Source organism: Plectropomus leopardus, chromosome 2 (genome assembly GCF_026936395.1).
Source record: "Plectropomus leopardus strain MGB_pleo_1.0 chromosome 2, ASM2693639v1, whole genome shotgun sequence".
NCBI classification, from domain to species: domain Eukaryota; kingdom Metazoa; phylum Chordata; class Actinopteri; order Perciformes; family Serranidae; genus Plectropomus; species Plectropomus leopardus.
In genome coordinates this window covers 8,869,869-8,992,948 of record NC_142177.1, presented here as the reverse complement: position 1 = coordinate 8,992,948, position 123,080 = coordinate 8,869,869, and the positions used below count along the sequence as shown (strand labels likewise).

Below are 123,080 nucleotides of genomic sequence, written 5' to 3'. Positions count from 1 at the left end.
TGCTGATAGCCTTAGGAGGAGAGAAGCAGGGGAGTAAATGTCTTTCATTTTGGCTCATATTGCACATTTGCGGACTTGGTGTGCAAAGCACAGTAACTATGGGCACTGCCGTACTGGTAAAATTTAATGAGAGCTGTAGTACAGATCACGCTAATAGCCTTGCTGTTTGGATGGCAATGGCGCTCTGTCGATCCAACGCTTTGGTCCAGATTAAAATATCTTGAAAACTCTTAGATGGATTGCCATGAAATTTAAAACAGATATTTGAGGTTCCTATAAACATTCTAACTTTGGCGATCTGACTTTTCCTCTGGCGCCACCAGTACGTCACAGTTTTTAGTTATGCCTCAATATATTTGAACATCTACTTGATGGATTGGCACTAACTTAGGTAGCGATATCCATAGTGCCCAGGCCATCGTGACAGTTTAAATCTTTATTGAAATATGTCAACTTTTATTGGATGGATTTCAGTCAAAACAACCCCAAGAACACCACTTTTTCAGAAAGACAAATTGAAGAAACTCTCAATGAGAGATTGTATTGTGTTAGAAATTCTAGTGGACCGTAGAACTGCAGGAATTAATCAATTAGTTGTCAGCTAATAAATTAATCACAAACAAATTTGAAGATTACTATTTTGAGAAATAAATTCAAAATTCTTTGATTCCAGCTTCTTAAATGTGAATATTTTCCGGTTCCTTTACTCCTATGACACTAAACTGAATATCCCAGGGTTTGAGGAAACCTTAATCTTGAACTATAGGAAACACTAATTGACATTTTCGGATGTTTTATACTGAACAACTCACTGATTAATTGAGAAAATAACTGCCAATGGAAGCAATCGTTACTGCCGTAGTTGGACAGTGGATAGATAGTGGCGTTACAGCTTTGGCTCTCGACAAAGTTCCACTGTTACATAACTCATACGTAAATTACAGTAATCTATTATTAAAATAAATATAGTCATCAGTGCAGCTATAAGAAGAGCTATTCTCCACACAGAAAGTATTCTTTAGGAGCCAAATTTAAACTCAAGCTATACTGAGATATGGGTATAGCTGTTACACATAGAGAGGATTTTTTGTAGGACTGCGGTACAGTGTTAATTCCCAGATGGGTGATGCGTATGACTCACCTTCAAAAACTGGATCTCAGTTGTAATCAGCTGTCAAGTCAAAACATTTCAGGACGTTGTTTTTTATATTTTTCATGCCTCAGCAAGACAAATACCTTCACAATGAGTAATCTGTCAGTGTGTCTGTCTGAGATCAGTATGACTACAGATTTTTTCTAAATACACAGTATGAGTTTATATCTAATGTAACTGTTATTGTGGTCTTTCTGTTTGGTCAATCAATGGACTAGTGCTGGGAAGGTCTGGTGGGCCCCAGACCAAGTGTTTTGCTAGGATTATTTTCCTAGTGGATCTATGTAGAAAGGGGGCTCTAATGGCAGGCCATGAATGAATGTTTGTCAGGGTAACCTGTGAAAGACATTCCTTTATCACCCAGCCAGCCTGCACTCCAGACATAATTACACTCGTGTGTTTTCTGTCCAAACACCACCAGGCTCCAGGGTAGGACCAAAGCTGACAGAAAATAAATGCAATTGAAGATAAGATCCAGAAATCCTCCATTAGTGAAAATGCAGCTCTTAAATGATGGTGAACTGTGGAACTACAAGATGTTGGGATGAGGTATAAACCCAGCATTTCTTGAGCCACTTTTATTCAAGGACATTTACCAGCTGGCCACAAGCTGAAAGCTTACGTTGACATTCAAGCTCCAAGTCCGAAATTTAAAACAGTTATAAGTTGATGTCATCCATACAAAGAGGGTGGTTCTGACCACTTCCTTTTACTGTTAGAAAACATAGAAAAAAACTAGAAAAAACTGCCAACAAAATGGAACAAAAATTCACACAAATTACAGTCTTCATCCCATGCTTGGAACATTCAGAAGTTTTCCCTCAGTGATCTCAGGCTAAAAAAAACAAACAAACAAACACTGTTCTGGCTTTTTTTGTTGCTGCAACTGATGCTGACATCATTCCCAAAATTGGATTGACTGTAATGTTAGAAATGGGTTTTGCCGAGCATGACAGAAACACATGAAGCAGTGCTGGGGTTAAAGATGTAAAAATGTGGGAATGAATCGTCACTCAACCAGAACAACAAAGTAGACTAATGGGATAATAAGTGATGCTGATGATGACGCTCAAAGTATTTGAGCACCATCCAAGGCAAGCTTAGTTCATCTTGAATATACTTCACAGAAATTGTAATTCTGTCACTTGAAAGGAAATTATGTGTTTTTTCCACCTGTCCTTCATCAGCTCCATGTTTTCTGTACTATACCTCTGCAATCTGTGGCCTCATTAGACGTCCAGTGAGGACTGACATATGGTAAGATTCTTAGGGAAAAAATAACAAAGGATGAGCTTGATTCAGTGTTGGACATATGGAACATATTGTTTGGATTCTGAGACACTGTCGTGTGTGTCTGAAGTGTGTGTAAAAGTACACGATGTACAGTATGTAGGAACACCCAGCTGTGTGCAAGTGTGTTTTCCTCAGGCTGGTTTGATTTCTGTACTTTGGTTGGTCTATAAATGAATCTTTGTCTGTTTTTTGTCTCTTTGTTCTTATTTAAGCAGGCTGGTCAGGTAACAGTATCATTTACAGGGCTTCCTCTTGGCCTTGTGCCCCGTACGAAATGTACCATGTAACATTAACCGCAGTGCTTCTCCTACAATCGTACAGGTTTGGCAGGCTGCCAGGCCAAGGGAAACTCCTGCCAGGCTAAAAAAACATTTTTAAAATAACGCCAAATGTGTATTCCAGAGTTTTCCTAATGGAGTGTTTCTGTTCCCTGCTAGAATGTTTGTTAATGCAGTAGCTGACAAGGAAACTACAACAGAGGGAAGGGTGATTACATCAGTGGCAATTTCCCTGTCATGAGAATGGATATGGTCTGCAGGAACACACTGCTGTGAGTCCATGAGCAAGGATAGTGTCTGTGGTCAGTTCTAACACGTTCTCATCCCAACTTGTCACAAGCTGAACCTTTGTCATTTGACTTTGTGGTCTACATTTTATGACATCCTTCTGTGTCTGCTCTGCACATGCTTATGTTTAGGCAACAGCAACACATGGCAACACACACCGGAATGTCAACAAACGCACATGCTGGCACAGATGGTTAGGACTAGGGGAAGGAAGCACATGGCAAGTTGTAGAAACCCCCCCAAAAACATTCAGACAGAAAGCAAACACTGGACTCTAGCATGGAAGTCCAGGGTTCGTTGAACCCATCCACCACCCCTCCTGCCTGCCCTATAGGTGCCCTCGTGCTCCTAATATTACGCCATTACTTGCAGCATTTTAACCTTACGCCATCCTGCCGTGTTTCATGCACGTGAGTGTCCAGTCACATTCTCAAGTGACGCCACCCATGTGCGTATCGGGTAGACATGGCAAGTGCTGTCTGGCTATTGGCCGGCTTATGCTAACACCATGACTGGTTCTGTTTGGCTGTGTTCTCAGCTGATGCCATCCAGCATCACTCCATGCACATGCAAAAGGTGCCTTTTGGATTTGAGCACATACGCCAAAAGCACTGACAGAGCGGCGTTATTTTCAAAATGAGAACAGGCTGTCAATTCACTTCTGTTATAAAAGCAGACGAGGTTGATCCCAGATATTGGGATATTTGTGTATTCGTTAATTGGATAGGTACTCCGTTTTCTTTTTAGACATTCAAATATATATATATATAATTAATTAGGATATAATAATTTCCTCTTATTGTATTCTTGACAAGAATGAAAGTAGCATTTTTCCTGAAATGCTGAACTGGATTGTGAACAGAGTTGGACAATTTTAGATTTTTTTGTGATGTTGAAAAACATTCAATGCAGTGGTTCTTCACGGGCAAGCAGCATATGGGTGTGTCTTAGTCCAAAGACACACGGCTGCATTGACCCACATCAAAAACCATCTGTGAGGCTTTAATTACTCCCCATTCTCTTGGTGCAATTTAATGTTGCCTTCAAGTATTCATCAACCACAGAGCACACAGCAGACACACAACACTCACACATTATTTTATTTTTAACACAAAATCGTCTGGGAATATTAACCATGTAAGTGTGGTAGGGTGGCGGGGATTACCTTTGTATGAAACCCTGATGACATCGCTAATGTGTAGCGAGTTGCTCAGTTTTATTTTATATTAAAAAGTATTGTCAACAATGCCACCCAGGAGAATGTCAACCATGGGAAATTATTGGGAAACTCTTTAGCTTCTTTTAGATGCTACAAAGTCACATTGTCACACTTCACAATTTATAAGAGGACTCAATGCAATGCACCAGGCAGGCAGATTTGGAACAAAAAAAAGGCTTAAATTATCTAAAGTGGATTCCAAAAGACAAAAAAAAAACATGAGGGAGCAGGCCAAAGTCAAACAAAGTACAAGTGGAACTGGGAATAAACTGGGAAGCAAGAAAGAGAGAGGAAATTCCAGCAAGGAGCATGAAGACAAACGCAGACCAACTGAGAAAAGGTAAGAGGAGCACAAAGACTAAACAGAAAGGGGCGGGGTGAGGGGACAACAAGGGACAGGTGAAACAAATCAGGACAGGGCAGACAATCACTCAGGAGGGAAAACACAAAAGCAGGAAGTAAAACAGACATGGCAAATGAGGCGTGAACCTCCAAAATAAAACAGGAAACTGACTAAATATGAATAAAGAAAATAAAACACGGAAAAAGCACAACAAATAGAAAACCCATGAAACAAAATCCTCAAGATAACTTGTGGTCCTCAACCAAGTGGCAAACACTGGGGCTGATAACTGAAGAAAATCTGCAAGTGCCAGAAACTGCAATTCTTCACTTGAGGCTGACTCCAAAACAAGGTCAATCCCCATAGACCACCATGTTAAAATGCCCAACCGCACAGCAGAAATAAACAGTCTGGTATATACAGTCTGGTACAAAAAGATGGTTTTGGTCTGGCTACAGTTTATAGAGTGCCCCAGAGATGACAGTCTTCTGTAAGCCCAGAAGCAACCCCATGGGAAACAGGCCAGAAAATTTGTGGCCTCTTCTGGATCGTTAAGAGGAGTGAGGAGCCAGCACTCACTGACAGTATAAAACGGTCAGTTAAACAATTATGAGTCACACCAACCTCAAGAGGTCCTTGCAGCATCCTAGCATAGAGTCATAAATGTGCGTACAAAACATGAGGCTGATTGGTCCAGTAGTTTGTAAGACCAGCTGCAGATAGACAAGTAAACACACACACACACACACACACACACACACACACACACACATTAACAGATGACCAAATGCATGATACCCTCATGGTGGAGATAAAAAGTGAACTAACAATCTCAAAATAAACTCAATATCATCACATAAACCAACTTCAGCAATAAAGAAGAAACACATTGAGTGTAGGCTTTTATCTGGGGGAAATTGGTAATATTTCTAACAGTGCATGCCCACTATACGTGAACAATTAGTTTCAATTCCTGCCTGTAATGCCCCACTTGTCGCTTGTATCTATCCACAATCCCCCACCCCCTTCTCCACCAGATAAAGTCTCACTTTAGTATTCCCTGGATTTATACAGAGCTGTTCAGAAAGTCACTGGAGCTGCAGCTTGAGTGGCTGTGGTGATGTGAGCTATGTTTGAAATGGTCACGCTCCCCTCACGCCACCAGCTTGGTCCGCATTGCAAATATCCCATCATACTTTGTACAAGGAATCAATTGCTTCCAATATGAAATGCATGGAAGCAGGTTTCTGGTCACATTTAGTGGGCATGCATCTCAATGGACAGCTTAACTATTCTAACTATAACTATAAGCTGTGGAGCTGTAAGGAAGGAATGCTGTGTAGGAAGCTGTGAACTCCTCCAAACCAAATGCAGGAAAAGCTCCACACGCCACATTTTTGTTAAAATGTTCACAGTTGTACAACATATGCTGTTTTCTACATACTCTCTTGTTCTTCTCATCTTTAAAAGTACATGATGCTGGCCTGTTTTTCATCTGGCTGTGGAATCCCTGCAATGTCCACAATGCGCCCCCTGCTCGTCCCTGAACCACTGCTTTGGAAACCATTTAGACAGCATCCCAGAGATTGACCATAGCCCTCTGGCATTAATAAACTCTGCATCCAGCAGATGGCGCTATGCAGACCATCTACATATAACCAGAGTCATCATAGAAGCACAGATTGCGCTTTCAAAATAAAAGCACAAAAGAAATGCAATGTTAATGTTATGTTGATAATGTTCATTAATGCCCATACACTTAAAAATTGCTCCTTTGGTGTCTGTTCAGTGTTGCAAGGACCTGGTCATCAGAGTAATGGCAGCTGTTTTTTTATTTTTTATTTTTGAAATATTGCCACTAGAAGAAAGAAGATTTAATCACCCTTGCAAAGGGTGGAGGGTTACATTTAAGATTGAGTCTGGAACTGGAAGTGTCCGGGAAAGCTGTGACTTACCAGTGAATGGCCATGAGCCCACTGTACCATTTAGTAATTTGACACAGGAAGTTTCTGAGTAAAATTCTTCAAGTTGCACAGCCTACAATTAATCAGTTTCATTAGGCTGGAACAACTCTTTCTTCACAAATTGCTTTGACTCTCCGGTGGTCAAAAAACGGAGCAGGTCCTCCCAGGTGTCTCTAACATGCAATAGGCGATTCATTGAGAAGCTTTTATTTTGAAAGGTCCAGCAGGAAGCTTGTGTAACACTGCAGGTGATTGTCGCTGAGCTGTCAGTTCATAATAAAGCTGAGTGTGGCTGAGAGAGGCGCGTGCAGAGCAGAGGACTTGGCCACGAGACGACATGATGTTTTAACGTCACAGAGACAAACACCGGAGACGTTTTGGACTTTGGGAGCTTTAAGTCACCCCCCTTTTTTGTTTTTGAATTTCATTTTTCGCCTTTTTATTTCCTTTCTTTTATTATTATATACATATATATTTTTTACACATTTTATTTTAATTTTGAATGTTCTTTGTGTGATGGCTAATGTGTCATCGGCTGATGTGGGAGTTTTGTTTCTCATCGTGGTGACAGCATCTTTGACAAACGGTGAGTAGCGGTGTTCAAGTGCTGGTCTTTTTTTTTTTTTTTTTTTTTTTTGCGGGGCCTCAATATCTATCCTAAATAATGTTCACATAGACATAGAAGCCACCAGCGTTGTGAAGGCTGTTTTTGAAATGTAATAGTTTGCTTACGGTCAATAATTATCCTTTTTAATGTCATAAATAATGTAGGCGAACTACTTCAATTAGTAATTTCATCAAGGTAATGCAATTTACCACATTTGATTACTTCTTGATTACTACCTTACAAAGGTCTTAAACTGCAAAATGAAGCTGAAAATTCCCATTAATAGGCTATGCAGAAAAAAATACTGCACTGCAAAAAGATGCAAAAAAGAAAAAAAAGTTGTGTAGTTTACTTTTTACTGAAAATAATATATTAGGTTGTAACACCTTTGTAGTCACCTTTGTAGTCACTAGCTGTTTGATTAGTGTAATTTAATTACATTTTTTCAGTAACTATAACTTAATTACCACACTTACATTTATTTTGTAATTTAATTACCCAATATGTAGTAACTGGAAACCACTGTAAGATAGATGTGGGGGAAAGAAATCGATACAGCGCTGTATTGTAATATTTTGCTTTAAAATATCATGTCTTTACATGGACGCCATGTTATCTATGTTTGTATTATATAAATTATTGATATAATTATAGCAAATACAAATTAAACTTTTGGTAGCCTACTGGACTAACGATGTCAAATGCTTTTGCTGAAAAAAAAAAGATTGAAGTGAGATAAACAAACTGAAAACTTTATCTCATTAAATAAAACACATGTTGACAAAGTTTTCTTTTGGGGATATAATTTTCTGTTGAAAAGGGCGTTACAATGCAATATATCATTATATTGTATTAATATTATATTATTATATTAATATTGTATTGTGACTTATGTATAATGTAAATATAGTATCGTGGGGCCGCTGATGATTCCTACCCCCACTAAAAATTCCGAATTTACATCTGCATATTACAGAAACACAAAAGCAACATGAGGGTAAAATTGTGAAGGTCCATTAGGAGTTATTGCAACTTTCAAATAACTGTTTCAAACAATGTAAAGATAATGACAAATACCCATCCCAAATACAGTAAAATGAGGCCAAATCAAAGATCCACAAAAAGCTCATTTATAATGATGTGTAACACAGAATATAAGAAAATCACCATGGCGACCTGTTTGGAATCTTTACTGGTTAATTTACTGAAATAAATTCATAGTTAAAACTGTCATCAGATCATTTATGTTAGTTGACTGGTCAACCCGTCAAATAAATTCCTGCTTGCCTCAGCCAGGATTGATATTACAGTCATATTGCCTGGATTTACACAAATAATCTTAATTTATACAAAAAAATTCAAATTTGGTCATAACCTATGCTTCTATATGCAAACACCCTAACACATGTTACTGTGAACCCAGTGACTCCACAGACACCATATGTGCCCTGAGGGTGTAGTGAAATGCTGTACCAAGCCAAAGATAAGAAAAGACATTCTGTAACACTTCTCAAATTGCTGTGATCCTGCAGGTTCCTCATCTAGCAAAGATGTGAGCCAGAGGAAAGAGGTGGAAGCAGTTAAGATGAATGGGCTCCTGCCGGGCGATGTGGACAACCTCATCGGTGTCGCCTCTCATGGTGAAGCGACGCCCTGCTCTGCCTGTAACCCACAGGGAGCCAGGAGGCGTTCAAAGAGATGCACGTGTTACACTTACAAAGACAAGGAGTGTGTGTATTACTGCCACCTGGACATCATCTGGATCAACACACCAGAGTAAGATCCTCACCCTTCAGTTATGTTCAATATAGCTTTTACATAACTGTCATACTTTTTTTGACATCAAAATCGGGATTTACAGTGCGTCGGTGCTGGTTATCGATGTAATATATGACTCATGTATGTCAGTGCAGCTCATGTTGTGTCATGCCATGATCCCTCCATTGTTCACTGCAGTCATAACTCAAATTCATAGTCTGCAAGTTACAGTTGAGATCTTAAGCTTCAGCTCTTATTATTTGAACATTGCATGTGCTAGATGTGCACATACAGGTATACTGTCTGAGGCACAACAAGTGGCTTATAGAGAAAAGAAGCCCTAAACTTTGTGTTAGAGGAATGCTTTTCATATTTAATAAATGAAAGGATCTGGAGGGAAAATCCAGCTTTTTTCCTCATGTATTAGAATTTATTTATAAAGATTCAGAGTAATCCAAAGCAGTCTAGACTCTGAGCTGTCAGGTATTTTAATTCCACTATGGATTTCTGACAGTGGCCAGCACAGTGGGGGGTCTGCCTTTGAGCATCTGAGATGTTTTTAAAATTTACTGTGTGGTAGGAAAGGGGGAAAATATCGATACAGCATGTTATTGTGATATTTTTGCGTATATCACCCCAGCATCGATTTTTGTCATTACTTGAGTTATTAATATTACAAATATAAGTTAAACTTTTGGTTGCTTTTTTCATTCCACTAGACACACATAGATGAATAGAGACTGAAAACTTCTTTATCTTATTAGATAAAACAAATGATGATGTTTTTCTTTGGAGACATAATTTGCAGTTGAAAAAAATATAAATAAATCACAATATGTTATTGCAGTACTCAACATATCACAATACATTTAAAATCGCAATAATATTGAATCAGGACTTATGTATCATGACAATATAATACCACAGGGCCTCTGTTAATTTCCACCCCTACTATGTAACCTTCAAAATGTAGATTTAAAATGTTTTAGACAATTAACATCTTCTCCTGGGTTGAAGTAGCTAAGCATAGATGTTGTTTATGGGGGCATGCAGGGGACATGCCCGCCTCAGTATTTAGAACAAGAGCATTTGTCTTCCACAACAAAAACATTAAAAAATAGCAGAAAGAAGACTTTGGATTTTGACAAAAGGAATAATGATGACCAGGAATAAAAAGACATTTGCAATATAATTTGATGCAGAAAAGGCACAAATTGGTGCATAAAAATACACAAGAATTCAAGAAAATTAAGTGTTTGATGCTCGAGTTTTTTCAGCAGAAGATCCCTTGCAATTTCATATGTGTTCCCCCAAACACTGAAACGAAACCTGCACCTTTGTAGCCAAGCTCACAATTTTTATTAAATATTGTTCCTGTAACAGTTTATATGTCAGATCATCTTCCCAATCTGCAAATATAAAACCTCAAAATCTTACACGCAGTTTACCACAGGTTGGAAACTTAAACCCTTCTGAACTTCCTTTTGATTCTTGGCATGAAAACCACAACAACATCAAATGCTCACCTGCACTAGAAGACGCCAACTGGTGGGGTGGAGTGGGGGTATCGCGTCATTTATCTCATATCAGTTCCATAATTACAAAGCTTTTGACTGAGGTGTGGCAAGTTGCCAGCCTGCAGAGAACACTGCAGCAACTGTTTTCTGTTACTACAAGCACATGCAAAACTTAACTGGAAATACCTTGAAATTAGGTGCAGGAGTAGGTGCACTCACTGATTTAAGCCATTTACATGTGTTGGTGCATGAAGCATGCTTTAGTACTGATTCACTCCTTAAAGTATGTTATATCATTTGACCAATGGCAAACATACCTCAAAGAGATCAAAAACGTTGTGTCCACTTAGTAACACATTGCAGGTGAAGTTTTAAATTAGCGTATCAAAACCCTGTGCATATGTTTTCCTTTGGTACCCAGGGGTTAAACCATGTGGAGTGAATTAAGGCAGATGGTCTGTCCTCTGCTGTGCACATTGAGAGACCTTTAACAGTAGGGTGCAACTTTTACATTCACTGCGTCTGGTCCTATTCATCTGTTGAACTGTCTGACTTCCCAGCTTCCCTCTGAACTATATTAAAATTCTCCAGTTCCTAACATGTTTTTACATATTTGCTTGAAATGAACGCTTTCCAATAAACATATGGCCTAAACAGTCATCCTTTGGCATTAGGATTAGGGCTATATATATTCAAATATTTCTTTGACAATTGTCTGCAACCAATATTTTAAAGTTCACCCTGGATCTATAGGAACAGCTGCATCAAGTGATTGGTGGCTCACGTGGGAGCCTTTGTGTGAAAAGGTGAAAATATTTGGTAAGACTTAAATGAATTATATGAGATTTTATGCATCCGAGGGGACAGCCTCTGAAGTACCTTCAGCTGTTGACTTTACTCTGACTTTTGAAGTTTTCATGGAAAAAGAAAACGTGTCTTGATTCACTCGATACTTGAGCAAAATGTTTCAGTTTGCAGTGACAGATGAAAAAGATTAAAAGTAAACTAACTAATGCTGCTTGCATCTATTTTCAACACTGCTAGAGGAAAAACTGTGAAATGACAAATTGTAAAAACTATGCAAGCTCTCAAAAGGTAGTTTCATTATTTTCACATTTGTTTATAGGCCAGTGGGTATGGGCTTCTAGTGTTGATCTCAAGTCGAAAGGCAAAGCTTAATCATTTGTATGTATGATGATTTTTGGCCCATCCATCACAGAAGACTTGCAGCTTTTTGTGCCATTTTGTGAGTTATGCACAAATTACTGGTTTATGATTATGTGGGATAGATACAAATTTGGTTGCATTACTTTTTATACAAACAGTGCATGAGAACAGCCTGTGTTACTTGAAGATGGGTTGACAAAGGTTCAGATTTACTGCGCTCAAGACTCTTGGTGCAGGTTCCCTAAGTAAACCACAGTAAGGTTGTTTCAGGTTTACATTTCAGACTTATGGGTTGACAGGAAATACCTGTCCATGCTTCATCTTCTCATTTACAGCAATAAATTAATTAAAATAAAACTTTGGCATGGATAGTTGTCTTTTAAAAAGTGAACCTGAAACCCTTTAGTGTTTGCTGGAGGTTGAATGATGGCTTGGCATTGTGTCTTGTACTGTCAGATAAGTGGTTTTTGGAGATATATGAGTGTCTAACACTTTGATGACTTCATAAAGCTCCCTCAGAGCCCCAGGCTCAATAGTGCTGACTGCAATAGGAGAACTGACTGTATTGTGTAAAATCCCCGGAGTGCCCCTGTAAGTTACAATATAGGTTATAATATATGATGTGTTTATGCCAAGTGTAAGGTCAGAGATCTCTGTATAACTGTGAAAAATGTTGTTATCCAACCGGAGTTCGGCAGTATCAACTGTCATACTGGCTAAACAGACCCAGAGCCTTTCTGAACCTACCTCAAAATCCTCTCAATCTCCAACAAAAGAGAGCACAAGAGCACATTGCATTCTTTTGCTGAATTAATTTTGGTCTCCAGGGACACATGGCAAGATAATCCCATCCATCCATCATTCAGAGTTACAGGTGAAGGTAACCCCAACGTACAGTGGGAAATATCTTTATTTAGATATAATATCTTCATTTAGAGAAATAGTAAAAATAACATTACACTTGTCAAGAGTTAGTCACTATAAGGGATGAATGTCATAAAGAAAATCATTAAAAACTAACTGTGAGCTAAATATATTAACTTTTTTAAATAAATATAATTTCATAGATGAAATAAAATGCTGTTACTCATCAGTTAAATGTATTTGATTTTAAAATTAAAAACAACAACAGTGCTGACAGAGCTAAGTGTGGGAACCAGAGGGTAGGCGTTTCGCCACATGGCTGAGGATGTTAAAGGTTAAAGAGGGCTGATAAATTTCTGTTACATTGCTACTTTTTTCTTTATGATGTCTGAAATTGGTGTCTTTCTTACTTGTGAGTTAGGGTTAGTGTTAGTCATGCTGCCACTGATGTGGTGACCACTTTGGATTGACCTCAATCAATTAATCAGCCAGCCAACCAACCAACCAACCGGCCGACTTACCAATTGAATGGCCAACTGACCAGCCAGCCAACCAATCAAAAGACCAACCTGTTAATCAACTAATCAATTAATCAATCAATCAATCAATCAATCAATCAACTGACTAACCGTTATAATATAACATACAGTTTCAGTGACATTTTGTCCTGTTCCATCGATTCGTGCATTAAAAAAGGAGTGTACAGTAATAGGACAGTAATAGTGAATATAAGGTTAAAAGATTGGGTAGTCTTAGGCATTTAAGATATTTGGACATTGTTTGCGCTGGGAAGCCATTATCATATTTGTGCAGGTTTACTGTACAAAGCACATATATGTGAATTCTGGAGAACAGAAAGCCCTAAACTTTCGTTTTTAAGCCATGAAACGATTTAGGGGAATCCCGGCTTCTTATTGTACAGTATATTAGTATTAATTTAAAAGATTTGATGCAATCCAAAGCAGTCTAGACCCTGAGCTTAAAACCCACAGAGGATTTCTTGCGGCCAACAGGCTACTGGGGGGGTCCACCTTTTAGCTCCAGGGATGCTTTCAGTGATACTGAGTTGCCTTTAAAATTTAGTTAGAGGAAACCCTTTGAAAATATGCATAATTTTTCATAATTTCATAATTATTTTTTTTCTGATGCCAGTTTTACATTTAAACAACAAGTCTGATAACAGCAGCAGTTCTTAATTCTGTTGTACCTTTATTTACACCGTCAGGTGGGTTTGCGAGCCAAGTCTTCTAGTGTTTCTTCATCCCTCATTCAGCATTTTCCAGTAAACGCTTTTATTTCAGATCATCTTCACAATCTGCAAACATAAAACGTCAAAATTTGCCACAGGTTGGAAACTAAAGCCCCTTTGAACTTCATTTTGATTTTTGGCATGAGAACGACAACAACATCAAATGCTCACCTGTACTGGAAGATGCCAACTAGTGCTTCTCTGCAGCATCAAGCAGATTAGTAAACAGTTTTAATGCCTGAGAGTTGGATTGGTAAGTAAGAATGAGAGAAGGTTAGGGTGGGGATGATATTAAGTCATCAATCTTCTATCAGTTCTTTAATTACAGAGCTTTTGACTGAAGTGTGGCAGCCTGCAGAGAGCATCGCTGCAAGTATTGTCTGCTCCTACAAGCATGTGCAGAACTTTGTAAGAAAGACATTGAAATTGAGGATGATATTAAGTCTTCCATCTTATATCACCCATCATTCATCTTCTATCAGTTCTTTAATTACAAAGCTTTTGAGCTTCTGAGGTGTGGCAAGTTGTCAGCCTGCAGAGAACACCGCTGCAACTATTTTCTGATCCTACAAGCATGTGCAGAACTTCATCGGAAAGACATTGAAGTTTACTGCAGGGTTAACAGCACTCACTAATTTAAGCCATTAAAACATGTTTATGATGTATAAAGCATGCTTTATTACTGATTCACTCTTTAAAACCTGTACCGTTATACCATCAGACCAACAGCAAACATACCTCAAAGAGATAAAAGATGTTGTGTCCAATTAGTAACACAATGCAGATGCAGCTGAAAATTGGCCTGTCACAGCCTTCTGCATTTCTCTTCCATGCTGTAGGCAGAAAGTTTGTCCTCTGCCATCACTTGGTATCCAAATCTATTGCAGATATTGATCCCTAATGTCTTAAAGAAGGTTCACTTTTTGAAAAAGTTGAAAAGGTATTGCATGGTACTCCATTTCTGTTCACCATCAACCTGTTTGGTTCTCAGCTTTTCTCTGAGCTATAATTATATATATTTATATGAATTGTACAGTTTGTATTTTTAAATATATGGCTTCAATAGTCATCCTTTGGCTTTAGGATTAGGGCTATAGTTTCACATATATAACATTGATAGTTTTCTGCAACCAATATTTGAAAGTTCACCCTGGATCTTCAGGAACAGCTGCAGCTATTGATTGGTGGCTTACGTGGGAGTGTTTGTGTGAAAAGGTGAAAATATTTTCTGAGGCTAAACTGAATTACCAGAGGTTTACTGGATCTTTGGGGACAGCTTTTCAAGTACCTGCAGCTGTTGTAGGAAGTTCACTGTACTCTGACTTTTGAAGTTTTCATGGTTCCTAATGTTGATATCATTCTAACTTGGGGGTGGTCATACTGCAATCGATGTGAAAACCACTTGGGATTATCTCGACCTTGAGAAGAGTAATAGGTAGGGCATTTGAGGTACAAAGTGTTGGGTGTAGCACACCATTTTTCGGGAGCAGACTAACTTTTCCACAGGTAGTCTGAAAGAAATAAGGGTTAGTACTCTGTTGAGTTTGTTTACCATATTAAAAGGAGGCAAGGTTGATGTTGCGTTGAGGGTCAGCCTAAATATCCTCCAACACCATCAACAGTTATGTGCTCACGTTGTCCAAGAGAGCCAATGTTGTTGTTGTCTCCAAAGGCAACAGGTGGTGCTAAATGGTTTTTAGTTCACAGTCAAGTTTAGTCTTTTTTTCCATTTTGACTATCTTGTTGCAGTTTATGGCCATGTGAAGAGAAGATAGTATGTCTGGATGACAGGATCTCACCACATGCATACTGTGAGAACAATGATGCTCACAAGTTGTATGTCTAAAATTAAAGAAAAGCTCTGGATTTTACGACTTGTGGTTTAACTGTCATTCTTTCTAGTCATAATAGCACTGTGCTAACAAAGCTACCTGCTGAGATCTGGGAACACGGTAGCATTGCTACAACACAGTCCAAAGAGGTAAACATAGCTAGCCATATTGGTTGTTAACAAATTCCTGAAGTTTCCATTATTTGAAAAAGGATCTTATTGAATGTTAACACTTTAACCCAGATCGTCCACTGTAAACATTAATTACAGTTTGCAGATGACCTACAGGTTTACCTTTGTGCTAAAGGATAGGTAAGGTAAGGTAAGGTAAGGTAAGGTAAGGTAAAGTAATATATAGACAGTAATCATAGCTATAGCAGAACAGACAGTACAAATTTACAGCACACAGTACTCAGTATCCACCACTGTCAGGTGTAAATCATTGACATTAAGGGTCTACGCTTGTTAAGATAAGCAGTAGCAGATGGAACAATGGACGATCTAGAACTTGCCATACTTGTGAGCGTTCGGTGCAGTCAGGAATTATTACCAACATTTCGGGTGTACTAGTGTCGAGTTTCACCTCTAAGGAAAGGGGTTTAGATCATATGGGTGAACTGTTGGCTTGTTTCTGACTTCTTGTGTGATATGGCTACATTCCCAGATGGTGTGTTAGCACAGATAGTGTTATCATAGCAGATAAAAATGATTGCCAAAATATGCAAATAAGACCCAAGTTGTAATCAACTGGAACTGTCCTCTGACCTGGTTTGTTAAATATCATAACAGCAAGTCATCACTTTGTTTCCAGTGGCATTTTAGCCACCAAACATTGGTGCTTTTTACTGACCATCATTTTTATGCCTCCATGCACACAATAGCCATGGCCAGAGGCATTGGCGCAAAATTTCACATAGATGTGTAATAGGATAAAATGATGACATCTTATACCCAAAAGACCAAAGGTCAGTTTCACTGTGACATCATAATGTTCTGCTAAAACACTTTTAGCTATTACTGATATTTACTAATAGGGTTTGTAATGAATCACACCATTGCAAAGCTGATGCTAAACTGTTATAACCACTATTTTTAGAGTGGTTAAATAAGGTCATTTGGAGGTCTAATTCTATGTTGTTGTTGTTGTTGTTGTACTGGACTGTATTATTCTGAAAGGTGTTTTGGATATTCTGTCCCCATCTTGTATCCAAATGTGCAGGACAAAATATTAGAAACACCTCTCAATGGAATCCAGTACAACACTGCCAGCGACAACTGCATCTAAAATCAATACAGAGCTCAATCTATTCTCTCTCTGACACATCACGTGATGTGCAAAGGGCATCAAGTGCAGGAGGGGGCACCAAATCAGCTAATGATCATGATTTTAATGGTAATGATGAAGTATTTCAGTTTAAAAAGAAGCACAACTACAATAGGCACCATTAGACATTTATAGGCAATATGATGTACTTGCTCAAAATGAGTCATCAGTGTTAATAAGTTAAAAAAAAAGATAATTTCATTTTGTCTTTCTCTATGCTCATGCAGCTTTCTCTCTCTAGCTCGTTGACCAAAACTTCACTTTCCTGTTTTTATTCTGTGAATTACAACAATTAAAAAAAAGACCGCAAAGCAGTCATGCTTCGTGCACCCAATTAGCCGACAGCAGTGTGAAACAGGAACATTGCAAGCCTTATAAAACAGTACCTTTGCCTTAGGCAGGGTCTGGGCACTAAATGAGCTGTTAATGTGTGTGTCTTTCTTTAGGCACACTGTACCATATGGTATGTCCAGTTACCAGGGTGCCCTGCGTGCGAGGCGCTCCGCTGGGACCGAACAGGGGACAAGGAGGGCGTTGGGCCAGCGCTGTGTCTGTACACAAGAGGCTGACTCCGACTGCAGCAGCTTCTGCATGGACAGGTAATTGTACCACAAGGGGAAAAATGCAATGTTTAGTGTACATTTCCATAAGTATTTGTCATAAATAATACAAGAATATTCTCTATAAGGAGGTACCAACAGTAAATATGTCCTCATCCCACATTTAATACCATAGCCTCTGAAAACACATGTATTGAATTGGCCTGCTGGTGTTCATCAAAATAAAACTAAACATTTAAATTGCTGCTCTAAATTTAGTATTTGCATCTGCAACAATGCTTATCCTTGATTGCCTTGATTTTTTTCACAAGTGAGCCTAAAATCTTGTGTGAACCACATGATAACTTGTTACCACATGATAACAACTTGTGCGCACAAGTTAGCCCAATTATTTTGTGGAAAAAATAGGATAATAGGATGATAATTTGTTCCTGCATGGTAACAGCTTGTTCCAACAAAATAACTAACTTGTTCCCACAAAATAATAGTTTCATTCCACAAGATAATCAATGCAACTTGATTACCCTTGTGGAAAAAGATTACAAGATAGTATTTTTTCTAAAAAGATAACAATTTTTTTATTTCAGATTTTTTGGGGAGCTTTTTGCCTTAAAGATAACACAGCTGATAACAGACAGGAAAGGTGGGAGGGAGAGGGAGGATGACATGCAGCAAACGTGCTGCAGGTTGGAATCGAAACCGCTGCAAAAGCCTATACATGGGTTGTACTCAGCAAGTGGTCTCCTTACAAGTTAATGATCTTGTGGAAAAACATAACAAGTTAAATTGTTTCCACAAGATAATATTTTGTCTCCACAAGTAGCTGACTTGTGTGCACAATATAAAAAATATCACCTGTTGGGACTTTAGGGGCTCTGGACAGTACTGATGGTTACTTGCCACTGTAATAATTTCTCCTGTCCATACTGACTGTAAAGTGTTTCTGGCCTAGGCTAACTCCAAGAGAGAGAGACAATCTTTAGTCAGTGACTCTTTCAGTGTATAATGTTCATGAGAGTAATGTAAAAGCACAGGGTTAGTTTAATACAAGAAAGTTAAAGGATAGCTTCAGATTTTTATAAGTGCAAGTATTAATTAAACTAAATATTAACACTTTGAATACTGGATAAAGATTTCAACAAAGCTGAAGTAGCTGACTATAAATGCATAAATACATGCATTTTTAAGTTGTTTCACTTTAGGAAATGATGAAAAAGTATCAGAGGAAAAGCATTTGGTTCATGGCAGTGTTTTAGTGTTTCTGTGTATTTTTTTTCCCAGCAGGCAAAGGAGGCCACCCAAAGCAGCGCCTAACATAGACCAGAGGACAGCGTCTCTGCGCAGTGGGACTGTTTTAAAATGAACATAAGAGTGGCTTACAACCTGAAAGTTGGACATACGTTGTCTTTACATGAGGCATCCCCTTGTATGGTGCCTTACCTTCAGACTGCTGGATGAAAAACCGCAAAGCTGCCTGTACAAATATTAAAGACAGCGAAATGAAAGCGAGGGGTACCAGCAGGAATGCTGATGGAGAGCCAGTTTTCAGCACTCTCTGCCTGTCTATGTCTGTGCGGCAGATGGATAAGACGGAGAATGTTGTTCATTATCTTGTCACAACTAAGGATGGTTTACATGGCTAACTCATGTTGACCATGGAAGACTTTGGTAGAGCTCACACATGGCCAGGCTGCGTGATGTGAAGGCCACTTCAAGAGCTGCTGCCATTTCACTCCACCACCTCCGTGTTAAATATAACGCGAAACTGTTGTGTTTCCTCAACGAGGACATCATTTGACCACAGCCAGTAACTCATTTTTTTTTTTTTTTTGAAAAAAAAATCACTATTTGTCACAGCCACTGAAGTGCCCATATATATATACTTTATAATAACCATCATTAATAAATTGGAAATTGATAACTGTGAGGCTGGTTGGATGTACTGCCAAATTCAGGGAAATGTCATTGAAGACGTTTTATGGAGATGAACTCAACATGTAATTATACTTTCCATTCACTTCCTATATGTACCATAAAGGTATATACAATTATATATGTGAATATATCAACAAATCATTTATCATTAACACAAGTATATAAAATGTTATGTGTTCAACAAGTGTTAAATAAGAAAAACTGTAGCATTGCTAATAATTAGTTAACATTATTAATTATCATCTTTAATTGTTTGTAAGCAGTGAAACAACTATGAACTACAGTTTTAATTATCTGAATTTGCCATTTCTTAATGATGGTTATAAAGTGCTACCTACTCTTTTATGAGTTGTGAGTGAGTTAGTTTCAGCAGTGATTGCTGAAAGCATGCAGATATCAACAATTCAGTGAATTACTAAACTTTTCTGTGGTTTTTTTTTTTAAGGTAAAGGAACTGGAAACAAAACAAGAAAAACTCATTTTACAGTACTTCTTTTACAAAAGTGTATCCACGTTTTGTGTGTATCAAATGTGTGTCAGTATATTAAGGCTATAAATTATATTTTCGTACACTACCTATATGTACAATAGAAGTGTATAATAAGATGTTGTATATAGAATTATATATGAATTTATCATCTGTGCTGAAGAACTCAGTCGAGTTACAAAACTACAATGTACCATATAGCAAATTTATTGTACACATTATTTATAGTCTTTTTGTTCCTGTACTGATTGAACCTCCAACTAATTCCCCAATCAACCTACAGGAAAGATGTAAACAATGACCACTCTTGGCTGATTAAAGATCTCCCCAGGAAAGTGCCACACATTATTCAGTTTTCAGTCAGACAAAAGGACATTGATTCCTTGCTTGATATTTGGATTATTCTGAAACACATCTGGTTTTATTTAAGCATTTTTAAAATGAAATGACTATATATTTAATGTGCTTAGAAAAATGGTGAAGAATTTCAGTCCAATGTCTATTTAGTTGTGTTAACTTTGATCAGTGGCTCATTTTACATCCACAGTGAGTTCATATCAGGAGACACTGAATTAGACTGCAGCCTGAACAGCATGCCATGCTTATAGCATTGCATATTGCTGTTGAGCACACTTTACCGTACTATATCGTTATCCTGCATGTCAGTAATTCCAACATTCAGGTGTGCAGGATAACACTCATGTACCATATGGCAAATTGATCTATAGTTCATATTTTGTATCTGCTTATGGACTTCTGTCTCTATGCTAAACATGGTGCAAGGTATTAAAACAATTGAAAACGACACTATGTATGCGTTGTATATGTCAATGCCTTCCTGCCAAGTTAACATAACTACAGTATTATATGCAGTGGTGGATAAAGTAAAGTAAATGTACAAGTACTCTTACAATATACAATTAGACACAAGTAGAACTGCAAATACTCATAAAAATAAGCACCTGAGTAAAAAGTATATAGAGAGGCAACATATACAAAGAACTTGAAATCATCAACATGCTGTTTATTATAGTTTCTAGCATTAGCTCAAGCTCAGTGTTGTTTTTGTGTAACCAGCTTGGTAGTATCTCCAAAGATTTCCCTGTTTTAACAAAATTTATGTGTACGTACTGGGGGGATTCTGCAGCACGTGATTTCTGTTTATGACATGGTTCAGTGCCAGTTTTTTACTGCAATCACAATATTTCCTTACCTAAGCCACCTACCTCACCTGGCTCTCTTTTTCACAATTCAATCGCAAAAAAAACAACAAACAAACCCTTTGGTTTTTAAGCATACCCACAGTCTTTCTCAAACCTTAAAGCGACAGTTCACCCCAGAATCAAAAATATATATCGAAGTAGTGTTATTAATCAATCTAGATTGTTTCAGTGTGAGTTGCCGAATATTGGAGAAATCTGATACAGAGATGTCTGTCTTTTCTTAAATATAATGGAACTAGATGGCAGTTCCTGGTACTCAAAGTGTGAAACAAAAACAAAAACATTTTAAAAACTTCACAGCAATGTTTCTCTCTAGAAATCAGGACTCACTCAAGATATTCCACAGACCTTGTTGTGAGCAGTTTCATGAAGGAACTATTTTCTTTCTACTAAACTGCACCTTCTAACTGTATTACTGCACACAACACTGCCAGCTCACTTCGAACCAACATTACAGCTCAGCCGAGGAGGATGCCATCAATTTTTACATCTCACGCTGTCATAAGTATGAGCCTCACATCTGTGGGTTTGTCCCAATATCCCCTCTCAACTCCTCTATCCTCCATCACTTGACCCGAAAATCGATCAAGACTGAAGAACTGAAGGACTGAAGGACTGAGGGACTGAAGGACGTTCCAATTGCTTAAATGCACTTGGAGGAGTGAAGGAGAGAGGAGGCTCTCAGAGGAGAGGGAAGCAGGGATACACGAGTAGCCTTCAAAGAGGTCTGTCACCAACCGACACACCCCTTTGATTTTTTTACTTGAGGGAAGACAGATCAGAGATTAAACTCAGCTGAATCCCTCTCAAGTTTCTACATTATTGTTTTCTGATTCATCATCTGGTTGAAAATCTGATCAACAGAAGACGGAAAAACAATGTTCTTCATTTATTCAAAAGATTTTTCTTTTCTTCTCTATTATTTCCCCCATTAACTTTAATTATGGATGCAGTTAAAGTCCGGTAGAGCCTGTCTGTCAGCAAGGAACACTGATTACAACACTGATCATCATTTTCATTCGGTCACACGTGAGGCTGATTATGCCTGAATTTTTGCCCTGAAACATTTACCCTAACAAATAAACAAACAACAAGGCCTGTGGGTTATCTTGAGTGAGCGATTATGAGGGACATTGCTGCTGTGTTTTTCCAAATGTATTTTTTGGCGCTTTGAGCACCACAAGCTGAGTGCTGTCTCATTCCATTATATTGGAGAGAAGGCAGACATCTCTATGGCTGATATCTCCAACACTCTGCAACTCACACCAAAACAAGGACTAATAAATAGCACTACAGATAAAAAGAAAAGGTATTTTTATATTGGGGTGAACTGTCCCTTTGATTAAAAGGTTTGGTCAAATAACCATATTCATAATGATTGTTGATTATAAAAAAGGAGGTAAAGACACACACCCCTGTCTACATCAGGAACAGCTATAGGTTCCTTGTAATTACCATCACTGAGAACCTAACTTGGTCATCACACATCACCACCCAGGTTAAAAAAAGCACAGAAACATGTTTCCTACTTTGTGGAAACATCACAAACTGGCATGGTTTGTGTTCGGCCCAGGACAGGAAGGCTCTGCAGCGGGTGATTAATACTGCCCAGAACATCACTGGTTCTCATACAGAGCATCAGTGACCTCGGTGAAGTGAGGTGTCTGCACAGAGCCAAGAGGATGCTAAAAGACAGCAGCCACAGTCTGTTCACCCTGCTGCCATCTGGAAAAAGATACAGAAATATCTGCTGCCGAACCAACAGACTACAGAGCAGTTTCTTTCCCCAGGCTGTGAGACTCCTCAACTCCTCCTTCGACAGCAAAGAGATTGAGCAGGATTTAGGGTCAAATTGTTTTAAAAAAAGACAAATAAATTGACCTTGCACTTGTATAATCACAAGCCATACTGTGGTTGCCATATGCAGATGTTGAAGAATTGAGTTGTTTTACATATTTTTGCAATGATATTTTAAAATGCCACATTTAACATAATTTATTACAAATTGTTCAATATCAGTGTTGTATCTGGTGAGGAGTTTGCTGTTGTGTTCAGCATAGCAGAGGCACTTCAAACTCATTTACTGTTAATTATCACCCTCGGACTGTTGCCAGCAAAACCCATTCAAGAACGCTTCACATAAATTCTGTAGCAAAGTGCCCACTTTGCTAGAAGTAGTTGCAAAGACGCAGCAGAAATGTTTGAGTAATGATGATAAAATCATTATGTGAACAATAAAAAAAAATCATTACTCTTTGTGGTTGTTCCTCCCCGTGGACACTGAAGACCATCTTAAACCAAACAAAATGTGAAGACACCGGGGAAAATGCTTGAGTCAGTCCTGGATCAAATTTAATTTGTTGAGCATTGAGCTTTTTCATTATATTTTTAAATTCTAATAAGAGTTGGTATGAATGTTTGCCTTTGAAGGTCTAATGAAACTGGGTTTGTTTGTCGCTATGGTATAAAACACAGATGCAGTGCTCTTTGGGAAGACTGTACCCGGAAATAAATCTCTATTATTTTTCAGTACAGACTGAATTGCGTTTCCAATTATTGCCATATTAAAAACTATAAAGTGCTGAAAGCTAATACTTCATGCTCTGACTGATTCCTAGATATGTTATTTATTATTTGATAAGATTTGTTGAACTTTTATCATTGTTTAGTTAATCTTACAGTACATACACAAAACTGTTTTATGGCTATTCTGATAAAGACAGCCCTTGAGCATTGGAGAAGTTTTGCTTAGTCCACAAAGTTTTTGGAGAAAAGAGTTCATGCATTGGATAATATCTTATTGTTGGCACTAGTATAAAAAAACCTTGGAACCACACTAAGCTCTACCTATTTCTGCACCAATATTTGTTTGCAGATGCATAAGGTATACAGTACAGGAAGCCTCTTTCATTATCTGTCAGTGCTGTTTCTTTTGGCTGGACAAACATTTTCCATCAAAGCAATGTGTGGTGACTTGAAGCAGCTGTGATTTAAATTACTGTATGTTCTTCAACATAAATGAAGCTTAAAAGGCTTCGAAACACATATTTTATAAGTGACATGTTGGTGATGTTAGGCACACCAGGGAATGAAAGCCATTATTTTTGTTGGACTGTAGATTTTTTAACCAGACCTCCTTTAGGAAATGAGCTGCATGTGAACTGATCAACACAAAATGTTACATCTGGATTGTCTTTCATGGTGGACATGAAAGTCTATGTTCTAATCCTGTCTTATCTTCGACTCTGTTTGGCCTTTTCCTCTGCTACCGCTGAGAGCACATTCAATGTCTGCTGCTGTGCCAACATTGTGGCATCTATTAAAAGTAGATAAAGGGCAGATTTGGGTTGTGGATGGGTAACAAAAAACAAAAAACCTTTGCAAATTAAATATCACTTCCAACATGTGCCTTGACAAAATTTAAATTTGGGGGACATAAAAAACATGTCTGATTTAGATATCACATCCATGGTAGATTTTTTTAGACATATTTCTGGAGTCGAATTAGAAGAATAAAATGTTCCTTTTTATATTTTCGATTCATGTACAGAGACTAGTCAGCCATTTATAATCATGCTTGGTAAAGGTTTTTAATTAAAGTCACTGCCTTTAAGATTTAATACATTTCTGGGGAAAAGAGGAAGGTAATATTTATTGACATGGCGCAACAGATTGTTTCCTTGTCTACAGGTGCCTATATAATTTTTATGGCATTCAGTCATATCCACTATGTGATGCCTTTGTGTGCCAAAAGCTCTGGCTGCACATGTCTCAGACCAATTTTATTCTCCTTTGTTACATAGACCTTAACTTCAGTTGCCATATGACCGCAGTCTGAACCGTCTGTTCTATGATGTATAAATGAGCAGGTGAGTGGGATATAGTCTGTGATGGCTGCAGGGAAAGAGCAACTCTGGGAATCTAGCCGTAAATGTGACGATATACATCAGAAAAGCAGTATTTCATCCAAAAGAAGGAACACCAAAGTGCAATCTGAAGGTTAAGAGGAGTGTTCGGACTCGCTGTGGGAATTTTACTTTAAGAACAAATGAAAAATCAATCAGACTGAAGCTTCTCCCACAACCTTCACTTTCATTTTTGGCACTGGATTTTGTCAGTTCTTAATATTTCAAAAATAATTTGCTGTCACAGTTGGTTGTAAATGATCCTACTTTCAGAGATTCTCCAAAATACGATTGTTTGTTGTCTTTGTGAGACTTCAATGGGATATTCACATACTGGTATATTGGTTTTATTCCCCTGAATGATGCAGGAAGAATGGCTTCAGGATGTGCCTAAAGCTTCTAGCATAAAGACAGGAAGCTGCAGACCCTAGGCTCCACCATAGGAGGGAAAGTACACCTTTCAGCAGCTCCAAAATGGTCTTGATAATGCTTTGTATTTTATTAGCTAGCAAGCTTGTCATTTGTTTATCTCAGGTTTACCTATTCTATGCATACTTTTGACAAATTTCAATCAGGTTTTGTGCATGTCATTCCACTGATTCTGCTAATTGTAAGGTTCTGACCTTTACTTACAGCTAATGCTGGTGATTGTTCCATTTTATTTCTTTTAAATTTGAGGTATATTTTTGACGCCATTGATCACTTGAGCCCTTTGGATTGCCTTGAAAAGCCTTTTTCAGTCACCATAGATAATAGCTCCCTCTCAGTCGGCCCCTCAGACTTGTGGTGTTCCCAAGGCTCCATCCTTGGCCCTTTGTTGTTCTGTATATACATTCTCGCACTTGGTCATATCATAAGCAAGCACAAAATCAAGTATGACTGCTATGCAGATGACACACCAATATACTGTATGTTCCATTTGAAACTGGTGAAGAAAATAGATAGAAAAACACCAGGATTTTGTATTTTATTGAGTTACTTAAAAAAGCCACTGCAGCGGGAGATCAGGAATTCTTAGATGCTGCTTGCTATTTCATAGATTTATTTATTTTGTAATAGTTGAGCTATTTTACATAGACTTTATTTTCCACAGCAGTTTAAAGACAACAGTTGGGCAGTGAGCCAGAACCTTGACATTGCTTTTCCCTTGTCTGTGATGAATAGTTGCTCTTTACTGGCTGCATGTGGATGTCACAGTAGATATCTTCTCATAGAGCTAAAAGGACACAGGGAATTACCAGAGTTTGTAATAATCCCTTTACCATCTCCACTAGTGTCAGACTGCTGAAGGTGAATAGTGAAAAATGAACATCCCTGAATTACATCTAAACTGGTGAAGCCAAGTTTGGGATTAAAGGGCTCTCTGTGTGTTATGTATTTCACCTAAGAAAGCCAAAGAAAGCAGAAAGGAAAACTGCTGAGTGAGTATTGCTCAGGATACACAGGTTTGCTGTGAAAGGGTTGTTGAAAAAGCCATTAGCATTAGCTCACATTGGTCAAATAGGGGCACTCATGCTATTGTGCAACCCATGAGCAGCATAAATTGAATTGAATTGAACTGAACATTTAAACTTGGGAAACAAGAAGTATTTAACTGTTGGAAGGATGCTCTTTTCACAAAACAAGGCTGTTTATGCAGTAGAAAGACACAAATACCTTTAAATTTGGTGCTTTATGACCAGTGAAAAAAGAACAAACAGCTGTAGCATCTGCATTTGCTCAAGATACAGAAAACCTACAACTACCAGAGTGCAGTGCGGTGTAACAGACCACTGGTGGGTGATGTAATGCAAGCTTAGCCAATTTTTCACAGGAAACAATATGATGGTAACAAATTATGTGGAATTACATTTAAAATAGTGCACTAAAATATATTTCTGAAAACATTTTCCTGACTAGGTGACACGATAACAGAATCATTGTTCACATTTTGATACTCACTGCTTATGTCAATATTTTCATCTGCCTCCAGTTTTACAATGCAGGAAACAATATGGTGCCCACATCTTGTTTACAAATTCTCACATTACAGCCAAACAGTGCACTAAAATTTGTTTCTGATGACATTTTAGGTGAGAAACAGATAATGCAGTAACAGAGTCCTGGTTAAGATTAGATCAGCCAAGTTTTAAAGTGTGGTCTGAGTTTGAGAGAGAGAAAGGGGCAGGTCTCTCTCTTGATCTGCTTCAATAATCCAGAGAGCAAGTAAAAAACGGCCGGGTGACGTGACAAATTTTTGCTGAGACAAGCAGGGAGGTCTGGGCACTCCCTGCTCATCATTTGCACACTGCCCACATTGTTATGATACAAAACTGGTTGAAAACCATCAAAGAATCCCTTTAAATATCATAGCCGGTATTTGTTTATTTTAGCTTATTCTCGTGTTATTTTTGAGGGAGCGCAAATCCTATTTCCTTTTTGGGCGGTCAGTTCAGAGAACGCACATTTGCATTTCCATGACAAAGCATTTTTTGTGAATGTGTCTGTGCGTGAGCATTTGAAACAGTACATGATTATATTGTGGCATTAAGATTATAAAGCACGTCCTCTTAAGCAGAGGTCTCATTTTCCACATATCCCATATGCACTTCCCTGCAGTGCAGGGTGATTGTAGCTTTGTGTTGAAAGCTGTAAAAAATTTACTGTTTATTTTGCTGGGAGGCTGACCACATTATTATGAGATTAAGTGTCCAGAGCAGATTCCGCCAAGTCACACCACAACTCTGTGTGATAAAATCTCACCACAACAGCAAATATGTTCAAGTTGACCCCTGACCTCGAATTCCTGCTGCAACACCTGTTATTCATGTTGATGGCACTGCAGCTGGTCTCTAGCTGGACTGTATAACAATACCATAAATAACATGTATCATTACATAAGTTGTGTGGACATTCACAAGGTGTACTAAAATAACATTGCATATGATATTCACTCAAAGCCCAGAGTGCACAGTGGGGCACAGTGGATTTGGGGTTGGTTAAAATATTAAACTATGCAGGAATTTATGCAGGATCACAAAGTTTTTGTGATTCAACCAAACCTTTTTCACACTTGCTTTAGGGAAGACACTTATTCACAGGCCCTTCTGAGGTGCGATAACTTAGGAATAATCAAAAGCAGTCAGTTTTCATGACATGGACTCATTTTTCAAGATTTTCATGCTTTGGAGTTTGATGCAAAATATAAATATAGTAAACTATTTTAAAATAAAAACCAGTTTTGCCAGAATCGAGAAACATAAATATAGAACAGAAAAAAATAAAATAAACATATGTTTTAAAAAATCAGGAATAATATTCACAATAAATATGAATTAAAATATGCATGTTGTCAGCATGCATGGTTGTAAGCAAAAATAGACAGTGAAAATGGTATTTTGATATTATACCATCATTTACTGCAGTTTCACTTTCTCTTTGAGGAAATACAAATATATGTGTTAATCAACCTTTCTTGTTTCTGTTTCAAAATTAAAGCCCTCTGACAATGTTCTGTTGACAGAATCCCTTCAGTTGTTGACACAAGGCTTTTTATTGTAAAATATTTGCAGGATATACAATATATTTGCTGCTGACGATGCAGGACTTTGCACGGCATCATGAATAAGTTCTTATAAATGTGGAAACACATTACTCAGCAGGCAGGCAGCAGTGCTGCAGCAACAACGCTGCCAGTGTGAAAACTGCAATCATGCAAGATGCAGCAGTGTTCCAGGCATAAGGAGTGGGTAGAGGTTTACAGTACAAACTAGAAATAGAACATGCACTATACAAACATATAGTCTCAAGATGTGCCTAACACTTATTAGTGAGGGTCCTGGGCCTTGTAAATGAGGACAATAGTAGTTGAAAACAAACTATTCTTTTGGCATGAGCTTTTGGTCCTAATGGCCCGCAGCCTCCTGTTAAAGGGGAGTTTTTCAAGAACAAAGTTTCCTGGGATGGGAGGGTCAGCCACAATATTTTTTGCCTGCCTGGGGGCTCAGGAGGCAAACACCGTGCACATGGCGCATGGTTTGTTAACTTCCGTTTTGAAGCCTTGGGTTTGGCATTTCAGCTATTGCTATCTTGGTTTTTAGAAGCCAAAGGTAACTTCTTTTGGGCAACAGGCTGGCACTGTGTGTCATTTAATGCAGAGCAGGTGGCCCCAAATGCAGAAGATGGCATGTAACAGGAACTGGAAAAGATCACTCTTTACTCCAAGCACACAGTGACTGAACATCACACAACCAAATCAAGGATCCAACAAAGACTGAAGTTAAAACCAGGACTTAAATACAAACTACACTGACGAAGAGATGAAGTGCAACTGGAGAAAATGGGTTGAGACGCTCAGGTGAGGGGAAAAAAGTGATGAGGCAGAAGAACAGAGAAACTGAGGAGCAGGAAGGACTGACGAGGCTGATGTGAGACAGGTGTGTAGCTGGTAAATGAAGAAAAGGCAGCACAGGAACACAGGAGATGAAAAACACTATAAACAGAAACCTAAAAAACAAGAAAACACATCATCCCCAAAATAAGCCAACTAAACTTGAAAACAAAGACAGACCAACCAATGACAGAGCAGATTGTCACTCACAGCCGCGATGCACTTAATTATGTTAACTTTAAATGTTAATAAAATGTAAATGGGTGAGCTAGCCTACATAAAATCATGCTGCTGCTGTGCAGTTATCCTAAGTGTTGATTTAGCCAACAAGACCATAACTGCTTTTTTTGTGCCACGCTGTAAACATTTTTATTTCTGCTGTAAAGTTGGGCATTTTAACGTGGGGGTCTGTGGGGACTGATCCTTAAGTGAACTGCAGTTTTTGGCTCTTCTTTGTTGGCTTCATATTTCAGCCCCAAAAGTTGCCACTTAAGACAGATCTGCTGTGTTGTTAAAGGATGCAACAGCTCTTTTTTTTCTTTTTTTTTTTTGTCAGATAACATATGTGAAGATAATTATTATTAATGCCAAGAATTTGTTCATAGAGTACTTTTTAAACATATTTATACTACATTTTTTATCCATCCCCAGACGTGTTTTCTACGTGTTCACAATTGGACTGGGGACTGAAAGTCAGGAGACAGACAGAAGCAGAAACAAAATGAACAAAAAAATGAAAAAAAAAAAAAAAAGAAATAGAAAACCCTAGGAATGAGTCCTAAAACCCCGAAACCAGTTTGCATTTCAGCACCTCCAATTCCTCTGTCTCAAAGTCAGTAGGGTTTTTGAATGGCCTTTTGGTAAGAAGCCTGAAATATGGTCTGTGGTTAACAGATTTTGAGACTTTCATGTTTTGTCCTACAACATAAATTACTTCAATAAATACCCTACTCTTGAACTTTGAAACTTTTATGTGTCTTAAAAAAACAGTTGCTAACAAGTGGCTGGATGAGACTACAGAACGTCATCAAGCTGTGTCACGCCACATGACTTTACAGCCTCGCAGTGGTGGTGACGCAACCACACTGTAGTTTGTTTTTAGGCTTCAAAAATCCTGAAAGTGGTGTTCATTTGTGAAGATTATCATACTAAGCAAAATGTGTAAGTATCATAAACATTTGTTTAAGCACAGGGCTTAATTTCTCCTAGGCTTTTTAATGAGGGAACCAGGGCCATGTTAGTTCCTGGGTTTGCCTACAGAAAAACATGATCCCCAGGGGAACTTTATGGTTGGGCCACATAAGGTCAGCATGGTACACACAAAATAATTTCCACTGGTCAAACATATTGAGGGATTCACAGAAATTGCTCTGTATTTTTGCATTATTTTAATGTGAACAATTCTGTTTGCTTTAAAACACTGAACCCACAGGAATTTCCTGACCAACAATATTGATTCATCTTCCAAGAGAGGTCAGGAACCTTTGGCAGCCCTGTCACTATGATTGAACATGCACAAAGAAAGTGCAAGCGTTTTTCTCCTCTTTTTGTAGCATTGAAACTCACCTCCATCACATCATTATCATTCGCTGGGTAGAACAGCAGCCCACAGGGACCACAGCCTCATATCACTGCACCATGACATATTATGCTGAGAGACTTGAGGTCATGGCCCTGACATCAAGATGATCTGTCTTCAAGAGTTATGAGAGAAGAGCAGCGGATAAACCTTCAAAGTTGTAATAAATCTATGCACTGCTGTTTAAGAACATGCACACATTTGTCAGTTGGTATATGATATTCAGTCAACACAGTGCCAACAATAACAATAACCAACAGCCCATGCTTTCGACAGGTTTAATTATAACATGGACTCATAATCTCATTAAATGCTAAGAAACGCTAAAGTGAAGATGACTTGTTAAGGGCAGAAATTATAACTGATACCCCACAATTTCACTATAACATTAGACAACTAAAACTTAGCTGTCAGATGTCTTAACCATTAACCTAAACTTAGGCTGAAGGTCTTGAAAAAGACAAATTTGAAAGCATCTGGCTAAGAGGTTAAATTTCACAGGCTGTAAACATTGTCTTTGAAGTCTGTCTCCATTCATCATCCTGACTTCTGTGCCCTATTGGTCTTTCCTTTTGTTTGTCTTTTTCAGACCTGTTCCTTGAGTCCTTCCTGCTCCATATCATCTCCTCAAATTCACGTTTTTTCACGCAATGAGTTTGTGTTTAGTTTTATTTAGTTTTGTTGTTTTTTTATTACTTTTTTTTTTTATTGTCTTTTGTCACTCTTAGACACACTGGGGAAGCTTACTTATGTTAAAAAGGCAAGATATGGTGGATTTTGCAAAATATGTCACCTTAAACTCCAGCTGAATTGCTACAATATCAAGGTCAGAGGATCATCAAATACACTCCTTTGGTTATTATTTATTTTATTTTTTTAAATTTGCTACAGGGTAGATTGTTTTCGAATGATAATTTCCAGGAAAGTTTGAGGTTATTGCTTCAGTTATTTGTCATGGTTTTCATCAAATTTAATTAAGTTTGCATCCTGTTAGACAAAGAGAATGATTATTGTCTGTAAATTTTGAACAACTACCAAAAAATACTTCTTCAGTTTGCTTCAAGGAAAAATAACCAGCTGCTCTCTCCTACCCAGAACGGTGTGACCGTGCATGGTAGGTGAATTTGACAGACCTCATGCTGTTGAGTTTATTGCTCTCTAATTTGTTCTAGTTATTACCTGGTTGTTTTGACTGCATTTTTCAAAGCAAAGTCAAACAGAGGAGGTCCGGCTCAACCAAGGATTTGTTGTTATGTCAGTTAGCACCATGGATTTTATGACCTTTTCCTTGCTTTAGGATTTTCATAAATTCACCATGCAATTTTCATTCTGCCAGGAGATACACACCCAATTTATTATGCATTCCATTCAATCAGCCAGCATTTCTGTGTCGTGATAAAGTAATTCGGACCCCTGCTGCTGTCGTGAGTTAAATCCATTTATAATACAGGTCGCAACCAAAGTCTGTGACACATTGTTTCTCCTCTTTTATTCAGCTTTTTTTTTTTTTTGCTTTATACCCTGCACGGGCACACACAGCTTTCCAATTACAGCTCAACGAGTCAGTGATTTTGGAGAAAGGTCGTTGATATTTAAGCCCAACACAGAATACACCCACTTCAGTCAGTGCTCCTTCAGAAGCTAAATTTCTTCCTGCTCACACTGCCTTTCTGTTTGGCCTTTCCCCTGTTCTGTGCACAAAGATGAATGACTAGCGTTGTGTGTCACGGTCTGAGCCACTTTGCATTTGCTGAATGTGACAAAGAGCAACAAATCCTCCAACCCTGACAAATTAAGTTCATTCCTACCCTCTAATGCCACACACAGGAGCATTTCCTAAAAAAGCGCCCCTACTGGTGTCATACCTAAAGAAAATGAACAATGATATATTGACAATAATTTAAAAGGTGACAGTACCGTAATTCACCAATTGAATGACATGATCAATGCATGTTGATTTTGAATATATTTAAGGGTTTCCCACACATTCATTTATTTGTAGTGACGTGTCACAGTATCAACATTTGGCGCCACATGTTGAATTTTCTGAGCATACTCTGGGCACAGACGGAGCAGCAGAATGCCAGACGCAGTGAAAGTGAACGTTAACTGTTCATTGCACTGGATCTTTAAGTTTGCGTTCACTCACTTCTTCAGCAGCAGCTCCTCATACATCAATCAGATCTGATCAGCGCTGATTGGATCGACTAAATTATTCACCCAGTGACTCAACAAAGCAAAGTAGAAAAAAAAAACTTATGAAGAGTTCCACCTACGCTGTGTTCAAGGACTCAAAAAAACATCCAAATTTAGAGAGGGGACATAGAATAATACACAGGGAGCCACAAAAAAGGGCTCATTTATGTGTAGGAGACATAGGCTGGACAAAGAAGAGATCTCACTTGGAATTTTTCCTTTCAACAGGAATGTCTCATCTGCTTACATGGGGGTAGGCTGGGATTTACAAGCCATATTGCAGCCAACCACCAAGGGATGATCAAAATATTTTGGCCTCACTTTTGGGAAGCTGTTATATTGTATTATATTGTGTATTTTGTACTGTATCTTTACATACAGTCTGTGGTTTGGACAAATGACTTCTCTGGGTTTCTAAAGGAACTTATTACTCTGCCAAACCATCAAATGTGCAACACTGTGTAGCAAGCCACAGTCTCCTGGGCAAAGCTTTAAGAATGTGTTCTCTGTGCTTTAGGTATCAGTGTATTTATTTTCTTTACATTTAAGACTGGCAGTGATTTTCAGGCAGTTTGAGCAAAAGGTCTGCACATACTGTAACAGTCAGTGCATAGTGAGCATGTGATCGGTGCGTTTATATTCCCATATCGCATATATATTCCCCACTAAACATAATGATCTTAACATATCGGATAAAACATTTTCCTACCTAGCAGCAATACTCAACTTTGGCCCACAGTACAAATGTGGCCCCCGAAAGGTTCTGGGTGGCCCCCTAACCACTTTCCAATTCACAAAAAAAATAAATAAATAAAGAGATAAACACTTGGAATAGTCTTTGTGCTTTTAGTATACATAAGGTGCCAGAGTTCAAAAAACAGTAACAAAATAGAGCTTGTTTATCAAAAGAAAAGTGCCAGTATAGCATCCCCTGCACTCCCCAAAAGAGATCTGAGCTCCTAATGACCTAAATTTCAAGAACTGTCCTAAAATCCCAATGTCCTTAAATGCTATAAGTGTCCAAAAATCTTAGACATATCCTTAAATCCCAGATATGTCCTAAAATCCTAGAAACTTATTTAAATTCAAGAAAGATCCTAATATTTGAGAGTTGGCTTAGAATTCTAGAAATGTCCTAAAATCCTAGAAATGTTGTTAAATCTTAGAAACATCCTAAAATCCTAGAAATATCCTAAAATGTCCTAAAATCAGAGAAATGTCCTAAAATCAGAGAAATGTCCTAAAATCTTAGAAATACTCTTTAATCCTAGAAACATCCAAAAATCTGAGAAATGTCCCAAAATCCGAGAAATGTCCTAAAATCCAAGAAATAGCCTTAAATCCTAGAAACATCCTTTAAATGTTAAAAATGTCAAAAAAATCCAAGAAATGTCTTTAAATCCTAGAAATGTCCCCAAATCCTGGAAACATGAGCCTGCTGCAACTGGCCCCAGGCCTCCTGTCATTTTGCAAAAGTGGTCCCCAAGAAAGTTGAGTATCCCTGCCAAATTAACTCCTGCTGAAACAAAACAACATCGCTTGAGTAAAAAGAAAATGTCTCATTAGGTACAAAAAGAACTAATATGAATGTGAGAACAAGTTTAGTTTTGGACTGGAAGAAAACAAGTCAGGTTACCAAAAAAACTTTAAACAGGGGGAAGCGGCAGCCAGAGTGTGCCAACAACCTCCCAGCATGATCCGGAAACAAGATAACAAGGGAAATCGCGTTAGAGATGCTCATAAAGAAATGGGAGATAGTCACTTGTCTCAGGGGTAATCGTCATGCATCAGTCTATCAATATAAATATTGTGTGTGTGTTTGGCAAGTTACTTGAAAAATACAATCACTTACTCATTAATCAACAGCAAAACTGAATTCCCTTACTGATATTAAGATGTAGTACTTTGCTCAGTTTTGTCAAATGTGCCCTCCAACAAGTGCAAAGCCTTCACATCAACACATCAGATCCTTATTTGGTGGTTTGAATCTGCGTGATGCTCAAGTTGTGAATGTTTTTAAAGTTATGTTTTATGCTGATGAGACTACTGGGACTCTACAGTATGTTTGGATAAATGATTGCTCTGGGTCTCCAAAGACATTTTTTTGTCTGTCAGACTATCATGTTTAGCATGCAGCAGTCTCCTGAACAAAGTGTTAAAGCAATGTGTTTTCTATGTGTCAGTATATTTGTTTTTTTAAACCTTTGAGTCTGGCTGTGATTTTCCACAGAGCAGGGAGGGTGAGCAAGAGGTCAGGACATAGAAGTCAATGCAAAGTCAATAGGTGATCATAAATTCTACCACTGAGCTGCTTTGAACGTGTGGAATGCTAAATGTTATCTTAACATATTCAGGAAAACCACATCCCATATGTTGCTGAAACTAACCACTGTCCCCCATGAGCTAACACAGAACTGTAGGTATGGTTTGAAAAGCTGCTTTTAAAAGTTTCACGCTGCATTCTCGGACGAAAATGATGCTTCTGTTGCTGAAATTTTAAATCTAATTTAAAATGAACATTCGACCCCATAATAACCTATATACCACAATACCACAAAGATATTTTTAGCTTAAATAACATGGTCCAGAAAATGAAATCATGCAGGCGTTTGACAACTACTCAGGAACACCTCATGAGGTCACAAACTCTGAACAGTCTTTCCTTTAAACAGCTGCATGTATGATCCATCTCACAGTGCAGTATTGGGGTCATACGTTGGCCTAATAAATCATGGACGGGACTTCAGCTCTCTGGCCTTCATCAGTATTCGTCAGCACCTCTGCTGAGAATACAGTAATATTATTTATTGCAGGTACAGTAGCATTAGCAGTTTCAACATTAGCATGTAACAGACATGGGTATTAGAAGGATTAATTAATAGGTTACTAGTACTTTTATTGAGTATTTTATTTTAGGCGATCTACTAAATAAAATAAGACAATCATTGATCAATGTACCATCATACAAAAGTTTGTGTGATATCCTACGAATTAATGATCCAAGAAGGCACTTACATACCCATTCTTAAGTTGCGCAATTAACATAAAGTTACGGAGGTTAGGTTTTAGAAAAGAAAGATGGTGATGATGTAATTTAAAATGACTCAAAGTTCACCCATCCACCACCCAGCACTTCCCTCTTTAGTCCTATCAGGGCATTGATCGCGAGATCGTGGTCTTCCCAAACGTGCGTTTTACACAAATTATTTGCTCATCATTGAACAGGATATGTATGAATTTTGATTAGTTTACATAGGAAAAGGTATGGATAGCGCATTGGAGTAGCCTGTATTTATAATACTTCACTACATTTTTCTGAATGTTGTATGACTTAATGCTGCTACACAGATGGCGAGATGGTGGGCTGAATGGGCACTCCTTGGTTAGCTGGCACAACAGTAACAGAGAATTCATTTCTATAGTAAGATTTACCCAACAAAACATCCGATGACTATCCTTCAGCTGATTGCTGCATTTAGTATGGCATCCAGTCACCAAGGAACTATGTTAAAAAAAACAGGGTTCTTTGATGACTGAACCTAAAACAGCTGTGTAAAAAAAAAAAAAAGAAAAATAGAACCTATAAAAGAATGATGACAGCCAGCTTATTGACATCAGTGCACCACAGGAGCACATGAGTCTGCCTTTCTGTCCATTTGTGTGTGTTTGTGTGCATTTGGGTTGTTTCATCGGTGTGTCAGTGCAACATTACGGACAGGCCAGAGAATGGGTGAACAGGAGACAGCAGAAGGAAATGAGGTCTTTGAAAACTTTTCAGGAGCTTCCTTTCTTATTCAGTCTCTTTCAATCTACAATGTGCAGATGTATTTGGATCGGTGTTTTAGTGCTGCTTAGGAGGAGACGGAGAGTAATTAGTGATAGCGCATCACTGCATCTTGCCGTTTAAGGAGCGGAAATGACCACATTCCAGGTGATGTGTGCTTATCAATGCCGATTGTAGCTGGAGGCGATAAAAACCTGTGTCTACTACAGAGTCATCTGACCCAGGTGTGAATAACAATCATACACATTCTCACGGCATTAAAAAGACAGATGTAAGCAGGTTTTTTGTACAGTGGGATGAGGCTTATGTTGAAAACAGTTTGAATGCAGTTCAATGAATGACATTATTGACAGTTGGGTTAGAGAATCCTCAGCTCTGGTTGGTTGGTTTTGTTAAGCGCAGTGGATAATTGCAAATACAATTAGTAGCACTACAAGAAGGCAGAAAAATATACTTTCTCCCACAGACTCTGTTTAATAATCTGTTTATTATCATTATTATTATTATTATTATTATTATTATTATTATTATTATTATTGTTGTTGTTGTGTGTATCTGTGCCTTACGTGCACACAATTTCCATTCCTTTTAACTAACCAGGACACCAGCAACAGTGGGGCAACATGGGAAAAGAGAGCAAGATGTTGAAAAAACAGTGTAAGGACCATCCTGCAGATGCATTTCAAAGGTGGTGACTGAAAGCGTAGGTATCAGCATCTTTTTGTCTGAGTCTTTCTGAGTCACCATTCTCTTATCCACCTGCTCACATTTCCTGTTTGCCCAAGGACTATCATTAACTTCAATCTGGACCTAATATTTACACCAGTAGGCCGATATATCTTCACTTTGTTAATAAACCCCTGAACTCATCCTGTCTGCCTGGTCCATCTGTGTTTGGGTTCTCCTCACTTTGTTGCCAGAATCCTGTGGACGTAGCAGTTTGGCCAAGAAGTGTTGTATTACACATCCTTGCATCATCCATTTCAAGCTTAGTGTGAGCATGATTGTCAAAATGTGTCAGAAACTGTGGAAAGGGTCAGAAGGGTTAGTCAGCAATAGGCTGAACTTAGCCTCCTGCAAAGGGGGAGAGAGAGAGAGAGAGAGACTAAAAAGTCATAAAAAGTCGAAGTGAGGGGCTCTTGTGGACTGTTTTTTGATTTATACGTAACTCAAGCAGTGCGGTTTTGTCACAGCTGTCAAAAGCCTGCTGGGTTGCCAAAGAACGTGCAGCCCCTACCACACACAAAGAAATCACTGGCCCGAAGACAAGAAGCTCATTACACAAGAGGCTTTGAATGAAGATCAAGTTCAGCGTCTTGCTGTGTGAAACTGATTACACTGGCTAACAAGTCTTATTCTGACACATGAACCAGCCTTGTCTGCTAATTTAGAATTCTTATTCAATCAAATCATCCAAATCACAATCAGCATGTTCCGGCCGGAGGAACTTTTTCATAGTTCCAAGAACTTGATTTTTTAAAATATTGTGTCTGATTATAGTTCTTGAACATTGTTTTAAGGGACTTCTCTCGCCCTTGCTTCAGAGTAGGTATTCTCCTACAACAAGAAGAAGCTTGACTGAGGTAAGTGCACATTGAATGGTCAAACACATGAGCCAATATAGCACTGCAACTGCAACTCTTAAAGACCTGTTACCAACCACACAAACAACAGCTCATAACAACATCAACAACTACACTAACAATACAAAATAGAAGAAAACGTGTACAAATGGCCCAACAGTGTAGTTCAGTTATGTAGTATGTAGTTTCATAGTGCAGAGGTAACATTGCTATACCAACCACCAGTCAACCTAATTCACTTCAGTGCTCCTATTGGTGGTGTGAATGCAAACAGATATTAATAAGCCCTTGATGGTCTGTAGTTCTCAGGGTAGCTCCCCAGTGGACAAGTCCTCTCAGGGAATCTCCAGAACTGTTGGGTCTGAAAGTGACTTGTGACAAAAACTATGGCACAAATTATGAGGTCGTATATCGATAGAAAACTGTTCTCCATGAAAACTTTCCAAAATTGCCAGTTTAAATATCTGGCTGACAGGAAGCAACATGATTATTCTTTCAGAGTTGAGATATGAAACTTCAAAACTCTCCCTTTAACGCTGCTTTGGCTGCCACCCACTCTTCAGATAGATATCTGGTGTGTTAGCAGCTAAATGCTTCATTTATACCCACCAGCTAATCACTAACCTGGTCAGTTGTTTGGTGCTAGGCAGGTAGTGTACAGTTTCTCAGGACTTTTTCCACTAAAAACAGATGCTGGAGGCCAAGTTATGAGTGTTAACCAAAACATTAAAGTTGCGGGCCTTGCGGGGCCTCCACCCAAAGTCATCATATACTGCTGATTTTGCAGTGATTTCAGCGTCCTTATGATACGCCGCTCGATAGCATCAGGTTGAACCCTGGATTTTCATGTGGGAGTCCAGTGTTTGCTCTCCATTTGAATGTGATGGGTTTTTTTTCTACATCTTACCAGGTGCCTCCATCATCTAAACCTAAACATCAGTGCCAGCATGAGCTTGTGTTGACATTCTGGCATTGGCCTCCATATGTTTGGTTGCCATGTGTTTGTGTTGCCTAAACATAACAACATGCAGCGCAATTCCACCATGTACTTTTGTTGACATCCCAGAACGTCACTATCAAATGCAGAAAGATACTTGAGCATAATATGTTGATGCAGGGGTCCAGTGCAAAGGGGCAATATGTGACAGTGTGTGATGACAATGTGTTATAACAGCTCAGTGGCTAAAAAAATTAACTTATCTTAAATACATCAAGTTTTATTCATTTATTTTTTTATCTCACTCCCTCTCGACTGTCTCCAACGCTGATTAAACATGTTGAATCGGCTGAAAAACAGCTGCCAAGTATCAACGAAGGCCAATGGTGCGGGACACACCAATGAAATCTAGGACCAAAAGCCCAACATTGATCAATAGCCAAGCATTGGCTTGGTGTGACAGAGCGTGAGTTGAAAACAGCCTAGATTTTTGATTATTTCAACCAGCTCTCATCACAAGTTGTCACTTTGTCAGTGGACCTCTGTGTCTACATATAAACCTCTAAGGGATCCTTCTGTGTCTGTTGACATTCAGGATACCGCTACAGATGCTGGAATGTCAACAAAAGCAGATGGTGGGATTAAAATTCAAAAGAACAAGATTACGTTTAGGCAACAAAAGCACATAGCAACCAACACTGGGAAGTCAACAAATGCACATGCTTAGGATTTATGCCACAAATGCACGGATGGCTAGAATTAGGCAAAAAGAGCACATGGTTAGGTGTAGAAAAAAAACACGTAGTGACCTCCAGGGTTAAAGTCGGAGGTTTGTTGGACCCATCCACTGGACCTTCCTACCTGCCCTAAAGTGACCTTTGTGTTCCTTACATTGCATCATTACTGGCAGCATTTGGACCTGACACTGTCCAGTGGTGTCTAATTTGGATTAATCCATCTGGCCACGTTCTGGACTGACACTACCTGTTGGTTTATCATGGGAATGGGATCGAGCTGCTTACTTGGGTGCACCGACACCTTATTTGAACTGCTGAGAATTAGTCTTTATTGGGAAAAGCAAGGACTATAACACTCTAAGATACAATATTGAACAAACCTTCTTTCTTGACACCGCCTCTGACTGACAACTAAAGTCACAATCCAAATCTGTCAAAATACATTATCTCTGCTGCACACGTGAAACTTATACCTCTTCTCATTCCATCAAGATTTGACTTCACTTTTAGCTCTGCAGCTCTTCAGCAACACGTACTCTGAGGTTCTGCACGCACGCACAAACAGCCAATAACTTCCAGTAAATCATTACTCTGGTTGGAATGACAGCTAAATGAGAACTTTTCTCTAGAAAGTCATAATACAATTCAGTCTCGCAGCAGGAAGGAGCGAGAGCCACACACACACACACACACACACACACACACACACACACACACACACAAAGGATAACATGCCAAGGAAAAGCTCTCTGTTCTTGTAGTTATGAATATTTGTAATAAAAGCTGATCCATTTTAATTCTCTCTCTCTCTCTCTCAAAAATTGAGTCTGAAAATTAAGTCTCGGATATGTTCATAATATATAACAAATTCTGGTGACTGTCCTTCATCTATGATTAATGTCAACAGAGATGAGGCACATTGATACATCTCCATGCTACATTGTCAAAGCTACTATGATTATACATAGTTTATCGATTCATTTTTATTGCTTTCGGGTGTGACAAATTAGCTATTGTAATCTAGCGGAGGCACACATGGACTAATCAATCATCAGTTTGTAGTTCCACAGGTGGAGGAGAAATGCTGTGTGTCAGTGAGTCATGATCTTAACATAGTGCTGTTGCGTGCCTCGTTGGGTATAATTGTCTAACATTAGAGGTGATAAGCAGGTTCCCATCCTTTGACTCATAAATTCATCACTCAGAGCTGGTCCCAGGTCTGAGAGTGGTGGCACGCAACCAAAGTCTGAGGAGAGAGTGAAACAAAACCACCACACACCAACAATCATACCTACAATGTGACTGTTGTTCCTGTCTCCCATCACCTCAGGCTATCCATGTCTTCTCATGCTCAGTGACAAGACATTCCTCAGTCTGGGACATGTTAGACCGAGGAATTACAGGCAATACACAGGACAGCACACTGGTTTATTTCTCACACTACATGCTCATTAAGTTTGGTATGTCTCAGTGTCAGAAAAAACAAAACAGAGTAAACAAAAACTGATAGAGAAGGAATAGTGACTTAGCTGTGAGCTTACACTGTACAAAAAAACCCAAAACACCCAAAATTGTGAACATGCTGAATACATTTATTTCATGTTCCGCATTGTTAAATACTCAATGCTAATTGGTCGATTACGATGTTCTACAGTCTGTTAGTTATCAGTAGCAGACAGCTGCTATGAGAAACAGTTAGTATGGTTGCTGTTCTGTTCATGAATACTTAACAGAAAAAAATCCTTTCAAAAGCAATAAAGTCATTTTCAAATCAATATTTTGTCTCAAATTATTGATTTATTTGGTAAATAGCTGTGTAATAAGCAGAATCGGGGCTCCTACAGCTTAAGGCAAGTTTGAGTGTTTCTTGATGCCATTGGAATACCATGAAAGATTTAAGGTTAGGGACTTTTTTTCTGAAATAAAACATGCTTTTTTTTGAAGATGAGGGTCAAACACTACTGAGAAATATCTCTTTGAAATTTTATATTTCTCACTCTGCATATGGGATTCCACTGCCTGGATTCCTATTGTGTCGAGTCTAAAAATCTTTCCACTTTTAGCCATGCTGTTTAATCTTGGTAAAATAGACAATTTTTGTTTGAATTTGTAGTTCCCCGTGTCATCTGGGGCACAGTGAAAGCTAACAGACAGTTGGTCCTCTGCAAAAGACAAAATGTGAGAGTTGTTGGTTCCACTATCATAATTTGTCTGACACTAAAGCAAAAGGCATTTGGTATATTATTAAAAAAGAAAGTTTCCAGTTATTGTGTGATTTTACAGTAATGGGTCAAAAAAAAAAAAATTCATAAAATCCTACCTCCCATCTTGTTATTTTGAAGACTTTTAATACACTTCACATTTTCACTTAATGCATTTTTAATTGAATTGCAGTTAAGGTCTGATTTTTGGGTTTATGAATTTAAAACCTGAGAAAAAGTTAACCCTTTGGAGCCTAACTTTCTTGTCTTGCTTAAGGATGCCTTTCAAGTGCATTTCCAAAGTCAATAAATAATAAAGAAAAAGGAAAGAAACAGGAAAAAAAGGAATACAACTCAACCCATTTCACTCTTTGAACCCTGAGCAAATGGGTATTTCTTTCAAAATCATGGGAAAAAAAGTGTTCTACAAATCACAAGAATTGAATATATTTAGAAAACTATACATATAAATATTATAATTACATATTTAAAATGACCTTACAGGTTATTATACATTTCAGGCACTTTTAATTTCTTTTTTTTTCACTTGTTTGTTTCATGTTTTTTTCCCTGTTGTTGTTTGTTGTTTGTTTTTAACTAATTTCCAGGTAATTTCCTTTTATTCTGTACTAATCTCTTGCTGATTTTCGGGTCTGATTTTGTTGCTCATTGCCTTCATCCCATATTTTTGTAAGGAATAAGGCACTTTGCTCAAGTTTCAAAGGATTACACATGATGAAAACAAACATTTCATATCATGCATAGGAAACTTAGCAGACATCTTCAAAGTTTAAAGTTATGAGAATGAATCATAGTGTGCATCACACGGCCTGTTAGAAAGCAGTGCTGCATTAGTAGCAGGGTATCTGAGGACTGGTTGTGGGGTTGGACAGGCAGCAGAGTGAATGCAGGCTCCGTCCTGCTGTTGTACACGTGCACTACACTGCCATCTCGTGGTTACTCAACAACCACACAGCCTGAGATCCCACTCAAACTCGACGGGAGGTCAAATAGTCGTTGGGTCTAATCTCACAGAGCATTCTGCATTTATCTTATTTGTAAAGATCACTCAGGAAAAACACAGGTTCTCACAACTGGGGTTTTATTTTCATTCCACAGCCTCTCAATAGACGCTGTTATAAAGCTCATCAAGATGTTCAAGTGGAAATTCAACACGTGGGAGAAAAGACGAAATGGCGAAATATACTTTGTCTTTCTGTAGATTTAAGACCAAGAATACAATGTTTGACAAGAATGTCAAAAATGTCCTGAAGGCAGTGGACGAAGATGTGATTTACACCCCTGCTGTCAGGCATCCACAGGGCTGATGTCGTGTCATCACATCATCCAGAAGTTTGCACGTTATGGTAGCGTCTGCACAACTGAGGCTCTTCAGCATCTTGTAAACGTGTCCTCTTTGTCCTTCTGTTCTCAGAAACATTCAGCTGATCTGATGTCACCTCTTTAAAAGGCTATTGATAGCTTTGACTTCGTCAGTAGACAGAGGAGAGAGATTGTAGCCGATCAGCTCAGGTTTGCCTGCAAACAAACAAGAAAAAGACACATCATGCTCACACTGCTGGGAGGACATTCAGCTGTCATCAAGTCCTAAGGATTTATCACTCACCACGTATAAGCAGCTGAAATAGAAATGAAATGAAGGGTTTCCCCTTTTCATCTGCTTTACCTGAGAAGTAATGATTGAGCTGCAGACACTCCCTAAACCACTGAGAGACATTCAGAGTTTACAGACACATCAGCGTTCAGGGGAAGTCGAACAGAAGTTACTGGTGACATTCTTCCAGTGTGTGAGTGATTGCAGAAATATTTCAGACACATAACAGGTGCTCTCTACTTATCTATCTTCTCAGCTTTCACAGGCCCAAAAGGGCAAAAAGTTAAAGTAAAAAGTTTCAGAAATTTTCAAATGAATACGAAGGAAAAAGCCATAAACACCCCTTAACCCTGAATACCTGAGGGCAGCAGAGGGGGTTTATAACTTTAAAAACAAACTCAAGAGGACCTACATTTGTAGTTTAGCTTTTAATGGAATCTGATCCTTTTTTATTATTACTACTATCATTTTATTTACTTATTTATTTATGTGTTTATTTACCTATTTATTTATTTTTATCTTTCTATTGATAGGTTTTATCCTGTCTGGTCTTTCCTCACACTTTGTGTTACAGTTTGTTTGCATTAAAAGTGCTATATAAATAAAGTCTGACTGATTGATTGATTGACTAATCGAGACTGACAAATACAAGCTATTTAGAGGATAGTTGCTGCCTATTAAAAGCTCTAGATTTTGTTTCAATACCTGTATGTTGATTTAAGCTCAAAATCAGCTAATGTGCTGCAAATGAACACATTTTTTTGAATGACTCTTTAGTGTCCAGTATGTACCTAGTCAGCCTGTCGAACATCCAGATTTTCACAAATTCCCGACTTTTCCCATTTACCATTATCATCGGGTACTGCTCATGCTGTCTGCTGCAGGAGGCGACTGACAGCCTGATCCCCTGACAGCTACACTCACTGAACAAGACTGAAAGAACATTTGTCTCAAAGCTGCTGTTTGCCACTCAAAGACCAACAGGCTGCTGCTCAGTGACATTTCTGTAAAATCATACTGAGCTCTAACGATCATCTAACAAACAAGTGCATGAACTGAATTTTTTTAATCTTTATTATCCTAAACTCACACATGATGACTACATGCACTGACGTTTTTTGGGGCGGGCAGCACTAACTGTCTAACATGCACACACTATAACAGGGTATCAAGAAGAAACTGACACCATATTTTGAAAAAAGTATCAAAACCCAAAAGGTCTGATATGTTTCAAAAAACAGATACTTTGCAGGAGAAACTCTGTGCAGCATCTCTGCTGGCTTCCAGATTGCCTCATGGTGAAAACAAGACTCTGGTATGCCACTGTGTCTTGCTGTTTGGCAAAAAAAATGCAGCTCCTCATAAAACCAAAAAAGTGTTGTTTTAACTTATGCTTGTATACAGATTACACATAAACAGGAACAACAGGTAACCAGTGAGCTTTAATTTTGCTTTTAGTCTTAATGCTGATGAGGACCTTCTGAACACAAGCTCTTAATATCCACACGAGAGCCTCGATCTTCTCAACGTGAAGCAAATAAGCGTATTAACCAAAGTGTCAAATTAATCCTTTAAATTCGTATGTTGTAGCTGGCGAACTGAACAGCTGAAAAGCTCGTCATACCTTGCATCTCATTTAGACGATTGACTTTGGCCTTCAGTCCTTTGCGAAGGTCGTTTATCTCCTTGTCCAGCTGCTCTTGGTCTGCAGGTGGGAAACAATGATCAGAGTTCAGGATTATCTCAAATGTGGCTGCTATATGTGTTCAACAACTCTTTATATATTTAAATGCATAGTGGAAATCTATCCAATGAATTTGGATTTTATGAAATGGATTTCTTTTACCTTTCTGAATCATATCTCTGGTCTTCGATTTGGGAAATTTGATGAACATATTTCCAAAGCAGACCTTCACTTTCTCTGCACATGACAACAGTGTTTAGTCAACAAACAGCATGACAAATATTTTTGCATATTCACAGGGATATTTGTTTTCATGACCAAAGTCAATAAGTCCAAGATATTACTGTTTGAATGCTTGCGCTGAGAAATGTATGCATGCACAGAAGCTTTTTTTCTCCTCTCTGACAACATCCTGTCATGGAGGGTCACTCACCTGCATCTGGCATGTCATGTTTCAGTGCACTTAGTGCCTCTCTGTTCCTGTTTCTCTTTGTGTCCAAGTCCACTATCTGAAACATCCACAGAAGACATTAGTTCTCAACATCAGTTTGCTTTTTCTTTATGGAATGTGAAAAAGCAAAAACAAGCTCATTCAAATTTTCAACCAGTTGGCTTGATATGAAAAATAGGACCAGAATCACAGACAAGAGTTGTGTTTTTATTATATGAAAGTTCTGTAAAATAAATATGCAATATACAACAGTCTTCACAGGGGACGAAATACCTGCATTACTGCCATGGGGGCTTTGCCAGGTGGTATTATTTAAAATGTTTGCAATTGCAATACACTGAGTGAGAGTCTAAATAAAAACTCAGGCTTTGTTCATCACAGTACAATACAACACTCCTGTGTTAAAAATCCCCCTAATAAACATTGTGTCAAATGTGACATTTGTGGATTAAATGCATTTTATTGCATGTTGTTTTGTGACCCGTCATAAAAATAATTGAGATTAACATGAAACATAACATGATTTTTTTAGAAACATGATCTGTTAACTGTTAGTAAGTATTAGTATTACGTGCAAAACTAAACATTTATGGTACTGTTACTGCTTTGTATTGGGTTGTACAATATTTTTTTCTCAATTGTTCCGTGTATTTCGTAATATTATGTCCTGCTAATATCATCATAGAGCCGCCAAACCACGTTCCTAGGGTTAAGGTATATTTATTTATAGATAAAGACGATGAACTCTAAATGTAGCTAGAAATAAACACCGTTTAAACCGTGAGTTAGCCTAGCTGCTAACAGCTAACTAGCTCCTCCGCAACAATGATATTTACATTATGGGATATATTTTAGTCCTCCTACAGTCCGAGCTTTGCGTGTCATTATCAACAGCTTATTGTCGCCAGGTCAATATTTAGCTACCTGTTGTTTAGTGGTGAGAACATCCTCAGCTGCCTCCTCAACTTCTGTCAGATACTCCAAAACACGCTGGGATGAAGCGTCCATGGTGGCTGTGTTGCTATAAAAATACGTCCGGTTGGAAACAACTATAGGAAACGGAAAGTACCGCTTAATTATAATTCCCCTTGGTCCGCGTGACCCCCATCCAACAATACATCTCATCTTTCAGTATTTCTTTTTCTTTCACTGCAGCTTTTTTTGGTCACATTTTTTATTATTATTAACCCTTAGACTAAACACAATCAAATCCCTCTGCTCACAAAATGCGCTTTTCAAAATCAAGCTTCAAATATTTCACATTTAACCAACATCAATCCTAATAATAAATATCAAATATTCATTAATATTCAGATTTTTAACCCTTGAATTGCCAGGTTTTTATCATGATACCACTATATTTTTTGGATGATTTAAAAAAAAAAAAATCATTTTCAATACAAAACATGCGAAGTAGATTAGAAAAAAAAATCTCTTATTTTATTTATTTATTTTTCTTTCCTTTTTCTTTTATTCTCACAGGCTGGGATACATCAGTGATTTGTAGCAACACTGATTGTGACACAAAGCGAACGCATGTATTATCACCACATGTCAAACATGCTATAAAAATACAACAATGAATGCAGCAGGAAACGAAACACAGATGAACTGACAAGAGAAAGACACAAGTTTATATACAGAGGAACTAATCTGTAGAACAGGATGCAGCTGGAGCAGGTGGACATGGGCAGGAGGAGGGAAACACAGGGATTGGCTGACAACAAGGGTGTGGCAGGGACACCAGAGTGGAACAAACAAGACAAAGGAACACAGAACAGGTGTGCAGGGAAGACTCTGGGAACAGGGAAGGACTGGTGAGGCTGAAGACAGGTGTGTAAGAAAACAGGCGGGAAAACAACCGAAACTGGACATGACACATGAGGAACCAATCTACAAAATAAAACAGGAAACAGATAAAACATGAATACATAACAAGAAAAAACATGCACAGAATCCCCCTCCACCCAAACCCAAAGTGCTCAAGGTGACGGAATACAATCAAGACTCAAGATCATGACATGAATACAAATTTTAAAAGGAGCAATATTATTATTATTATTATTATTATTAATTCTAATATATTATCACTCTGTTGTCAAAATAGCCCTTCACTTGGTCAAGAAGCATTATGACTTCTTTAGTACTCAAAACGTGAAGTATGGGACTTGAAAATTAGTCAATCTTGACTTAGGACTTTTAGTGAAAAAGTTGAAAGTTGAGAAAAAAGTTGAGACTTAAAAAGACTTAAAAAAATATGGGAAATATACAATAATTTTCTAATTTCAATAAATAGATTATTTATGTTCTTTTTAAAGTAGAATAAAATGTTAAAAATATTGTAAGACTGCCTTCTTCCAGTTTTAACTTTAAAGGGTGAAATCCCTAAACATCTCTCATGTCTAAACCAGGACCAACTTCAAACAATATCAATGTGAATTAATGAATTCAGCATTAAATTAATTACATTACTTATCTTAATAAATCAGATAACAAAATAAAGTTATTTATCAAAACTTTTTTTTTTTTTTTCTTTTAACCTGTCCTGTTCGGCAGCTTAGGCATGCAGTATGAGAGGTCTGGATGCCCTGAGGTGCCATAACAGATTTGCTCTGCAAAGGAGGAGTCTGACATACTTCTTCCTGCTGCAGTCCGTACTGAGATTTATTGGCAAGGCTACCGGACAGTACAACGTTAGAGTGGATAGGGAGAGAGAAAAGAGAGAGGTTGGGGGACACAGAGAGAGTTATTGTTGCTGTTGAAAACAACAGCAACAATAACAACAACAACGACAATGAAAACGATAACAATGCTAACTACAATAATGACAGCTGCAAATATTTATGTATTTTTTACATATGCTATGTAAATAAACAGAGAGAAAAGACACTGAGCAGGTTAAGTGTGTGCCAGAATTTCAATAGTTTATTTCTTCATTAATTATTCATTTATTCAATCAATTTTATGCCCGTTGGCAGCCACAGTACATTCAATTTCTCATTTCATAACAGTATAGACAAATCACACAAAATATCACATCTCATACAAAATCTAAACTTATCTTTTATAAAACATTTAGACATCTGCAGGTTTTTTTTCTTTATTTTATTTTAATTAAATACAGTGTTCTATGTTTTTTATTTTTAATGGCATAAAACTCACTGAGAAAGATGAAAACATCTGTTAAAATACATATATATTATTTCTTTTTCATTACAGTATTTAAAATAGCTTCATTTACCACAACTAAACGCACAGTAATACTTCTGCCAGAGGGAAAGAGGGGAGGGTGGGGTTTGGAAGTGTAACATCCACAGCTGTACATCCCTCTGAAGACCCAGCAGGTTCGCCCTAAACTTCTCTCCTCGCTGCCTTCACCTTTGCATACACTTGCTTACAGGTGAACAGGGTGTTGAATGGTAACCCCTCAATCAGAGTCATTCACTTTAGTGGTAGAAATATCATTCACTGGCCATTAAGTTTTCATTCATCTCTTTACTCATAAACAAATCAACACTCTGCTTTTCAGGCTCAAACCAATAACTCTACCCCCGTCTTCCTGAGCAGTAGCCAGGCGTCATTCATTTGCTCTTACCAGATGACCTGTTCATTTCTGGATGGGATCCAGTCATCTAGTGCTAAATCAAAGAGAAATTGCTGTAGATTTCTTTAACCCCTCATCGGAGAAGCTTCCTCAGTTCTGAATAACCGGTGGGGAGTAACAGACATTTAACCTCTGTAGGGTCGCTCACAGACTGACAGTTGTTGAAGGCGAGATGAAAAGAAAAAAGTGCTTTATTAATCTTTTTAGATCACATCCCAGCCATTGCGTGCATCTATCTTTATATCTAACAATATATGTAAAAAAAAAAAAAAAAAACCCTCCATGTTCATATATCAAAATCCAGCCATGTTTTTTTTCCTGCAAAACAAAACATGACATGCTAACATAAGCTTGAATCAACCAGTTTCAACCATTAATATCATAACATCCACCCATCCATCAATCTGCAACTTTTAGCTCAGATTAAGTTAGCTAGCTAGCAACAGAAGGCTACATCAGTGCGTCTTTGCTTTCTCCATAATGATTCCCCGACAATGGTTATCGACCCGCTGCTCGAGAATTGATTCACTTGAGGTAAAGTGGTATCTGTGACAACTCCAGATTACGTGCAAAGGATTAACAGTACTGCCTCAGCAACTAACATTACATGGAGTGTATGATGGACCTGACGGTTTCCACTGCCCACTGGCGTTACACCGTTGCAGTGTCACTGTTATAGAACATCATCTTTTCAGCTATCAAGTCGAATTCCTCCCAACTTTATATCCTTCTGACTATGCTGTTTTGCCTATAAATATGTCACAGTGCTGAAGGTAGAAACTCTCAAAATGCTGTTTAATCAGGTCTTTAAGTCAGGCCCCCAGGACATGTGCCAGGCTTTGAAGCCAGTTATCATAGCAGCTAAAAAGTGTAATTACAACTGTCATGTGATGCCCCGTGGCCCCAAAAGACTGTCCTATTGACTGCTCTGTAGATCAGTGGATACAGCGTCATGACTAGTTTCACTATCAAGATTTGATCCATTCAATCCAATAACATTTGGAAAGTCTAGAAGAGTTGTACAATTTAATATTTTTATCCCCATTCAAGTTAGCTGAGTGCTAAACCAGAGGTAGCCAACTTATACGAGTTATTTTACACACAGCAGTTGAACTTTTTGCATCATGTGCCACTGAGCAACTTTCATAAGAATGAACAGGGTCCTGCCTCCAACACTGTATCCAGTTCTCTTAATACATCCATGGTTCAAGATCACTTCTTTTAACATTGAAACTGGCAGGACTGCATTCGGAAATTTCTGGAATGCTCCAAAGCAAATCACCTGAGAAGTATGTATGATTCACGCAGTGATTGACCAGATGTGCCAAGACAAGACAGTACATCAGAGTTGAACTTAACTCGAAAGCTCTTTTTTTTTCTTTCTTTTTTTTTTTTCACGTAGCGTCTTTGTTATTCTCTTTAGTCAACAAACAGTAAAGCACCATGAATGCCTTTGAGGAAGGACTGTCTTCTCTGGTCCCCAATTGAATGATTATCACATCTCATGCCTCTCAATGATAATAACAGGCTTCTTTTGATTGTGGTTGTTCAGAACAGCTTTTGCCCTCAGATGAAGTTTCACAATATGAACTAGCTTGCCCCAACCCTTACTTCCCACAGGTCGGTCAGAACTGAGGAAGCCTTTCAGATGAAAGGCAAAATGCCTTCAAAGCCACTCCTGGATATCACATGACCTGGTGACCGAGAATATTCAGAGATATACTGTGTATGGAGAGGGAGTAAAGGCAGAAAAGGGAGAGAAGGGGAGCAGCTTAGCGCCAAGCCCTCATCACTTTTGTGTCTGCACGTCATTTCATCTTCTAGGGCATACAGTGATCATAACCTCTGGACTCAGTCACAAGGGAACTGTGAAGGACTTTCAGCTCTAAAAGTTTCACCTCTGCAGATACGCATACTTTTATAGTTTTTTTAAGTTATACTGAATGTACCTTTATACACTATTGTGGTCCTACAGTCAAAAGCTGCTCCCTAGCAATAGATGCAACAGAGCTGTGCAAAATATAAGGGGTAGTGGTGAGTTCTACTGAGAGTCATTTGCTACCAGAAAGTACTTGTCGGAGACACTTTCCCAGTCTAGTGCCAGGGGTTTTGGGTCATTATGGGGTCATATTTTGGAACCATGTAAGGAAAGAAACAAAGGGAAGGGAGCAGGCTTCAGAGGACACTTCTGGTTTGTGCAAATAGGAGACTAAGAAGTACGCACACTCATGGTGAGTTATTTACACACACAAAGCAACTGCCTCCTAACACGTTGGCTACACTAGATCAAATATAGATTGTTCACAAGCCAAAAATATCATGCACAATTTACTAAGGCAACTTCAAAAACTGGAGTGAAAGTCAGCTCTAAACACTGTTTGAAACAAAACTGCAGCAAGGCAAGCCTGTTGACATGAATCCATTTTACAGTGGAGTTTTATGTTCATGATGGAGTCAGATTTGATGGTACCTTCAATGTTTGTTTGATGTGAGTAGAAGTACTGTAAATGAGCAGTGTGTTGCTACGACTTCAGTGTTTAGACTACTTGTGTATGTACAACTTTAAGACTGCAGAGTGACATAGCACACCCATAACTACCGTAAAGGTGACTCTAATTATTATTATTCCATCACTGATAGATTGTTTGATTGTAAGTTGTTTAAATTACATCATCTTCTTTGCTAGCTGGCATATCCTGGTAGCTAATCATCACTCGCTCAATATATTATACATTATCAAACATACTGTCTGAGGCTGAACCTTTATTGGACTGTTTAAGAGGCTGGCAGCCTTATGGTAACATTTCTAACCCAATCACCAGAATGACTATGGACATTTTAGGTTTCCACAAGCCCTGGATGCGTTACATTTGTACGTTATTATACAGGAGATGTGTGAAAATTTTACACTTCACCAACACTGTAGTCAACGTGTGGTAAGGTTTCGGCACAAAAAAGACTTGGTTATGGTTAAGGAAAGATCATGTTTTGGGTTAAAATATCAGGTTCTCAAGGCACAACGTACCAATGTCTCATTAAACTGGAATTACTGACTATCGGTTGTAAACAATCAGCCTAGTTTCAAGGAGGGCACCCAAGATAACGGCCATCAATTCTTGACCAAATGTCTCCCCTACCGTTCCTGAGAAATGTTGAAAAATGGCCAGAAAAGTATATTTGCAGAACATAATGATGTCACAGTGAAGATGACCTAACATTGACCTGACATTTTGGATATAAAATCTAAACACTTCATGAATATAACCTATTGGATATTTATGTTAAAGTTTGTGATTGCCATTTAGTGCACGAACTCGAGTTATGGCCAAACGCATGGTTTGTAAGGTCACAGTGACCTTTGACCACTAAATTCTAATCAGTTCATTCATGAGTCCAAGTGGATGTTTGTGCCAAATTTGAGGAAACTTACTGAAAGCATTTATGACATATTGCCTTCATGAGAACGAGACAGACACAAGGTCACGGTGACCTTGACCTGTCTATCAAAATCAAATTAATTTATTGTGTGTCAGTGGATGTTTGTGGCAAATTTGAGGAAATTTCCTCATGGTGTTTTTGAGATACCATGTTCACAACACAAAAACATGACGTTTCTGGCAAAGGCTATCTCTAGAGCGAGGGGAGTAAAAAAAACAACAAACAAAAAAACACAATGTTGTGATTAAAAAACAAAAACAAAAAGCTTTTTGTTGCACTATCCCCACTGAAAGTGATGGGTCATGCCTACCACAGCAGTGGGTTGCTAAAAAATACCCACTTTTGGTGGGTGGGTGCAATCACCCTAGAAAAAAAGGATCCCTCTCAACCTCGCTGTGACAAAGTCAGGTCATATACCACACCACTTTAGAAATGTTGGTATGTATGAAACGTACGAATGTAATTAATCTGTGATTTGCAGAAATCTACATGTTGACATTTTCTTCTGGCAATTGTGCTCACATGTCACTACTATATTAGCCATTTAGCTCATAGTTCACAAAGGCATAAATATTTCAAATGCTCAACCTCTCAAATTTAGCAAATGCCTAATCAGCACACAAGGCCCTAGTCATCATTACCGTTTTCTTTCTGTGAAATTGGAGGTTAAAGCCACTTGGGGGAACTTTGGGCAAAAATCGGAGAGTGTATCTTTAAGCTACATTTTGGTGCAGAGACAACCTAAAAAATTTAGAAAGACAAACATTTAGCAAAATTTGGAAATAAGTTGACTTGCTTAGACTTTAATCTACAGCACAACGCATTTGTCTGTACACCTGCAATTATATGATTGCTCCAGATGTGGTAGCTACCGTAAATGGCTAGAGCCCTGGGTGTGCTCTGAATGGGTTTTACACAAGCTTGTGTATATGTGCACACTAAGGCAAAGCAGCTTTATTTAGGGGCCAAAAAGCTGAAATCTTGGGGCTGAACCTTATGTGTGTGTCAGCCGGATACTTTTAAATCTCTGGTGCGTGGCAGCATGTTCCGTGTCGCTGATTGTGCAAATGTGTGCAAATTCATACATGTGGGCCTGGAGGAAGAGTGTATCTCAGCTCAGTCATTTCAAGCGCAGTACAGGTTACTTTCCAGGAACTCTGTGTGTCTCCGTGGCCAGCTGCCTTACAAATAAGTGTGTGCACATGAGTCAGTGTGTACATGCAGGTGAGTGCACACAGATGAGCATGCTTGTGAATGTGCTGAGCAGTGTCGGCCTCTGTGCTGTGATCTGAAAAGGCAGCTCCTCCTCTTTGTGTCTCTCTGATCCTCCAATGTGCTGTCTAGAAGATGCTTTGTCTTCGGTTCTTTCCTCGACCTGAGAAGAGACAAATTGAGAATGAGCACTCAATATGATGATTATTCAGTGTTAACAGGCACCCATTAAAACAGATGATACAGAATATGTTCTAGCAAGCAATGACTCATACTTTTATCTTGCACAGGACCTTTTATGCTAATTTTCAGGTTCATACTTGTATTAAGGGTTTTTTTTTTTAACATGTTTGAATGCTTCAATGGAAACCCTTAATTTTCCTGTGTAAACCTTTGAAACCTGGATTGACATCACTTTTCTTGTGTAGCATTCAGACACCTTTCAGAAGTATCTAAACCTTTAAGCCCCTGACAGCAAATTGATGTGTTGTCTTTAAAAAACATGGGGAAAAGGGCAATGTGCAACTTGGTAGAAAAACCATGTAAATTGCAAGAAATTTGTTTTGGTCTTTTTTAAGTATAATTATATTCCTTATCATAAATATGAATTTAAACTATTTTCAAGAATTATTATAATTTATAATCAAAAAGTACAGTCTTTTACAGGGTTTTAAAAAACTTTCCCTGTTTGGTTTTTTTTTTTTTTTTTTTTGCAAATCTGAACTTTTTTTTCTTTTACTAACAAAAAAAACCTTCCCATGTTTTTGAAAGAAATTAAGCCTATTTGTCCATGTCTCAAAGGGTTAAGCCCCACTCCAGATAAAGCCCAGTCTGCTCTGATTGCTCAGTGTTTGTGGGTCTTTCTTAGCTTGGTGTCACACTTTGAAGCCAATTTTCATACTGGCTAAACAGTGGTACTGCAACTCCTGGGTCAATCATGTGATGTCATGGGGTCCAAAAAAACTTTTATCCCATTGATTTATGCTGTGAGAGAGACATCTGTAAATCTGTGGATACATTTATGAGGGCGTAAATGACTTGTTTTCCTTTCAAGATTTAATCCATTCGGTCCCATAACATTTGGAATGTCTAGAAGAGCTGTGAGACTAAATAATTTTTTCCTCATTCAAGTTAGCAAAATGCTAAACCAGCAGTAGCCTCTCGTGTGAGTAGAAATAGAGCTTTTTTGGCCACTGACTATATTTCACAGTAATGAACAGCGGCGCATTGCGAATGCTGTATCCAGTTCTCTTAATACATCCATGATCTCTGCACTGACATTGCAACCGGGGAATCATTCTAATGAAGAGCAGCTTCCCTTTCTACCATGATAAATCCCTGAATAAAAGCTTCTAAATACAACCGGATGAGTTCGAGCAGGCATACAATTTGAAATCGGGGAGACATTGGCATCATCAGCAACCAAAATTGAATGTTTTCCAGATGTTAGCATGTAGCTACATGTACTTTAGCGGTGCACTTGCAGCCAGGAAATAACTGTAATGGTGAATAGTGGCACTTTCTACCATGAAAAAAATCATAAATATAAGCTTCTAAACTCAACTAGACATGTTCCAGCAGGAATATGATTAGAGAAATTCACAACTTCTGCAACAAAGACATGATTCCTTGATGTTAGCATGTAGCTACATGTAGCAGTGTAGGCTACATAAACACCTGCATTAGCAGGCCTGGATCAGATGACCACATAACAAAATCCTGTGCACTGTGACATCTCAACATAGCCAAAGTAGAAAGAAACGTTGAAAATAGAGTATTCAGAAGAGTCTGAAGCCTGAGTTTTTTTCTTACAGGGATTACTTTTATATATGTTTACCTCATTACTTGAAACTTTTACCACATTTAATATAATCATCCTTCATTGTAACAATAATCAATTGGATGCTACTTGCTTGTTTAAGGGTGAATAGTTAGGTGTTAAAGCTTTATAAGCCCATTTAGGGGGAAATCAAGTCCTATTAGGTAAGAGCTTATTAGAGTACATACAAAGGTGACAGTAATCTTCCTTATTTACTTAACTTTTCTTTTAAGTTCCTCAGAGACTCTACTTTGTGGTATTTTTATTTGTGTCACAAAGTCAGTATCCTATCTTCTTACAGAGCTTTGCTAATTAGCAAAGTACATCTGCAGACACTTCAGCTTTTCAGATGTTGTGGTCAGAAACAAAACACTTCAGAAAACTTATAGTGATAGTGTCTAAACCACAATTATAACTAGAGACTCAAAACTTTTAATTGGTCAGTTGAAACTATCAGCTATGAAAATATACAGAAAAACAAATGTGAATGCACTGCACACAGTTGCAAACAAACTCCTGCACAATGTTTAACTTGCAAAAATACATCTATTAGTGACGTGTCAGCACTGGACATTCATCAGGCAAGTGGTTTGTGACAATAAGAGGCCATCTTTAATGGGGAGTGGCTGTTAGTCTGCAACCAATCAAATTCCCCATGAGCAATAAGAGAGCATAAATATCAAACATCATTTCACTATATTACATTATCCAGTGTCACACATGGAGCTAGAAAAGTTAAACACTCTTTATAATTACAAAATGTAACCTAAAATGCTTAGATTAAATAGGTAGAAAATGAATGCTTAAAGACCCAGAGGCTAAACTGCATTCTAAAAAAGGATACATTCCCAAATATGAAGGTTACATTCGTAGATGAACCTGTAGGGGTACATTTACATCAATCAGGTCACATGAATTCATACAAGCGACAACACCTTACCAATTTGTGCACTGAAATGTAATTCCTTTTTATCCTTTTTACTGCTCCTCTTACACTGTAGACTGCTGCTTTAAAGTCGTTCATGTTGTCCTGATGATTTCTTCAACTCTCACATCATTGCAATTGTCAAAATTGTTAACATATTTTAACCTCGGCAAAATGGCCGAATGAATTTACTGCACTGATCCAGAGTGTCCATTCCCCCTGTGGCACAGTGAGAACAGTAGTGGGACAGCTTTTTAATATTCCTACTGTCACACCAGTCGTTACTCATAAAGTGCATACGGCTTTCTGTTTTCTTGCCAGAGTCCTCTCTGTCAGGATTCCACGATGCAGCCAAGTTTTGGTAAAACAAAGGACATGAGCTAACAAGAATGTGGTATCACCTCCTGATATTCTACTGAAACTGATGCAGGCGTGGAGGAAGCAGTTTATCATCCAACACTGGCTTGCAGGTTTCCTTCATTCCATCGTACAGAGATGGATGCAGAGATGGTCTTGCTTCTGCATGTGGTCGGGATCCAAACTGGTGCCCATCTTCTCCACCGTTTTTGTCAAGGTTTACTGACATTACTGATGAAAACCTTGACCGTCCAGGTAGCAGAGTGAGCAGCAGGAGAGCTGTAAGTGGATTTTCTCATTCAAATGAGAAACACGTAGCAGTATGCCACCACCATCCAACATCGATCACAAAAAGCACAACCAATATTTGTATAATTAAACGTTTGCACAAGTTCAACACAAATTTAACAGAGATGATGGAGAGACGACTGGAAAGTTCAATGCCTTCTTGTAAAAAACAGGCATAAATAAATAGAAAACTTAAAAAAAACAGAAAATAAATAAAAATAATAAACACCTGACAAAATTCCAATAGACAAACTGTAAATCCATGTTAAGTAACAGGAATCAAATTAACCTCTACCCTATCAAGACTGCATACATTAAATGAAATAAGTACCTATTAACATATCCTACAGACCCCAAGACAGATGAAAGAGATAAAGACAACTCCAGTCAAAAAATGCACATCTTTAACAGGTTACATCTGTGGATGAACCTGACATACAGTAGCTCTAATAAAACATCAACACCAATAACACATTACCTTAGAGGCCTAAATACAAAAAATATATACAATAGACACCAAGGCCGCAAAAATCCATCGAAAATATGCAATATAAGGGATTTCAGGATCAATCATCAATCAGTGCCCTTGGAGCCATGTTTGAGGTAGATAAATCCAATATGCCTTATGTTGTTTAAGTAGTTTGTCATGGCCACCACCCAGTGGTGTTAGGGTGACCTGTTCAATATCACAGGAACGTATTGAAGAGATGTCATGGTGAGCATCATGAAAATGCACAGTTATGGGATTATCCCAATTGTTTCTGCACATTGTGCTTTTGTATTCAATGATCCTTTGTTTCAGTTTTCTGGTGGTTTCCCCAAACTCACAGGTACAGCTAATCATACTGTAAAACGTGTGTGGATACACAAATGATGAAGGTGTTAATGGGAAATGTTTTACCCGAGAAATTATTAGTTTTCTTGGTGTTAATAGACTGTGCTTAAATGCCGCAGTGGTAGCTGCCCTTGGGAAGAAAGTGCTATATTAGGTTCATCCACAAATGTAACCTGCTAAATATGCAAATTTTTTGACTGCCATTACCTCTTGGCATGTGTAGGGTAGTTTTTTTACCATGTAAAAATGCATCCTTTGGGTTCACCTACAAATGCAAACTGCAATATTTGGAGATTTATTTTTTTGAGAATGTAGTTCAGTCTTTGGGGCTTTAAGCATTCATTTTATAGAAATCCTGGGTACATTTTGTTACCATGCACAGAGTTGATCTGTTCTGGCTCCATATATATATATAATGAGATTGTAATATAGTCATTTTTTGATATTTATTAAATACCAAACATCAACAGCTTCCCTAATGCACGTGTGCTATGTCATTGCTCAGTTGGAGACTTACAGCCAATTGCAATTTAAGATGGCTTCTTACTTCCTATGTCACAAATCAATTGCTTGATTGGTCAACACTAAATTGTTGAAAATATATGATTTGTGTAAGTTCGACAGTGTGCTGGGATTTGTTTGCACCTGTTGATATACCTGCTCCTCTCCTCCTCACCTCATGAAAACCATGTGAAAATTGTTGTTCAGGGCTAATGCAAAGCATTACACACAGGCATGTGTCCTATACAACAGTTCATATGACACATAACGAATTGGGGTCCCTAACAGTTAGTTTAGGCATTATCATGTTCCACACTTAATGTAAAGTTACTGACTTAACTTAAAGTTTCGTAGGTGAGGTTTCAGAAAGTACAGTTACGTAGTTTAGGAAAGGTAGGTAGATTTAGGAAAAAAATCCAGGTTGGGTGTTGTCATGTTATGCATGGTATATAAAGGTATGTGCTTAAGGTAACGTGAGAGCATACTTTAAGATAACTCAAAGTTCACTTGGTTTCACAAAGTAACTCAAAGTTTACTAGGTTTGTGACATTAACACCCATCTCCTGGGGGAAAATCCTGTGTTTGATAGACCCATTCATCACCCCAACCTTACTCCTCATGTATATATTTACTCTTTATACTATTTTCTTTGAATACCTTTTTCACACCCATCAGGACATTTGTCACATGATTGCAGCCTTTATGATTATGTGGGTTATATGTGAATTCTGATGCATTCCTTTTCAAAGTACAAACAGTGCATGAGAACAGCCTGACCCAGGACGTGCATCTTGTGCACCACATTCTCAATACCTGGTTTAAAGCTAGAACTGAATTATGTGCAACCCACAGTTCATCTACAGATCTTACAGGAACAGGAACCTTACCTAAAGGCTGGAACACTGAGCTGCGGTGGCCCGGGTCCTTCTGGAGTTGCACCTCTCTGAGGGAAAACACCGAAGCAGCTAAAACAAAGAGGGGAGAGAGAATGGCTTAGAAGCACCCAAAAAAAACAAAACAAAAACAATACAGAACTACTACTTTGTAACTGTATATAATTATTAGTATGTGTTATGGCGAGTTAAAAAAGATTGCTTCCTTCTGCTTCCTTCAAGTTTGTCATGGCATTTAACAGGTAATACTACCAATAAAAGTACTGATTTTAATACTGACAGGCTACATGCAAATAATTGTCACCTTTCACAAAACACCTTAATAAAGCAATAATTAGCCACATGCAGGGTATAAGAGGTTGTGCATGCTAACACAATATTTAGTAAGAGCACTGCGGAGACAGGCACTTTAATTAATTACAACGAGAGTTTTCTGCCAGACCATTTCCAACCCCTTTTCTTTGTTGGCAGTATAAAAATTTCATGCACCTTTTTGGTCAAAGTGTGCTAATTGGCCGAACAACACGAGTCATCTGTGGTTTTTAGAAAGGACACAGCTAAGATGGCTAAGTAGTACATTTACAGTATTAGTACAGTCCACTATTCACAAGCAGAGCTACCAAAAGCTATGGACCTAAAATACACCCAAGAGGTTTTTGTGTGTGTGTGTGTGTGTGTGTGTGTGTGTGTGTGTGTGTACGTGTAAGGCTTAAGCTGCATTTACACCAAATCCACTGCTGCAGTGATTAGCTGCAGTGTAGTGTGGTGGTTTGGGATTGTCACTTAAATGGCCCATTTATAGGGGATTGGAGGGTGAAAGTTCATGTTGAATTAAAAGATCTGTAAATTTCCTTTTGATTATCATTATCTTTTCTGCTACTAAAAGACGTGCACGCAAACAGAAACAAAGCAAGTGCTCTCCTTTGTAGGCTAATACACACAAGCTGTTAATATATACTTTATTTGATTTACTCACTGTAATATTTAAAAACAGAGAGAAACTGTAAAAATTCCCGTGAACTGTAGGCATCTTTTGGTCTCATTGGCAGTTACGTGAGCGGGCACGGCAGCCTGATGTCGGATTAAGTTCCTCCAAAACTTAATTCTGTTCTGCTGTGTTTTTTAAAGGCATCTCCTGCAGCCCCATCACCACCACCTTGACGCACTACCAACATTCAATTCACATGTGGGGATGGCGTTTTTCACTGCAACACCTGATTTGGTGTGAATGCAGCCTTACTGTCTGCCAAATTGTGTATGTTATCCCCCAGACTCAGGAAATAAGGATGTCGCAAAGCGGCTTCAGAGGTGATTCTGCTCCTGGTGTCATACTGCAATCACAACACAAAAGCAGCACATTAGACCATCTCTGAAATCACAGTTCAGCTGCGTCTCATATCCAGGTATGTGAAGGTTGTCGTGCTTTTATCTCGTACCAGCAGCAGAGCAGACAGCAGGTCGATCCCCTCTGTGTCCAACCTAGACAGAAACAAAAGTTAATTTTGTGTTATGAGTAGGCTATTCAGGGATAAATTACACACTGATAATGATAATGAAAGCCAATACAGAGGACACAATTTGCTTCAAGTGTTATTCTTTCCCAAATGATCCCAATATGGTCTGATTTTTTTTTTAATTAAAGCAATATTCAGTTTAACTGTTAATCTAAATGCAGTGGAAGCAGGGTAGAATAAAATTTTATTTTCCAGCTAAGTGGAAATTTGTCTTTAGCTCATCAAAACATAAAAGCATAATTAATACATTAGCACTGAATACAATCTATATGGTAACAAAGTACCACAGATGGTATAACACATTGTACACTGGTACAAATACAAATTAAATACTGACAAAACACACAATACAACGCTATAATATAAAGTTCTGTGGAGCAATAGATTGACTTTGTTATTTAGCTAAAAAATATATTTGGCTGCTGAAAGCCACTTCTAGAGTTTAGAGTCTCATTGAGTTTCTCTGAAAACAACAGGACACTTGAAATGTTTAACAGTTTCAAGTGTATTAGTCGGGCCAAAGACTTTGGCTTCATTGTTTTTAAAGAAGGCCAACTAAGGCCACGTCATCAGTGCACTTAAACCAAAAGCCTGCTCATTACTCATGAATCCATTTGTGTCGAGAGACAATAGTACAGGAAAGTTAGAGACCAGCTTAGTTTTGGCCAAAAATGTCCTCTTACCAACTCAATATATTTTGTTTCACTTTCATTTAATTTTTTCATTTTGTATCCAAAACTATGGCATTCTCTTTCTCCCACCATCCAAATTCTCCCCTACTCTTGAGATCTTCAAAAGTCATCTTGATAAAACACACTTGTAGTCATTAGCTTATAACTCTGCCTAAATTAAAAGCACATCCTCATACAGTTTTTTTTAATGATATCTAATGAATTTGCACCCAAAGTTACTTGGGTTATGTTTAGGAAAAGAAACTTGTTTGGGTATCACCAAGTTATGTACTGACTGTTAAGTTACGTACTAAAAGTAATGTTGTGTACGTTAGGTTTAGGACAAGAAACATGATGAAGACATACCTAAAAATAACTCAAAGTTTACTTGTTTTCACTCAGGACACAAAAACTAGTTTCCTGGGTCAAAGTTCTGTGTTTGTTTGAACCCCAAACCATCCAAACCTGCCTCCTTACATGAACTTTCACTCTTTATTCTACTTCCTTCTTTACTCAAGTCGGCACAATGGTCAAGTTACTGCGTTGTCCCTGATAACTTGGGTTATATACAAATTCAGGTGCATTTCTTTCAAAGGTATTGTACATGTGCAAACAGTGTATGAGAACAGCTTAAGTATTTATCATAAAGTAGTGTAGAGTAAAACCTGTTAGTGTTACCTGGGCACATGATTGATAAGAGCTTGAGGTCTGTATTGAGGAAAGAGGTAAGACCTAAACTCATCATTACTGCTAATGCCAGGCCAAGTCTCTTCTGTTGCAGTGCCTGGAAGACAAAGAAACAAACAAATGTATGGTTGTGTTCTCTCACAGGTTGCTCTTATCCCTTTTTCTTAGTTAATATATTACTTGATTTAGTCTGACCTGTGGGATATCATCACAATGCCGTTATCTTACCCAAAAGTCTAAAAATTAAGTGTAGCTCCTCCTTCACTGTGGCGCCAGGAAACATTGGACGACCTGTTGCCATCTCAAACAGGATGCAGCCCACACCCCTGGAACGGGAGGGAGGAGATGAAGACACGGTCCTTCAACATTATAGAACTCTGTGTGAGGCCATTGCTCAACAAACATGCACACTTCAAAGAGCGCTGATCAGAAGTGCAAACATGTGTGGTGTGAGTGGGCACAGCGCAGCCTTTTGTTCCAGAGAGCACGGCGTGGTGAAGAGGTGCCCTGTGCTCTGATGAGAGGACATGTAGCTAGGTGAGCTTATGAAAGGCTGTCGTGCTGAGAGCAACATTTATTCCTCAGTGAGTTGTGTGGGTTTTTCTTACCATGGCAGACTACTAATGAGCAAAAATACATAAGGAAAGTGAATCCAGATGAATTACGCTTCATTGTATGAAGAGTGACTCATCTCTACTAATAACCCGGGACATTTCAATAGATTTGCATTATTCATGGGAAATCCTGGACGATTGTCAATTTGTTAGACATTCATCTGATTTGCCAAGTTAATAGCTGTGCTCAGTTAGGCTGGCACCAGTGTTTGGGGCCCTACATTATACTTTGAGGTTCCCTGAGAGAGTTCAGCTTTGTTCAGATCCAGGTCCAAGTTAAGACTATAGTCAGGTCACAGAAAAATGAGACAATCCAAGTAAAGGTTGGTGGAGTATACAGCATGTGTTTCTTTCAACCTATTTGTTCTCAGTTTTACTGGGTCAGATGAGATAAATAATACTACAAGTACAGTGTTTCCCTAACAATATAACAGGCCCGGAGCACCGCCAGGCCAGCAAGACCTCCTGCCAGGCCTAAATATTTGCAAAGTTTGCATAGGATGGTGAAGATCACTGTATTTTTTCCACTTAGGAGGTAGAAGTCATGACCCACCCTACTCTGCCTCTGATTGGCTTGTGCTCTGTGCCTTCATTGGTTAGATAGTGTTATAAGAGTGGTGTGGCTCCTGTAGAGACAGGGCAGTGTGTGCATGTGTGAGTGCATGGTGTGAGAGGTTGAGCAGAAGCGTGCGAGCGGGTGACACGAGTGTCAGTGAATGTATACGGGGCAGAGCAGAGAAATGGGTCTTTACCTAGCAGTAAAAGTGATCTGCTCAGCAGTAAATGTTCAGTGTGAGTAACATTTTTCAGTTAATAAATGCTGCTGCTTCTCAAGACCAAGTGGTCTTTTAAGGATTTTTTTCATTGTGTACCACCGCACATGAAAAAATTCTAGGGGAAACACTGAAGTAGAATCAGAAATGTCTACTCTTGGAAGGTCTCTTGGATTTTTAGGTCATAGTTTTCAACTTGTAAGTTAATGTGCTTGTACGAAAGTATCAATATCACACTGAACCTCCAAAGATAAAAAGACATTGTAACTTGGCCTCAGTGAGTCCTGATCTGGGCCTATCATACAATGTGTCACAGTCCTGAACAACTACGTATGTCCTGTAAACGGAGAGATTTCACTCCCTAAGCAGCTAATAGATTTAGTTACTGGATCAATGTTGTTATAAGTCTTGTCAAATCAAATATGATTCTCCAACTTGCCACATACCTGTTAGTATCAGTTTGGGTAGCTATGTTTCCCAGTTTTTTGTCATATTGTCCTGCTGCTTTCATGTTTGGATTTCCTCTCAAAAAGATCTATCAAACAATCCATCCATCCATCCAAGGTGGGGGCAGTCAAAATGGCAAATTTAAGACCACTGGATAATGTCACCGTAGTTAGGTAGACTAGTTTTACAGTCTATGGTTGGGAGGCCAGTACATAAATCTATATTGTAGTACTCACCACATGTCGATGGGTGTGGAGTATTCTGTAGAGCCCAGCAGCACATCAGGGGGTCGATACCATAAAGTTACAACCTCATTGGAGTAGGTCTTAGTGGGGACAGACTTGGCCCTTGCCAAACCTCGGAAACACAACATGGTCGGAGTTTAATGATGTGAAACCTTAGTAACAGCTGAATGGCTTCTTCATAAGACAAAGACACTTTGGTACTGCCTTTGCACCAAAGTTACCTGTAAATAACAAGTATGGTGCGTCTCCACAGGTATAATATGAATCGGTGTGATGCAGTAGGTCTCATATAACCCTATCAGCGCATTAGACTGTTTTGGAGTGTGTTATCATTAAACTTTGGAGTATTCTCTCTATTAACTCATATGCTGCCTTTAGTTCAAACTATGGAAAAACAGTCACTGGTGGGCTTATCTACCCACTTCCAGCAAAAAAATGTGAAAACTCAGAGAAAGGGGCACAGTTGCTAGGATACAGCAAGTAAGGGTGCTAAAGTAATCAGGACAGACGATCTCTAAGTGGCAGTAAAATATAATTGAAGCGCATCATGGCAGGAAACCTGCTATCGTATTCCCACACGTCTATGTCTTTGCGACCACATTTGCATTTGCTGATGTATGTTGTATGTGCACATGCTTTTTCTCCTACCAAAGTCGGCCAGTTTGAGCTCGCCCCTGTCATTGATTAGCAGGTTCTGAGGCTTCAGGTCTCTGTGGAGGATTTTCCTCTTGTGACAGTAGGACAGACCACGCAGCAGCTGGAACATAAAAATCTATAGGAGAAAAATAAAAATTAGAATAATTAAAAAAGTTGACATCTGTATGATTATAATGAAATATAGATTTTAAAACTACTCCGGGTAGCCTCCAACTTATAACCTTAATCAAGCCTCATCAAGAAATCATCATAAATTGCCTTCTCCTATTTAAGTCCTCCCTTACCCCTTCTAAAAGACTGCCCACACCAAGAACAATAACTATAACAATAACCATAACCATATCCATATCCATCGGAGCATCGGCAATAATAAATAATATCATTCTGTAAACCGTGGCATGCGTGATATGGTCCAGCTGTGTTAGCAGCCTAGAAAATGATTAGCTGTCAATGTTTATAAAATAAAATTAATTAATAAAATTGTTTATAAAATGGTTCCAAAAGTTATCTTAACATGATCATTTGCCACTGTTGGTGTTTTTATAGTTGATCTGGACTTTGCTATCCAACTTTAGTACAGTTTCTAAAATTACATTTTTATAGTAATTGATACAGTTATCATTCTTGCTGTGGAAGGCCCTGAACTCGTCCTGTCCCCTGGAACTGAAACAATAAAATATATATTCACATTTTCAAAACAGAGTTAATTAACAATCCAACAGAGTTGTAGAATGATGATAATAATGAGGGTAGTATATCACTGTGTGCCTTTCATGCATTAGCTTTACTTTACTTTACTTTACTCACAGAGCTACAAAATTGATTAAGCTAAAAATGTATACCTGTCAAAATTTGACACGTAAAGCTGTGAATGGTACCTTCTATCAAAATAATTGTTGTCATATGAGCTGAAATTACCACTATATCCTCACAGAAGTACATTAGACTAAACATGATTTGACAACTTGAATTACCTTGTGGTTGTATGCCTCTGCAAATCACTCAAGTTGTACTTGCAGTTTACATCTATGTCCATTAAACATGAATGCTTCACACACATCTTCGCCTCATCAGCAAAAAAAAAACAAACTCCACAATCAGCACAGTTTAAAGGTGGACACCCAAGATTAGTGTCACCCATTCAGTATCTGACCAAATGTCTCCCCTTCTGTTCCTGAGTTAATATAGAGTAATGGCCAAAAAAGTCTTTCTGCAGAACTTTATGGTCACAGTAAAGTTGACCTTTGATCTTTCAGATATAAAATGTCATCACTTAATTATTACATCCTATTAGACATTAGTGTGAAAATTTGTTAGAACTAGCATATGAATTCTTTAGTTAGGGCCAAAAACACGTTTTGTGAGATCACAGTGACCTTTGACCTCCAAATTCTAATCAGTTTTTTTGTTAAGTCCACCTGGATGTTTGCACCAAATTTCAATGAATTCCCTAAGAATTTTCAAGATATCACGTTGTATTGTCACGTCATTGTTATTTTTTTCATCGACTGTCTTATGTGCTACTGTGTGGATGTCGTGGCAGTTTCCACAAATGTGACTTATTTATGCATTTTGAAGTAATGTTATAACAATTACCAAATATAGTATTAAAGCTGTCCCAAAAGTATTTCATAATCATCCTCTCTCAACCATCTGGATAAAAAAATAAAATTGACCAGGTTTTTATTTAGCAGAAAACTGCATTCTTAGCTCTGTGACAAACTACTGGTAATACACTAAGGGTGAAACATTTCCATTTAACAATTCCATTTTTAATTTCTGCACTAATCCCCTGAGTAACTCCACAGTCAAGACGCAATTAATATCATTGTTTCAATTCCAGGTCTTCATGGCTTCCATACTAACAAATAACTCTGCTTGATTATCCTCTTTTGGCTTGAGGACAAGCAGCTGCAGATGCTGAAGATGTGTATGTGTAGTGGCAGGGAACTTGGCAATGTTTGAATAAAAAACTGTATTACATGACAGACTGAATTTGAATAAAACAGATGCATGATGCTGGTAAATTTTATGTAATTTTACAAACCAATACAAGTCTCTCTCTCTGGTATATAATCAGTAGTGTTTGACAGCCGCTGCTCAGTCATTTTCATGCATGTGGCTCACCTTGACATTGTGCATGCTCATGAGATTCCCGCAGTTGTCCAAGTACTGTTTAAGGTCACTGTCCTGGAAGACACAAAAGCCACAGTGTCAAATCTATCCAGGTCAACATCTTTTGAACCCTTGCACGCTGAAGTGTAAATGTACTCACAAGATACTCAAACACCAGCGTGAGGCAGCGGTCGGTGTGGATGATGTCGTGCAGCGTGACGATGTTGGCGTGCTTCAAGTTCTTCAGTAAAGACACTGAGTGGACAGAGGAAAGAGAGATGAGATGCAGTGTTTTCTCCAGTGTCAAAATGTAACTCCAGCACAGTAACACCATGCACCATGTAGCAATCCACAGACACCCTGGAGCTGCTGCTGTGACAAAAAACAACAACTTCAGGTTAAAAACAGGGTTAAAGTTATGTTGTCTAAAAAAATAACCTGGTCTCTTAAACCCAATCGCTGTTTCCTGCAGTTTAAACTCAGCTGCTGTATTCTGGAGAGAACCTGTAAATGCCACTAGAGGTCATAGTTTCTAAGGTTGAAGTTAAAGCTACTGCAGACGTATCTTTATTGCATACAACATACTAATCCAATATATAGTATATACCAATTCTTATTGTACAGAAACTTCAAAATGTTATATGTAATAATATATAATGTATAACAGCCACTGTGTAATTACATGTAAGAAGTGTCTCATCTACATCAATTTATTTTTGATGTCAGATAAAGAATTAACAATCTATTTACTGATGCAGCTACCTCCTGAGCAAAAATGATTTCAGTTAAAGTAGAAGATTAAAATATGCTACAGTCACTTCCTTCTAGACCAAAAATAGGATTCTTATCAACTTGCACCCTACCTTGACTGGAAAATCTGTGTGTGTGTGTGTGTGTGTTTGTGTGTGTGTGTCGGCTGATGTGTGTGTACCCTCTCTGATAGCAGTGCAAGGTGCTCCCTCCTCATGCTCGAGCCGAATCTCCTTTAACGCCACCAGGTTCTCTGTTAGTTTGCTTCTCCCTTTAAACACTGTGGCATATGTCCCCTATGAACACACACAGACACAGACACAGTTTAGAAATATTAACTACTACACAGCCCTGTTGGCAGAAGAAAATGTTGACATTGTATGTTTCTGCAAACCACACGTTATATTGATATGTGTCATATGAATCATATCAGTATGAGGTAGTACATGAGCTGACTTTGTCGTCAAGAGGAGGAGGGGATGGTGGATGGTGTGACACCATCCCATCGCTGTTTTTCTAACAGGACAGTGCCACAAAGCACTGGATTTTTTTTTTTTTTTTTTTTTCCAATAGCTTTTTAGCCAGCAGATGTGGGGTTTTTTTCTGTCTGTCATTGTTTTTCCAGTGGGGATTATGCCAAAAAAAGAATTTGTTTTTAGCTACTTATTGCTGTTTTTCCAACGGCTTTTCAGCTAGAAAAAAACGTTTTCTTTTTTTAGAAGCCCATCACTGTGTATCCAATGTGTGGATAGTGCACAACGAAGCAGTTGTTTTTGAGCCACCCTTGATTGTTAATCCTGCCTTTTTTTAGCCAGCAAACATGGGGTTTCTTCTGCGGCTTGGGGATAGCAGGGATAGTGCCTCAAGAAACAGTTGATGTTTTTCAAGCAATTTTTAGCCACCAAATATGTCATATATTCATGTCATATGTCATATCTATTTTTTCTAATTTTAAAGGGGCCCAAAACCGTTTTTCCAGTGGGAATAGTTCCACAGAATGCATGTTTTTTTAGCCACCGATTGCTGTAGTCCAGTGGCTTTTTAGCCAAAAACTCTTAGCAACCTGTCACAGTTTTTCTCGCTGAGATAGTGCTTCAAGAAGCGGCCGTGTTTTACAGTGACAAGCATAATCTTTTCCAAACCAATACCAAATGGTTTTAAACCTAACCATGCGTTAACCACTGCGTTGTTGAAGTGTAAAGGAACATAAAGCTGCTAGATTTTAGTGTACAAATCTAGCATATCCATGATTTGCAAATATGTGCAATGTCAGTGATTTTTGGTGCGACTGAGTTTGCTATCATCAATGAGGAGCCTCAAAACATAGCATGAATGTATTGCAAGCTTCTCACACTAGCTTAGATTTAATCTATTCATTTCATGCACATTTTGGCTTGGAGATCTGATTACTTGTAATTTCTGATTTTACATCTAATGATTATCCTTCATATACCATACAGTAGCTTCGACCTGCTGACAATCCTTTTTTCATTATGTAGTTGATTGTAGGCGTTCTAATAACTGTATGCCAACTACTGCAGGCTGAGACGAAAGCAAAACTTAATTACTGAAAAAACAAACAGCAGTACATTAGATACTTTTATAATGGCCACGTGTGGTAAACACTGTCTTCCATATATAAACCAAATCATGCCTTTGTGAACTATAAGTTCTGTTAATTGACTGCATGAGCCGCTCTATTTGATCTCTCTCTGCTGCTGTTATCTGCTGCTGAGCCTTGTGACTGAGGCGAAGGCAGACGGCTTCTGTCACTAATCATTCCTAACTCCTTAAGGCAATAACTGTTCTCAGATAAATGGTAAGGGTTTTAGGTGCACTGGCCATGTTGTGCAATCTATGAAGCCCTCGTCTAGCAAGCATTGTGATACTACAGAGCACAACAAATCAGAACACAGAAATACAGTTTTAATTTGGCCAAGCAAGAAAACAGACACATGGATATGCTGTAGCTTGTTTTCTTTGAGCGTACAAACAAACTTGTATGTGCCGTACCCATTTTGAAAGCCCCTTTCTCCTCCGAGGGACTTGGCTCACAGCTAGCCTGATTTCAATAATGAAGACTCGCACACAACTTGTGGTCAGCGTGGCTGACATTATACACCAGAGAGACGCTTCATTTGAATCTGATAAAGTTCGCTCTAGCTTCAGTTATTGCTCTGTGGATGCAGTAGGTGTAGGAGTCATATGCTCATCTCTCACTGTGCTGCATATATATGTGCTATTTCTATCGACCCTCTGAAAACTGTCAAAAGGTGAATGTGTGAGTAATTGGTAGAGACATACCTCTCCCAGTTTGCCGAGCTTCACGTATGTCTCCAGTTTCCCAAAGCCTATGTCAGACTGGAGGCGAGAAGAACAAGATTTTTATAGTGTTCACTGCTATGATTCTCTCCTCTGATTAAATCACGAAAACAGTCAAAAGATCATATTTGCAGACACTGGTTAATTATTTCCAAAGTTAATTAAGCACGAATCCTTCTTCACTCTATCAACCTGACAGCAAACAAACACCTCATAATGGAAAATGGGGGGAAACTTGAGAGAAAATAATGGACACATTATGATAACACTTTATTTGATTAGTCCGCCTACAGATAGTTTGAGAGTACATGGAATTAGTTGAGATTCAACAATTCAACTGTTTCACTTTTTTGCTGTAGATTTTTATCTATGAAGTATATACAGTATGTGACAATTCACGAACATACCTACATACTCTAAAAATAATATAGTTGAACTATTCATTCAACTTATGCTGCATAGATGTTGAAATGTTACGAATTTCTATAAATGATCTGAAGGCCAACTATTCAAATGAAGTATTCGCCATTATGAGTCCATTATTTTCCCCCAGTTTTCGTTATCCAAATCAAGTGTTAGCTAATATTAATACATACAGACCAAAATAATAATCACAACAGGAAGGCAAGATAACAGGACTAGTGCTTTGCAGAGAGAAATATACTTTGTAATATGTGCCCAGACACTCACTGATTCAAGAGTCATCTATCAAATGAATAGTGAGAAAAAAAAAACAAACAAGAGGGGCCAGCTGCTTGCTAAAATGAGATTTAAAGCTATTTGGATTGGATCAACCATCAGTTTTAATATGAGATTAAATACAACCATGTATTACCGTGAATTTGTGGAGAAAACATTATTCTTGCTTTCCTTCAAAGTGAATCCCCCAAAAAAACCTGAGCTAAAGTTTCCTTTGTTGATATAATTTTGCTATTGTGAAATCCGGTCCCTGTTTACTTTACTTTATGATGAATGTTTGCTTTTTTTGGATTCTTCGTTCACTATGGAGGCACGTGAGAAAAAGTTTTCCTCATGAATTTAATGTCAGTTGAGTGGTTGATACACACATTTTATTTTGCGGGTGAAGTATCCCTTTAATACTTTATATATACAGTATATAGTTATATAATTATATTTTTCAGATAGATAAGTATGGAGTAATATAAAGCACTTACCAGTGAAGCACGTCGAGACATGCGACTGGGAGGTTTGCAGAGCGGTGAGTTTTCGCTCTCCAGCTGCAGCTTCTTGAGAAACTCTGGAGGCAGGCGGATGTCCATGGGCAGAGACATGCGCTTGCTGACATCCTGCAGGATTAAGGGTGTAAAGTTTAGCCCCCTTTTTACACTATACATCTGTAGTGCAGACACTCAAACCTCATGACATACGGTCACAAGTTATCCTCAGCTAATAGTTATCATGTTTGCTGTTATCATGAATACCCTGGAGACCTATATCAAGCAACGTGCAAATGTACATTTCTGCACATTGTACCATAAGTTGTAATTAATGGCCTTAATGATTAATAGATCATTTAGAAAAAAAGAACCCCCCCCCCTCAAAAAAAGTGGAAAAATACTCCTCAAATATGTTGGCTGTAGCAAAAAGACAAAAGACGTCTAATTGCTGGCTGCAGGAAAGGGAGCAAATTTGCTCAATATGTTCACATATACAGGCACTCACAGCTTTTACTCCACAGTAGATGTTTCTGGTGCATTTTTCAGCTGTGTATCTCACAAGCATGGGAACAAATAAGCATCTACCTTAATCAATACAGCTCTCTACAGTTCAGTTCTTTTTCTTTTTTCATTTTACATGCACAACTACAGAGTTTGTTTAACAGGTTCTGAGCATTGGAAAAATGCAGATGACCTACAATAAATACTTTGCCTGAAGATACCCTGCCTAGAAGACTGAAGCTGCTTCTCCTCTGATAACGTGCTGCTTTTACTGAGTGGCCTTTGCAGACTTGTGTTGAAATCCAACTGAAACCACATTAAGTCATACTTTTTTGAAGTCAAAAATGCCATTTTTAAAAATGTATTATTGATATATATATATATATATTGAATGATTAAAAAGAGGAAAAAAAGCTCCCTGGAGAAATATTAGACATGCTCCTTGAAGTTTTAGCTGGCAGGAGGGTGTGTTGGTGTCTGTGATGACTGACAGCAGCTGGCAGGCTGCTAGAGTCCTGGTTTTATACCGTAGAGAAAGAGAGCCAAAGTAAACCAACTTGTGTTGTAGCCTATATGTCAAAGCACTGACATGCATGACATGCCCCTGAAAACTAAACCCACCATGAAATAAAAGGCTAAATGTAGCAGTGAGCCACTAAATGATTTATTATACGTGAGGACGTGATTGACCTTGTAAGATTAACATTAACCTTACCCTCACATTAACTCCCCTTTTTTAACCTAATACTTCATAGCTAGCTAAATGCTTATGCGTTTTCTTCAGGACTTCTGCTGATGGACCAAGGGGCAAAGGGGGCTAATTGTGTAGCTGCTACAGACACAGTTATACCTACTTGTGATAATCCATCATGTGTGCACTATTCAAGGCTGAAACACCCCCACATGTGTTCTGAGCTGTATTTTGACTGACTGATCCTTTACTCACTGAGGGTGAGTGGATCTATGATGAAAATGACATATGAAACCCAGTCTTACTCCCAATTCATGAAAAACTGATGCTTGGTCGGTTGTCCTCTGCATCAGATACTGATGCACTGATGCACCCTTTAGCAGCGATAGAGATGCACAAGGCGGTGACATTTTTTGATGCTTCAAGCAACTGCCCTTACTACAAAGAGTAAGACAGACAGCATAGGGTGGGTAGGAGGGGTGATAAAAGGGTCAAATAAACTCCTGTCTGTTAACAGAGAGCTTGCTGTTCATGTCCGTGTGAAACCAAAAGTCAACCCAGTTTTTAATAACAACATAGTATACTAGTATGTGCAGCATACTACGCTAGTATGTCACATGACATATGTCACGTCATGTAAAAGCATGTTAGTAGAAAACTCAGGTCTTTGTATTTTAAGCTAAACCATTTTTCTAAACCCATCCGCATGCTTTTGTTGCTTAAACCAAATGAGGTAAACCCAAAAACTACTGTATTTGAAGAGACACAATGCATATAATGAGCAAAATTTTACATGCTGTCCCTTAGCGTCCGAAGCCCACCCGACAGGTGTACCTACAGTGTTATAGTTTGACATGTAGGAGCACTGATGAAGCGTTGGTATTTGATGAGCTGGGAGTGAGAATATGTTGACATGTCACAGTCGGTTCACTCCACACACAGGAGACGAGGTTACTCAGTCAAAAGTTCAGTCACCTGTGTGGATGCACTATGGATGTGCAGGGCCTTTAAATGTTAAGAAGTCATTAATTAATGAAGGGCTCTTAATCTAACAAGTCAAGTCTGGGCTTGTAAATGTTAATGAGTTAATAAATCAATTTTGGCCTGAATGCTCTGTGGCTCTTTCCCCAAGATAAGTGGCTGAACTGTCTACTAGAAAAGGTCGTCCTGATGAATTAGCAAAAGGTCTAGGTAAAAAAGCCAACTTTACACACCAGCTTAAGAGATTTTTCACATCTCGGCAACCATAAAATTGTCCTTATTTATGGCTTTACTGATCTATAAGGCATTAATTAACGATACAGCCATAGTCATAACTTGTAAATCCTTTTTTAGGAGGTACATACTGTTCACTTCCTATGCTTGCTGAAAGAAGCCATCCAGATTGTCTAGCTCCCAGCCCTCTCACTGTCGCAACATTATTTCTGTCTTCACAGCACCGAGTCCTTCCTGAGCACTCACTTCCCTCTGGCATAGCTTCACTTGACCGTCTGCTACGAGTTGTGTGGAATATGAGACAGACTCCAAGTGAATCACACTCGCTCAACAGGGACTTTTTCTGAAAAGGTGGAACTGTGAACTCTCTCACATTTCCAATAAAAAGTCTGGTGCTTTGGCGAGGGAACAAAAGCCTCCGAGGTGACTCATCTCATTGAGCTGGCAGAGGTGGAAATGGAGAAGTGACTCCTGGGGAATGAACTACGTTGGCCATTGCTGATGTCTGTGTTAGACTTTAATACTTTTATGTGCACATGAACCATGACAGTTTTTATCAGTGCTAATTTCGGCAACACGCAAAGTACTTTTGAAGAAAACCTTAGCAGCATGGGACGACACCAAGACCAGAAACCAAGGTGAACACCTAGTTTGTTAACCCTTCATCTGTTATATTAACCTGTGCCTGTCTACAGTTGTTCTATGACCCTCTGTGACTTACCTCCATGGAGAAACGTCTGTGCTGGGCCTTGCTGTGAAAGTGGAGGTGGGACGGAGACTGAGCTCCTGGTGTTGTTGGTTCAGGACTTGAAGGACTGGCATCATGAGATGGAGGACCCAGCCTGTCTGGAGTCAGGCCTGACAGAAAAAGAACATTATTACTCAACATTTGCAGAAGTACAGATTGGTGAAAAATTGGGACAAGGTGGCAGTAATTTTACCTGACTGAACACGAGTCGCTGGTCTCCACTTGCCTCAATCATTGAGTTTGTTTGTGTTATTGTGTGACTGTAGTGTTTCAAAGGGTAAGTACGGATTCACCTAAGTTACCAGGTAACACAAAAAACTAATCGAGGCAGTGGTAGACCAGCAGCTCCAGTGTTCTGTGAGGCAGAATTACTGTTTTTGTCAGTGGAGTCTGGTTTCTTTGAAGAGAAAGGGCTGTCTGGTGGTAAGGTAAAGCCATGGCAATATTCTAGATACAGCATACACTTATACTGATGTTGATTATTTTAGGTAGAGTTTTTTTTGGTGGCTAAAATATGCTTTGCTACTGCTTCCATCAACACAAACCTTTCTCTGCACAATTCCATCTGTATGTTACTACAAAACACTACATTCATGTGCCTCGCAGGCATCAGGAAGAGCTGGTTAGAGAGAATGGTGGGTGTACAAAGAAAGAAAAGTGTTTTTGCAGGACTGGCCTTTGACCTTTTGGATATGAAATGTCAGAACCTCTTCATTATATCCCATTAAAATTTATGTGAAATTTTTGTTTAGTGTATGAATTCTTGAGTTATGGCCTAAAACATGTTCTGTGAGGTCACTGAGACCTTGACCTTTGAGCACCAAATTCTAATCAGCTCATCCCTGAGTCCAAGTGGATGTTTGTGCCAAATTTGAAGAAATTCCCACAAGGCGTTCTTGAGATATTGCGGTCACAAAAATGCAATGTATGTATGGACAACCTGAAAACATATTGCCTCAGGACACAGCTATGGCCGGCACATAGTCATAAAAAGGTAATAAAATTAATGCTGTAAGGTGGATATTGTATGGCTAGGTTGCCTATTTATAGCCAATAACAACTGGAATACAAATCACTGAACATTCTTCTGAATTCTGAAATATGCTGTTAGTGAACATTAAACCGATAACTGTGAAGACTGTACATTCTCAGTAAACATTTTGCTTATACATTTTGCGACCTGCTGGGTACATTAACTACCAATATTTCTTCTTTATGCCAATATAACACGTAATTCGCTTGGTTGTTACATTTTTGTCTAAAAATGCATTTGCTGTTTCAAATTAATTGTATGTAAGCATTTCTAGGAGACAGGGCTAGTCCAAAGCAGGACACTGTTTAGCTTCTGACTTCCGACTGACATCTGATCTAATGGAGCCTTTGTTGCTACGCTGTAGTTGGCATGCCCCTTTTCAAAAACACAACTATAGTACAAATCCACAGCAAAACAACATGGAGGCTGCAATGATGTAATGTAATGTAAAGTAATAATTCTTTGTAAAAGTACTTTTTTTTTGGCTGTATCTGTACTTTACTTGAGTTTTATATTTCAGTCAAGTTTTACTTGTATTACACTACATTTTCTAAACAAAATGTATACTTTTACTCCACTACAATTTCCCTAAGCATCTTAGTTACTTCAAAATATGGCTGGAAGGGAGGAGGGGACGCATCGCTAAATGAAGGAATGGAAGAGAAGAAAATATTGATTCTTTAATCCTTTCATCTGTAAAAAAAATCCCAAGCTTGTTTCTCTTCAAGTGTAATGCATATTACATTTTTAAGGTGGTGTACATGTAATGAAGAGATAAACTTTATAATTCTGACTGCTTGCTTTTTTTTTTTTACAGCAGTTACTTGTACTTTTACTTTTGATACTTAAGTACAGTGAATATCAGATACTCGAGTAATATTCTAATTGGTGACTTTCACTTCAACCAAAGTCATTTTTTGATAAGACATATGTGCTTTTACTCAAGTATGGCTGTCAGGTACTTCATCCAATACTTTGGTTGCTAGCTTTCATGTCTACAAAATGCGGGCTGAGATTATCGATTGTTGAATGGACTCTTGTTTTCAGAGACGAGGCTCATCAAGACTACAGAGCAGATCATAAAGACTGCTGAATCAGACAATTATACTCTGTAAGCACACTGGCAATATCCAACCACTGTGGTGAGCAGAATGGACTTTGATCATCATCATACAACACTGACTGTGATGTGTGTTTGATGCCTGGTCGGTGTCTTTTGAATGCTACCTGCTGCAGTTTGATCTCCCGTTTCAGTGGTGCGTCGGCCACCTCACTGGAATGGCAAGTGTAGGGTGTGAGGTGAACATGTGTCTAGGCGTTATCGGCTGCTTCCAGGCATAGTTTGTCTACGTTAGAACCACTTCCTGCTGGGGTGAAGCGCAAAGCGCTTTAACTCCTTGTTTCCATGGAGATTTTGGCTAACAAGGGAAGCAGGTCTCAGTGTCAAGGGGAATATCTCAAATACTGTATCTCTGTAAAGCCTCCCCCTCACTCACACACAAACAAACATTTATATGTATACACACACACATTAATATTAACTGCATAACCTACACACATCACATAAAACATGCAATGACAACAACAAGATAAAGAAGGCAGACAGAAAGTGTCCAAGGTGGATCTTAGATTTAAAAACGCCTGGATGAGTTTAAAAGCGATTGTAACAGCGCTACACACAGGCTTCTGACAGGCCACTTTGTGTCAGACTGATTGACAGTCTAAATGGGCTGGGAGGATGAAATGACAACCAGTTTGCTAGTCATTTGAATATCACAGCTACAACGCTCCTTTGATCTCCCAATTCTAATTAGGGCCAGTGAACGTGTCACTGATATGAGCACACACACACATACGCACACACAGTCTCTGATTGCTGAGATATGAATGGATGCCTGCAAGACATCTAATAAGGAAAAAAATGCAATCCAATATGGTATGCCACATGATGTTTTCTTTAACTGTGGTTACAGTGATTCGGAAACACAGGCAAAGAGGAGTCAGAAATAACTGTGCCATTGTGCTGGGGAATAAGGTTAACAAATACTGGCAGAATTAACCCTGAGTCTATGTTTGCAAATATTTACATTTTGACAGAGCTGCACACAATTGCACCCACAAGCTAGTCAATACCGTCAATAAGCTTCAAAACTCATGTCACAAACATTGTTGCTGAGAATATTTCATAAGACTAGGAGTCTACAGCCATGCTACTGCAGGCTGTTCTCATAAACTGTTTGTACGCTTTCCCACTGTAAAGCAATGCAGCCAATTTCGTAGGCTACATATCCCAAATAGGCTCATTCATGGCTGTGTTAAGAAAATCTGGATACAGCACAGAGGGGGGGCCCCGTTCATTCCTCCAAGAGCTGCTTGGTGATGCATGAAGCAAAAAAACACTTGATCTGTAGTATGAAGGTGCCCTGATAGTCCGCATTACAGGACCCATAGAGCATGCACCGGTGGAGCGACTGACTTTTGGTTTAGTGTTTTGCTAGCTTAAATGGTGATCACATAATATAATCTTCAGACTCTGTCAGACTTTCCAAATGTTATCAAACTGAATGGATTAAATCTTGAGTGAAAGGTGTCATATCGCAGGAGTTTCAATGCTCCCGAAAATGTATCCGATGATAGACGTCTGTTTCCTAATGTAAGTCTGTGGGGAAAAGTCTTGTTTGTAAAAGTATCAAATATATATGGCCTGATAAGGGAATTTCAATAAAAGTTAAGAGATCACCAAATTTATTGTAAAGTTAACGATAAGCAAGTTAATGAAGTGGACTATTTAGCTGCTGAAGAGGTTTTTCAGGAGTGGAGACAAAAATAGAGTGAGAATTGGATTGGGTTTTGGACTGGATCGAAAAGAACCGTGACTCCAAATGGACGTTAACGCTGATCTGTGTCTGATGGAAGTGAAGTTAGGAATCTGTCTGCTAACACTTTGACCTTAACAGCCTGTAAGGTTATAGTAAGCTAGGTCAATTTTGTGTTTATGTCTTGATACATTGACTCAACTTGGCAAAATTGAACTCTGCTTCTTTAGCTACAAGAGAACTGTGCGGGTTAACTAAGGCAAAGTTAAAACTATGATATGGTCAAGCAGGTTATGAGGTAGATCTATGGGAACGGTGGCTAATGGTGCTTTTCCTGTAAAATCAAATGCCAGTGTGTTTTGGACAACAGCCAGTCAACATATCCAAGATAAGAAAATCTCAGCTGCTTGGTAATAAAAGCTTTGTTTTTATTCTGCAACTGTGTGCCAGAGGGTTTGATTATTTGAAATGGCTTTATGAGGCCCAACAATGTCAGTGTTGATGCTACTTTAATTTAACTTTGAAATGACTGTACTCATACTGTACCTACAGCGTTTGCTATTTGGATTTCATCTGCTCATGCTGTTTAACTGTAGCTTGTGTGTACAGAATGTCTTTTTACCACAATGATGTATGTTTTTGACTATTGCACATTTTGTAATAATTTTATTATTTTAGGATATCTACTAATATCAAGTAAAGGGACTTACATTTCTTTGGTTATGTGTACATCAACCCCTTATAAAATTAAACAGAAATTAGATTAATTAAATTTGAAGACTCAACCAACTCACTGTCATGAAAACCTGATGTAAATCACAAGACTTGAATAACAGATTTGTTGTTCCTTTAATCAGGATTTGTTTCCTGCAGCACATTCTCTGCAGACACACACTTATCAACTGTGAAGAAGAGGAAGCTCTCATCAGAGCGCCGATGTTTCACCGTGGCTGATGTGATTACTCTCACGTTCATATGGGAGCTCAGCAAAACAGCTTAATGGACTAATAAATGGTAAGCGAACAAGGGGATTCTGCCTAATGTAAAATATTAGTGGTTTGTCAGGCAGTCGTGGCAGTCGTGGCTACCCCTAACATTTACTGAAACAGACACACACACACATACACACATCCTCACACACTTGAAGCCCTGAGAGTATACCTCTGTTTGCGCGTACCAAAAAAAATCCCATCTGACTAAACTAGCAGTAATGAAATTGTGTATTTTTGTGTCCATGTCTTCCTGTATCTTATGCGTGGGGTTTTTTTTGTGTGTATTTGTGTGTGCCTAAGGGGATGCTCATTAGTTCATCGTGCTCAGTGATGTGAGACTGATTGACTGTCTTTGTCAGTTTGATCCAGCTGCTCTTGTTTTTAAATGTGAAAAAATGACATCCAGTAATCTGATAAAACTGAATGAGTTAAACTCACTTAAGCATGAGCTGTATATTTAGTAAGATTTGTTTGCACAGTTGTTGATTATCTCCTGCAAAAAACCCTGAGGGAAACAGCTGGCTCTCTCAAAAATCCACCTACCTGCTCCTATAATGCTCACTAATTAACATGTTATAGTCGGTTTGTTTAATCTGAGCACAAACAGAAATGTAAAAATGATAATCGACTCTCTGCAGTCAAGCTAATGAGCATTTTCCCAAAATGTCAAATAACAGGCCGTTCTGATTCCCAGGTTCTCAGATACTAATGCTTTGTCACGGCCCTCGGCATGTCATATTGATGCCAAAGGCATCCTTTAGCGTCTTTATCAGACGCAGCAAGCTTTCAGCACAATGCATTCTGGTAGTTGTCGGTTTTCTTCCTCTTAATCAAAAGTGAATGCCACAGCCCTTTTGCCCTGCTTTCTCTGATCATGCAGCACCACTTTCAAAAGTACTGGCATCTTTCTACAGCCTATTTAATAATAAATTTCCATCTTTAATATTCAGTGCATAAACTAATAAAACACATGGACCATTTGTTCTGAGCGTGTGATGATTATATCCTTGCAAACACGCATGATGATGTTCTCCATTTAATCAGCAGAATATGCTGGGCATAACACTGTGGGAGCATGATATAATCCTTCACATGGGAGAGAGGAGAATGAGATAGAAGAGAGAGATGCACAGAAAAAATGTGAAAGGAGTGTAAACATTGGCTGCGTTCAGGTCCAAAGCTCAGTTTCTATTTGTATCTCTTTTCTTCTTTTTCACTAAGTTGTTTATCTCCATATCTCCCTCCTCTCTCTGTCTGTCTCGTTCTGGTTACCTCTTCCCTGACCTTCAGGAGCAGACAGTGATGCAGACAGATGTACTCTGGGGGGTTAAACTACATATCCAGCTGCTTCTCTTTCTGTTAGGCAGACGAATAACAGCCTCACTTTACTGAATTCTGTGTTCACACAGCAGACAGAAGCTTTAATTGCCTGATTTTTAACTGAATCAAGTGATAATACTATAAAACTTATTTAAGCCTAGTCCCAACTGAATGGCCAGTCCCTTTTACAAGCCCTGTGTGGCATCACATTTTGACAAATAAAGACCTGTCTCAATTAGAGGCCTGGTCTGGTTACCATGCAGTTTATTTTTATATAAGTTCTTATGTATTAAACTGGGTTGCTGGCCACTCACTGGAGATAACCTTAGTTAGCTGCTTAAATCAAGCATAAAAATATGTATATATGTTAAAACTTTTGTCAATATGGACATACTATACACATCCTAAGCTTTAAAAATTCTGCACAATTCAATCATTCAGTTATTTTTACTGACACAATGAGCAGCAAAGAAGACAGTATTACCGGTACAGTAAACAAGAGAGACGCACACACAAAAACAGAGAGAGATTAGTAGATGTAGAAGAGTAGTTTAAAAAAAAATCAAACGAAAAATGTCTAGTGGATTATATTTATGATTATATATTTAAAGCTACATTGCAAAATTCTTATACTTATTATATTATACTTTTATATGATACTTATACTTTTTTTTCAGGTAATTTCTGTCTTTTTATTTTTTGTTTTGCTTTCTCTTTTTTTCTTGTGTTTTGGGGCAAATTTTCAGGGCAATTTTTATACTTTTCACAGATTTCTTGCTGTCTACTGGGTCATCACTTCTTTTGTTTCTCATTACCCTCAATCCATGTTTTTGAAAAGCGAAAAAAAAGAAGCCCACTTCCCCATCTTTAATGGGTTAAAAAAAAATTTGATTGTATTGCCTTTTTTGCTGAGCAACAGTTTTGTGTAAAAGGAATTAAAAGATGTCCCATATAGACGCCTGTTCCAAATATAAGCCTTTTGAGTTTAATGTTTAAGCAAATCATAGCCCGGGTTTTTTTTGGTTTTTTTTTGCAGTTTTACTGTATACAAACAGGTCTAATAAAACCACTTCATCACAGTACAACCTGCTCTACATTTATTTTGTGCACTTGACTTGGCAGCAATTTAACTCACCTTGAGTTACCTATTTGCATCTATTCTACAAAGAAATCATCAATTCTAACCTTTTTTTCATCACCTTACAACAAGAAGCCATAAACACCAATGCACAGTGATGATATTTGGGTTGAAAGTATTAACCATTCTAGTAGCTCTGTGATCTAGTGGTGCGTACATATTTATGTAATTCATTTATGTTTTTCCATCTCTTTGTACTATCATACTTTACATTATAAAGCAGAGACACTCAAAACCCTGCTTCTGATTGCATTCAGTCCCTTTGCATTATCTACTCCTACTTATCCCACCATAGCCCTCATTTCCCTTTGAAGCCTGCTGATCCTCTGTGGCTAAGCTTCAGTGGTGGTACCAGTCGTAGCCGGAAAAACCCCAGTTAATCTGCGAGGGTCTACAGACAGGAAAGGAAGGAAGGCTTTTGTATTTGGCATAAAAAAACAGAATTAGATTGCAGTTTGTGCTCTATTATTAGACATGAGCTGTTCATTCACACAGCGACCAAAAGACACAAGGAAGTAGAGGTAGAGCTCAGAGTTCAGGACTTTGAACGCGCTTAATTAACAAATGATTTATTGGTTATAAAATGGTATTCTCAGCCACTGGGGCCACCCTTTCAAAACTGAAGTCCTTCAAGTAAGAATGGAGTTACAAAAACATTTTTGTATGGCAATCTACATAACCAGAATACCTGTAAAAAGTAACAGTGGCTTAAAGGGATACTTTGTAGCTTTTCAGCCAGCTTTGCATCATAATATTGTGGGTAGCATGTGCAAATGAACTGTGGTAAACTTCCTTTAATCTTGCCTCCGCCCAGACCTTCCTGCTAATTTGCTGGCAAAAATACGCCTGAGGGCGCTTTAGATTGTACTGACTCATTTTTGCATGCCCGCCACCATGTGCACAAACAAAATAACAGAATAGAAGTGAATCAGGACAGAGAGACAGACGTGCTATCCTACACTCAGATCAAACAAGGCAAGAAACAGGCAACAAAATCATGGTTCCTATTTTATCAGAACTGCTTAATTTTACGGTGTGATCTCAGTTTTTTAGCCTCCATTTTTATACAATACTGAAACAGTACGGAGCCCGATACATGTTCACAAACTCTGGAATTACAGCCAAACAGTGCTCTTAAATATATTTATGAGGATATTTTATGCAAGAAATAGGCCACACAGTAGTGATGCACAGCTAAACTCATAAACCGTGGGTCAGGCGGTTCGGTTGCTTTGGCTAGTTCGGGTAAGCTTGTTAGAAAACACCGATTCCCGGAGGGCAGTTCATAAAGTGACGAAGCAGTGCTCTGAGCAACTTATTGATAACTTTCTGCAATAATCTAACTCCTTTCTTTGTTTCTGTCTCTCAACAGGCAGCTTTATCATCAGTGCTGCTGCGCTCAGGCTATCCTTAATTCGGCTTTTAATGAGGAAAATATGTTGAAGGCCAACATATTAAAATCTCTCTGGTCACCATGTCTGGTAAAAATATATTAGTCTGCAAATATGTTGGCCTCACACCGTGTCCTCACAGCAAGCAGGAGTATGTCAGTCTGCACTGAATATGCACTTCTGTAACGACATGTAAACAAACTAGTGTGTCGATCAGCTGTGTGTTTATATCAACAAACCAGGTAGGTTATCAGCTGTGTGCTCAAAATCATAGCCTCAAGACATAAACTCTTAAAAGATGGATGAGAACTTGCTGTTTTTCTGTTTGTACAAGAAAACAAGTTTGATATTCTGATATTTACTAGAAATTACATAGAATATAGCCATCAACAGGTAGGCTATTACCAGAAAATTTCAGCTCAGGTTTGCAGGTTTGCTGTTCGGGTTTAGGTCATTGATTGACACATATGTTTACAGGTCGGGTGGAGTGGACTGGCTCTCTTAATGGGCCGGGTTGGCCCGCCCATCACTATGACACAGTGACAGCGCCTTGGTTTATATTTGATAATAACTGCCTAATGTTTGCTCTGCGTTTGAAGGAGAGAGAAAGAGGGCGTTCTCTCTCTCCGTCTCAGCTTCTTTACACTTTGTTTCCGTGGTGGTGGCAGGCATACAGAAATAGGTTAGTACAATCTATTGTTTTAGAAACAGCCCATATTTTAAAAATATTGATTAGAGCAGCTTTAACCTTAAGCAGATCTTAAACATTGTACAGCCACGCTCAGATTTTGCAGGTTTATTCATTATTTAAAAATAGTGCCATTATATGTTTGAAAATGCTGTCATTGATTGTAGTACAGGGTTTTGCAGAATCATTTAATATCAACACTGTGTTACTAATGAAACCCAACATAGTTTATTTTCTCTAAAGTTTAGAATTTCACCAAATTTGAGGCCCACACTGTATATCATTTGGGTTCCCCATGGCTGAATGACACTTTAGTAAGTGAAATGTGGGTTCTTACCCTGAGTGTGCCGTATATTGAGCTGATTTATCTGCTCAGTGAACTCGTTCTCCTCAATGGTCTCAGTGCGAGGAACAGAAAGAGAGAAACGCCTCTTAAAGTTCTTCATCTTGTTCATGTTGCTAAAAAACAGACCCTGGGAGAAAAAAAGACAAACAGAATGACATACATCAAAAGGTATACAATTAATCTGATCCATCAATGCATGCAGTATATGCATCCGCACAGTCTTTGATGCTTCTGTTTTCCAAAAAAAGAAAGGTTCAATATTTGTTACATATGTAATACAAACTACAGATGCAAAGCATTTAGAAAAACAGGTTTGAAGTTTTCATCAAGCACAGAACATGTTTTGTACCATAAATTAAAGAAACTAAAGCGTAAACAGTCCCTGCTTCACTGCCTACATAACACGAGCTGCAGAGCATGTTACGCTGCTGTGGTGGATTTTTATGAGCAGCTTAACCAAAGACAGTTCTCTGTGTCTGATAATGAGGCAGACACAGCAGGAAAGCAGCTGATCAATATCTTCTCTCCCCCAGTAGGTTCCACAAGCCCTACTAGTTAGTTATCACTCTACTGCACTTTTTTCTCTACCTCCTCTTTTTATTCTCTTTCTCTCTGTCTGCGGCAGAGACCGATGTCATGGGGTCTGCGTGATTCCTTTAGTGACACAGATCTGTGCATATGTGTGTGTTTCTGCTCATTATTGTGAAAGCCTGAGGAGATGTGTATGGGGGGTTCAATTACAGCCAGACTGCACATTCCCTACTGTTATTTTTAGGCCTCAATAACCCATCAGGGTATTACTATGTCTGAGCAATCCCAGCGTATTTATCAGATGGCCCTGCCTGTTTTGATACCTGCACAGTGCAAGTCAGACAGCTTTCCGAGTCCTATCAGGAAAATGACATATACACATACTGTACGCACATATACATGCACAGCAGAAATGTAATTAAAATACTGAGTGCAGCATCCAGAGCTACGTCATAATAATCCAACTACATGCAATAGCTGCCACTAGCAGCGGTGAGCTTCTTACTTATAATGGAATAATACAATTTATACATAACACAACCAAGTCAAATAATGGGATTTTAATATGCAGCTCATGGTTTAATGTTCTTATGAGGGTTATATTTGCGACTGAAACTGCATGAATCATCAACTCAATGGTGAAAAAATGTTCAATTTCCCAAGAAGGAAACCACCCTGTTATGTTCCTAACAGTCCGACTTTGTGTAGATATAGATCGACAATATAATTCAATTCAATTCAATTTTTTTATTTGTCCCAGAGGGCAATTTGTGTTGCAGCAAGTGTTAAACATAAACATAATAGAACACATAAAGCACAAATAATATGACAAAGAAACATACAACAGTGGTCATTATTCAGTGCACAGGATGACTTGCACCTATGTAGATTCAAGCTACACAGGAGTAGATCAATAAGTGTCCACCATAACGCCATAGAAACTATGGCTTAAGGACAAATGTAAATAAATCTACCTTCTACCTTCTATGATAATAATACAGTGAGCATTAAATATCACAAACAACTCCTAATAACGTAAACCATTTATAATATAGTATACATCACCATCAATGGGTCATGACAGCTACAATAATGTAGCATCAGGTATGGCACCATAAAGGCCAATGTTGCAATATAGCACACAAGAACAAAATGTACTGTTACTACAACACTGACATCAACATTGTCAACATCATCAATACTACAATGCATGTACTGATACTATCACCCTAAAAATGTAAATAACCTCTGTACCATGACTGTTTGACTGATGAACACTGTGCATCAAAACGTCATTTGCACTTTATTTAATATCTAAATGAACTGTGTGCTTCAGTATTTTCGTTGGGTGCAGTCCTTGTGAAGTGGTCCATTCAATTGTTTGCTGTAATTTGGCCATTCTGTGGACACCGACCACCGCCTGTGGAGGGGCTGACGCGCAAGAGATTCCTTTATCTCAGATGTCTTAATTTATCATCTGTGCACAGCTGTCTAGTTCTTGACTATTCTAAGAGGGCCGGAAGGACTGATTGCAATCAATTCTGGGTAAATTAAGGCTCTTTTCAAACTATAAATCTTAGTTGACCTAGCAATCATGTTAAACCACTCTGCTCCCTTCACGCCAGCAGAAAACGTTTGTCTTCTGGAAGAGTAGGGCCTGATTTTAGGTGCAGGATTGCTGGTACTGTGCATAATTTCACAAATTCCTGCAAATGTACCACTTGTACTATGGGACATTTCCACACACATACATAATGTTGTCTAATAAATTTTAGCCAATGTTGGCTCCAGTGTAGAATACAGACTTCTGCCATGGACAACACACCTGGCCTTCAGCAAGTGTCCAGGACTTTAAAACCATTTCAACAGTAGCTAGATCATGTAACTACACTGTCAAGGTCCATCACATAACACCACTGGGCCAAAAAAGACTTTTTCCCATTGGCTTAAATTGGGAAGGAGACATCTGTAAATCAGTGGATGAATTATTTTGAGCTCCACAACTTCTACGAAATGATTCATTTCACTATCAGGATTTGATTCATTTGGATTGAGAACATTTCGAAAATCTAGAACACCTGCACAATTAAATCATTTTATCCCCATCTGAAGTTAGTGGATCGCTAAACCGTAAGTTAGCCGTAAGTTAGATTAAAGCATGGAGATGAGAGAAGAGGCAACCACCAAAAGAAAGACTAAGGACACCGATGCAGCTCAAAGAGATGACCACTATAGTGGAGGAGGAAGACACAACACATTACAGCAATGGATATAGTGAAGAGAATCCCGAGAAGAACATCAAAATGCAATCTATAGGATAAGGCAGTAGTAAGTGTAGTTAAACCTCCTCCAAAGTATATAAATCCTCCTGTGTGACACATTTTGAAAAATTAATTTCAGGCACTGAAGTGTTCAACAGTAACAAGGATATTTTACCTGGAAAATTCAGCAGGCACCAACATATAAAATAATCCCACAGTCAACAGGAGCATCAAAGAAAGGCTCAGACAGTTTGCTTAAGCAAACAGAAATGACTGACAGTGTCCTCATTGCGATGTATGTCCAAGGTCTCACCATCCTCAATGCTCACTTCACAACATTATTACCAAGCCACAAATCATAAGCCATATCTTCCCCTTTTTTTGTCATTTGGTGCCCCTCATCAGCAGGTATCACTCACTGTTGTACAAATGCGCTGAATGCAATTTCTTTGCCAAACTATTTTTTTAAGACAGCAGGAGCGTGATCAGATCAGTTTGATAGCTCCCTCTCCGCTCCAGTGAGCATTAAAATGTTTTGCTGCCACAGGATAAACTACCAAATCTATCAAATGGACTCCACTCAGTAAGAAAGCTAACCAGACTGACTGGCAGACTAATGTAGACCACTGAAAACTGTGTTTTTATTTCAATTAAACCTCTCTGAACATGGCGCTAATCATTTTGGTATTTGGCATTTTACTTAAATGACACTGTTAGCATTAGATTTTCTATGTGGGCATTTTGAGCTTCTTATCCATCACCCTAGTGGACTCAGGTAGACCACCAATCAGTCTCGTGTTTTTATTGAGTTATACCTCCTGAACTAAGAAGTTAAGTGTTTCGGTATCTGTCATTCATTTACAGAAATTGGCCAGCATTAGCTTTGCTATGCTACACATTTGAGCAACTCCATGATTAGTACAGATATGGGCGGAGTGCCCCCGTCTGCTCATTAGTTTAACACAGTAGCTTTCAAACTATGTACAGCATGCATGGGAATAAATAACAACTTTAGAGAACATGTTGCAGTGGCCCTGACAGTATCCAGTTACCATTTGCAGCATGAACTGCAAACGGTGCAGTACATTTATGTCAATTTGATCGACACAGGATCAGTCACATCTGACACTGACCGGCTGGTCATTGGTCATGGCCAATCAAGCTAAAAATTGTGACTGATCAGTGCATCTCTAAAGAGAAGTGAATAAATAACATGAGCTGGAGTCAAGGAGAGGGTCACACATGGGTCCTGACAAAGTGTGGGTGAAAAACGGTAAAGTTTACTAAATTATAGTTTTCATGGCTTTGAAACTAGAAGAAAGACCACAATTTAATATTTCGGTCTCCCACAGACATTTTTACACCTAAAGAACCTGCATTTAATGACAGCGCTTCACGGGTTCCCTGTGGGATTTTGCACCTCTAGTCGTCCTATGAAGATGGGTTTTTTTTTCATCTTGCACATGAGGATGCATAATGCGTTCAAGCAGCTGACGCAATACACCATCCTACCACTGGTTTCACACTATTCCACTGATGACAACACACCAAGATATGCAGCAATGCACCAATAATAGCAGGAAAGAAGAAGAGCACTAGCAGGTAAACATGGAGGCAAACAACGCTGGATTTAAACCCGGTTTAAAATTTTTATTAAGAAGGAAATGCACTCAACCTCAAAGACACACACAGAGTGCATTTTGTGAGTAACACTTAATGTAATGGCTTCTGTTTGTTTACAAGACAGGGCTCCACAGGTCCCTCCTTAATCAACAAAAGGTGCCATTTTATCATAAATTCCTGTTATATAAAATGGAAAAGTTGAATTAATGTGAAAGATAGTTAGCTCTTTATCTGGTTTTACATCAGCCATCACATTAAGGCACCAAACCTATTATGTATTTTCATTCCTGGAGTTGAAAGCTAGGTATGTGACATGTGCACAGAGGCCTGGTAGTTTGGGGAAAATAACAAAGGCATTCTCACAGCCAGAAAAGAGTGGGTGGCAGCCATAAATTGAACAGCGAGCGGAGGAGGCAGCTCAAAAGGCGATAGTGGAAGCAAATAATCCCCAGATCAATTCAGAGAAAAGGAGGTTTTCTAATCCTGAAAAGGAGAAGCCTTTAGAGATGAATCAAATTTATGTTATGTGACTGGATGGATGGGGAGTGTGCTCTTGGCAGAAAAAATAGCAAAGCAACTGCTACATCCCTACTAAAAGTGTGCACGTCATCCTTTATAAGCTGTTAATAACACACAATCATGGCCCAGGGACGTGTGACTTCATCCATCTTGACAGAAAAGGTGTCATTAACATCTATTTCAAACATACAGATGTCATGGCAGCAATAATTTACTGCAGTGTGGCAGTTTTCTTTCAGCGCACGGTGAATTAATATTGTGATAATACTATATGATGAAGGCTAGAATGAACATAAAAACTTGGCAATCAGTTAACTATCAGACAAAATACACAGTATCAGAAAAGCCTACAAGTTTAGGAAATGGGTATAATAAAAAGCGATCAGATAAAGTAGATTAGGGAATTGAGAATGGAGGAGGAAAGAGGCTTACTGTGCAGAAAGAAATCAATACCACCCGGCTGCTTGGCTAAAGTGCTGTTCTGTTTGTGGCTGATGTTTTTCCCTTTGAGAATTCACCAGGTGGCCTTTATGAAGCCAGACTTCCTCTGTGTCTCAGCTGGGTAGAGCTATACTGCAGGAAGGGGTACCTGCAGCACATATGCAGGAGTCCGAATTAACAAAGCACACTGCAGTTGATACTGTGGTCTAAACATGTAATCCACTCAAGCAAATTGGCATCTGTATGAAAAACAACAGTACAAAGACCTCTTTGTGTCAAAAGCTGGATAACAATGCTGCAGTCTTTCACTAGTTTGGTTTGTTGTGATCTGTCAGAGGAAGAGGAGGAGGATTGTGGTTATTATAATGTTGATGGAAAATAACCTTCTGTTCCAGGATCTTTTCACTGACGTTATATTGTGCGTTTTCTATTCAGTGCTCTCTATCAAATAAGTATAACTGTGTTGTTACTTAGACACGTGTAGATGTTTCAATTGACATATCATAATATTAATATATCTAATGACCTAATCATCCTCATCCTTGAAACATTTTACACAAGGAAATAAATACATACAGAAAAAAAAAATCCAACACTTAACCAATGTCCTTCACTTGAATCCTATTTAACATCATACTCTTAGGTGTAGTTATGCTGCTTAAGTTTTCTTTAATTTTGTAGTGTTGTTTTACCTGGCCCTGACAGTTTCTGTCTGATAGTGGGCTTGGACAGTATGTAATATTTCACACCTTCATACACTGAAACCTTCCACTAACTTTTGAATACAAATTTCTCTTGGTCATGGAAGACTGATGCAGCTTAATGGCCCTATATTAACACATCATAACGCCTCTAGAAGTTTTTCACAAGGGTGGCCAGATGGACCCACTTAAAGTGTTGGGGCTGGCACCAAAAGCAAAAGCTATAACTAAATATCAGGGATTCCACTGGGCTGTTGTAGTATAAAGTTGAAAACTATGGCAGTATGTGAGAAAAGTAATTGCCAAGTAATTACTAATGTACTTTGGTGTCTTATTTCACACTTAATATGACTAATTATTTGATATGCATAGACTAAAATGATTAAAGATAACATTTTGTTTTCTTAAACAATCCTACTTTAATTTGTAGCAAGAGTCTGCTTTCATCACCAACTGAGCCCCCTGTCTCCATCATGTACCGCCCTTTCACCAACCCACTACTTTGTGTGGGTGCAGGGAGGTGCTGTGGATCGAGAGGCAGCATGATTGGGAGACCAGGCATGTCTTAGCCCTCCCTCCAAGAACTGCACATCATTTTTTGCAACTTTTTTCACTTTCCAGGGAGGAGGCACTTAAGCCTCCTCTCCCACTTAAGGGGGTTTAGTCACTCCTTAAAAAGACAACTTAAATTTTAGGGATCTGGATTGTAAGGAACATAACATTTATCGGGCAACAAGCCTTCTTAGGTTTAGGGAAGACTCATGGGCACCAAAATTTAGGTTAAAAATTTGGATTTAAAACTGAATGTGCCGACAATAGTAATTCTTAAGGTCTGTTTATAAAGTGGGGAAGCATCATTCCGGTGCACTCCAGCAGCACTAAATCCCTGCTTAGAGATTAGCACCAAACATTGAAAAATGAAAGCTGAAAAATGCTGATTTCTCTAAATGAGAGCCTCAGTAAAATGTTTCAAATGTAAATATTAATATGGGAGACTGACCAATAAAGCTTTCCTTGCAGCGTTCGATGAGAGCAGAAGAAACACACATGCATATCTAAATTAACTTCATTTCCAAATATTTGTCAGTCATGACTAAAAAATGACTCAAAATGTAGTGAGTTTCACTGTGCAGACATTCCTTCTTGTTTACAGTTCACACTCAAGTCATGGCCAAGAATGTAATCCAAACAGAATCTTCAAAACCAATTTCTTTTCTTCTTTTAACAGGTCTGCCCACCTTTGAATGAGTAATATGTGCCATCAACAAAACTGCATGTTTGTGTTCAGCCAGAAGTGGTCAACATGCAACATGTTAGCTGTTTTCAGGGTCTCGCCCAGAACAGAGACTGCTCTCTCTTTTTACACTAACCTTGTCCTCACTTGCTTTCTCTTCTCTCCTTTCATCCACACTCAGCTCTGGTGTTTGAAAAAGGATCCAAAGTTCTGCTTTTCTAAACAGGATACAAAGAAATGTACCAGCCCCCTCTCCGAGCCTCTCTTTATTAACTTTCCTCTCTTTTTTGCCCTCTTGAACAACTTAATTGGTAGGGTCATGAGTAAGACAACTGATGGCAACAGACAGCGTGTGTGGAGAACTGGCGGTGTGCTTCATTTATTTTGTAGACAACAGACTCCTCTGTTTGGAAAAAGGGTACAATTTTAGGCTCTGAATGCTTGTAGTCAATCCGCAGTATTTAGTATCATTCTCAAAGTAAAAAAAATAAAAATAAATTAGACCAGGAGGCTCACTTTATTCACACTACATATTCAAATATAATAATTACACTAAGTTTTCAACAAATCAATTGCTTAGCTGGTGCTCATGGTGCCTGCAAGCGCCTCGTCGCCTGCAAAGAGGCAATGAGTAGCCTGCAGGGCACGTTCTTAAAATAACTGCGGTCAAGCCAGCCGTCACTTGCATCTCTGTGGTCAAATCAGCCTACAACTGTAGTCCGCTCACATACTGACACTCATATATGCATTTAACCCAGACAGAGCTGACGGGGAGAGCTAGTGACGGACGTGGCAAAGTAAGTGGAATCATACGTGTGAGGTTTTCAAAATAAATTGTTACAAAATATATATTATGTCCAGGTTGGGAAAAAAAGACAAACCCTCACAAGACAATCCCATGGAGTATTCCCGACCTTCCTGATGGCCATTTCGTGCCTGAATCACTTCATGTTACTACATGTCACTTGTTACATCATGTTTGCTCCAACTCTCATCTCAATCCCCATTCCTCTCTGATTTCTGCTTGTCTTTCTCAGCTGCTATCACCATCTCATGCATCACCATGCGGGTTTATATCTTTCTGTTTGGTTGGTTTGGTTTTGTAAATGTTTGCTGGATGTATCTAACTTTCATTTATTTTCTCATGAATTTCACATGACAACCCTCCAAAATACAGTCAGTTGACAGTGGGCCATTCATACAAAAGCATCTCTAATATTACAGATAAAAGCACAGTCATGTGATGTGTATTTACGGAAAACACTCCCAGCATTGAGGACAAGTGCCACAAGGCTGCAGCCAAGACTTCCAAATTTTCAGCAAATAATCTTAAATAAAAGGAAGAATTATGTTCGGAAATGGCTAAAACAAGCACTGTTCGACCTGCCTGTAGACAGTGATATAGCTGCAGCATTTGTCTCATTCTTGTGAATTTGATATCTCAAGAATGTATTGAGGGAATATCTTTAAATTTGGCACAAACGTCCACTCAATCTTAACAATGAATTGATTAGACTTCGGTGGTCAAAGGTCAAGGTCACTATGACCTTGCATCTGCCTCATTCTTGTGACAGCAAATTCTGAAGAAGACATTGAGGAAGTTTCCACAAATTTGGCACAAATGTTCATTTGCACCCAAGAATGAACTGATTAGAATTTGATGTTAAAAGAGTCAAAGGTCAAGGTTAATGTGACCTAATAAAGCATGTAAATATTCATGTGCTAAAAATTCCAGCAGATGTCTGATTAAATAAAATTAAGGAGTAATGACATTTTATATCCGAGGGGTCAAAGGTCCACTTCACTGTGACATCATAATGTTTTGCGAAACTTCTCTGGCCATTACTCAACATCATATCTCAGGAACAGAAGGGGAGACATTAAGTCAGATACTAAATTGGTGACTCTAATTTTGGGTGCCCACCTTGAAAATGTGCTGATTGTACAGATCTTCTTTGCTGTTGGGGGGAAGCTGTGTGTGAAGCATCCATCTTTTCACAGACATGGATGTAAACTGTGAGTGCAACTTGACTGGTGAACTGAGGCACACAACCACCAGGTGGTAATTTAAGTATTTATGTGTTCTACCAACAGTGAACATTTCCTTTAACCATGATCACAATCATTTCCTAACATCAAGCTGTTTTTGTGCTGAACACTTAAATTGAGCAGTGGAAAATCACCACACTGTTAAATGAAGCATTGTACGCTTATATGAGTTGTTTTAAGAGGCTCAATTTGTTGTTTTGTTTAGAGGTCTCACAGTTTAAAATAGTGGAACTTTTTAAGGGCCAATTGAAGGGTTTTTTTTGTAGTTGTTTTTTTTTTTTTTTACATATGTCTTTAGGACAGCAAAAAAAGTTAACTATCATTTTATTCCTCGCAATGTGGAGAAAGCTTTGAAGCAGCATGTAGACCTCATTTAGTGAAATAGTGTTTACAGAAAACTGAATTGAACAGCTCAGATGATAAGACATTTCTTTTTTACGGCATTTTATGTCTGGGCAAAATTTCAAAAGAGTGAGGCTGTAATGGGGGTACTGTGACTCATTACCTCTGCATTTTTTAGAATCTTGGCAACAGCCCTGCTGCGTGTCTTTGACTGAAGTTTGGGCTGCATCAGTAACTTTCTAGTGTGAAAATACCACATACCACATTAGCCACATTTATTCATCAGAGGCAGTAAAACTTACTGATATGAGATTATTTTGTAGTTTTGAAGTAAATGTACAATCTGTCTGCAAATACAGATGTATTGATAGTGATTCTGATGATTTGAAACTGTTCTGATACTCGCTTTCAGCAGTATGATTACACCACTAGCTTGTCTCTTGCTCTCTCTTATTATTAATGTTCACTGCAGTCATTCTGCTGTTCTTTGCTACTAACCAAGAAAAGACACGTTCTTGTCATGTTATAGCTGTGTTATATTTATCTGTTAATTAAAAGAAATTAATGTCATGCCCTAAATGTCAACTTTATGATACTGTATCAAAATGATATCAAATATTCATATTTTTCAAGACACTGTATAGAAGTTAGTAATTCCACAAGGTACTGTGACAACGCAAGTACAGTCCCACCAAATCATGTTTACATTCACACAAGAAGCCAGGTTACCAGCGGAAATCAGTTTAAGTGACCTAAGGACATGGGGACGACACACATCTGGTGACCTACTGTAGTTGGAGAGCTAACGACTGACAGAAAACCACATTAGAGTGTTAGTCTGTCCAGCCTGTTCTTTCTTTCTTATTCCAAACTCGTCATTTATCTATGGCCATGTTCAAAACTTCTGCTACCCTGTGTTGATTTTATATTTTTGGTGCTGGACTGTTCATTAGGAGCACTAATGGATTATACATACTGTTTGGTTATTCGTTGGACCTCTCAGGGCACAGAGCGTACTCTGGGCACAGACAGAGCAGCAGAATGTCAGGCACATGAAAGTGAAACATCACTATTATTTGTGCTGTGTCTAAAAGTTTGCTTTCACTCCCTCTGCAGTGGCTGCCCTTCTTATCCATTGATCTGAGTGAATATTAGAGAAAGATCTGCCCAGCAACTCAAGTTCCTCAAACTGCTCCTGAGGGAAAAGAGAACTCATGGAAAGCTCTGTCTGTGCTGCGTTCACAGATCCGCAAAATTTAAAATTTAGAGAGGACAAAGAATAATTAAAAAAAGGGACACTCAAGTTTAAGAAAGGGAAGTTTGCCAAGAAGAAAACTACTTTCTCAAGGAGATATCTAGCTCTGAGTATCATGCCCTTCCCTCATTGAAACCAGGTTTCTCATTTGCGACGTTAAAGAAATGCTGAAATGCAACAGTAACCCAGTTACATAAGTACATGAAAACACAGTGAGTAACTTGGAGCTATTGCAGTGGGAGGAATGGATAAAAATAAGAACTGCCCTATACAAACAAAATATTGTTCTTTTGGCCAAGGACCAAATCTGGTGGAGCAGTTCAGTGGTGGTTGCCTCTGAGGGGTTCGAGGAGGAGTGTGTTTGATTCAGTAAAAAGCCATATGTCATTTGTCCAGTGACCCATGCAGCTCCGGCTAAATGAATATACACAACCCCCCTCATGTGTACTCATTTAGAATGGGGCCAGCTAATGGAAAAGATGCGGGGCTGTTTAGATGGGCTTCACTGTTTTATACAGGTCAGTGGGCACAGTCATCAGAAAATATGACACACTCAACAATCTATCTACATATAAGGCATACAGCACAGGCATGAGGATACACAACCGTTGACTCATGCTGAGGGATGAGTTCACATGTGCATGTGCTCAGATTTAAAACCGCAGGCAAATATTCTCTAACTCTCTCTTTCCCTTTTTTCCCCTCTGCCCAGTTTGATGAAACTGAATGAATGACTGATTGACCCTGAGATTCCATTAAAAAAAAGATAGAAAAAGAAAAAAACGCTCTGGCGCAGTGACAGGACAAACCATTAGCCCACTAACAGTGAGACCACAGCTTCATCTGACCGCTGTGTTTCTCCAGCGAAACCTGGCACAGCAGCTTCCTGTTTCTGACAGCCCGACGGGCTGCCAACACAAGCTGTGATCTCTGCGAGGGTCAGGAGGGAGGGAGCAAAGACAGAGATGCAGGGAGCAACTAAGGCTACATCCACACTATGTTTTCACTTTTAAATACTGTTTGAAAGTGAAGCCCTGTTTCAGAAATAATCTCCGTCCATACTAATATGTCTGAAAATGCAAATCACATGACCATTCACATACACCGACATGCATCTACTCCATCTACATCTCTCCTCTGCAATTGGGTGCCTATACAGAAAATATGGAGATAGAAAAAAATTAAAAATAGGCGATGGACTCCCTCCCATTGCCAGTAGACTGGAGCAGTGTACACGGCTCAGCAGTAGAGATATGTGCAATTCTACCTTTATTTTTTTACTAGTGTGTCACCCTTAAAGTCACAGACAGGGTGGAAAACAGGTAAGTAAACAGTAGCACGGAAGCCAGTGAAAATGTTACGATGGTTCTATTTTTATCTGTTACTTATTCAGCCTCTCTCTCAAACTCAGTGCACACTAAGTTTGAAATGATTTTTGAGTGCTGCTTGGGCATAAACAGCATTTTGTGGTGATACTTCATTGCATCTCACCAGCTGGAGCTGATAAATACCCATTAAAACTGTGGAGTCATACTCATGCTGGTTGTAACCTTCTTATTAAATTAAAAATCCAGATGTTAACAGATGTTAGTGGGTTTTCTGTGCAATGGAAAAGGACGCATAATAGTAAAAACCTTGAGGTACTTATGTTGATGGTTTAAAAAACATTTCAGCTGTGACCTGGCATCACAGTAACACAAACTATAAAGTAAAATTTTAACAGCAGAGATGCATGGACAGGCTATACTGTACCTACACGGAGACACTAAGTGAGGAGGGAATGCATCTAAATGTTTAATGACACAGTCATATGTTTGTTTCATGTGCAAAGCTTTTCAGACTACAAAAAAGAAATGAGCAAGAGCTGCTTTCAGCCTCACAACAGAGATCAAACACTTGACTGCGAGCAAAGAGTGGTTTAGTTACATCACTCAGAAATGAATTCATCACAATTAATGTGAGGAAATCCTCCTAACATTGCTTTGTTCTCTCATTTTTCTCATACCTTGCTTTTTTTCAATGCCATTGGACAATTTGTGCGTGTCTCTGTGAGTGTAAGAGAGAGATATACAGAGAAGCACATGCACACATCTGTCTGTTTCATCTGTGTGTGTGCGCGATGGGTCATACGTACTAAAACTGACCTTGGGCCTGAGGTTACATTACTGTGTGCTCCAGTAGTTCATGTAGACTGAAAATACAGCTGTGCTTGTGCAACTGTGTGTGTACACACACATGCAAACACACACATGCAGACAAATTTTCCCTAAAGGAGACGAATGGTGGTGACAGCGTTGCTTCACAGAACCAGAGTGGTGAGAAAGAATCACGGTTAAACAGCTGGTGTGTTTAGTCTGTAATGCAGCTAATCCAATTTTTGCTGCCATTATCCAGCCACGGTCCAACAACAACACAGACATATAATGGAGATAATGCAGGTCTTTGTCAATAACATGCAGAAATCCACTACATAATGGGCGCTTACAGAGTTCATACAGAATTTATAAATTAAATCAGCAGGTAAACTGTTAAGCTAGAGTTGCCTTCAGCTGTTTCTGTAAGTAACTGAGATAAAGTTCCTTAGCTTTGTGAATCATGAAGTACATGGCTGAATGAAGTTTGCCTCAGGTCTTAAAATAATTCTGTATAGCAGACCTTGCATGTTTCATTACAATCTAAAAGACTATTTTTTGAATTCTGTTCAAGGAAGTTTTTGACTTCATTGACAGAGAAAACAAATGTACAAATTGTGCTTTTCTCTGGTTGCAAATATAAAGATTATAGGAAAACCATCTCGGGATATGTGCTGGCTAGACTGGCTTAGCATAAGGACGGGAGGTAATAGCCAACAGGTTCTGTTAGATTTCATATGTATTAAACAAAATGTGATAATAAGTGAACTTTCAATGTGCTACTTTTTTACTTTTGGAAAAAGACATACTAGCTGTTTCCCCCACAACCAGTCTTAATGCTTAGCCAAAAGCTAGCTGGCTTTAGCTAAAAATTTCACGTACACGCATATCACCTACTTTCTTGCCAATAAAGTGAAGGTTGTGCTGTGCCACTTTGTCTGTCTGTTCATGTGAGTTTCAACTGTGTGAGTCTCATGGTAAATGCTTGAGAGCATTTTCTCTGAAAACAGCTGCCTGCTGCTGCAAACAAGATTGATGAGAGCAGCGTTTGCAAAAAAAAAAAAACTTTAAAGAATGCTAAAAGGGTCAGTGGGTCTGAGGGAAACTGCATGGCAGGACAACGACAAGCAACACCCTCCACATTGTCATCTGAAAGCAATCATTTTCTCCATTAGACAGAATTTTGATGCAGGAGGGGTCAAAGAAACTGAGACCCACAACGCCTGAACATCAGCTGAGTTTGTGGATGATCATATCCGTGTTGAGTCAATAACACACAGAGCTTTGTGAAGGTCAGATCATCAGCAGATTATATTCTCATGAATTCAAAACAAAACTTTGAGATAAACTCTGCCCTCAATAGGATTGTTGCCTTTAAATCATAGACTGCATATAAAGATGGATGACACGCCCCCACTTACCCCCACTATGCTTTAGTGGGGTTAAAATATCCAAGATGCAATGGTGATGTCATTGAGAGAAGTCTGCGCAGTAGCGACATCCACTGTGGGGGAGTTGACGCCAAAACATCTGTCCAAGAATCGCGAGCAGCCCCATTGAATGCATGTGTATAGTTTGGCTGTAACAGCTGTCAATCATCGCAGAAAATCCCCTTTTGAACGACTGAATAACTCATTAAAACCAAACTTATAACAACAACAAACATGAGAGTGATGAGATCTACATTCAGTGACAGAAACCATCCTTAGAAAAAATGCATTTGGCATGTACTTTGAGTTTTTAGTTTGGCCTATGCCCCATTCACTAACATGGAGGGGCGGGCTTTATGACCTACACTGCAGTCTGACACCAGGGGGCGATCAAGACTGAAAAGTTACACTTGTTGGTATGTCGTCCATCTTTATACAGTGCTTAAAAAATGCTTAAAAAAACATAGTCCAACTAAAGAGGAAGTTGGGACTACAGCCAGTTTTGAATTCCTTGCTTTTACCTTAGAGGCTGCAGTTGCACCCTAAACATTCTTCTTATGCATGTTACAGAGACTTGGCTTCAGCCCCATCTGCAATGAGTGCGATGATTCAAGAGACAGATGAAACCCTTCCCACTGTCCTACTCTGATAATCAATTCTGCCAGACACCTCTCTGTGCAGTGTTGTGGAGAAAAACTAAAGCCCTGACAGATAGTAACCAGCCTTGAGCTTGTGCCCATGTCCCTCTAATCAATTATGAAAACTCCAGCACACTTTTGCTTGACATCTTTGTTATATGTTACACAAAGACTGTAGTCAGAAATATGATGTCACATTCTCTCTCTCTTTGTGTCCGTGCTGTAATAAAGATGAGCTTTTGTTTCCTTCCATCCCTTCTTTTGTTGCAGTCAGGCCTCACTAGACAACAATCACTGCATTATTTGCTTTGCTACATGGCTATACATCACACTCTGCTTTTCTCTGCCTCGTATTTTCTTCATTTGTTTATCTCTCAAAATCCTTGGCTTCTCATTTAACTTGCTTCTCCTCAGATTCTCGCTCAGTACAGTTTTACTGAGGATATCGTAATGGAGCTGTCACAGGCAGAAAAATTCAGTGTTGACAGCAACAATAAAACCCTCTGTCTTCCTCTCTGTGTCCGTCTGCATGTCACCCCCTGCTCCCATGTGAACAGTAGGCCCACTGTGTCCAGTGGCTGTGAGTGAATAACAACAGCGCCGGGGTCAACATCAGACTGGCCTGTTGTATCACAGGCCACCGTGGTTTGTGCAACAGGCCACACGTGTCATGGTAGCTCTTTTGTTTCTGTCTCCCATGTGCTTGGTGCATCAGAGTAAATTCTAATCATCCATTCATGCATCTAAATGTTGGCATTACACATTTTTGCAAACCATGCTACCTAACATTTGCACATTTTTATGCAGCAGATATGTTGAAACTGTGCGTTTCTTCACGATTCAACAATGTTATGTTTAACGTTGATTAGATTTAGGCCCCAAAACTACTTGATTATGGTTGCGAAAGGATCAAGTTATACAAGGTTTTGGTGGCAAAATCTCAGCTGGAAATGCTGTGATATCTTGGTGAAATAACCAATGTTTTTTGTGGCACCTTCCTTAGTGAAAATCCAGCAACACGTCTTAAAAAACATCCCTGTTTGATGGTTTAAAATATACTGGAGATACAGCAATGACATGCTTAAAAAACAACTGTTTTTGTTGGTCTTGAAAAGTGGTTTGCAGCTTGGCAGGCATCTTGCCAAGGTGTCATGTACCTCCACCTTACAATGACACTCACGAAAACGTTCAAATGTAACATATTCATGGTTTGCAAAAATGTACAATACCAACATTTTCCTCTGGCGACTGGGCTGGGCCAGAATTTCACTGTTCTGAAGTTTAATGTCTTTCTTTTCATCTTGAGGTAACTGGAATGTGTACTTGTACATAAGTGAATGGCTAATGCAGTAAATGCTGGATGACTGAACCAGGTTTAATGGATTTGCTGGATGACCCCGCATTTATTTTGCCAAATCCCACATCGTTGGCACCCAACTGCTTCACAACACTAGCTTCAAGTGAATATTTTTTTCATACAATGTTGTTTGCACAGGACCTCAGCATGGATCCCAGAGAGCTGTCTCCTTAGCTTTGTCCTCTATGACATTTTCCTTATTTTTAAAAGTGATCCAAAGTTGGAATGAGGAATAAGAGTTCACTTGCAAACACTTGCAACAAAACATCCCCGACTACCACTGCCTGCAGCTACTACACTCTCCAAATCTAGGAGATTTTATCAATGACAATTGGAAAAGGAATCAGTGACTATGCACAACCCTGGAGGCCCAATGCCTACTGAGGATGTGCTTGACTTCCGGCTGACAATATGGTTAATGATAACAATGTGGTCATAGATGGATCTTAGATAAAATGGCTTTTAATAACAACCCCACTACCCCAGCACCCCGTAACAAGAACTCTTGAGGTGGAATCCTGAATGGGTCTGATTTTCAAGACAAACCTGCCTCATCACCCACACATATGACGAACTGGTTGCGCAACCTACACTGACCAGTCAGCACAAAATCTGTGGCCCAACCTGAAACCACAAATCCTATAATAACCATGCGCTGTTCAAAAATTTCAGTTAGGCAGAACATTAAAGTTATTATTTTGAGACATTTCATACATGTTGGATACCTGACCTGAAGCAGGGCTGTGTCTTGTGGACATGGTCATAAACCTGCATGTCCACAAAGCACATTTGCACATTGGCTTTGTATTATGTCCATTTATATGGACAAAAATTGAAGTGGGTCAGTCAGAAGTCCAAGTAGGTAACAGCATGAGCAACATTGTAATAGTCATCATGCCTGAAAAATCAGACAACCTGTGGTAAGTGCAGTAAAAAAAAACACCACACACAAGTGCTTATTGCCAAAGATAAAGGCTAAAGCTAATCTTGCTGAACGGGTTGCTTTCATGTTGTTGGTGTTACTTCACACATATTTTTATCTGTGAATCTGCTGCATCCACACATACTCTTGCACATATGTCCATATTGTAGGAGTTCATGTGAGTGGGTGTTTTCCTGCTGTCTCGACCTTAGCCTTGTGCTGATGGTGACTTAAAGTCTTAAAGATGCAGAGAATTAACAAAAGAGCACCTGCATGATCGGTCAAAGCTCCATGATGAAGCTCGAAAATCTGCTGGCTGCTAATATATTCGGACAGTCATACAAATGTCAAAGAAATGTAATCAGCCATGCTTCTTAGAATGTTATCGTGTGAGAAGTCGCATAACATCACTAAATGGAAACTCAGTCATCTCGCAATTTGATTTATCGACATTTCCAAAATATTACCTAAGTTTTGCACAAATCCATTATGGAAACCCACCTACTGTTTGCTGAGAATTTGCTTTACTGTCTCTATCAGTGTCTCTTCTCTGTCTATAGGCTGTCAACACCTGAGCTCAACCTTCCAAAATACGAACGCAAGTGGTCATTGATGTTTCAAGGTGTGTGAGGCACATCTCAAATTGAAAATGTCTCTGCTGGTAATTTTAGCTGCAAAATAACCCCAAAAACAAAACAGCAAATTGCTCTCATGGGGGTGAGAAAAGCAGGGGTTTGTAAAGGAAAAAGTTTCAGGGGTAAAGGACAAGAGAAGAAAGGGAATCAAAGAGGAAGAGTCAGGAGATAAAAAGACAAAGAAAGTGGGAGAAATTTATTTATTTATTTTGGAAGAGGGGAGAGCAGCTACACAGACAGTTATCATCCCCAGACAGTCTCAGTCTAATCGACGTCCGTTGTGACTGAAAGCATGAAATTGCTTGAGCAAGGCCAAAAGGCCAAACTGTAAAATAAGATTGGAGAACTTCCTGCTGACAGGAAGAAATATTAAGTTCAGCCACAGTTTTCTGAACTTTTTCTGAGTAGTTTTAACTTTCCCTGTCATAAACACTGAATGCCACAAGCATCTGTGTTTGTGGACTTACAGGGCTTAGCAGTCGCACCGTGTGTGTACTCGTGATAATATCGCTTCCCCTGAACTCACCTCTTCCCTGATATGTATCGCGGCAGCCACATCAGTTCTTCAGAAGCATTCATGTATCTTTCCCTTCCATGCAATTTGATACATATCTGGACACATACTACATTAGCAATGCCCCCCAACTGTTAAACTGTTTTACTAAGGAGTATACAATTTCTACTAAAATGTTTTTTTTTATAAAGATTAGGTTCAGTAAATGTGGTATTTTCAACAAGGCAACATGGCCTTGGCCTTGGCCTTTGTTAGCAGCTACCACTAACATGAATTGCCTTGTGCTGATTGTTTTATCCACTTACTACTTTTTTGGGGGGAGTAAATGGAATTGCATGTGTGTAGTGCTTTATCTAGTTGTTCAAGAACTCCAAGCACTTTTACACTGCAAGTAACATTTACCTATTCACACACACATTCATACACTGATGGCAGGGGCTACTGGTATGGTTTTTTACCATTCATACACATTCACACACTGATGGAACAGTCAGCAGGAGCAATTTAGGGTTCAGTATTTTGCCCAAGGGTCCCTTGATGTGTTGACCAGAGGAGCTGGGGATTGAACTCGTACCCTCGGGTTAGAGGATGACCCGCTCTTACACCTCAGCCTTCCCAGCAGCTAGTAGCAAGATTAGTGGTTATATTGCAAACTGTAAATGGAAAATACACAGCAGAGTAGGCCATTTCTTTTACGGGTGGGCATGAGCACTTAAGTACTCAATTTGGATGTCAGTATTTGGTCAAGGTATAGAGTAATTGCCACCCAACCATCAAGATGTTAACACAACTTTTCTTTTCTTTTCTTTCTTTTTTTTTTTTTTTTTTAAATCTAAAATAGTTAAAAACTGCAGATGCTGAGCTGACCCGGAGGAGAGCAGCTTGGAGATGGTCCTTCAGCACTGTGTCTAGCAAAGGAAAGTTTTTCTTATATTGACTTTGCACTTATGGTTTAGAAAGCCAATTGAGGCCTAGTTGTTTAATACATAAATTCCAAATTGTACCTGTTTTCCATTTTTGGCCAATATAAATTCCTCTTCATACATTAGACATTTTTTTTGCAAGTATTCAAGAACTATGTAATAGCACAGTGCAATTACTGAAGTTATTCGAAAAGCCCATCACTGATTTCTTCTCAATTTGGAATTTTCTTTAGGAGGTAGGTGGCTTTTATCTGTGGTTGTATACTGATGTTTAAGTATTGGTTAATCTTCACAAGCTTAATGTTGCAAACACTTACAGTACAGCTGGGCAAAATGTATTTCATGAATCTAACCTCTGCATGGTTGGCAGATGTTTAATCTATTTGCATTTTGGAGATTTTTTTTTTCGCTAAAAGAAACATTCTGAATTTCTTATTAATGATTTGACTGCAGACAAAACAAACCACCACCATTAAATTAGTTACACATGACTTAATAGTGCAGATACAAATCTTTTTCAGTTTTAATGTCAGAAACATGTGTCAGAGTTTCAGACCTTTGCATCTGTCAGATTGCTTTACATCACATTATGTGTGTGTGATTATTCCGACGTGTGAGTTGTTGGGACTTTTCCCTCAGGTTTTGGCTTGCGGTCCCGCTTCTGACAGGAGCAGCTCTGTGACTCACAGCTTACCTTACACCACTTGCACACAACACATAATACATTTCCCAAGGTGGCTTCTGCCTATGTCAGTGCGCGAGCCAACCTCTAATAAGCCATCACAGCTGCAGCCCTAGACTAGCAACTTGGGAGAAAGAGGGATGTTATTATGTAAAGCGCCCAAACACAGCACTTAGCCCAGCAGTTAAAGAACACACTGGCTAACCTCCTGCCCAGTGAATTGAATCTTTGACTTCAGGATGCCAAACCAATTATTAAAATTATCAGACAGCTTCTCTCCACCAGACAGTTCCTGTTACAGCATGTGTGTCTGCCAGCTTTCCTTGAAAACAACATAATTATTTATACAGGATTAGCAACCACATATAGCGTAGACATTTTTAAATTAGCTGGATAGCTCTGCTGTGAATGCACTGCCCGCCCACCTGTGAAGAGCTTTTGAAGCAGAATGGACGTGAGTGAGGAAAGCATGCCCAGCAACACTTGAGGCCCTTTAGATCTTTTTTTAGTAATTCAGTGTGACCCTGGCAGCGGCAGTGAAATGGGATGGAGTAGCTACTGCACACAAAGACCGTATCTAACCATGATCTGGCACTGAGAGGAAACTTGATCATGTTAAACAATATATCAAATGTACCACTGGTGATATCTTGCGATATTCTGTTACTATAATATGACAAATTATAAGGGAGTTATCAATTGTAGGAGTAAACACTGTGAAATGGGGTTGAATGCTGCATAAGCTAGTAAACTGATCTTGAGCTAAGATAACTGTTAATTGTTTCTATGATGCTCTCTCTGAGGATTATAAAAATGCCAACAAAAGCTTTATGTTTAAAGCACATCAGTACCGACGTGTTGAACCTTAACAATCAGACAAAAAGCCTGCATGTGGGTTTTGTTTCTATGACAACAAAATCTCAGCATGACATTAGCTAGTAAGCTAACATGACACTACGTTAATAGAGGGCTGACAACACAGTGAACAAGCTTACACCGGTACGGTGAGAAAAAGCACAACATTCACCAGCATCATCCAGTGTCCACCTGCTGATCTGCCTCCACAGACAGTCCTTTCTGTCTCTGTTTTGTTAGTAGCCTTGCAAAAAATTCCAAGATTTTCAACTGGAAGTGCTTGAAGTGGCTGCACAAAAACGGCAGAGCATTCTGAAAATCAAGGCCAGGTGCAACGTTTTTTCTCGAGACGCCTGCTTCTCAACGGGAACAACTGAAAATGCCAACGGACATAGGCCCTTAGTAGTTTTTTTAGTTTTAGTGTCCAAACCCAACTATGAAACCAATAGCACATGAATTGCACACCATTTGTGGTGTACAATTGTATGCAAACACTGGACATCACGTCAACACAAATATCCCACAGTGCAATACTGTAGTAACAACAACTTTCATAACAACATACAGCAACTGAGGCAGATCTGTTATGTCAACAAGTAATAAATACCGCTCTAGAGATGAATGACTTTGGTCACGAGTCTGCTTCGTGATGTCCAACTTGAGAAACACTATAACCCCTTACCCAACAACATGCAATGAGTTCTGTACCGGTGCCCGCCCAGCTCCTAATTTTGACCCTTTCGGAGCATTTTGAGCAAAAATACATTGGTTTGGTGCGAGAAAAGTTGGTTCTAAACTGGAACCAAAAAACAGCAGGATTTTCTTAACCTGAAGTGCAAAGCGTGAAGACATCAGTGGGCACGTCATGTTCTACGTGTTGGAAAGAGAAGATGAAGAAGGCAAAAAAAGAGATGTCGGATGAGAAATCATTGGAAAACAAGAATGTGTATTGGTCTCATTAGTAATCGGTCCATGCTTTTTTTTAGATAAAAACAAATATGGGTAATAACAGAACAAAACATTGTAGGTAATAAATTATATATATAATCTTGGTACTAATGTTTACTTCCACTTTGCATTATGCAATGCCTTATGTTTTTGATACACTGTTGCCAGCAGAAACTGCATTTCAGGCTTTTAACCAAAAACCCATTCAAAAAAATCTGTTGACTTTGAGACAAGGAAACTGAAGGTGCTGAAATGTTAACTCATGTCTAGGTTTTAGGACTCGTTACAAGAGTTCTCTATGAGCCAACAAAGACAAGGAGGAAGATGCAAGCTAGTAAACATGGATGATAATATTGTGCCATTAAAAAGTGGCTTTGCAAATGTTTTAAGAGAAAGGAACTGCATTAACACACTGACTGTACACTGTATGTAAATGTAACTGTGAATCTATGTGAGAAAACTGCAGTGCATCATGCGAGACTTTATTAATGTGAAAAATTACTAAATTACTTTGCTAGCTGTCACTAAACAATGGGTTTATTACACTTTATTCAACCGTGCAGTAACCAAAGAAGAAGTATTGTCAGATGAAAACAGAGCAATAATGTACTGGTATAGCTTGCGTGCGTTTTCTTGCAGATTAACTTTAGAGATTGGAAAGTTACAACAACACAAATGTTCCTTGGACCTACTTACAATATTGCATGCTGGCATCTCAAAATGGCAACAATAAAAGAAAACGTGCTTCACCTGCATTTCATAGTGTCAGTGACCTGCAAATACAAATGCACACTGCCCACACAGTTCACTCTTTCATAGAAAAACACTACAACACAAAGATATCTGACATTGGTGAACTTTGTGTTGTTTGAACAGCAGACTATGCCACCAGAACACAGCCATTGTAATGCCTTTTGGATACAAATAAGAGCCGATTTGGGCGATGATAGGTTAAATGCTTTAGAAGACAAGCTTTTTTTGTGAAAATAAACCTTTCAGTGTTTCATCACAGTAGCCGGGAGACTCAGTGCTGTGTGAAACGCAAACTGCCATCCATTTGCTGTGTTTGACCAAATGTTTGCATGTGTTTGTTCATCTGTGAGTGGGGTTTAGTGCTGGTGCCAGGGCTATTGTTAAATATGGTAGGGTCTATCTTCGCATTATCATGGCTGAGTGGGCCCAGGGCTGCGCGATGAATCAGGGACTCAATAATAAGCTGCTTATGTAAACATAACCATTGTGCTTCAGCTGTAGCATCTTAAGGCAAAAGATTGCTACTTTGGACTCAAAATTACAGTATCAACCATTCTCAGAGGCAAAAGGCTGACTGTTAAAAAATGTAACTGTACTATTATCAACTGAGGCAGGTACACATCATATATCTGGAATTAAGATTATGAACAATTGAAACATTAAATATAGATTGAAAGCTGCCAAAGACTGACAAACTATTGAACAGACAAAAAGAATAAATGACAGTTTGGTAACATTATGACGTTTGGCATATTATTATCATTTTGTATTAATCCTAAAGTCAGCATAGTTGGGGTCCAAATTCAGTGTTCTGCATTTAACTTGAAATAGTAGTGAGGTGATGCAAGATATGAAACAGACAGTCAATATTTATGGAACTACAAAATTACATTTGTCTAATTCATTTGATTAACCAACATACTGTGCCAATCACCAGCACCCTTCTATGACGTAAACTATAATGACATGACAAGACACAGAAAAACATTGGGGGATATATTTTCTGATAGCTCACCAGCAGAAATTGCACATTGTGGATATATTAAAAACGTAAACACTTTATTCATTGTGGTAAAGCATTACGTGACATTGTAAATGTAATAAAATTACCCAAATCCTGTTGGCAACATGTTATATTATTTTGTTACTGCTAAAAAGAAATATACTAAGATAACATATTACTTTTGTAATTCCCCACACTAGTTATAGCCATACTGGCTTCCACGTAGGAAATGTGTTTGTTTTTAATGGGAACTTTTCAGATGTAACCTATTGCCCAACATCATAGTTAGCTAATGACATGGTACTCCATTAGTTAATATAAGTAAGCCAGTTAGCACGGCATGCTAACATTAACAGTTTAAGCTATGCCAGTGCAGATAACACACAGTGTTAAATCCATTTTTTTAAAACCTTTGCTCTTGTATTTTGATTATAGAAAGATAAGAAAAATTGACACAAACCTGCAAACACTTGGGATATTATATAGTCCTATAAAGCCTCATGTACACTGCTCATGCATGTTGAGAAAGCTAAAGACTGGCAGACATGCAATGTCATTATTGGATGATTGCTTTTGGAAATGGTCAACTAAACAATCTGCCAATGTAATCATTAAATGTCATAGCTGTGTAAAATAAAACTTAATTTAAAAAAAACTGCATGTTGTAAGATATAATAAAAACAACAAAGTATCTTTAATACAGCACTATTATACTTTTGAAGACCCTAAATTAGCTTTATGAATGATTAATAAACACATTAATTCAGAGGTCTTAGTGTATTCAAGATGCAACACGTTTCACCATAAGAGTAACTTCTGTACTCACTGCAGTCTAAACTCTGCATGATTAAGCAACGCATGGCAAAGATATGGAAAAGGGAACCAGTTTTGTGCATGTGCGCGCGCGCACATGCGCGCACACACACACACACCAGAAACCCAATTACGTAGGTCAACCCGCAGGCCCTTACAGGTAAACAGTGTTGTGTGTACAGTGGTTATGGACAGACTTCTGTCTATATGAGTGGCCTTTCCTATATGACTACTGTTCCAGAGTCAGTTTACAAGTGTGTACTAATGCATGAGGCTCATCAGAGAAGAGAGAAGTAGATGAGTGAGTGGGTTGTTGGGGGGGTGTGTTGGTTTCAGATATCTTATGCTGTTCTTATGGCAGCAGTGGACCCAAAACAAAAGCAACAGTTATATTTCAATCATGTCAAATTCAGACACAAAAGAGACTACATCGTCATGCTCATCATGTGACACACTCTTAAACTTAAGGTACAGTGTGTACTGTCATCATAAGTAACAAGTGCTACAGCATGACCTTGTATTTGGGATTCCCATTAGTGACAGGACTATGGCTAATAGTTATGCATGGAACAATATGTGATTTCTCTCATTAGCAAGCAACAGTATAATACTACTTACATCACTTTGATATTATGTACAGTGGCGTAACCTTGGAATTTAATTACATACTGAGCACCAGTGAAGTTCAACCTCAAGATAAAACTGCAGACCAAGAAGAGTTGGCAATCAGCAGACCCCAGTGGGGCGCAGTAGAACCCCTTCAGATGCTAAGAGATTCAATGAGGAATTCTTATTAAAACAAACAAACAAACAAAAGAACAAGTTCAGCTTCAAATCAGCAAAATGCACCCCTGTCTCTAGCTCCTCTGCCCCCTGACCCATGCTGTAAGGTCAAAACGTCTGAATGACAAATGTGAGTGGATGTGGCTGCGGCAGAGCTACTCACAGAAGAGCACAGGTCATCCACACACGCAGGAGGGTCGGAGGGGGAAAGCAGACTCCTGCCTCTCCACTCAGGTCTCCGTCGCCTACCCAGGTGTCACTCACACTGGGATTAATCCACAAGATGCAGGCAGCTCTCTCACTGTGATTGACAGACTGCTCGGCAGGAAGATGGGGAAAATGGACGGATCTGCCCACGAGTTCCTCTGACAGCTCACCCTTCCACTCTTCCTCCGTCCTCCACGCAAGAACACTGCAAGCCGCCTCAACGGCCAGACAGCACAACAGACTAAATAATGTTAGATACAGAGACAGCTCAGGAGAGGAGAAAGTGCTGCTGGGAAGGGTTTTATAACCAGCCTTCGGCTCCTCCTTCACCAGTCTCTGACCCGGCCCTCCGTCGTTGGTATGGCAACAGCCAATCACCACTCAGCATAGCACAGGTCTCCTCCTCTGCGTCCTCCTCCTCCTCCTCCTCTTCAGCCAGCCTCTGGTGTTGACAGGATTGCCACACACCAGTGAGAACTATGAAAGCATATGTGTGAGTTTGTGTATGTGAAAGAATATTAAAAAAAAAAAATTGTACATGATACATAGTGAGGACTGTGTTTTTGATCCAACAGAGTGAGGAGGTTTTTGGAAAATGAGGACATTTTTGCATTGTTGCATTGTGTAACTGTTTGTGGGTTTTTTTAACCACTGTCAAGCAGTTGGAGGCACACAGGGCTCTCTGTCACATAACAGTTTGTTGCACTCTGTCTCCTGACACAGAAAACTGTCAGGATGAGACCCTGTTGCTCCCTCACTGCACGTGTGAAGTTGTGAAGGTCTCTCCATCACCCAAACCCCTGGAGTGCAAAGTGTTGGAACGGTGTCTGTCAGCCATTCCCCCCGCTCCCGTCGACTCCCGATTTTGAGTTAATTGCTGTTGATTAACGAAGCCTCAGAGCCCAGAAAATGGTATTCGGGTCAGCCCTTGTACAAGTATTTTCACTGCTTTACCTTTCTATAAGTGATTTTCAACGGGAAGCCGTTAACATAGCCGTTTTTAATTGCTTAACACAGGAGCCGCTGTTCTACATCCACCTCAATCAGTTATTTTGTTTGTGTTGTTGTGTGACTTTGATATATCAGATTTAACCCTTTAAAATGCCAAAGTCACACAATAACACAAACTAAGTTAGAAACAGAAACTGAGGCGGCAGTAGACCAGCAGCTTCCATGTTCACTCAGCTAAAGTTGGTGTTTTTCTCAGTGGAGTCTGGAGGCTGTGACCAGAGCAGAGATTGGGAACAGAAGCTGTTTCCAGCTTTCCTGATGGAACGGGCCATCTGACAAAATGGTAAAGTGGTGTTAAACTAATGCCAATATTTTTGGATGGAACTTTTTTTAGTTGGCTTGAATTTGGTTTGTTGCTGACACCTGTTCACAGCAGTACATGCTGATCTTCCATGTCAGACTCCTCTCTGCTTCTTCAAACTGAGGGCATGCCAGCTGACATCCACTGTGGCTGACTATGGATAAGTACGTTATACAATCTCGCTCCAAAATATCCGAACCATCTCTTCGAATCTCTCAGAACAAACTGCGTGATTTTCATCTCACAGTAACAGGAATTTTAGCACTAATCTGAGAATGCAGTTCACACATTTTGTATAAAAGGGTACCAATTTAAGCCGTTTCTACTTTGCTGTATTGAGGTGGGATGACAGCAAAGGCTCTACAGTTTGACTATGTGGGATCTTACCGACATCCAGATATTAACCTTACCTTTTATCATAGTACCATTCCAAAACTAGACTAATGTGTCATACATTATTCATACATTCTTTTACAATATAAGCCTGATAATAAGCTTGAAAGTTGATAAAATATGCAAATGTTATTTCTGTTGGTGAACTTACAGCAACGTGTACAGCCTTATGCAAGTTACAGACTTGAAAAGTCACTTTGATTGGCTTATGTTTTTCCAACCACAGAAACAGAAGTCAAGGAGCATGACATTGGTTGCTAAGTCACAAAATGCTTGAGTTTTCTTATGACTTCCAAAGCTTTTAAGAACTGCCTCTACTCTTAATGAACGAAGAATTACAACTCCTGGACTTAAAAATAAAATTAATTTAGAGTCCAGCTTGCTGCCTACAGTTTTTAAGGAACTAAAAAGGGATGCAGCAAAAAGCTGCTTCAATTAAGGCGAGTGAAGAGTGCTGGCACAAAACTGCTAATTGTGTGAATTTGACAAGATAATATATTAATTTTACCACTCCGTTTATTTCTAACATGACAGCTGCACAGTCTGGAGATATTAAAACCATATACTTGATGATGTGTGTTTAGTCTTTGGAAAAAAATGAAGTAACATTGAATTAACTGTAATTATTAACACTGGACTTATCAATAAACTAATCACTGTTTTATAAGCTGCAATATCAGCAGTGTTAAACAGACTTCAACAAATCAAAGATGAAGGATAATAACATCATTCAAAGTGGGAACATTATGGTATGGTTTGAGTGAATTGTACTGCATTTCATGGCCAAGTAAACATAATAATTTTCTGCATCAGTAACTGGTGATGACAGGGCCGGCCAATCAGCAGAGTCATTCGGTGTTGTCTCAGTGGATTCATTTGTTGCAAGGTGTGCTCTGGCTTTAGCTTCTAGCTAAGCTTAAACACCTAACATTAGCTTTGCTTGATAATGATAAATGGAATTTTTGATACATAACTCTGTATTTTGCTTTCTGTTCATTGTCTTTCTTCTTCTAATATCCCCCCACTGCCCAAGACCTTTCTATCACTGATGAATAAGAGGACAAGATCACCGTCTTTTAAAATCTGACGCGTCCAGCCATTACTTCTTCACTTGTTTTGCTCTACTATTGGATGTCTGTTAATTGCACGTGCATCATGTCCATCCCTCAGACACCAATCTTTTTGCTACTGCTGACACCTCAAACAAAGTTGTTCTAAACTCGTCTGGGTCAAAGTTATGTGGCGCCTATAGTTGTAAAAAAAAGTTCATATTTGGATTCTTTGTTGTTCTTTATTGTTCTTTATTTGTTGGTGGCGCAGCGCCTCTCTGCATGGTGGCGCCCTAAGCAACCGCCTATAACGCCTGTGCCAAGAGTCCTGGAACAACAGCTGGTCAAAGGGGGATGCTAATATTACAGGTCAAACATGATGAAGATGTTTGCATCAGCTGTGAGGATTTGAATTTTGAATCATTCATTAAGATAGGGTCTAACATGAGCATTTCTTCTGTTTAATCACATTTTCTAGATTTTAACAAATTTTTATTGTGACTTAAAAAGTGAATTTACGGGCTTATTGGTATTCCAGTCTTTCATCTAGACAGTGATCTTTTAAGGTGCAGCCCTTAGCCATCATTTCGAATTTGTCTCATAATTTTAGACTATGGATTCATCTGTCAGATGTGTGTGTGGTTTGAAAGACAAAAAGAAGAAGAAAATATGTTTATGTATAAAGGAAAAACTCTTAACTCTTCTGTGTTTACAGTAAATTGCAGTGAAGATAAGAAGCTGCCTGACAGTTTCACAGATCTGTCGACTGAGGTTTATTCGGGTCACATGTATGCCTGTTAAGAACAGATACTTGATAAGATTAGTTGTCTTATTCACTAATTAACAAGGGTTTGTTTCTGTCACAGCAGCAAAGCTGGTGTTAACATAAATCATTATACCTGTCAGTCAAAAAATATTTCAAGATGTAGGCAACTAACAGCACATTGATTTTATCTTTCACATTATGTTCTTGAGGTTATTTGACAGTTTATTAGGTTCCTTAAGTAAAACTTAAGCAGTTTAACTCAGCAGTCCCCAGACGCCCTGATTCTAATTTGATTCATTGAAAATCAGTACATCATCAACTGATACAGGTCATGCATCATTATCTCAGCTTGCAGCTTGATGTTGGAGACGAACAAGGTGTAAAAGTCAAGTTTTCAGACTTTTATTTTAGACTGTGGTCACATGGTGCATATTCCTCAATAAAGATATTTGATGACATTGCCATGGAGTAACTGACAAATACAAAACCTGGGCTAGATAGTACTGCAACATCGGAGAATTAATGACTGAGTCTCTGGGCGCTCCTCACAGGCAAAACAGATAGCAGCGAGATTTATATATCAAGGTCAATAAACAAGGCAAGAATAAATCATTTTATCCCCATTCAAGTCAACAAAGTGATAAAATGAGAGTTAGCTGTTCAGCCAGCGGAGGATATTCTATAGTGCGCTTGCTCTATTGGCCCTGTAATGCGAAAGATCCAGGTTATTTCATACTGTGAAAAGAAAAGTTTTTGGCTTCATGCGTCACTTAGCAACTGCCATGGTAATGAACCTGTCTATGGTCATACCTTGAAATGCTCTTTGCTATGTTTGTCTTAGACAACCACATTTTGAGGATGGTTAAAAGATATGACTGAGGAACCGTCACAACCTTTACAGACACATTACGCTCAAGTTAGCTAATGTTAACAAAAAAATCAAGGCTAACATTCTTTGTTTATATTATCTCTGTTAATGTCAAGGTCAATAAACAAGGCAAGGTTAACCAAAACCAAAACGGCATAAACAAGTAGGTTGAAGAGGCAGGCGGTGGGTCAACAGGACTAGACAGAAACCCTGTGGCTGGACCATTTATGGTCACTGTGCTGAATTAGCCCTTCTTCAATCCCAACGTTTTTTGATTCACTCTTCAAAAAACAGTTGAGCAAGCTTAATACCAAGTCCCCATAAGCAGTGCTGGGTTTTGGAGTCAATTTTAAATGATGGAACTTTACTGTTCAGATCTGTCACATGATGCCACGGGGGCCAGAAAGACTTTTTTTCCCCATTGACTTACATTGTGAAAGAAATGTCTTGGATGGATATATAACAGTGGATATATATATATTTATGTCATAACCCCCGTGGGGTTTGATTCATTTGGGATTTGATCCATTTGGTACAATAAAATTTTGCATGTCTGGAAGAGCTGCAAGAATAAATCATTTTATCCCCATTCAAGTCAACAAAGTGATAAAATGAGAGTTAGCTGTTCAGCCAGCGGAGGATATTCTATAGTGCGCTTGCTCTATTGGCCCTGTAATGTGAAAGATCCAGGTTATTTCATACTGTGAAAAGAAAAGTTTTTGGCTTCATGCGTCACTTAGCAACTGCCATGGTAATGAACCTGTCTATGGTCATACCTTGAAATGCTCTTTGCTATGTTTGTCTTAGACAACCACATTTTGAGGATGGTTAAAAGATATGACTGAGGAACCGTCACAACCTTTACAGACACATTACGCTCAAGTTAGCTAATGTTAACAAAAAAATCAAGGCTAACATTCTTTGTTTATATTATCTCTGTTAATGTCAAGACACACCAAACCGCCATTAGAAAACTAACAGTAACGAAAGCCCCCTGCATACATACCCCTCCATACCGGCAGACAGCAGTTGTCAGTATTCATCATCCAAAAAAGGGTTACAGGAAGACCGTCTTGACGCTAGTTAGCCAGTTAGCACATTAACGACACAATCTAATGCTGAAAGAATGAAGCACATCCCGTGCAGCAGTGACCCAAAACACAAACCACCAGGAAACGTTTTTGCTTAAGAGCGTGATGGCAGAAGAAAAACAATCTTACCTCATATAACAAGTTTGTTTCAACCTCAATCCCTCTTCACCTCAGGTCTTTGTTTACATTCCTCACTTTCATTTCTCTTCTCGTGTGCTGAGCTGAACATCCAGACAGAGTGATTTCATTCACTGACGGGCTCCAGGGCCTACGGAAAGCACAATGTCCACGATCAATGGTGTAACTTCATCACTCGCTCAGTGAGTCAAACGCACAGGAGAGGACAGTGAGGAGTTAATGAGGGGATTGGGAGCAGGTGCGCATGGGGTGGGTGTGGAGATCAGGTGGTGTTGGTAAAAGGAGGGGACACCCTGAGGACTACTGCAGGACAATAAAGAGACTTCATCCTGAACTGACTGGAGAGATGCAGTTGTTGGTGGATAAACAGGAGCCCAGCAACATTTTTTTTTACCTTATAGGCACCTTAAAAATGTTAGTGTGGTCATTGAGCACACTGATTTATCACAAGACATTCATGAGTTGTAAACACTGATGTATTAAGAGACCTCGATACAGCGTTGGGGGTGGGGACCTGTTCTTCCACCTGCCGAAAAACTAACTTCCAATTTAGCTCTCAGTTAACATGATTGTTAATAAAATGATTTAATCTCACAACTCTTCAAGACAACATACATATTTAAAATTATCTGCGTATTTTATTATTATTTTTAAACACTTTTTCCAGGACACTTTTTTTTTTAATTTCTTTTTTAAGTAATTTTCTTGTACTTTTTACTAATTTCTTACTAATTTTGGGCTCGTTTCTTCTTGAGTTGCTCATTGCTTTCTTCGCATGTTTTTGAATGTAATTGCGCTGTTGCTATGTTTTGTTTTTTTAAAAAATTATTTTATGGGTTGAAAAACATCATGCCAAAGGACTACAGTTGAAAATTAGCCAGATAGCGAATACTGGCACATTTACAGATTGTGATGATTAATGTGTGTTGTCCGTACAAATAAAATAAATCAAATGAAAATTTGCTCTGGTTTCAAAAGGCTCATGAGGTCATGTTGCAGAGGTTGTGACGCTCAAGAAAATGTATCCACTATTTTGCAGATGTATCTTTACCAATAGAGGTCGATGTAAAAAAGTCTTACTGGGCCCCATGCCATCACGTGACGGACCCAGACAATGTAATTCCACTTCTGGCCGCTATGTTAAGTTGGCTAAAGCCCAGCACACTTCCTGGGGGCTTGGCGGTAAACAAGAAGTCAAATGGGTGTGTGTGTGTGTGTGTGTGTGTGTGTGTGTGTGTGTGTGTGTGTGTGTGTGTGTGTGTGTGTGTGTGGGTGCGCGCGTGCACCCACACACACTTTTTTGCACATTTTTTTGCACATCACTGCAAATGCAGACTTATTTATCTCCTTTGGTGGTCATGAGGTTCTCACAGGACTCACAAAAACAGTTTGATAAGAGGCATAACTGCAGATTAAATAGATTGCATCTGACAAATAATAATAACTGACATTAAGTCTGATATTATATTGTCCATCTCAAATCTGCTTTGTGCTGCAAAAGAGAAACAAACTGCAGCAGAGTTCACTCTAGGGGACCTTTTTTAGTTGGTGATATCACCACCTGATAGCTGGGTAGTTTTGTGTTGAGTATGACTCTGATATTAGAGCCAAATATTTGACCGGACAGGATACAGCAGCAACAAGTATTGAAGATACTGTGATGGTATTTACAGGAAATGAAAAATTACGAGTGACATAGCTTTTGTTTCAGCAAGAACACAAGTAGAAACATGCATGCACGCACACACACATGCACACATACCACTTAATACACAACAACGAGCAGGGTACAGCCTGGCCAAGAACATTCTTCAGTGTGATTAGATTGCCCTTGTCCTTCAGTACAGGGCAAGTCCCCGCCTCTCTCTCTCTCTCTCACTTTCTAACACACACACACACACCCACACACACACACACACACACACATGCATGCACAAACTGAGGGACATACTTTACGAGCATTACTGAAAATTCAAATTCTATCCTGAGGAGCTGTTGGCACCAAGGAGGCTGTTTCATATTTGATGAGCAAACATGAAGCTCTCTCTGTCTGTCTGTGTCAGTAAGATATTAAACATCACGTCATCTGTACCGTTTTACCAAAGACATCTGGACAGGACAAACTGTATAATCTTCAGAAAGCAGTAAATGGACTGTACAATGATTCAGGAAAAAAAAAACATTGATTAAACTAACCTAAAAACTGAAAAGATTGGAAATTTTTAATGGGGAATTCAGTTCACAGTTGCTCTCTGTTGATCACTTTGTTCACTAAAATGGATCCAAATAATTAGTGTTGAAAAATGAGACATTCTTCAAAGAGATACAGCAGCTAACTAACATCCTCACATTTGAGAATTGCATGCCTCAGGTATAACATATGGCAATGATTATTTCTGTATGCAGTTGTTGTTGTGTTCTTCATTTACTTTACTCTGTGGATGCAGAAACAAACCTACAGAGACTGGAAAACAAATACAAAACATATGGAGAGAAATGTGAATTATGTAAATACCATGGATTTTGGTGATCACACAGGCATCTTTTTATCCACAAATACTTTATTTAACTTTACGCTTATCTAAAATTATAAGTGTTTTATTCAGCTGGCAGTAGATACTTTATTTGTAACATTTATTCATTTTGTATTTTAGTAGTTTACAGTAGTGTAGAGGAGATTTCAAAATATCAATAAATATACTCCTATCACAATGTAGCCTAAAAATATTTTGATATTATTTTAAAGCCATATTGCCCAGCCCTAGTTCCAAGTATGAAACCTAAGAAAGACTCTCTCATATGTGCTTATATATGGGAAACTAAGAACATTTGATTATAGTTTAGCAGCACAATTATGGGTTTTTCAGAGTTTCATTATCACACCTGTTTGATAATGTGTTCAATATAAAGTGATGTTTCTTATATAGGAGCTTTTTCTCTGACTAAAGCTCTCACTGATGATAACCCAGCTTCTAATAAAGAGGTGAGTTTGGAGGTTCTCAATGAACATGTCAGGCAGTGCAACAATAGTTGTGGAAAACAATAGAGGTCTGTAAAAGTTTTTTTTGTTAAATTTGATCCTTTCACAGGATTTATTAAAAATAACAATATCGATTATCACCAGCCAGCAGCCGCATGCTTTCAAAAAACTGGCCACTCTCGTCTACAAACACACACACAGAGTAATTCACATAGCAGACAAAAGCAAAAGTAGGAGCCCATGTTGGGAGGTCTTTCAATAATTAACAGCATAGAGCAGGGAATTCCCATCAGTTTGCTGCTGCATAGGAACAGCCTGTGCCTTTTGTGTACATTGACACACACACACAGGTAGAAATGCATATGCTGTCCACCATCACATGAAGTTCACAGGCTGCCAGGATCACTGCGGACGATTCATTTAGCCAAATGAGATTCTCCCTGCAGGGAAACAGATGGAGGAGTTTCCCCTTTGGGCTTAACAGCACAGTGAGAGACGGAGCGCTGCAGAATACTCTGCTCTCAGCAGGAGGATGAATACACCTCCTCCTGCTTCTCAGCCCTGCTGAGACCTCTGTTCTCTTTCAACAGCTGCAGCATGGATGTTTTCAGTGACAGTGGCTCTCCTCTGCATCTGTGGTGTTTGCTTTGGCCCGGGGAGAAATTAAAGTGCTAAATGTGGCAGTTACTCTGAGCTGTTGTTATATTTGTCTTCTGTATTCACATCTGATATTCAAAAGCATTGGGAGGTCATAAAAAAATCATTCCTGTGATGTGTGTTGGCTTCTGATGAGAGCGAACAAATCAAATCATGCAATCATGCTAACACTGAGCATGCACTGTGTCGAGATATTGCACTATGATTGCACCAGTGGAGGCACTCCACCTTTCCTGGCATAAAGAATGCATCATTTAACTTCAGAAGAGGTTTTTTTTTTTAACCATAACATTAAGCTTCAGGGGAAATGATCAGTGTAGCGATATCACACAGCAAAGGCCACCTGTTTAATTAGTGAAGTAATTATTAAAACCTTTACTGTGGAACTAAACTGATCACAAAAAGAGATGCATCAAGATGCATCGATTTCAGCTCAGCAGGTGAAAATTATTGACTGTTTTACATTGTCTGTGCTTTGCTGCAGATGATCAGAGCAACATAATACAAAATTGAGACAACAGGGAGCCTCTCTTACAAAGTAGAGACAAACAGCTCAGTCATAGACAGGTGGGCATGTGTGAGACAAAAACTATGCGACTAATCACACACCAACTTGAGCTCTGCAAGATGCACTCATGGAACTTTAAAGGTGTATTGTTTTCAGTTAGCCCTGACATTTAAACTAGGTTACGTTTATAACTACAGTTAGCTGGACATGCAAGGGTCAGCAGTTTATATTAAAGCAGACAAGCACACTCTTTAATTCCTTCCTTACACAGTTCTGGTTTGCTTGTTTGAATATACAGCGTCACTCTAAAGGCCTGACACACCAAACCAACATCAAAGAACTAGTGGCGACAAAGGCCGACTGCTTTGTTGTCTCACTTCGCCTTTGTGTCAGCCACAAAATCGCACTAAATACACCGCCTGTACGTTCTGCTTAAGAGGAAATAACTCCATGGCAGCAGACAGCAGTAGTCTGTATTCATCATTTAAAAAGGAAATCTGGAGGACTGACAGGATGGATTTAAGGTGCTAGTCAGCCAGTAAACACTTTAACACAACCCGTTGCAAGAAAAAGGGTGTTTAACATGTGCTGGGGTGCAATAACACTAGCTTAATGGCTAAAAAATACTCTTACCAAATCTAACAAGTTTGTTTTAATCTCACTGTCTCTTCACTTTCGCCATTCAGTTCAGTTCAGTTTAGTGCACGAGAAGGGAAACAGAAGTGCGGACAGTAAACCGAGTAATTTTAGTCAACAACGGACTCCACTGGCTCAGATGCAACATGCTGACTTGGCTGATACAAAGTAGACAAGGGCCAACAAGGGCCAACAAGGGCCAACAAGGGCCAACGGTGTAGGATGCACCGCACAAACTATGGCAACAGACATTCACCCAACCTTCAGCTTGGTGTGTCAGAGCCCTAACACTATGACATGCACACTGCTTCAGCATGAGGTGAAATCAAAAGCTTAACCAACACGTTCTCATCCTAAGTCGTCACATGTTGTTCACATGAGTTCTGCATCTACATATTACGCTCTAGATATTCTTCTGAATCTGCTGTCAACGTTCCAGGATGTCAACAAACTCACATGGTGAAATAACGCAAGCACATGGTTCCCAATGTTGGATATGAACAAAAGTACATGCAGCCACACATGGTTAAGTTAGACAAAATAGGCACATGGTAAGGTGTAGAGAAAAAAAGTCAAGTTCTGAAGGGAAGCGAACACTGACTCCCACATGAAAGTCCATCCATCCACCGCCCCTCCTGCCCGCCCTATAGGCACTTTATTTTACATTGTTACCGGCAGCATTTCAACCTGAAACTCTCCAGCAGCACATGCCAGCTTCCGTCTGGACACCTTCTCACCTGGTGCCAACTGTCAGTGTATCATGCTGCTGTGGCATGTGCCATCTTGCCTTTTGAAAGTGTATCAAGACACCACGAACAGTTCTGTTCAGCCATGTACTCAGCTGACACCGTCCAGCGGCATATCATGGGGACGCCAAAGGTGTCTTTGGTCATTGGGATCTTACGCCAAAAATACTGCAAATGTGTTTGCCGACTTTGGAATGAGAACAGGCTGGCCTAACAGGTGAGCTGTACTGATTACAGTAGCTATGATCAAATGATTGATGTTCATGGAGGGGTTAGACAAGTAATCAGTTCCAAAACCACTGAACACACTGGTTAATGCTCCCATCTGACATCTTAACATGGTAAAATGAATACTATTCTTCATTATTTAGGTTGCTCATTCACTGTTTTTATCGTGTGAAATCTTGTAATCAGCTGGTCATAGTTGCCTCATGCTTTCAAATGTTGCTCTTTTTGCTTCAACTAAAAAGGATTTTGTAATCACTTTGTAATTGGGCACGTGTGTGTGTGTTTGAAAGCCCACATCATTGATACAGAGTCAATTTTCATAATGAATAATGCAGTCCTGGCTTTGGAGACACAGAGATGAAAGAAGACAGTGCTGGGGCTCAGAGACATGGCTGCAAAAAGACAAAGAACAAAGAGCACTTAATAAGCAGCTGAAAAAAAAAAGCCAGTTGCTCTAATTCACTGTTGCACCGTTTTCATATGTTTATAGTTGGACCGCATTGAGTTTGTCAGCAGACGATATTGAACAAGGTGTTTGATTGCAGCGCTGTCTGGCCCGTCTAATTCCAGACAGACTGACGGTTAAGCAACAAGAGAGACAGATGGAAAGATAGAAGCAAGAATGCCACACAGACAACCAAGCAGACAGCCAACACAAGACAAACATGCAGCACATGAAGCTAAAAAGCTGCTCGGTGAAAATACAGTGCAATAGAAAACCATTTTTGAGGATTTTACCCTGACAGCAGTGATGTAGTCATTCAGCTCTGTGAGCGGGGAAAGTAAAACAGACATTCTGGTGGGAAGCCAGCCGTAAAAAAGTCTGACAGACGGAGAGAAAGCCAGGTGGGTCCTGGTACAGTAGTCAACCAGAGAGACAGTGAGATGAGACAGGGTGAGGTCAGTCAGGCATTAGAGGAGTTTTCTCACTTAGTACAACTTCTGTAATTACAGTTGCAAGTGAACTGAGTTTATTATAGAACTTTTCTCTTCCCACTGTCAGACAGCACATCATGTACAGATAATTATCTGTGCCCCACAGTGACACACGCACACATTACTCCTTTCCAATGCTTAGAAATTGCACTGCATTTTTTGAGGTTGCTGCTAGGTGTTGTTAGTACCCCCTATAGGCTGCAATGTTCATTTCACCAAACTATTCAGCATACAGTTTTTCTGTTCTTGAAGTTTATTTTGGTAGATATAGAATAATCGAAGTCTAAAATTGGTGAAAGGTCTAATATGATTGATCCTCTGCTGAGAGGCATTTTAGCATGCAGGAGATTAGTTATCAGTCTCTGTGCGTCATGAATATCATTTCCCTATTCTTTG

The 123,080-nt window shown here is 38.9% G+C and overlaps 3 protein-coding genes across 5 annotated transcripts; 1 reads left to right on the top strand and 2 right to left on the bottom strand.

Moving 5' to 3' along the window:
• The first annotated feature begins 6,834 nt into the window (after positions 1–6,834).
• LOC121951826 (endothelin-3) lies at positions 6,835–20,642 on the top strand. 2 transcript variants are annotated; one of them, XM_042498321.2, is made up of 4 exons: positions 6,835–7,124; positions 8,678–8,921; positions 17,302–17,454; positions 18,700–20,642. In XM_042498321.2, exons 1-4 carry the CDS (start codon positions 7,055–7,057, stop codon positions 18,776–18,778), a joined length of 546 nt encoding a protein of 181 aa, XP_042354255.2. In that variant the 5' UTR covers positions 6,835–7,054; the 3' UTR covers positions 18,779–20,642. The 2 variants fall into 2 exon arrangements, with proteins under 2 accessions (XP_042354255.2, XP_042354247.2); XM_042498313.2 differs by having other exon boundaries at positions 18,697–20,642.
• A 22,794-nt stretch (positions 20,643–43,436) lies between these two features.
• Positions 43,437–47,449, bottom strand: pdrg1 (p53 and DNA-damage regulated 1). The gene is made up of 5 exons (XM_042501564.2): positions 47,026–47,449; positions 46,084–46,159; positions 45,813–45,887; positions 45,591–45,671; positions 43,437–43,890 (listed from the first exon to the last, which is right to left on the bottom strand). The coding sequence occupies exons 1-5, from the start codon at positions 47,224–47,226 to the stop codon at positions 43,808–43,810; spliced, it is 516 nt and encodes a 171-aa protein (XP_042357498.2). The 5' UTR covers positions 47,227–47,449; the 3' UTR covers positions 43,437–43,807.
• Positions 47,450–48,999: 1,550 nt separating this feature from the next.
• On the bottom strand, positions 49,000–110,660 carry cdk18 (cyclin dependent kinase 18). Of its 2 annotated transcripts, none has more exons than XM_042499590.2 (16): positions 110,333–110,660; positions 84,817–84,952; positions 75,075–75,211; positions 71,944–72,075; positions 70,751–70,807; positions 68,628–68,742; positions 67,857–67,951; positions 67,709–67,771; positions 65,573–65,696; positions 64,916–65,036; positions 63,074–63,171; positions 62,837–62,942; positions 61,410–61,452; positions 61,214–61,304; positions 59,968–60,045; positions 49,000–54,518 (listed from the first exon to the last, which is right to left on the bottom strand). In XM_042499590.2, exons 2-16 carry the CDS (start codon positions 84,932–84,934, stop codon positions 54,484–54,486), a joined length of 1,413 nt encoding a protein of 470 aa, XP_042355524.1. In that variant the 5' UTR covers positions 84,935–84,952; positions 110,333–110,660; the 3' UTR covers positions 49,000–54,483. The 2 variants fall into 2 exon arrangements, with proteins under 2 accessions (XP_042355524.1, XP_042355511.1); XM_042499577.2 differs by lacking the exon at positions 49,000–54,518 and adding an exon at positions 54,535–57,735.
• Between the last annotated feature and the right edge of the window lie 12,420 nt (positions 110,661–123,080).

Bases quoted from the DNA above. Each gene is read 5' to 3' on its own strand.
- cdk18 (XM_042499577.2), bottom strand. From the start codon at position 84,934: ATGAACAAGATGAAGAACTTTAAGAGGCGTTTCTCTCTTTCTGTTCCT. The intron at 61,453-62,836 runs GTAACACTAACA...GTTTCTGTCTAG, and splicing joins CTTATCAATCATGTGCCCAG to GTTGGACACAGAGGGGATCG. The intron at 60,046-61,213 runs GTAAGGCTGCAT...TCTTTGTTTTAG, and splicing joins CATACACAATTTGGCAGACA to CTGCTTCGGTGTTTTCCCTC.
- pdrg1 (XM_042501564.2), bottom strand. From the start codon at position 47,226: ATGAGATGTATTGTTGGATGGGGGTCACGCGGACCAAGGGGAATTATA. The intron at 45,672-45,812 runs GTAAAAGAAATC...TCCCACCTGCAG, and splicing joins CAGAGATATGATTCAGAAAG to ACCAAGAGCAGCTGGACAAG. The intron at 43,891-45,590 runs GTATGACGAGCT...GTTTGTTTGCAG, and splicing joins TCGTCTAAATGAGATGCAAG to GCAAACCTGAGCTGATCGGC.
- LOC121951826 (XM_042498313.2), top strand. From the start codon at position 7,055: ATGGCTAATGTGTCATCGGCTGATGTGGGAGTTTTGTTTCTCATCGTG. The intron at 7,125-8,677 runs GTGAGTAGCGGT...GTGATCCTGCAG, and splicing joins GACAGCATCTTTGACAAACG to GTTCCTCATCTAGCAAAGAT. The intron at 8,922-17,301 runs GTAAGATCCTCA...GTCTTTCTTTAG, and splicing joins ATCTGGATCAACACACCAGA to GCACACTGTACCATATGGTA.